The following is a 144179-nucleotide window of genomic DNA, read 5'->3' as shown; positions in this document are numbered from 1 at the left end:
GTTCCCTCTCTCTCGCTGTCTCTCTGTCAAATAAATAAAGACAATTTTTTTTTAAATGATATTGATAGTTAACTAAAATTTTACTCCAGTACTTTATTGTCTTTTAAAGAGAAATTTGAGATCTTCCACAGGTTCACAGGAATAAGAAGGCACGTTAGTTTGCTCATTGGTTTCCAGTGAAGGAGGTACAGGTTTTATTCTAAATCTAGGAGCCCATGAAGAGTGCCCCTCTAATTGTATTGAAGTGGGAGTATATAATATGACCCGATAGGGGCCCTTCCATTTTGGAGTTAAATTTCCTGCTGTATTGGACTTCCAATCCTTTAAATAAACCATCTCTCTGGGGTTTATATGGAGTTGGTTCCTAGTGACGATCAGGTCAGGTTTAGGGAGGATATAGTTTGTGTATTCATTTAGAGATTATGAATTAACCTGGCCTCAAGTGAATAACTTAACAGAGCATCATAGTTTCCATCTATTCATAGGTGTTCAGTGAGAAAAGGTTTTTCATATAGTAACTCAAAGGAACTTAACCCTATTGGTTGTTTTGGGGCTATCCTCACTCAGAGAAGCCCTAACCAAAAAGATTAATCCAGTTTTCTTAAACCACAATGCTTAAAATAGGATATCTACAAAGATGTGTTATTGAAATATTTTCTCTGTAGTCTATAATCACCCTCCTTTTTAAAATCAGAGATAGCCAAATCAAGACTAATTCCTTTGAAAAACAAGTCCAGTTGTAACAAACTTGGCCTTATTATTTACATACGCTCAGAAAGAATAATGGTTGGCGATATAGATCTCTTAGAATCTGCTTTGCTGGAACTTTTTGTAAGGAATCTCCAGGTTGAATTTTAGTAGTGTCTCTAGGCCAGAAACCAAGCCAAATGCTTGCCATCAGAGATGCAGTACCTGTAGATGTGGGCAAATTCCTCTTGCTGAAGTCCCCAAGGTATCCTGCAGTTCCTGCACCTGCCAGGAAATGACATTTTTTACTCACCTGGTAAGGCTGCTGGAAATTCTGCAAGCAAGGTATCGGGCCAACATTTCCATGGAGCCCTACTGGCTTCATGCTTCATAAAGTCAGCCTTAGTTCCTTAAAGCTGTCGGGTCACATCTGAGTCTATGCAGGTCTCTCAAATGTGACCTTCCAGTCAAAGCCCTGGTCAAATAACTAATGTTTCTAATGAAGTCCTATAACAAGGAGAACAGATTCTTTTTTTGTTTTTTTTTTAAGATTTTATTTATTTACTTGACAGACAGAGATCACAAGTAGGCAGAGAGAGAGGGAGGAAGCAGGCTCCCCTCTGAGCAGGGAGCCCCATATGGGGCTCTATTCCAGGACCCTGAGATCATGACCTGAGCTGAAGGCAGAGGCTTTAACCCACTGAGCCACCCAGGTGCCCCATGGGAGAACAGATTTTTATTGAACCCATGCAAATGACTAGGATTGCCATGGAAGAAAGAACACTTACTGAGACCTTTTGAATTTTAGAGGGTTCCACTAGAGAGAAAAGTTAAATGCTTCAATTTGTTCCTCTGTGAACAAATTTTATCCTATTTCTGTACGTCATAGATATCTTAAGAGAAAGTTTCCTTAATCTGGAAGAACAAAAAGTACAGAACAAGGAATGTTTCAAACAAGAGTTACAAAAACCATAATCATCTTCTTTAGTTCATTTAGTCTCATGTTACTAATTCTTGGTTCCATGTGAATGCAGCTTTTAGCTAGTTCTGGACATTTTTGCCAATTTTAGTTTTAGGATTTTAAAGATCAAAAACTTGTATTTGTCAAAAGTCTTTTTTATGAATCTCCTTGAAGATGAAACACATTTCACAAGAGAATAAGAACAATAACTATCAGTGATAAAAAACTGAAAAATGGACATGACTAACTATCTGACGAGAGGTTACAAAAGAGCTGACAAGGAAATCTGGTCATTTCTGGGACACATAGCACATCAATAATCAGAATATAAAGTGATGGCCTTATACCAGAACGTATTAATTTGGGAATTGCATATAATCTCTAGAATATATAGCATTTACCCAAGCAATACAACCTAAGTCTTTTTATTTGTTTAACACTGCTTCCAGAGAAAATTAACATACCAAATAAGCAAGCCTAGTTGGTAAAAATAAGACTTCATTTATCATTTAAGCCTTAGGAAGTATGTAAAAAAAAAAAAACTCAGAAAGTTATAAAGTGCATGATTGAATAGTGGATTACAGATCATTACAAAGCTTATAACTTATTTATTTATTTAACCTTTAACCAAGGGACAATAAGAGAGTCAAAACGCAGATATGTAGTGTTACATACATGTTAACAAAACTTACTTCCTTTAACACTGAGATTTCTGTAATCAAAGACCTGCTAACTGGTGCCTGGGTGGCTCAGTCGATTAAGCCTCTGCCTTCTGCTCAGGGCATGATCCCACAGTCCTGGGGGATCGAGTCCTGCATCGGGCTGCCTGCTCAGCAGGGAGTCTCCTTCTCCCTCTCCCTCTCTGCCTTTCCCCTGCTTATGCTCACTCTTTCTCTCAAATAAAAAATAAAATAAAAAAAAAAAAAGAACTTCTAAAGAGAAAACATAAGTTTAGTTTTTCTGGGCAAACAAAAAACAAATCACAAAAAACAAAAAACCCTTTGTTTATATTTTCTTATCAAGTGCAAACCAACATCCAAGAAAACTTTTTTGAACAGAGAAAAGCAGAATCTCAATCTTCTACCAGTGTACCTTTAAAATCCTTTCATTTTAACTTTAACCCTGACCACATATAAAATTCCTTTCCAGGGGCACCTGGGTGGCTCCATCAATTAAGCATTTGCCTTCGGCTCAGGTCATGATCCCAGGGTCCTGGGATCCAACCCCACATTGGGCTCTCTGTTCAGCAGGGAGTCTGCTTCTCCCTCTCCTCCTCCCCCCACTCATGCTTGTTCTTTCCCTCCCTCTCTGAAATAAATAAAAATCTTTTATAAAAAATTCCTTTCTGGGGCGCCTGGGTGGCTCAGTGGGTTAAGGCCTCTGCCTTCGGCTCAGGTCATGATCCCAGGGTCCTGGGATAGAGCCCTGCATCGGGCTCTGCTCAGCAGGGAGACTGCCTTCTCCTCTCTCTCTGCCTGACCTCTCTTGGTCAAATAAAGAAATAAAATCTAAAAAAAAAAAAAAAAAATTTCCTTTCTAAAGATTTGTGTATATAAACTTCTACAACTTTTTTCTTTCAGAGTTGGTTCCCCTATTTCCATCAGTCTTGACTACACCTAGCAGAGTTTTGCGTTTTCGGAAAACTTAGTCTCTAGTAAAAACTAAATAGTAACCCATTGTGAACTGTTATGCCAGAATTTTTTCAAAAGCAAATTTAAAAATACATTTTACAATTTTAAAAACATCATTTTTTTAAGTAGTATAATCTTTTAATAAAGCACAAAGCATATTTACCAACAGATCCAAGTATCCTCAGCAATATGAAGTCAAAAGCACAAACCTAAGTCTGGTAATTAATACTTCAGTATTTTATCCCATTTGGAAAAAGCCTAGATGTCCAATGAATTCAATCCCATTTATTATCCAAGCAAAACTTTAAATTTTCAGTTTATCAAAGACTTTGAAAGCTCTCTTATCACTTACCCATGAAAACTTTGAGACAGACAAAATTAACCATCATTTAAGTCCTCTTTTTGCTGACAAATTGCAACAGAGACAACGTGAGCTTATCTGACCTTCAGCAAACCTTCACTTCAGAGTCAATCAATTTGTTCCCCATTTTCAGTTTTTACCTGGGGTGTCAGGGGGAAAATCGGAAGTGGTTGGTGTATGCAGGCCGCACCTGAGATGGGGCAGAGGCAGGAGGAGGAGGAGGAGGGGAAGGCAGAAGAGGTGAAGGGCTGCCAGAAAGCAGAGAAAAACGGCTCGCCGTTCTAAAACTCATCAGCTCAGGCAGATGAGCAGACACCATGTTTTTCTTCCCACCTAAGTGCAAATAGGTAGTCCATGTCAGGCCAGAGTAATAGTAAAGATAGAAATCCACCATGGTTTAAGTGACACTCCAAAACATGTAGTCATTGCAGCCAAATTCTCTAGGAAACAGTCTCTGATTGGACTTTCATTCCATTGGGTACTGGTTTCGGCTGGTTCCGAGTGGAGTTCCCTCGGCCAGAAGCAGCTAGACCAGGGATGTTGGGGGGATCACTTAGACCAATGAGGAGGAAACTTCACATGGGAGTCTTAAGATTGGCAGCCATCCTGATGACTTAGGTGACTGTCCCGTGCCCAAGACAGACAATTGTGTATAAAGACAGAAATGAAGAGAGGGCATCAAGTTTCTGGGTCTTATTACCATTCTGGCCAGGGTACTAACATCCAGGCAAAAGGTAGGCTTTCTCGTCCCCATAGAGAAGCCACAGGCTAGAGGATTTCAGACTGAGAAATTGACATGAAAGTGTTCCAGTGAGACCACACTCCTTGAAAAGTCCCTGAAATGAAAGTAAAGGGAGAGGAGAGGAAGTACTCACTAAGTTTTCACCAAGGCTCAGAGTTCAGATGAGAAGACCCGAAGCCCCACATAGGGCCAGAGTGCTGTGGTTTGAAGTGGTGGGGTTCAGGGTTCACAGCCAAGAAAGAATTCTTGAGACATCTTTGGTGCAAAAGGTGGTTTTATTAAAGCATGGGAACAGGAGCCATAGGCAGAAAGAGCTGCTTCCCCAGGATTGTGAGGCGCAACCAATTATATTCTTGGGAGCTGGGGAAGTAAAGACCAAGGGAAGTTTCCAAAAGGACTTTTGGGGCACCTGAGTGGCTCAGAAAATGTTCAGTATACTGCAAACAACTTTATGTATTTGAAAACTCAGGGGCATCTGGGTGGCTCAGTCTGCCTTTGGCTCAGCTCATGTTCCCATGGTCCTGGGATCCAGCCCAGCTTTGGGCTCTATGCTCAGCTGGGAGCCTGCTTCTCCCTCTCCCTGCTGCTTCCCTTGCTTACTCTCTCCTTCCATCAAATAAATAAATAAAATCTAAAAAACAAACAAACAAACAAACAAAAAACATTCATATGCTAAAGAAGACTCACAGGATACTGGAGGCCTTGCTATCCTCAACCTAAGGTTGCTTTTCCCTCTAGAAAAGCATCATTAAGGCAGCTGAGAGTTTCCTGGAGGAATGTCACATTCTGCTTGCTTCAAGTGTTCGTCAGTGGGCTGTGGGTTACAAGGAAATTTAATTTTATCTACATTTCCTTGTGCCTTTGTTCTCCATATCAATACGTCAAACCAAACAGGTGGGTCATCAGGTCATAGGTGGCCAGGCCCACATACCCCAGTATTTACCATTTTGTGCTAATTAGCATCCTCAGTTTCAGAGCAGGAAGAGAAAGGAGCATGACTAAATCCTTGTAAAGTGCTTAGAATCATTCCTGACATATTCCAAGCACAACATAGGTGCTTGTTTAACAAATAAACTAAGACGTATTTATTGAGCACCTAGATGTTCTGGGCCCTATATAAAGTCCGCTTGCTGTACGAAATCATAAAAAATTTCTCTTTAGGGGCACCTGGGTGGTGCCTGGGTGGCTCAGTGGGTTAAGCGTCTGCCTTTGGCTCAGGTCTCAGGTCATGATCTCCGAGCCCTGGGATGGCACCCCTGCTAATGGTGGGGGTGGGGGGGTGTCTGCTTCCCACACCCCACCTCCACTCTTCCTGCTTGTACTCACTCATGTGCACGTGCTCTCTCTCTGTCAAGTAAATACATAAAATCTTTAAAAAATAAAAAATAAAAAATTTCTCTTTAATCCTATCACTTCTGCAAATCCCTATCCCTAAGAAACTTAGCAAGACAGCCACAGCCCTGCCAAAGACTTATTCTGCTCCATTATAATTTAAGAGTTCTCAATTACCCAGCTCAAAATAACTTGGTTTTCAATGGAACATCAATCTCCCTGATAAGGTAACATATATTTAGATCTTTAAATTTTGGTGATGGCCCAGGAAGAGGCCCCCAGATTTTATCATATCACACCATATTTATCATCTTAAGCCCTGTTTTCCCTCAAGATAAGACATGTCCACTGCCTACGTCTGGTCTCTATCCTGTTCTAGAGACATGAGCATACCGTTTACAAAAAATTATTTTCAGATAGAGCAAAAAAAATCACCCTTTTCCTTGCTGCTTAGTGTGCTTTTTAGCAATGACTATAGGCTAATCAAAAAACAACAAGCAGCTTGAGTGCCTGGCACAGTCCTGGGCACCACTAACCCAGGAGATACAAGCAATGTAACTCATCAGAGGTACCCAGAATCGTATTGAGGACGTAAGATACACGGAAAGCCATCAACTGATGAGTAACAAGGATGAGGCAATAAAAAATCTGTCCTAATTAATTCTGTGGAAACAGAACCATACTAGCGATAAGGATACATTTTCTAAAGGGTTTATTTTAAAAATAAAATCTTCTTCTGAGGATAAATCAAAGATAACTATCTTCTTACGCAATCTTTTTGTATTATCAGTTGAGAAAATTGTTCTCTCCCCTAATAGCAGCCAGGCAAAGCAGCACTGAGCAATTTTGAATGAGGAAAGAATTGTTTTCTGAACAATCTGGGAGCTGAGTCATACATAGTAAGAGAAGACAGATTAACGGATAGGAAGCCAATGAAACAGACCACTCAGAATAGGAAGGCTTTCCCCAGCAACACCCCCGGCCCCCCGCCGGCCCCTCATCGAGCCAGCTCTGGTTCAGTGATTTCAGTAACTCTCATTATCTTTCCAATTTTGTTATACTCCAGCCCTGCAGAGAGAAGACTCTGCAAGTCCAAACTTGCTCCTTGAACAAACAAAAATTCTTCTGCCAGAAAAGTTGGAAAACTCATTAGTTGAAAGACATGAAGAAACGGCTTTTCTTCTAGGGGAGCTGACGGGAGATGCAGAAGGGCTGGTGGAGAAGGAGGGTGGGCATGAACTTCAACAGCCAGCACCCTCGGGGGTCAGCACAGAGCTCGCTGCAAAAGAAGGAAAGAAAAAGCCGCTCACTTCCATCTCGGCGAATGAGATCTGAGCCAATAGCGAAACTTCAGAGAAGCCAGAAGCAGAGCCTGCCAGGTCACCGTGCCTCAAATCTTGCATGAAACACAGAAAGCTGAGGATTTAGGGCCCTTGAGTCACCCTTTCTGGAGGAAGAGAGCTGGGGGGAGGAAATCACCTTGCCTGCTCCCTTCATTTTTACACACATGTGTTTTTCTTCCAGTAAATCAAATGAAAGAGAAAGAAATAACGAAAGGACAGCTGCCCAACCCTTGGCAATGGTGGCAGGGAAAAACGGAATGCAGGCTGGGCTTGCGTGTTTATACCTATTAAACATACCTAGCAGGTGTGTTTCTTATCTCACTTTCCTTCTGAGCTTTTACTCCATGGAAGGTACATGATAGAGATGTAAAGCAATGTAAATTTACTGAATGAATGAATGAATGAATGAATGAATCGGCCAATGCAAAGACACTGTATTCTTCAGCACTTGATTATCCGAGGTGAGCGGAGTCGGAAAGACATGAATTCTAATCCTGACTCTGCATTTTCTTGGCGTTGAGAACTCAGGCAGTTTACAAAATCTCACTGAGCCTCAGTTTTCTCATCTGTGAAATGGGGGCTAATAAAACCTATTCCTCACAGTTCACAGGTATAAGTGAGATTATATACATGAGGCGCCTAGTAGAGAGCCTGGTGCTTGTTAAGCCCTCTCTGAATGTAGTTATTAATACTGTTACCTTTAAAATGCAATCATCCTGACTTTAGCTGAGATCCCTGTCTTTTGTGATTCACAATGAAAGGGTTTCAAACCTTTCACTGCCCCTTACAGTAAAAGGGCAGTCCTTTCACATTTCTCCAGGAATTTGGTGTAGGAGATGGTGGTGTATGATGGTGGGTGAGGTGGGTGGCATGTATCTTAGTTAACCTCTGATTCTGACCTCCCACTTTTATAAAATTCTTTTTTTTTTTTAAGATTTTATTTATTTATTTGTCAGAGAGAGAGAGAGAGAGAGAGCGAGCACAGGCAGACAGAGTGGCAGGCAGAGGCAGAGGGAGAAGCAGGCTCCCCACAGAACAAGGAGCCCGACGCGGGACTCGATCCCAGGACGCTGGGATCATGACCTGAGCTGAAGGCAGCTGCTTAACCAACTGAGCCACCCAGGCGTCCCAATCTTTTTTTTTTTTTTTAAGATTTTATTTTTAGGGATGCCTGGATGGCTCAGTCATCTGAGCGTCTGCCTTTAGCTCAGGCCATGATCCCGGGGTCCTGGGATCAAGTCCTACATTGGACTCCTTGCTCAGCAGGGAGCCTGCTTCTCCCTCTGCTTCTGCTGCTCCCCCTGTTTGTGGGCTCTCTCTCTCTAATAAATAAATAAAATCTTTTTAAAAAATTATTTTTAACTAATCTCTATGCCCAACGTGGGGTTCAAAATCATGACCCTGAGATCAAGAGTTGTATGCTCTACCAACTGAGCCATCCAGGCGCCCAGCAAAATTCTTAATCCCCCTTTTTAAATAGGTCCCCCTTTTAAATAGTATTTAAATAAATACTGGGTATTTTGTTCCTACATGTCTAGTGCAGTCCTTCAAGGCACCGCTAATTTTTTTTAGAGAGTTCATCTGTTTATGGAACATGTTACCAAAGAGATCTAATCATAAAGAACAAAGCCTCTGTTATCTATCATTGGAACCCTTGATTGCTTCTTTCCTTGCTTCCAGTTTCTTCTCTGGTACTGAGGAAGCAGCCGTAGAGGTGGCTGGATCTCCTGCTGGGGCAAAGCACCAGCCCTTCTCCTCACCTGCCTGATATTGACATTGGCCAGCGTGAGTCACCAATAAGAAGATCAAATGTTTGGTAATAAGAGGTTTACACTGCCATCCAGATAGGTCATTCAGATAAGTTTTCTCTGGTAATAGCTGTCTCTCTCTCTTACTGAGCTAGGTTTCCTATCTTAATTCTTTTAATAGTTAAGGGGGTGGTAAACGTTTTTCTTGAGTCAGCTGGGTCCTGATTGCCTTCAGCTCAAAATAATCCAAAAGTCAAAGTGGCATATTTCTGGGTCACATATTCCAATCCCCGCCAAGGGCTGAGCGGATGCAGGTGAACTCAGAGCGAGGCCATAGTTAGCAGGTGAGCGCTAGGCTAGCCAGTGCAGAGCATGGTGCTAGCTTCCAGAGGAAGTGAGGGCCTTACTCCAACTGGGCCTTCCTCGGGAGGTCTGAGCACCTTAGCACAGCTGCAGAAAGGGGCTTCCCACTAATTTTGACACAATATTAGTTCGTTGTTTATTACCTGCCTCCTCCAATACTGTTAGCTTCCTGCCTGCCTCTTCGGTGCCCCACATCACCGAGTACAGTCTTCCACGTAATAATTAATAATAGTAGTAATAATAATAATAATAATAATAATAATAATAATAATGCATTTATAATCCTTTCTGTATTGGAAAAGTTGAATCAGTTTCGGGCTCAGGTTGCCATCCTGGGTTCATGGATCCCGTTCTTTGCCCAGGCATGGAAGTCAGTCCTTTCCTTCCCATTCATCCAAATGATCATTCCTAGAAGGAGTTGGTATTTCACAGAGTTCACCAAAAAGTCGGGAGAGATGAAAGAAGGTCCATCACAGAGCCACAGCAATTTGAAATTAAACATCGGACAACTTCTCTTTAGAAGCTCCTATTTCTACCACCTGGATTTTAGCCCCCCACCAGACCTTCCCCCAGCTTCCAGACCTCCTGCTCTTGAACCAAGAACAGATCCTTCCTGGTTCCTGAGCAGTCAGCTCTCCTCATCAACAACCCCCAACCTCAGCTCAGTCCCAAAGAGGAGCCTGCAACCAGGGACTGTGAGATGCCCAACACAGCCTCTAACTTCCATTCTGATTCCCAATGCTTTGGGCTCTAGCCCAAAGCCTGTCCTGTGTCGCTGCTGATGCCACATCCACCAGCTCCTAGCTGCAGCTTCTTGGGCTGACATGATGTTCGCAGACCCTCTGTGACCCCTGGAAATCTTCCCCTTGGCATGAGCAAGTTCTGAGCTAAACAGGTCATGTATGTGGTATCTAATATCTCTCTCTGTCCCAGCCCAGCCTCCACTTTCGGTAAGAAAAATGGACTCGTGGGCGCCTGGGTGGCTCAGCTGTTAAGGGTCTGCCCTCCGCTCAGGTCATGATCCCAGGGTCCTGGGATCGAGCCCCACATCGGGCTCCTTGCCTGGAGGGAAGCCTGCTTCTCTCTCTCCCACTCCCCTGCTTGTGTTCCCTCTTTCACTGTGTCTCTCTCTGTCAAATAAATAAATAAACTCTTTAAAAAGAAAGAAAAGGAGACCTGTAGTGATTTGCTATGAATTATGCCTCCCCTTAGAAGCTAGAAACGCCAATCTGAATCAATTCACACTGGTCCCGTGGGCAAGTCTGTCAAGTGGGCAAAACAGCATGACCCAGAGGGATAATTCCTTGGAGTAAAAAGAACTGTAGACCCCTATTCATTTTATTATCAGGAGATGTCAGATAATTTAAATACACAGATAATAGCTTTATTTTATTTTGGTCCTTTTAAAAAATTAGATTTATAGAGGTATAACTTACATATAATAAAATTTACCAACTTTAAGTGTACCGTTTAACATGTTATTTTACAAGTGTATATCGGCTAGTCACTATCATGAGAAAATCACTCTATAGAACAGGTCTATCACCCCAGAAGATTCCCCCAGACTCGCTTGCCATCAACCCCTCCCCTAGCTCCTGACCCCAGCCCCTGGCAATCACTGATGCATTCACAGTAGTTTTACAGTCTGGTCCATTTTCACTTAACTTCTTAGCAATTTCTAGAGAACTGCTAAGGTGTGGTCAGAATGCTGGGTTGGGCTGGATTTCTCATGCCTAAGAGTCAGAGGCCAGAGATGACCAAAAAACTGACCCAACAGGGTAGGGCTCCAGAAGAACGCAGGGCTGAGCTCGCTGAGGCGGGAAGGACTGCTAATCACGGAGCCTGCAGAGCCTGTGCCAAGAATGAGAAACAGAGAGGAAAGGGAAAAGCCAGTGCACAGTCTGGCCGGGCAGGGGGTGGGGGTGGGGGGTGGGGAGCACGGAAGAAGGCCACACAGCCCTCTGAGATGGGAAATTTAATCACCGACCCAGGCTATGTTGCAATTCAACTGTCAGACCCAAATCCATCCGGAGCCCAGGCGGCCTTCAGCACTTCCTCTTGTCAGGCCTCGGTCCCACCGACCTGCCAGTCCCAGCTTCTCCTTTCCGCAGGAGGCTGCCAGCCACGCTCAGGGCCACCAGATGGCCAAATAGGCAAACTGGGTCTTGGTCCCTGGGTCGCTCCACTTCCTGGCTCAGGAGCCCTGGGGCTCTATCTGAGTGCTTCGCACCCAATCCCTTTCTCCTTTCTCCCTTGGGCCTCCATCTTCAAGTTCAGGCCCAAGTGGGGCCCTTTGTTGGAGCATTTGAATTTTAATTGGAAGGAGGAGAAGAAGGAAGTAAATTAACATGTATGGAACATCTTTTACCAGAAGGAAGGAAAAATTCGACAAGAAGGAAGATGAAAAATGAAAAGTGAAAACTTCTCTCCAGGTCTTGATTTTTCCTATCCTGTCCCCCAAGAGCCAACACTGTCAAACATCATTTGTATGTCCTTTGCACAATGTGGAGAGGGGATATTGTTTAAAAGCAACATAATATACACGTGGTTCTGTACTGTCCCTTTGTCACCCCAGAACTCATCTTGGAATGTTTTCCATACCAGCATATATATTAATTTTGATATAATTTCAAACTTATGGAAAACCTACAAGAATAAAAGAACTCATGACCCAGAGTCACTAATCATTTGCATTTTACCCTTTTATTTAATCATTTTCTCTGTATCTATCTCTCCATTTACATATTATTTTTCCTGAGCCATTTTAAAGCATGTTGGGGACACTGTACCCCTCCCGTTCATTTCCAGTGTGTATTTACTAAGAATAGGAACTTCTCTTACGTAACCACAGCTCAATTATTACAATCAGGAGACTTAACATTGATACCGATCCCTGATTCACAGTCTGAACTTAAATTCTGTCAGTTGTTCCACTGTTTTTAGCTGTTTCCCTTATCCGGGATCACACATTGCATTTAATTTTCCTATCCCGTCATCTCCTTTTTTCTGGAAAAATTCCCCAGGCTTTCTTTGTACTCCTTGATGTTAGCGTTTTTAGGAAGCACATGCGGGTTATTTTGTAGAATATGGGTTTGTCTGACATGATGTTGTGCCCGTATCAGAGTAGTATCTCAGGGGGTTCAGGATGTCATTGTATCTCACCCACTACTGGTGCCCTTGACTTTGCTCACTTGGTTAAGGGGAGGTCGGCCAGATTTCTATGCTTGTAAAATTATTATTTTCCCTTTGTAATTAAGGAGATTTGTGTAAATGTCCAATTCCTCATCAAACTTTCATCCATTCAACTCAGCATCCACTGATGACTTTCCTACTATCATCTTATAGATGGAATTCTATGTAAAGAAGGTGGTTTTTTTTAGCTGGCATTCTAAAAAAGAGCTTTCCCTTCTCTGACATTTATATATTTGTGTGTTTATATTAGTGTGAACTCTTAGATTCTTTTTTTTTTTTATGCTTTTATGAAGCATAAAGCAGGGTGAGCGGCAGGCAGAAGGAGAGGGATAAACAGACTCCCCACTGAGCAGGGAGCCCAAGGTGGGGTGGGGGGGTAGGAGGTGGGGGGAAGAGGGGGGGTGGGAGGCTCCACCCCAGAACCCTGGGATCATGACTCAAGCCAGCCAAAGGCAGACGCTTAACGACTGAGTCACCCAGGAGCCCCCAACTCTTAGATTCTTATATTATTCAATGAGTTATAATCCAATGCCATTATTTTTATTTGTTTTGATAATCAAATTGCTCTGGACGGCCAGTGAAAGCCATTTCAAATTTAAGTGTCCTTTTGATCTGTCCCCATCATTCTTTGAGCACTTTTTTACATTCTGGCGTGAAAAGATGTTTTAGGATCATCTTATGCTTTCTAGACAACAGCCCTGGAATCAGCCTTTTCTCCCAGGAGTCCTGGCTCCCTTTGGTGGAGAATGATGTTTGGAAACTGAAATCGAGCTGCCAGCAGCTTGTACATTTCCACCTAATTGACATCAGCTGAGCATTATTCTATGGTGTGTATGTAACATGATTTATATGAACCGTCCCCTCTCATGGACATATTTGGAACGTTATCAGTTTTTTGCTAATAGACAAAACTGTGCTGCTATGAGTGTTCTTGAGTATATATCTTGGCTTACATTTGGGAATATGTCCGTAGAGCAAATTTCTAGCAGTGAAAGGCTGGATCAAGTATATACATTCAAAATATGATATGCTTCCAATTATTCCTTGAAAAGAATAGAAAATTATACTGATTTCCATATACTCCCATCAGTGAGGTATGGGAGTGTCTTTTAGACCAAATCTTACTAACTCTAAATACTTACAACATTTTAAAATTTTGTCAATTTGGCTCCGATTTCCTGTGTTACAAGTGATGCTGACTAACTTTCATTGGTTGGCCTTGTGTGTTTCATACCTCCTGCTCATATTTTTTTCTCTAAGTATATATTTTCTTTATTCTTATTTATATATATATATATATATATATATATATATATATATATATATATACCTTCCCTGTAAACTGAGAAAATTAGCCTTTTGACAAAATTTTTCCCAACTTATTTTCTGACACTGCTTAGTTTTGTTGTGAAAAACTTTTAAACATTTATGATAGCCCATTCACTGATGCTTTGTGGCCTCTGGGCTTTATATTCTGTTTAGACAAGCCTCCCTACCACAAGATTATTTTTTTTAAAAATCTAATTTTCTCTTTGTACTTTTATAGTTTCTTTCTTCTTCTTCTTCTTTTTTTTTTTTTTTAGGGTTAGTAATCCATTTAGAATTTCTTTTTGTATGAGGAATAAGGTAGTGATTCAGTACTATTTTACCCCCAAGGAGCTAGCTTATTGTTCCAGCCATTTATTTAAAAATCCATCTTACCGAGGCTCCTGGGTGACTCAGTCGGTTAAGTGTCTGCTTTCGGCTCAGGTCATGATCCCAGGGTCCAGGCATCGAGCCCCACATCAAGCCCTACATCGGTCTCCCTGCTCAGCAGGGAGTCCCCTTCTCCCTCTGCCCCTCCTTTCTCAAATATATAAATAAAATCTCTAAAAATTAAATATCCATCTTATTTCTCACTTCATTGAGATGCCACCTTTATCAGAAACATCATTCTCATTTGTTCTGATTCTACTTCTGAACTCTATTCTGTTCAGTTCAGCTTTCTCTTATTCTCCAGGGTCAGGGGTACTATCTTATTATAGCTTCATAATATGTTTTAATATCTGGAAGATAATACACAAAGATAGTTCTCCATCATTGCTAGTGACGAAAAGGAGAAAGGATGAAGCGACTGACTCCAGGCTACAGAGAAGTTAGTAGAATGTGGAGACTCAGGTCAGCCTCTCATTCCCCTTCAGGACTTGTTTGAAAATCATTGCCTTATAACAGGGCTTAGCAGGTTCTGATGTGTCACGAGGATTCAGGAGAACATCAGCATGGCCACCTGCCCCATCCCTCCCTGCTCCCCCCAACAATAAAGGTCTTGCAGTTAATCTTAGGTAGTAATAGATGTTTCTGAAAGGTTGTGTTAACATATTTTTATAAAGTGAATCCTTTTCCTATGAATGAGAAAGAGTCCCTGTTGAAAAGAACCCTTTAAAGATCTTCTATAAAGGAGAGTCCTTTTGCGATTGTTAAATTTGCTCCTTCCTATGGGGGTCTGCCAATCAAATGGGGCCACCAAATGTGGGGTGACTGATCGAGCAGAGGCCGGCAGCAGTGTGCGAGCCTGAAAGAATTCATGGAGGCAGAACAAAGGAGAGAGACCTTTATTTTGTTTTGTTTTGTTTTTAAAGATTTTATTTATTTATCTGACAGACAGAGATCACAAGTAGGCAGAGAGGCAGAGAGAGAGGAAGGGAAGCAGTCTCCCCGCTGAGCAGAGAGCCCGATGCAGGGCTCGATCCCAGGACCCTGGGATCATGACCCGAGCCAAAGGCAGAGGCCCTAATCCACTGAGCCACCCAGGTGCCCCGAGAGACGTTTATTGAATACACTGCAGGCAGCGGTGGACAGGACAGCGAGGGAGAGAACATCCCCACGAGGCTTCGGTGTAGGGGTTGTCCTTAAAGGAAGAAGGGGAGGAGGTATGGGAACGTATGGAATTTTCCTCCTTTGGTACCTGGGTCCAGCTCTAAGTAACCCACTGGTCAGCTAGGGCTTATGGCTGTTTTGAAGTGGGTGACCTGATGGGTCTCTCTGTATTCAGCCAGGGGGGCGGGGATCTCTGTGGGTCCTTCTACTGTGCTCAGCTTTCCATGGTTGAAGCTGGTGGCCTAAAAGCAGTCTCTACACTTCACTTATCTGTTCTGGGATTTGTATTTGGAGAAGATATCAGGGCCTCTTAAAAAGAGGCACACCCGTCCTCTTACTATGGTCAGTGCGCAGTGAGACCAAAGATATCTGTGAAAGAAGCAATAAGATAGAGATCAGAGCCTCCTGGGGAACATCCTTCTTATTTCACCAGCATCTGATAGTCTCTGAACAGTCATCTGGCAGAAATAAGCAGTCAGACAAATGATGGTATCAACGGTCTAAACAGCTAGTTCATCTTCCTTAGTCAGGAAACATGAAATTGCTGTGGAGGGACAAAGGGCAGAAAAACCGCTGGAGAAACAGGCTCTTCTACTGGGATGCTGTGGTTTTCTGCAACAAGGTCAAGAAGTATCTCTTATTCCCAGATGTTTCCTGGTATTGCAGAGCTAGGATTTGGTAAGCATCCATCCATGGTTGATCCGAGCAAGGGGCTTCATATAAATCCCTAAATTCATAAATTGGATCACCATACATAAGTTTTAGGACATACACTTTTCCTGTTTAAATGCATTTTGTAGGGGCACCTGGGTGGCTTAGTGGGTTAAAGCCTCTACCTTCGGCTCAGGTCATGATCCCAGAGTCCTGGGATCGAGCCCTGCATTGGGCTCTCTGCTCAGCGGGGAGACTGCTTCCCTTCATCTCTCTCTGCCTCTCTGCCTACCTGTGATCTCTGTCAAATAAATAAATAAAAATCTTTAAAAAAATGCATTTTAAAAATGCAAAGCGGTGTATCCCGGGGGAATAATCAGAACAGTTCAACAATGTATAGTACAGAAAGTGAAAACGCCCAGAAGGCCACTCACAGAGATAGTTTTCTGCCATCTTTTTCTACTTAATACTTTCAATGTCTTGAAAATATATCTCTGTCCATTCATATTCTTCTTAATAGCAGTTTCATAGCCAGTTGGATGAATGTATCAATTCTTTTTTTTTTTAAGATTTTATTTATTTATCTGACAGAGAGAGAGAGAGAGATCACAAGTAGGCAGGCAGAGGGGGAGGGGGAAGCCAGCCAGGGAGCCTGATTCGGGGCTGGATCCCAGGACCCTCGGATCATGACCTGAGCTGAAGGCAGAAGCTTTAACCCATTGAACCACTCGGGTGCCCCAGATGTATCACTTCTTAACCCATTCATGGCTCTTCCAAATGTCAGCCGTTATGAAAGCAGCAATAAACATTCTTGAATATGTAATGGGACACCTGGGTGGCTCAGTCAGTTAAGCGTCTGCCTTTGGCTCAGGTCACGATGCCAGGGTCCTGGGATGGAGCCCCGCATAGGGCTCCCTGCTCAGCATCGAGTCTCTTTCTTCCTCTTCCTCTTCCTCTGCCCCTCTTCCTGCTTGTGCTCACTCTCTCAAACAAAAAATAAAAATCATTCTAAAAAAATCCTTGAATGTGTATCTCTGCACACACGTCAAGAACTTCATTGACATTCCTAGAAGTGGAATTGCGAGTTCAAAAAGTACACAGCTATAAATGTTGTTATAGTTATTGCTAAACTGCTTTCCAAAATGTTTATGTTTTCCGGCATTTTCTGGATGAGGCTCTTGCGTCAGAAAAACTAAGGGATGCCTTTCCCCTCTCGGCCTGAGTCTGCTATCCTCTTGTGACCACAATAAGATGAAACTATGGGATCCTGGAGACAGGGTCTCACTCCACTTTTATTTTCTGTCAGATGCTTACTAAGTGGTGTCCAGTTAAAGCCCACACTGCTCTCTGCCTACCTGTGGGATTGTCCACCACCCAACAGCTTCTCTGCCCCAGAGCTGGGTGGCCCCTGGACACTGCTGACAGGCGGCCAGCGACGGGATCTGCCACTGAGCCTTCGTGGACAAAGTCAGTGGAGGTCCTGAGGGGATGGGGTGTTTTGACCTGCTGCTTTCCTCAGATCAGAAGTTGAGGACCCCTGGTGTCATCCGATCACAATGTTTCACTTCTTTGGTGGGACCAACGGGAAAAGAGAGAGCTACTCCTCACATGCAGAGAATTGTAAAAAGTGTGATTTCGCAACAAAGGCTTAACAGCCCCTTTAGGACAATGGTTTTCCCAAGGTCCTTTGATCTCGCACCCTGGGTACAAATGTACCCTCTGTCTGGGAAAAGGCACACAGACCTTGGTGCAGCTGCATTAGGAAAACAGATGAACCACAGCCTTTGTATCCCACTGACTTCCATTCAGAGGGCAAGTTCATTTGTAGGAGATTTTCCTGAAGACTTCCTATATATTGCTGGAGTGGCCATGATGGCAGTCAGTATCTGAACCCAGGTCTTACTGATTTAAAACTTATGCTAGGGAAAGACAGTCTTTTCAACAAATGGTCTTGGAAAAATCAGATAGCTACACACGAAAGAATGAAACTGGACACTTACCTTATATCACACACAAAAATTAACTGAAAGTGGATTATATACAACTCCATGGCAAAAAACCCCAAATAATCTGATTTAAAAATGGGCAAGGGGACAAGTCAGGGAGCATGCAACTCTCGATCTTAGGGTTGTAAGTTCAAGCCCTGCACTGGGTGTAGAGATTACTTAAAAATAAAAATCTTTATTAAAAAATAGACAAAGAGGGTGCTGGGTCACTCAGTCGTTCAGTGTCTGCCTTTGGCTCAGGTCATGATCTCAGGGTCCTGAGATCAAGTTCCAAGTCAGACTCACCACTCTGTGGGAAGCCCACTTTTCCCTCTCCCACTCCCCCTGCTTGTGTTCCCTCTCTTGTTGTGTCTCTGTCAGATAAATAAATAAAATAAAATAATAAATAGCAAAGGACCTGAACAGACAATTTTCCAAAGAAAACATACAAATGACCAATAGGTACATGAAAAAGTGCTCAACATCACTATTAGGGAAATGCAAACCAAAACCACAATGAGATATCCCCTCACATTCACTAGGATGGCTATATTAAAAAAAAAAAAAAAGGAAATAACAAGTATTGGTGAGGACATGGAGAAATTGGAACCCTTGTACGCTGTTGGTAAGAATGTAAAACAGTAGAGCATCTGTGGGAAACAGTGTGGTAGTTCCTCAAAAAATTAAAAACAGGATTACCATGTGCGTTCGGTAAACCTACTTCTGGATACAAACCCTGAGTAGCCAAAAGCAGAGACTTGAAGAATATTTGGACAACTTTGTTCATTATTAGCAATACGCAAAAGGTGAAAGCAACCAAGTGTCCATTGACAGATGAATGGATGAACACAAGTGGTACATAAGCACTGTGGAAAATTATTCACCCTTTAAAAAGGAAGGGAATTCGACCCAGGCTACAACATGGATGAACCTTGAGGACATTATGCTAAGTGAAACAAGCCCGTCACAAAAAGACAAAGACTGTATGATTCCATTTGTATGAGGTTCCTAGCATGATCAAATTCATAAAAATAGTGTAGATTGGTGGTTGCCCAGGAGCGGGGGGAGTTGTTGTTTCATGAGTACAGAGTTTTTGTTTTGTAAGATGAAGAGTCCTGGAGATGTGTGTTGGTGATGATTGTCCAATGATGTCAATATATTTAATGCCACTGAGCTGTACACCTGAAAATGGCTGAGACAGCAAATTTTATATTATGTGTATTTTACTGCACTTAAAAAATTTTAACAGTCCATGTTAGCTCTCCTTCAATGTAGAGCCTACGTTGTTTCTCAAAAGTGTGCCCCACAGACCATTAGTCTCTTAGAAGTTCAGATTCCTGGGCCTCGCCCCTGACCTATGGGATAGCACTCTAGGAAGAAGAGCCCAGGAATCTGCCTTTTTTTTTTTTTTTTTTTTTTTTTGACAGACAGAGATCACAAGCAGGCAGAGAGAGAGAGAGAGGGTGGGGGGAAGCAGGCTCCCTGCTGAGCAGAGAGCCCGACGCGGGGCTCGATCCCAGGACCCTGGGATCATGACCTGAACCGAAGGCAGTGGCTTTAACCCACTGAGCCACCCAGGTGCCCCAGGAATCTGCCTTTTGACAGGTTCAGATGATTCCTAAGTCCACCAGTTTGAGAACCAGTGTCTTAACAGCCAAGTGGTCCTCTGCGTGGGAAAAGTGAAAGCCAGGACTTTGAAAATCAAATGGACCACAGCGCCCACCTGGCTCAGTGAGTGGAGCACGAGACTGGATCTTGGGGTTGTGAGTTCAAGCCCCACATTGGATATAGAGATTACTTAAAAATAAAAAAAAAAATTTAAAAAATGGGGGTGCCTGGGTGGCTCAGTCTGTCGAGCACCCGATTCCTGGTTTTGGCTCAGGTCATGGTCTCGGGGTCCTGGGATCGAGCCCCATATTCAGCACAGAGTTGGTCTGTCCCTTTCCCTTCCGCTCTGCTCCTCCCCCAGCTCACGTCGCTCTCTCTTTCTCTTTAAAATAAATACATAAAATCTTCAAAACAAAACGAAACAAAAAACAAACCGCAAAGACATCTTGTTTTTGCGGCAGGGGCCTGGTCCGTCAGCAGCCTGCTCGCTGTCTTCAACACCCTCACCTAGAGGTTCAGGACGCTGCCTCACAGGTGGGCCTCGTGCACAGCTGCCCTGGGTCAGGCCTGGTTCTGACGTGAGGCCAGCCTCTCTAACCTGATAAAGTTGGGGGATCATAACTGTCCCACTAGGTTGGCATGAGGATGAAATGAGAAATAAACACAAATTATGCATTCAAGTAGTAAGCAAATATATTATTATTATTGCTATCATAGTTATTATTATTATCGTAGAATACTGAAAATAAATCCTTTTGGCAACCACACACCGTCAGATCAGTCTCTTGAATGCAACAGGAGACCTTCCTCTGTAGGGAATAAAATAGAGTACAGGGATAGGGCTGGTGTGCAGCCCAGCCCGCTAGAGTTTAGGAAATAGTCCTCACAGTCTTCCGATCCCTGGCCTGATTATAGAGAGCAGCCCCGTGTGGCTGGATAATCCATTCCTAGCTGATAATTTAATATATACTATTAATTGTAAATTCCTTTTTTGAATAATTGTTATTCCAACACAGGCACACAGTAAAGGAGATTAAAGGGAGCAAAAGGGGGCACCTGACTAGCTCAGTCAGTGGAGCATGTGGCTCTTGGTATCCAGGTTGGGAGTTGGAGCCTCACACTGGGTATAGAGATTACTTAGAAATAAAATCTTAGGGATGCCTGGATGGCTCAGTCGGTTAAGTGTCTGCCTTCGGCTCAGTCATGATCCCAGGGTCGCACACTGGGCTCCTTGCTCAGTGGGGAGCCTGCTTCTCCCTCTGCTCCTCCCCCTGTTCGTGCTCTCTCTCTGGCAAATAAATAAAATAAAATCTTTAAAATAAATAAGTAAATAAATAAATAATAAAATCTTAAAAGCAAATAAATAAATAAAAGAAGCAAAAAGCACTCGGCACATTTACATTGGGTCTGTTTGTCTAAAGCATCATTTGTAACATCTTACAGTGCTGGGGAGCGTGTGTCCTCCCTTATTTTCCAGATGGGAAACCCAGAATGGACGGTTTTACCATCTTTTTCTCCCCATAGGGTGATTAACCACCTTGTGTCGAGTAGAGGTCAGACTAGAGAACTATGAGGCTCAGGACACCCGGGTAGTTCAGTCGGTTAAGAATCTGCCTTTGGCTAAGGTCATGATCCTGGGATCCTGGGATCGAGTCCCACATCGGGCTCTTGCTCTGTCAAATAAATAAACAAAATCTTAAAAAAGAAAAGAAAACTATGACACTTTAACTAATCATAAAATCACCTGCCCATGTGACAAATATATAGGCCTGGATTTCCATGTCTTGTTTGGATGGCCTCAACGTATGACAAACCTGTTGAATAAAATCATTAATATTACTTAGTGAAAAGTGTTTCTGTATCATCCATGAGAAAAACCTGATTACTGGAAGTAGTTACCCCCGAAAATAATAGGAAACCTGTTGTGGATTTTATATAAGACAGTATAGCCTTCAAGTCAGATTAGAATACCCCTACAGGGTAACTGCTAATAAAGCAAGATATGTTCAATAATTAAAGTCCTACATTGAGTTCGGTCCAATTTCTCTCTATATTCTAATTTTTCCAATATAGACAAAATTCTAGACCACAGGTTATTTTAAAAGCTCCAATATTATGTGTCCAATGTTCTTAAAATTATTTATCACAGAAGCAGCATAATATATTCTTATTTTACTGTTCTGAACACCAGTCCTTCACTGTACTCACTTGTCCTTACAATCTTCAGGTCCCCACCAGGCCTGTCCTGCTTACACTCAGTCCCGGGGATCTGCCTCAGCCTCGCGCAGCACTCGTGCAATAGCGCAAGGGAGCACATACGAAGTTCTGCCCGCGGACATCCTGACATTCTGCCGGCTGTCATGTTGATCAACAGTTAATATTGCTATTAATCCTAACCACGTTTTAGGGTTATGGTTGGGATTGGAGATGTGTTAGGCCTCCCAGGACAGAGAAGACACAGACCTATGTCCAAAGTGACCTGCCCGTTGTCAGCAAGCCTGTTACCACAGCAGACATTTGTGACCATGGCGACAGGGTGTCTCTGGTCCCCAGCGTTCTTTAACCCTCCTGGAGAGCATCGCAAGCACCAGAAGCAGCTGGGAGAGGCTCTGAGGACCAGAGGGGAAAGGGGGACACCATTAGCAGACGTGGCATTGGCTTTATAAACTCAAGGCCATGGAAGGACTGTGGACGGCAGCAGCATGTGCGACAGAGTGAGGACGATGACCAGTAACAAGGCAGAATAGGTTGACATCTTTGTGGAAGGTGGCAGAAAACAGCCTGGGCCAGAGTGCTCCCCCACCCCTACAAACTCGACCACTGTTTATTGACCAAGCACACAGAGGGAGTTTTTATGTTACCTTTGTTATTGCTGTTAGGGGCCCTACCTCCTTTACGTATCCTCCTGGCAACCTCTACCTTAATATCTCTAATTTTTCTATTACTTACAGGACACAGTGCTGCTGTGGGGGAGGGGCTGTCTAATCAGAGCACCGGATACCTGCAACATTGGGTCTGTTCAAAATCTTAACTATTTTTTTTTAAAGATTTTATTTATTTATTTGACAGACAGACAGAGAAGGAACACAAGCAGGAGGAGTGGGAGAGGGAAGCGAACTTCCCGCTGAGGGGAGCTCCAGGCGGGGTTCGATTCCAGGACCCTGGGACCATGACCCGACTGGAAGGTATTTGCCCGACACCTGAGCCACCCAGGTGCCTCTGAACTATTTTTCAGTGCTAGAAATTTTTCTCCCAACCATAGTTAGGATGCCCTTAACCATGTTTACTTCGAATTGATGCTCTGTGTTTTGCCACCTTCGGGAGCCCCTCTACTTGATGCAAGTGAACAGCTCTGCGCTAAGGCAGAGTCCCACCCCTCCCTCCTCTTCCGCCAGATTAACAACACAGCTTTACCTTCGGCTCATAAACAGATGAGCTTCCATTTCCATATTAACCCCACCGCTTTCTACTACAAATGGCTAAGACTCTCCTTGGTTTTCATTTGTTTCCGGTTGTATTTCTTTCTTTCTTTTTTTTTTAATATTTTATTTATTTATTTGAGAGAGAGAGAGAGAGAGACAGTGAGAGAGAGCATGAGCGAGAAGGTCAGAGGGAGAAGCAGACTCCCCGTGGAGTTGGGAGCCTGATGCGGGACTCGATCCTGGGACTCCAGGATCATGACCTGAGCCAAAGGCAGTCGCTTAACCAACTGAGCCACCCAGGCGCTCTCTGGTTGTGTTTCTACCTGCTCCCTGAAACTGCTTCAAAATCTTCGACAGATAATTCTGCCATCTCTGTCATCTTGGTCTTGGCATTTCTTTTCTTTCTTTCTTTTATTTTATTTTATTTTATTTATTTGACAGAGGGAGATCACAGCAGGCAGAGAGGCAGGCAGGGGGAGTGGGGAGCAGGCCCCCTGCTGAGCAGAGAGCCCAATGCGGGACTCGATCCCAGGACCCTGAGATCATGACCTGAGCTGAAGGCAGAGGCCTAACCCACTGAGCCACCCAGGCGCCCTAGTCTTGGCATTTTTTGATTGATTGTCTTTTTTCGTTCAGTTTGGGATCTTCCTGATACTTGATATGATGAGTGATTTTTTTTTTTTAATCAAAACCTGGGCATTTAGGGTGTTACATTATGAGGCTCTGGATGTTTTTAACCTTGTATTTTAGCTCCCTGCTTCTGACATAATTCTCACAGAGGATCTTAAGGTGAGTTGGTGGGGGTACTGCCTCATTACAGTCAGGAGAGGGTAGAAGTCCAGGTTTCCCACTCAGCTGATTTTCGTTTTGTTCTGTTTCGTTTGTCAAAAAAAAAAAAAGTATTTTATGGTAATTTTCAACCATACACAAAGGCAGAGAAAAATCAAACTATGAACACCTGGCCATTCTTCATTCATCTGCTCCCCACACATTTAAAAAAAAAAAAAAAAAAAAGCTTGGGACACCTGAGTGGCTCAGTTGGTAGAGCATTTAACTCCTGATTTAGGCTCAAGTCACGATCTCAGGGTCCTGAGATTGAGCCCTGCATGGGGCTCTACCTTCAGCATGGAGTCTGCTGGACCCTCTTCCCATCCCCCTCTCAACCCTGCTCACAAACTCTCCCTCTCTCTCTCAAATAAATAAATAAATCTTTTTTTTTTAAAGATTTTATTCATCCAGAATAAAGAATCCAGAATTGATAGACAGAGATTACAAGTAGGCAGAGAGGCAGGCAGGGAGAGAGAGGAGGAAGCAGGCTCTCCTCGGAGCAGAGAGCCCAATGTGGGGCTCGATCCCAGGACCCTGGGATCATAACCTGAGCCAAAAGCAGAGGCTTTAACCCACTGAGCCACCCAGGCACCCAATAAATAAATCTTTTAAGAATAAATTTAAAAAATTAAAAAGCTGTATTATTTTAAAGCAACTCCAAAATATCATTTGATTTTACCCATAAATATGTCAGAATGTATCTATCTAGATAAAGCCTTAAAAAATATAATCCTAATACCATTATAATACATATAACAAAATTAACAATAATTTATTAATATTCCTAAAGCCCAATCTCTGTTTAATATTACCCAATTGTCCTTGAAATTATTTTTTACAGTTGGTTTGTTTGAATTGAGATCCAAACAAGGTTCACATATTGTATGTGGTTGATAGGTCTCTTAAGTTTTTAAAAAATTGATTACATTTTCCTATTCCCATCTTTTCCCCAGGCCATGTGTTTATTGAATAAAACAGCATATTAAATATAGATTTTCCTATTGTATGGATTTGACTGATTGACTTGGGTCATTTAGCATGTTCCTCTGTCCTTTCTCTCTTTTTTTTAATTGAAAGGTAATTGACATGTAATATTATGCTAGTTTCAGATGTTCAACGTAATGATCACATATGTGTATATATTGTGAAATGATCGCCACAGTAAGGGTACAGTTGATCCTTGAACAATACAGGTTTGAACTGCGTGGATTCACTCACATATGGATTTTTAAAATAAATGTACAGTATTGTAAATGCATTTTCTCTTATGATTTTTTAAAATATTTTATTTATTTTAGAGACAGAGAGAGTGAGTGGGTGGAGGAACAGAAGAGAAGGACAAGCAGACTCCCCGATGAGCAGGGAGCCCAATGAGCCCGATGCGGGGCTGGATCCCAGGACCCTGAGGTCATTTCCTGAGCTAAAGGCAGACACTTAACTGACTGAGCCACCCAGGAACCCCCACCCCATCTTTTATATATAAACATACATAAATTCACATGTAATCTCTCTTCTGTGACTTAACCCTAAAATTATTCTTGGGTTCAAGTACTATAAATATAATTTAAATTAAACCTTGGATTATGATGCAAACTTAGTAGAAGTTTATTACTTCTTATTCTCTAAAAAAAGATTTTAACGGGCACCTGGGTGACTCAGTGGTATAAAGCCTCTGCCTTCGGCTCAGGTCATGATCCCAGAGTCCTGGGATCGAGTCCTGCATTGGGCTCTCTGCTCAGCAGGGGGCTTGCTCCCCCACCACTTGTGATCTCTGTTTGTCAAATAAATAAATAAAATCTTCAAAAACTAAATAAATAAAAATCAAAAAAATAAAAAAAGATTTTAAGAATTTCTAGTCACTGTTACTTTTATAACAGTTTTTTTTTTCAGCTTTAGATAATGATAGCTATGTTTTGGTTTTAGATAATACTCGAAATTAAAAAGTATTATTATCTTGAATATTTATTTATAAATGTTTTAAAAAGATTTTATTTATTTATCTGAGACAGAATGGGAGAACACAAGTAGGGTGTGGGAGGGGGGAGGAGCAGAGGGAGAAGGACAAGCAGACTCCCTGCTGAGCAGGGATCCTGACATGGGGCTTCATTCCAGGACCCTGGGATCATGACCTGAGCCAAAGGCAGATGCTTAACCAACTGAGCCACCCAGGTGCCCCGTATATTTAATATTTTAATTGTATTAACCTAATGACCACTTTTACTACATTATTCACACATTTGAACAAATTATATCAATATTCACTTCACCTTAAAATAGTTATTCTCAAGATGCTTGGGTCGCTCAGTTGGTTGGGCATCTGACTGTTGATTTTGGCTCGGGTCATGGTTTTGGGCAGTGTCAGGCCCTGCACTCAACAGGGAGTCTGCTTGACTCCCCATTAGTTATTCTCCATGCCGTTATCATGAGTCTTGTCCCTGGTCTTAAATTTAGTAGTGCAGGACAGATGATCACTCTTTCAAACCTGCATTGCTCAATAACCAAGTATTTAGGCTAATGAAAAGTGTTACATTTTATTACAGTTCAGTAACCTTTATTCCTACTGCCCTTTTAATGATGTTGTCAATTCTGAAATTTTGAAAAAATGACTATGTACTTACTTAAATATTAATCAATTACTTTAAATATTTACCCTCATTTATAATCACTATAATTAATCACTCTTAATATTATCAAACTGTTTGGGACACCTGTGTGGCTCAGGCAGTTAAGTTTCTGCCTTTGGCCCGGGTCATGATCCCGGGGTCCTGGGAACGAGCCCTGCATTGGGCTCCGTGCTCAGTAGGGAGCCTTCTTCTTCCTCTCCCTCTGTAGCTCCCCCTGCCTGTGTTCTCTCTCTCTCTCTGATAAACAAAATCTCTGAAACAAAACAAAACAAAAAACAATATTATCAATCCTTTTATGGAGTAAGAAAGCATAGAAGTCATGTCATGTTATTAATTGGATTGGTTAATACTATGTTCAAACAGATGCAAATATATCATCTCCTCCAAGTAGTTCCCTGTAACTGTGTTGAAAAGTCAGCTTTGGGGCGCCTGGGTGGCTCAGTAGGTTAAGCCTCTGCCTTCAGCTCAGGTCATGATCCCAGGGTCCTGAGATTGAGCCCCGAATCGGGCTCTCTGCTCAGTGGGGAGCCTGCTTCCCACTCTCTCTCTGCCTGCCTCTCTGCCCACTTGTGATCTCTCTCTGTCAAATAAATAAATAAAATCTTAAAAAAAAAAAGTCAGCTTTGAATCATGGTTTGAAAAATTTATAATTAACTCTACTTCACAAGGGTCTGTTTCGTTTTTGTTTTTGTTTAGAGGGGAAGGAGACAGAGGGATTTAGAGAATCTTAAGCAGGCTCCATGCCCCGTGCAGAGTCCAATGTGGGGCTCGATCTCACATCTCCGGTCATGACCTGAGCCAAAATCAAGAGTCGGACCCCTAAGAAACTGAGCCACCCAGGCACCCTACTTCATAAGCTTTTAGCTAATTTTTATGATCAACTGTATGTGGCTACCCATTTTAGGAACTTTAAGTATCTAAGAAATCACCCCGGTGCGGTCTCCGGTCATGATTGCCTTCTACTGTAGAATTCTTCCACCACTAACAGCCTTACCTCATTCCAGGAAAAGAGCAGGAACAGGGTTTGTTTACACTATCTGAATCTAATATCCCTTAGGGTATAAACAAAAGGAAACAAGTCAAAACAAAATGCTTAAAATCTCTGTTTAGGAGCCCAGACAACACTACTTACAGCAATCCATGAAAAAATTACATTTTAAAAATGGGTCCTCTTTCAAATTTTGATTTATTTAGAGTAATAATAATGCCAACTGGAATTAATCCAATCTGCTGAAAAAGATGTATACAGGTGCCTGGGTAGCTCAGTCGGTTAAGCATCTGACTCTTGATTTTGGCTCAGGTCATGATCTCAGAGTCATGAGATCGAGCCCTGCCTCAGGCTCTCTGTTCTTAGTATGGAGTCTGCTTGAGATTCTCTCCCTCTTCCTCTTCCCCTCCTCCTGCTCACTCTCTCTCTCTCTCCCACATAAATAAATAAAATCTTAAAAAAAAAAAAAGATGCAGGGATGGCAAATAAGCATATGAAAAGATGCTCCTCATCATATGTCATTAAGGAATTACAAATTAAAACAACAGGATACCACTAAACACTGATTAGAATGGCCCCAATCCAAAACCCTGGCAATACCAAATGCTGGCAAAGATGTAGGGCAACAGGAAATCTCTCCTTCTTTGCTGGTGGGAGTGCAAAGGTACAGCCATTTTAGAAGACATTCTGGCCATTTATTAGAAAACTAAACATACTCTAACCATATGACCCAACGATCCTGCTCCTTGGTATTCACCCAAATGAGCTGAAAACTTAACATCCACACAAAAATCCACATCCGGATTTTTATATCAGCTTTATTTATAAGAGCCCAAACTTGGAAGCAACCAAGATATCCTCCAATAGGTAAAGGGACAAATAACCCGTGGTACATCTAATCAATGAAAATTTATTCAACTGTTAGTTTGCAACCATCCTGGGAGTTCCCAGCTATAATCTGAAACTGGTCCCTGTAGTCAAAAGGCAGGGAGAGGATGAAGGAAGAAGCAGGCCACTCCAAGTTGGTAGGCGGCAGTTTTATAAGTACCGCGCGCTAACCGATTGCGCAACTGGAGCTCCAGGCAGCAGTTTTAATAGGAGAGGGAGCTTACATACAAGACCAACCTTGGACGGCAGCAAGACAGATGGATCCCCACAGTGCCCCCCACCACATCTTAAAATTTTACATCTTCATATAACTGGGTTCAGTCATGTACACTGTGGTGGTGGTGTTTTCAAGACCACATCACTATCTCAACACTTTGTTGTTGGAGCAGCTTCTGAGAGCAAGAAAGGAAGGAGGAACCCACATTTCAAAGACGAGGAAGTGGTTGAGGAACATCTGACCCCCGACCTCCAGCTCACAGATCGATTGGCAGTCATGTCTTTTTTATGACCTTCCCCAACGTCAGCACTAGAAAGATAGGAGCTATCAAGCTGTGATAAGACATGGAGAAACTTAAAATGTATATTAAGAAGTGAAAGAAGGCAATCTGAAAATGCTGTATACTGTACGATTCTAACTACATGGCATTCTAGAAAAGGCAGAACTATAGAGTGAAAAGATCAGTGGTTGCCAGCAGTTAGGGGGCAGGGAGGGACGAAGAGTTGGAGCACAGAGGAGAGCTTTGAGAGCAGGGAAACTTTTCTGTGTATTGTAATGGTGGCTACATCTGTACAACATCAAGAGTGAATCCTAATGAAAACAATGGAATTTGGGCCCCCCTCTCTCTCCCTCTCTCTCTCTGCCCCTCCGCATTGCTCGTTTTTTTCGTTCTCAAATAAGTAAATAAAATCTTTTCAAAAAGGTGGGGGGCGCCTGGGTGGCTCAGTTGGTTAAGCATCTGCCTGAGGCTCACGTCACGATCCCATGATCCTGGGATAGAGCCCTGCCTCGAGGTTCCCTGCTCAGCAGAGAGTCTGCTTCTCTCTCTCTCTCTTTCTCTCTCTGCCCACCCCCCACTGCTCATTCTTTCTTTCTCAAATAAAATCTTAAAAAAAAAAAAAAAAAAAGGACAACAATGGACTTCGGGCAATGGTAATGTGTCAATGGACTTTCATCAGTTGTAAGGAATAAACCACTCCTGTAGGGGGATGTTGGGGGAGGGAGGCTGCATTGGCGGTGGGGGGGGGGGTATCGGGAGTATATGGGACTTCTCTATACCTTCCTTTCAATTTTGTTATGAACCTAAAACTGCTCTAAAAATAAAGTCTGTTTTTTTAAAAGATTTTATTTATTTATTTGACAGAGAGAGAGATCACAAGTAGACAGAGGCAGGCAGAGGGAGAGGAGGAAGCAGGCCCCCTGCTGAGCAGAGAGCCCAATGCGGGACTCGATCCCAGGACCCTGAGATCATGACCTGAGCCAAAGGCAAAAGCTTAACCAACTGAACCACCCAGGCACCCCAATAAAGTCTATTTTTTTAAAGATTTATTTATTTATTTTAGAGACAGTGTGGCGGGGTTTGGGGGGCAGAGCAAGAGGGAGAGAGATATTCAAGTGGACTCCATGTGGAGTACAGAGCCCAATGTCAGGGTCCCACAACTTGGAGATCATGACTTGAGCCAAAACCAAGAGTCAGATGCTCAACTGACTTTACCACCCAGGTGCCCCTTAAAATCTATTTTTAAAACATTTTTTAAAAATTGTTACTTTTTTCACTTTTTGCTTACTGAAGTAATAATAATACCTACTGGAATTAAACCAATATACTTAAAAATCCTTTACATCTAAACACATATTTTGTTAAAGCAAATTTTTTAAAAGATTTTATTTATTTGACAGAGATTACAAGTAGGCATAGTGGCAGGTGTCGGTGGGGGGGAAGCAGACTCCCCTCTGAGCAGAGAGCCTGATGTGGGGCTCAATCCCAGGACCCTGAGATCATGACCTGACCCGAAGGCAGAGGCTTAACCTACTGAACCACCCAGGCGCCCCTTGTTAAAAGCAATTTTATTCACACACCTGAGCTCTATTAATCACAGCTTTAATGATTAGTGAGACATTTACAAGGCTGGAGGCCTAGTCATATCCTTCCTCTTCACTGTGTCATCTTTAGGACCACACTTTATTTCTTTTTTTAGATTTTATTTATTGATTTGTTGGAGAGAGAGTACAAGCTGGGGGAGTGGCAGTCAGAGGGAGATAGAGAAGCAGACTTCCCGCTGAGCAAGAACCTGGATGCAGGACTCCATCCCATGACCTTGAGTTCATGACCTGAGCCGAAGGCAGACGCCCAACCAACTGAGCCACCCAGGTGCCCCCCCTTCAAAGTAGTTTCTAAGTTGAGATACATAGCTGGTATCCTGTTCTTTTTTCAAGATCATGTAACTTAAAATTGCCCTTAATTCCTCTTAAATAAAACATTATGACAATGAGGGGCACTCAATATCATTCAGGTCACATGGTATCTTTTCCTTTTTTTTTTTTTTTTTTTTTTAAGATTTTATTTATTTATTTGACAGAGACCACAAGTAGGCAGAGAGGCAGGCAGAGAGACAGGGAGGAGGAAGCAGGCTCCCTGCTGAGCAGAGAGTCCGATGCAGGGCTTGATCCCAGGACCCTGGGATCATGACCTGAGCCGAAGGCAGAGGCTTTAACCCACTGAGCCACCCAGGTGCCCCTACATGGTATCTTTTCAAATGAGGGAGATGCTGTAATCCAGACATGGTTATAAAAACCTAAATAGAGTCTAAGAACTTACAGCATATAATCTGTAAATGCTATTTACTTAATGTTGTGAGACATAAAATAAATCTTCATTTCATGAAAATCAATGCACAATGAAGATAGGTACATGGGCACAAAAGCACATGAGTTAGTTAAATATAAACTAGAAATAGTTTGGGGTCATCCCAAGAATCTGACATCATGACCTTAGCCAAAGGAAGATCCCTTACCATCTGAGCCTTCCCAGCACCCCTCCAAAGACCGATTTTTAAGTACAAATAATGTTGTGGGGTGCCTAGGTGGTTGAGTTGCTTAAGTGTCTGCCTTCCGCTCAAGTCATGATCCCAGGGTCCTGGGATTGAGCCCCGAGTCCAGTGGTTCTCCCCGCTCAGCGGGGAGTCTGTTTCTCCCTCTCCCTCTGTTCTCCCTACCCCCATCTCACTCTCACTCTCTCTCAAGTAAATAAATAAAATATTTTATTTTTTAAAGATTATATATTTATTTATTGGGGAGGAAGAGTAGGGGAGGGAGAGATAGAAGCAGGTATCCCGCTGATCAAGGAGCCCATGGTGGGGCTTGATCCCAGAACCTCAGGATCTGGACTGAGCCGAAGACAGATGCTTAACCTGCTGAGCCACCCAGGCGCCCCAATAAATAAAATATTTTTTCTAAAAAGTACAAATATTGTTGAAATTACTAATGTATCTTACAGAATATTTACCTTGCTTTGACATTTATGTAAATCACCTGATTTTATGCTTCACTACAGACACAGCATGCAAAAACCTCCTGGGTTACTTTGGCTTCTACTAATGCTGGACAATGGAAATGCCCCGATGGGCTTCTCTAGGCTTGTAAACATAGAGGTCAGGTCTGACTTCGTTGTTAGTTGTGTATTGTTAGAATTGCATGAGCCAGGGGCGCCTGGGTGGCTCAGTGGGTTAAAGCCTCTGCCTTCGGCTCAGGTCATGATCCCAGGGTCCTGGGATCAAGCCCCACATCAGGCTCTCTGCTCAGCGGGGATCCTGCTTCCTTTTCTCTCCCTGCCTGCCTCTCTGTCTACTTGTAATCTCTGTCTGTCAAATAAATAAATAAAATCTTAAAAAAAAAAAAAAGAATTGCATGAGCAAACCCCAGCACACCAATGAGAAATGCATCTAGCTCACTGGAAACCGAAAGGCCCTAACACCAAAAACACCATTAGATGGCTCACCGCATCGCGTTTGACCATGTCCCCAAGGAATCAGAAGTGATTTTTTTTTTAAATCAAACAATAAATGAGGATTTGAGAGGCACCTAGTTGGCACAGTCAGTTAGGTGTCCGACTCTTGGTTTCCAGTTGGGTTGTGATCTTGGGGTCGTGGGATCAAGCCCCATGTGAGGCTCCTTGCTTAGTGCAGTCTGCTTGAGGTTTCTGTCTCCATCTCCCTGCGCCCCTCCCACTTGTGTGCTCTCTCTATCTCAAAAATAAATAAATAAATCTTAAAAAAAGAATAAATGAAGGTTTGACGCAGCTGTCCTTAGAGTGGTAAATTCCATCCTAGTCGTTGAGTTCATGTCCTTGAACTAAACCAATACTTCCTTGTGTAAAGCATGTCTAAGATTTTTTTCTTTTTAAGATTTTACTTATTTATTTGACAGAGAGAGATCACAAGTAGGCAGAGAGGCAGGCAGACTGAGAGGGGGCGAAGCAGGCTCCCCGCTGAGCAGAGAGCCAAGCATGTCCAAGATTTTAAAAGTGAAGTGAAAATTCAACTGACGTGGATAGTTCCCACTAAAATATAAACGAAGATACTTTGTTTTTTTCCCTTTTTTTTAGGAAAGGACGGGGTTGGGGTGTTGGATTTCAAACACACGGTAAAGTTGAAAGCATTGTGCAGTAAAAATCCTCAAACCTTCCACCCGAGTTAAACACCTGCTAATATTTCGCCCGCCATATTGTGCGCCCTCTCTCTTTCTCTCAATCTCTCTCTGTCTCTGTCTAGATGGGTAGATCAACGGATAGATCAACAGATAGGTCAGTAGATTGATAGATGTTATGTTTATATTTCATTATGTCATTTGAAAGTGAGTTAGTTATAGGCATTATGGTGGGATGAGACGTCATCCCTAAATATTCCAGCATGAGTCCTCTAAGAATAAAAACAATTTCCTACATAACTACCAGTACCAGTACTGTTATCACACCTGGACAATTAGTAATCATTCCATAACGACATCTCTATATAATCCTTATTCAAATTTCCTAAATTGTCCCAAGAATGTTTTTATAGATTTTGTTGCCTTGTACTTACTTGTCCTGTATACTTCGGTCTCTTTCAATCCAGCGGTTCTCCTACCCGACTTTTTTCCTCAGTGACCTTGACCTTTTGATGAGCCCAGGACAGTTGTCTTGTGGAATGTTCCATAGTCTGGATTTGCCTAGGGTTGTCTAATTGGCTTCTTAACAATTTTTCCCCTCCCTGGACTTCCTGTGAACTGGAAGTTAGGTTTACAACCTGGATTATACTCAGGTTGAGTATTCTAGGCAATATTTTGTGGGTGCTTTTGTGTGCTTTTGCATTAAATTAGGAGGCACATACCCAGACTGTCACACAATTTGGGAGGGTGATTTTGACCGCTTGATTAAAGTGGTGATCATGAGGGGCGCCTGGCCTGCTCAGTCTGTGGAGCATGTGACTCTTGATCTCAGGGCTGTAAGTTCAAGCCTCACGTTGGGTGCAGAGATTACTTAAAATAAAATCTTTTAAAAAAATAAGGTGGTGCCCACCAGATCTCTCCGTTGTAAAGGTACATTTCTATTTATGATTCATAATTATTCTGTGGCCAGGACTTTGCTGCCATGAAAATTGTTCACTAATAATCTTTCACCTAATGGTTTTAGCATCTATTGATGATCATGATCATTGACTGAATAAATGATTACATTTGGGGGTACAAATTGGTAACTTTAAGAAAATGACTTTAATATTAGAGAATACATAAGCCAAGACCCTCATTAGAATTAAATGTTTTGGAGCACCTGGGAGGCTCAGTTAAGCCTCTGCCTTCAGCTCAGGTCATGATCCCAGGGTCCTGGGATCTGAGCCCCACATCGGGTTCCTTGTTCAGTGGGGAGCCTGCTTCTCCTTCTCCTATTCTTTCCCTCCCTTCCTCCCCCTCCCCCGCTCTCTCTGTCAAAAAAAAAAAAAAAAGAATTAAATACTTTACCATGCTTTATCCTAAACTAACAAAAACAATGCATTTTTTGTTGAAGAACTGCTAGTAATGGCTTAAAACTCAAATCACGTGTGGTTCTTATATCTCTCTGAGAGTCTGTTCTGTAATTGATAATTTTTTACTCCTGAGTTTCCTTACCCCCATATCAGCAAAGCTTTCATTCAGTAGCAGAATAAGCACAAGTATAATCATAAAACATAGCTATAAAATCACCTGATGTTATGCTTTGCTACAGACACAGCATGCAAACGTTAGCATTATAATTAAACTTATACTCAAGTGGGACAATGGAAACGCCCAGATGGGCTTCCTGGGCTTTCTCAGGAAAAAGGTGCAGCATTTGGGTTAAGAATAAATCAGCTATGTTCTCTAGAGCACAGAACTTATGAAAGTCTCCAAGGAGGATCTAATAATTAAGGAAAACTCTATAGGAGCACCTGGGTTGCTCAGTTGGTTAAGCATCTGCCTTCAGCTGATCCCTGGGTCCTGGGATAGAGCCCTTTGTCGGGGGAGTGGGGTGGTGGTGTCCCTTTTTCATGGGGGATTGCTTCTCCCTCTCCTTCTGCCCCTCCCCCTGCTTGTGCTCACTCTCTCTGTCAAATAAATAAATAAAATTTTAAAAAACGAAAAAGAAAAACTCTATAAAGCACTCATACATCACTTCACTCTCTCAAGGAAAAATATATACAAATCAAATTTTCTTATTTCTTATTGTCCAGTTGTTTGTTAAAGAGTACTGGTTGATTATCAGAATTAAGCCACTTAATTGATGTCTGTTATGTTCACTAGGAATTTTTGGCAATACAAATGTAAATCATGTATCCCATTTGGACTGGTAGAGGAGATGAGTCAGAGCACGGTAAGGAGACTGAAAGGTACACTTGAATGAACCCAGCTGTAACTTATTTATTTGGGGGACTCCTAATTCCTCCAGACTGACCCTTGTCCTTTCCTAAGTTTCATTACAGTGTGCTTAACATTTCCTCAAACATTCAAGTTCACTCACAGAAATGAAAAAAAAAACAAAAAAAAAAACTAAAAAAAAAAAACGACGGTTTTAAGAAAGTGCTGTAAGAACATGGCAAAGGAATTGTGAAGGTTAACAAAAGCTAAAACTTGCAACTTTGGCATAAAAAATTAACCAGAATCACACACCCCAAATCTTACCGGTTTGAAATCCCGTAACTAAGTGAACAACTCATGAACGATTAATACCATGAAGTCATCTATGTCGCAATATAGTGAGAGGGGTTATTAGTAAGGGTGAAGGCCAGCTCCGCCTCGAGAGAGTCAACTGTCTAAAATGGGATTCAGGTTAAACTTTACATGCACTTTCAGCAATAATAACCTCAAGTCTAATTTAACAGAAAAAGAAGGTGCAGGGCTTTCAAAATAGGATATATCCTTTTTTAATAAATAAAACTGCCAAAAATTCCTAGTAGACATAACAGCATGCATCAATTAGTCGCTTAATTCTGATAATCAACCAGTACTCCTTAACAGATGATTGGATACATTTGTAGAAGAAATAATGCTTATGTAAGTTAGAAATAAGAAAATCGGAATTGTGGGGTCCCTGGGTATCTCAGTGGGTTAAGCCTCTGCCTTCGGCTCAGGTCATGATCTCAGTGTCCTGGATCAAGCCCCCCCCCCCCCCCCCGCATCTGGCTCTCTGCTCAGCGGGGAGCTTGCTTTCCCCCGCCCCCACTGCCTGTCTCTCTGCCTACTTGTGATCTCCCTCTGTCAAAAAAGTGGATAAAATCTTTTAAAAAGAAAAAGAAAAAAAAAGAAAATCGGATTTGTAAGCACGTCTTTATTAAAGAAAAGTAGGTTAGAAGGCTAAAGGTGAGCTGGGGATCAGGTGGTCTCCCATAGGTAGCGGGGAGCCAATGAATGTTCTGGGGGAAGGTGACAGTCTGAAGAAGGCTTTATTGGGAGATGAGTGAGAACAACTGTCTGGGCAATGACAACAACTCATTTGGGGCATCCTGGATGTGCTAGGCTCTGTGCAGGCCTGGTGGATATTCTTTCTCTGAACCTCACAGCCATTCTGCAAAGTGAATATTGTCCCCGTTTCACAAACGAGGAACAGCCACAGAGAGCGTACGCTTCACCCAAGGCAACATGTTGTGCTGGCAAATTGGGAAACTAAGATTCAAAACAAGTGTGTTGACCCTGAAGCTGGTGTTCTTCCCTTTACCCCAGGCGACGGCCATGAGGAAAGCCTGCCTTCTGTGCTTAGGAGCTGAGCTGAGGACCAAGGGCTGTAGGACTTCTGGGGTCTTTCCAGGGACAGGGGTGCACTAGAGAACTCTCTTGCCCCTGCCCAGCCTTTGCCACTTTACGAGCCGAGTGAACTTGGACAAGTCCCCTCACCTTCACTTTGAACCTCTAAAGGCTTGGCAAAGGAATCCAGAAACAAGACACAGGATATACGTAGCCTATGAAAGATGGGAATTTCAGTGGTGAGGTATTTGGCTCTGATTCTCAAATGTGTCACTTAAAATTTTTTCTACTCTCACTTCCTTCTTACCTAGCCACCCTTCATTGTCACTAGAAGCAGGAAAGGGACAGATACAGGCAAGGGCAAAAACCGTGAAGGGGGAGAACTTTGTGGGGGTTAAAAATGTCTCTGGACTCAGACTAGAGCTGGATTCAGAATATATGAAGAACATTGCTTTTGAGGTTAAAGTCTGGGGTTAGACACCATTTTTTTTTTTCTAGATTTTATTTATTTATTTATTTGTTTGACAGAGATCACAAGTCACAAGTAGGCAGAGGCAGGCAGAGAGAGAGGAGAGAGGAGGAAGCAGGCTCCCTGCTGAGCAGAGAGCCCGATGCGGGACTCGATCCCAGAACCCTGGGATCATGACCTGAGCTGAAGGCAGAGGCTTTAACCCACTGAGCCACCCAGGCGCCCCTAGACACCATTTTTAAGTGCAGTTGCCAAATCATGTACTGCTGTTTTTCAAACTCAAATGTGCATACGAATCACCTGCGGATCTCATTAGACTAAAGATTCTGATTTATTAGGTCTGGGGAAGGGCCTGAGGTTCTCACACTTGGTGTCCATGCCTCTTGGGGTTGGAAGAAGCCAGGCTTCTCTAAAGGACAGACCTCTGTGAATGGCTTCAGAAGGTCTTATGGGGAGCAAGTGTGGAAAACCCAAATAAAAGACATTTGTACGAATTATATACTTTAATATTAATTGCTGAATTCAACACATATTTACTGAACACCTACCAAATAAATGCGTGGCACATATGGTGGAGGAAAAAGAGACCTGCTCTGGTGAATGACCCTCACTTTCAGAGGGCGGACCCAAAGAACCAAAGTGTTCAGCAACCAAGCAACCAAGTAAAGTCAGCACGGGAAGGAGATGAGCCAGGGATGATGGCACAGCAGGAATCTCTGGAATTCCTCTCACTTCATGACCTCAGGCAATAGAGAACAGCAGCTGGGCTCTGCGCCCCTTCCAGGGCTGACACTGGAGTGAAGGCACGCCCTTCCCCCACCCTCCCCACCCCCAAACCAGGCTTTCAGCTGGCTCCCGGCCAGCCTTGTGGGAACACTTCGGTGCCAGGAGGGACCTGCTGCCCTCCCCACCTGACTCCCCATAGTGACTGGCCTGTGCCCGGGCTTCTCGAGAACCCATTTCTCCCACCCCTCAGGAGATCTCCCTCACCACCCAAGGGTTCCCCTGTTCCCCCATGAAGTCCTGTTCAACTCTGAGAAATCAGTGGCGTTCCCCAACCCTTCCTGCTAGCAGGGGGAGGCCCTTGGCCATGGAGTAAGGGAGGAAAGGCTCTGCTGTGCAGGGAGCCCACAAGGGACAGCTGTGGTGGGGAGAGCCAGGGGTCTAGTACCACAGACATCTGGGTTTGAAGCCTGACTCTGCTGCTTCAGGGAAGCAGAACACTTGAACTTTGGGCAAGTGTTCTTATCACAAACTAATTAGTCATACCAGATTATTAATGAGTTAATAACATTGTGTTGGTAATATAATACTGACCTCACTGTGTTTGGCGAGGACAAAAGGAGATTGTTTCTGTAAACTATCTAGAATAAAAGCTGGAACAGAGAAGTTTGCTCCTTTTCCACCTCTGCCCTGAGGACAAAGACCAAAGTCCTCAATGTGGTTCTGAGAGCCTCTCTGGGCTGGCCCCCCACTCCTTCTCTAGCATCATCGCTGGCTCCCCATTTCCCCCACCCCTAGTCACATGAACTGGTGTGGCCTACTAAACCCTTTGCTTTACCATGGGCCTCCCTTTCCAGTGACTCACCGCCTCCCCCCCGCCCCAGTCCAGGTGGCAAAGTGATACTCCCCATGTTCTACTCAGCAGTAATGCCTCGTTCATGAAGACTGTTCGAGTTAGTGTCTCCTCTGTGAGAGTGACATCTTCCTTCTCTGAGACGAGCTGCACCAGGTATTTCCTTCCATCCTGTCCCACGACATTTTCATCCAGCCACCAGGCAGGCTGCAGCCCATGGGCCAAACCAACCCCCCACCTGCTTTTGTAGGTAAAGTTTTATCAGCCAACAGGTGTTTTTAGCACACCTAATTCAGGTCCTTACTTATTGTCTGTAGCTGCTTTCATGCTAAAATGACAACACCGTGGGGCGCCTGGGTGGCTCAGTGGGTTAAGCCGCTGCCTTCGGCTCAGGTCGTGATCTCAGAGTCCTGGGATCGAGCCCCGCATCGGGCTCTCTGCTCTCTCGGGGAGCCTGCTTCCTCCTCTCTCTCTGCCTGCCTCTCTGCCTGCTTGTGATCTCTCTGTCAAATAAATAAATAAAATCTTAAAAAAAAAAAAAAAATGACAACACCATGTAGTTAGGACAGAGACTGCATGGTCTGTAAAGCCTAAAATTTTTATCATCCAGCCCTTTACAGAAAAGTTCTGCCGACTTCTCTAGTATCTAGTACAACTACACTGATTTAGTTAGTATCATTAAGGGATCTGCTGTCATTAGTGGTGTTGACTCCTGTGCAACTGGAAAATCTGAGTATAACTTTTGACTCTCCAAAAACTTAGCTACTAATGTAGCCTACTGTTGACCAGAAGCCTTACCCATAACATAACAGTTGATTAATACCTAGTTTGTACATTATTATATACTGTGTTCTTACACTAGAGTAAGCTAGGAAAAAAGAAAATGTTATTAAGAAAATCTTAAGAAGGAGGGGCGCCTGGGTGGCTCAGTTGGTTAAGTGTCTGCCTTCGGCTCAGGTCATGATCCCAGGGGCCTGAGATCGAACCCCACATCAGGCTCCCTGCTCAGCTTCTCCCTCTCCCTCTGCTCTCCTTGCTTGCTCTCTCTCTCTCTGTCAACTAAATAAATAAATTAAAAAAAAAAAAAAGGCAAATCATAGGAAAGGAAATATATGTATAGTACTGTACTACATTTATAAAACAAACCAACAAACCCTGAGTCTAGGTAGACCCACACAGTGCAAACATATGTTGTACAAGGATCAGCTGTCTAAACTCGTGTCCCCTCACCAGACTGTGACCTGATGGCAGAGTCACTTGGCTCTCGAACCCCAGCATGGAGCCCACTGCCTGACACATAGCGAAGGATCCAGGAAATGTTTGAAAAGTGAAAGACTGAGCCCGTCCATCGGTGAATGCCTGTGTCTTCTTCTGTCTCCCTGATCCCTAGGTGGAGTGAAGACCCACCATATGGTTTGAATTTAGAAGCCCAGGATTTGTTTGAGATGAAGTTTCCCAGATCTCAGTATGTGTATCAGAATGAAATGGTAAAATGAAGTAGCTTTAGGGATCGGGGTCAGGAAACGTTCAATCACATGAAAGAGATTAACTTTCTCTGCAAAAAGCTCTGAGCATGGCCCCTAGGATACCCCAGAAATATCAAACAGACTGTCTAGACAGAAGAACGTGGAAACCCGACGTGGTGTGCACCTGCTTCTGTCTCACCTGTCTGAGGAAGAGTTAGTCAGATTTTATAAAGAGGGAAAGCAAGTGATTCAATCGGGCAGCCGTCAAGTGATAGTGACTTTGTGCATTCAATTGGCTGGGGCTTTTTAGACCTATTTTTGTGGAGGGTTATACGGAGACTTTCCTCAGATAGACAGCATCTTTTACCCTGCGATCGTATTTAACTTTGCCTAATTTCATTTCTTTGGGGCAGTAAGATTTATTTCCTGGTGTTCTGGAGGGAGAGGGCTGGGCAGAGGCACCCTGGTATCTCAGATCACCACCAATAGGTAGAGTACTGGTGGGTTGAGAGCAGTGAAAGCGCCAAAGGTAGGCTAAACCTAGTGAAATCTAGGGCTTTTTCTAATTCTATAATTCTGCAAATCTGATTTGGTTACCCTTGGATTTGGGAGTACAAAACTCCCTTCACCTCCACGCGACTCAGATAAAGGATCTCAGTTCAGAGAGAGACTAGTATCTGTTCTCAAGGAGTAGCGTGTTGTATTGACTGCCTTTGTCTTTTTTTTTTTTTTTTTTAAGATTTTTATTTATTTGAGAGAGAGAGAGAAAGAGAGTGCATGAGCAGGCAGAGGGCCAGGGGGAGATGGAGAAGCCAGAGTAGGGAGCCCGATGTGGGGCTCGACCCCAGGCCCCTGGGGTTAATGACCTGAGCTTGAAAGCTTAACCGACTGAGCCACCCAGGCACCTCCTGCCTTTGTCTTCTTGCAACCCTTTCTGCTTCGTCTGGTAACAGACCTCACTCTCCAGGCCGCAGAGACAGACAGAGGACCCAGGCCAGGCCAGTGCCAGAATCTTCCTTAGATAATGGACTGTAAGAATTTGAGCCGGAGCTATTACGCCCACGTCCCCCGGAGACAGGGAGCACCTGTCAGAGAGGAGCTGTCATGCAGAGAGGGGAGAGGAGAGACGGCAAGCAAAGACCAGGGTGCATTGCCCATCAGGCCTGCTGACCCCCCAATAAATCTCCTGTGCTCAAGGTGGCTGGGGGTAGGTGGGTTTAGCTCACCAGCACGGGCAGCTGGCTTGCGCAGGCCCAAAGTGCTGCATTGTTAATGACCTTTCCGCCTCTCTGGGACAGTCTTGTCGGGGTGCTTCTGTCATCACAGCGGTTGCATAGGCAAACGCTGGAGTCCCGCTGGACTGCATGCTGTCACTCACCAGCTGTGAAACACTGGGCAGGTGACTGCCGCTCTGGGGGCTTCAGGATTCTTATCTGCAAATTGGGGACGATCACAGCACCAACCTCACGGGATTGAATATATATATGTGACGTGCTTGAGCCCGGAAAGGGCTACGTAAGAGATAGTAGCTATTAGCATGCAGCATGGTGACCTCATCCTCCTTTTACTAACATTTAGAAAACACGTTTTAAGATGATAGCCAGATCAAGGGAGCCGGGGGTGGAGAAATGTTTGACAACTGGCCAAGAAGGGTGGCAGGACCCCAGAGGAAGCCATGCCTCGCCCCACTGGCCTGCAGGGGCACAACAGGTCATACAGGATCACAGAATGGCACATTTGCGAGTGGCAGAGTCACTCCAGGATCTAAAACCTCGGGAAAAGAAAAATGCAGGTTCCTGGGTTCCCAGAATTGTCCTTTCCCGAGGGGTGTGCTGACATCAGCTGCGGGGTCCAGAGCCTTCCTGGCATCTGTTACAGCTGGGAGATGTCAGAGCGTGATACATGGTCCCCTTTCGGTCCCGATGGCGTGAGGACATTCCTAAACGATCGTGTCTGACTTTGTGTCCAACTCCCAGCCAGACAGAACCACTTCAGATATATATATATTTTTTTTTACCGCTTTATCTTGAATTATTTATAGGAATTCAGCATTCAGGCCCCATTTCCTGTTTAGGACCTGCAAAGTGCTTAAAGGAAATGATGCATGTTAGCCTTTTATGGCCCTCTGTTCCCTACACCGCTGACCCTCCAGACAGTCGACCCCACCTACGCGGCTGCCCAACCCTGGGGTGGCCTGAACAAAATGCCCCGAGCCGGTTGCAGGGGGAGTGTGCAGAAGTAGCTCTCCTTCCTTCCCCAACTTCCCTGCCGCCCACCCGCCTTTGTGCTCTGTCCTCGTCACGAAGCTACTTCATAGGGAATCATCTTTCGTCTTATGCGGCCTCCAGGCTGTCCGTACAGCATGTGACTCTTGATCCAGGGTCATGAGTTCGAGCTCCATCGCGGGCATAGAGCTTACTTCAGGGGGAAAAAATTTGACTTCTGTTTACATAACAGTGTTTCGCCAATTTTCATTCGACCCTCCAAAACTCCTCTGAAAGTAGGCAGTGTTGGATTTCATTTCCGTTTTACAGATGGGGAAACTGGCTCCAGGAACTCAGGGTGCTTGACCTCTGGAACGTACCGGGGCTATTACAGGCGGTTAGAGCCTCCGGGCGGCTACAATCCAGACTTGAACCTGTTCATCCCACTGTTTCCTGTTGCCTCTCTCAGCTAGAGGGCGGCTTCCCCAGCCTGGCCCCGTGGCAGCAGGAGGGCTGTTGCCTGAGCAGAGGCCAAGAGGCCTGGCCACCATGGTGAGGCTTATGTCCAATGGGAGGTCACATCTACAGGGACAACTTTAATTACTCTGGCAAGGGCATGCCTCTGGCATCTCTAGGGATGGAAAAAGAGTGATCCGTTCCAGGCTCGACAGGGTGGAGGCAGGTGGGAAGGGGGAAGCGCCCCTGCAGCTGCAGCTCCTGGGTGTTGAGCCCCTCCCCCCTGACCAGGAGGCTGTGGTGGGCTCAGATGAGGGGTTCCCGGGGGGTGCCCCCTAGATGCTGGGATCTGAGCTATGCAGGGCAGGTCACAGGACTGTTCCCATTAGTGAAGGAGACAAGCAGGGGAAAATGTAATAGGCAGTCTCAGGAACATTCTGTGGAGACAAGAGCCCGCCCCGCGGCCCCGCCTTGAGGACTTGAAGAGCTCAGGGGTGGCGTGTGCTACAGGAAGCCACGAGGCCTGAGAGCTACCACAACAGGATCCCTCTGACCAACGTGCCAGGAGAGTCTGTTTCTGATGTGGTGTGGGTTCTCCTGCTTGCAGGACAGACAAAAACATCAACAAACTCAATCATCGTTTTGAGATGCCTCCTATGGGAGGCTGATGCTGGGTTCTCTGCTTGGCCGTTGACAGGGGCCAGAAAGGAGGACAGCAACTCTGCCACGTGGCGTCAGGGCTGAAGCCCAGATTTTATCTGGTTGACCTTATTGGGCTCCCTCATGAGCGAGCAGTTCTGTGGCCACAGGCAAGTCCTCTCCGGGCCTCAGTTTCTTGCTCTGTGAATCGGGTATAATACCTTCTCTGTCTTTCTCCTAGGATGTCACATGTTTGAAGAACAGACGTGAGAGTGTATAACAACATGGTGGCTCAAGGCAAGCCCCCATGGGAGATTTTGGCTACTCCTTGTTTGAAGTCTCCTTCCTTTCACTATCTGTTCTCCAAATAGGTACCATCTCTGGGTATGAGAGCTGTGATGCGGTGACATGGAGGGCGGCATGATCGACGCCACCCTTCAGAAATAATTCGTACTTTCCTTTATGACTCAGATTACCTTCCACTTCCCCAGCAACTGCCTTCCTTCTCCTCTTCATGTTACCTGCCCCCACAGCCTTGCGGTTTGCCACCTCCTGCTCCTTGGATCTCCTTGCTCTTTGGTGCCAGTCCTTCCTGTCCCTGAGCACTTTGCCTTCAGCCAGCCAGGACACACAGCCCCACGGCCCAAAGCCCACCACCTGCTAGAAATTCTCATCTTAGAAAATCTTACTCTAATTCCAAGGTTCACACCTTGGCATTCTCAATGCTCTCTACGGAGAGACTCACCTATTCCCTTGGTTTCCAGTATTATTTCAAAGCAGTTGCTTTTCAGATCTTTAGCTATTACCTCTCCTATGCTGTTAACCCTTTGGGGAGTCTGGTTTTTTTTTAATTGGTATCATAGGGCACCTGGGTGGCTCAGTTGGTTCAGCGTCAGACTCCTGATTTCGGCCCAGGTCATGACTCAGGGGCGTGAGATGGAACCCTACATCAGGCTCCATGCTCAGCCCCTGGGGTCTGCTTAGGATTCTTTCCCTCACCCTCTGCCCCGCCCCCACCCGCTCATTTGTGTACTCTCTCATTCTGTAAAATAAATAAACCTTAAAAAAAAAATTTGGCATGATAGTGTTTTCTAGCCTGATGTACACATTCTTCACATTCCAAGGTAATTTCTATATTAGCCCAAACACATGAAATTCTAACTTGGTGGGTCTGTGGCCCTGACCCTGTTACAGTTGTGATGATCATGACAAGTAAGTAAAGATTTATTTATTTTGTTTTAGAGAGAGAGAGAGAGAGAGTAGAGAGGAGGGGCAGAGGGAGAGAGAGAGAGAAAATCCCAAGCCGACTCCCCACTGAGTGCAGAGCCCGACACAGGGCACGAGCCCACAACCCTGAGATCACAGCCCCGAGATCATGACCTGAGCCGAAACCGAGAGTCAGACGCCCAACTGACTGTGCCACCCAGGCACCCCCACAAAGTCTTTCTTTTTAATTGGAGGTCAGGTCAGAATATTCAGATCAACAGGAGCTTTGTTCAGTGCCCTGAGTTCTGGCAACTTCCCTCAGTTTCTAATAAAAGCTGCGGACTGAGCCACCTCATCCCTGAACCAACACAGTGAGATAGGACAAGTGACATTTGGAATGTGTGTGACTAAAGACATCAATCTAAAATCAAACAGGAAACCCTGTATCTCACAGATAAAGGCTGGGGGAAAATTTTGATCTTAGATTTGCACAGATTGGTACAAATATGTCACAGGGATAAAAAAAAATGTACATTTCAGTCAGTCATGATTTCAAAAAGCATCTTGTAAAACACGCATCATTTCCCCAAGGTGGAGTCTGGAGACGCAGAGAGCTGTGGAAAGCTACACCAGAACTTTATTCACTGGGCAAAAATGCTTGACTCAGGAAGAAGGCCACCAGGGCACAGTGCTGTGATAGTGCAGCAGGAAGGTGGGTCCAGCGTAAACAGTATGTTCCTGCCGCCCCAAACATGTGCTGTTCCCCAGCTGGTGACCAGAACTGATGCAGAGCCTACCCTGTGTAATCATCCCGCTCCCCTATCACCGATGATCTCATCGCAGAGGTGAGGAGGGCTGGGCGGCTCTCTCTGAGGAGCCTGTCCCCACCACACATGGCAAAGACCTCACATTTTGGGGCCAGCCTGGGGGCAGAAGGGATGGAGGGATCTGTGCCCATTTGGTTTTGGTTATTGCTTTTTGTTTCAAAACAAAAAGAAATGACAGGAAAGGCTGAGAGGAGACAGATCAAAGACTTCCAAGAGGCTACCGGATACAAAGGCAGATGGAGGAAACCAGCACTCCAACACTGGCCCCTGGGGCAGACACTTCTTGGTGTCCTCAAGTATAAAGTAAGGGATTAGAGTAGCTCAAGTCACCCAAAATTAATAGAACACAGACACCCCACACCCAGCACAGAGCCTAATGCAAGGCTCAATCTCACGACCCTGAGATCATGACCTGAGCCAAAATCAAGAGTCAGACACTTAACTGACTGAGCCACCCTGGTGCCCCTGCAAAATTGCTTTTAAAAGAAAAAAATATTATTAGCATTGGTTTTTTTTTCACAGGAGTGCCACTAATATTGCTTAGAAGAGAGTACAGAGTTGCAAAAAATGTTTACAAAAGGGCTTATTAAATCACCAATTTGGGGCACCTGGGTGGTTCAGTTGGTTAAACGTCCACCTTCAGCTCAGATCATGATCCCGGGATCCTGCCATTGAGCCCCGCCTCCGGCTCCCTGCTCAGAGGGAAGCCTGCTTCTCCCTCTCCCACTCCCCCTGCTTGTGTTCGCTCTCTCCCTGTGTCTGTCTCTGTCAAAAAACAAAAACAAAAACAAAAACAAAAACAAAAAACCCAACACCTGAAATCACCAATTTTATGTCACTTGCCTCAAAGTGTTTTCCTTCCTGTGTTACCCTACTTGAGCCAAATGATACTCCCATGACTTTATTGCTCTCAAAGAAGCTAAAGCAGAGGGCAAACTGGCCCAGAGTCATCCAACTGATTTTGGAGAAAAAAGACAAACTTCCTGATTTAGAGCCGCAGGCTCTGGCCAGCAGCCCTCACCAGGGAGCCAGTGCAGGTGGACAGCTACTTGTTTACCCATTCTAGAAGTCTGAAACTGGAGGTCATGTCTCAGAGGTGAAAGGGGTAGCTTAGAACCAAGGACAGGAAGTTGTTCTAGAGAATCAGGAGGGAGAAACTCGATCCACTCCAAAAGGGAATTGACTGAAAGTGAGATGTATTGAAGAAGAGTTAGAACAAATGCGTGGGTAACTTTGTAACAGGTTAAGGAAAATTTCTAATCTTCCAACACGTTGTCCAAGACAAGCCTGTCCTTCCGGTGCCTCTGTCAGAGAGAGACTACTAGATACAGTCACACTAGCTTGGGTGCACTGTGGAGTCAGCGAGTCTCTTTTTATTAAAACAATTTAAAAGTATCAGGAGATGAATTGACAAAAAAAATCACCAAAAAGTACAACACTCAAACACTTGATTTTCTCTTCCAGTCTTTATTAGTACATACATGGGGTGTTCACCTGGTTTATAGTACAGTGCATAATACAATTTGTTTTCTACTTCTTTGGGGTAATTTATAATCAGGTTTGATTTTCTATGTAATTATATTATTAATCATCATAATGGCTATGTAATATTGCATTATACTAACATACTAGTACTTTATTTTTGGCCATAGGTTATTCTTAGTTTTCAGATAGCCAAAATAATGTTTTATACCTACATTTTCTTCTTGAGGAATTTAAAAAATTTATTTCTTTGTGCTACATACAATCGACCCTTAAACAACGTGGGTTTGAACTGCATGGGTCCACTTATATGCAGACTTTTTAAAAAATGCAGTACAGTACTGTAAATGTTTTTTCTCTTCCTTATGATTTTTTTTGTTAAGATTTTATTTATTTGACCGAGAGAGAGACAGCGAGAGAGGGAACACAAGCAGGGGAAGCGGGAGAGGGAGAAGCAGGCCTCCCACTGATCAGGGAGCCTGATGCAGGACTTGAACCCAGGACCCTGGAATCATGAGCTGAGCTGAAGGCAGACTCTTAATGATTGAGCCACTTCGGTGCCCCTCCTTATGATTTTCTTAATAACATTTTTCTCTGGCTGACTTTATTGTAAAGAATACAGCATATAATACATATAACACAGAAAATACATGTTAATCAATTGTTATCGGTAAGGCTTCTAGTCAACAGTAGGCTATTAGTAGCTATTTTGAGGTTGGAGTCAAAAGGTATACAAGGATTTTTAACAGGGTGGGAGGTCGGCACCCCTATTCAGAAGTAGAATTACTTCCCCAAGAAAATAACCCAATTTTTATCTTTTTATTTTTATTTATTTTTAAGATTTTATTTATTTATTTGACAGAGAGGGAGAGATAGTGAGAGAGAATGCAAACAGGGAGAGTGGGAGAAGAAGAAGCAGGCTTCCTGCTGAGCCTGGAGCCCAATCGGGGCTCGATCCCAGGACACTGGGATCATGACCCAAGCTAAAGACAGACGCTCAACAACTGAGCCACACAGATGCCCCTACCTTTTTATTTTGAAATAATTTCAAACTTATAGAAGAGTTGCAAGAATAGTACAAAGAACTCCACTACCATCTCGTGAATGATTCTTTTTTTAAAAAACGATTTTATTTATTTATTTCACAGAGAGAGAGAGAGATCACAAATAGGCAGGCAGAGAGAGGGGGAAGCCGGCTCCCCATTGAGCAGAGAGCCCGATGCGGGGCTTGATCCCAGGACCTTGAGATCATGACCTGAGCTGAAGGCAGAGGCCCAACACACTGAACCACCCAGGCATCCCTCGTGAATGATTCTTAACAAAACAACCATATTTAAAGGTACTTCTCAGGACGCCTGGGTGGCTCAGTGGGTTAAAGCCTCTGCCTTCAGATCAGGTCATGCTCCTGGGTTCCTGGGATCGAGCCCTGCATTGGGCTCTCTGATGGGCAGGGAGTCTGCTTCCCCCCCTCTCTCTGCCTGCCTCTCTGCCTACTTGTGATCTTTGTCTGTCAAATAAATACATAAAATCTTTTTTAAAAAATTAAAAAAAAAAAAGGTACTTCTCAGGATGCCTGGGTGGCTCGCTCAGTTGGTTAAGTGTCTGCCTTCGGGTCAGGTCATGGTCCTGGGGTCCTGGGATGGAGTCCTGCGTTGGCGCCCTGCTCAGTGGAGAATCTGATTCTCCCTCTGTCTGCTGTTCCCCTGCTTGTGCTCTCTCTTGTTGTGCCCAAGTTTCGTACCCGAGAGACCACCAAGGAGCCAACACCGATGCGATCACACGAGGGTTTATTCAGCAAGCTCGAGGTTGGGCCCAAGTATACCCGACGCAGCGGAGTAGGGACTTGGACCCCGAGCTCGGTTAAAGCAGGGGTATTTATATGTTATTTTAGGGGATTGCCAGTAGGGGGTGTGGACCCTGTGTCTCAAGGTCCAGTTTCTGTTATCATGCAGAATACCTGGTTGGCTACTACTAGGGAGTTCTGCGGTTTTTCTCGTAACTGACGCTTGGGCCATTTTGTGGTTTCACCCGGAACTAAAGTCCAGCCCCTGGTCGCAGGGGCCTGAGATGGCTGCTGGAGCTAAGATGGCTGCACTTGTGCTAAGGCTAAAGTTAAGGCGGGTCGGCCTCATTTTTCTCGGCCTCCACACTCTCTCTCTCTGTCAAAAAAAATAAATAAAATCTTAAAAAAAAAAAAGAAAGAAAGACAGACACTTCTCAGGCTTTCAGCCTATTCGATGTTTCTCGGTGTCTATATGGAATTCAGGTCACTGGTACGGCTGAGCAATCTGAGAGTCTCTAGCTGGGGTGAAGGCACAGAAAACGAATGTCATGTAGCACCACCTCACATCTGTTATGATATCAACCCTACTCCCTAAAAACCCCGATGGCTGGGGCGCCTGCGAGGCTCAGTCAGTTAAGTGTCTGCCTTCAGCTCCGGTCCTGATCTCACGGTCCTGGGATTGAGCCCCATATCGGGCTCCCTGCTCGACGGGGAGTCTGCTTCTCCTTCTCCCTCTGCCTCTGCTTGTGTTCTCTCTCTCTCTCTCTCAAATAAATAAAAAATAAGATATTAAAAAAACCACCCTGATGGCTAACAAAATTAAATCTCCCTAGGTTATACATAAAATTTTTGTCTTCTGGTCCCAAACCATCTTGTTCTAAGGCTCTTGCCCATTTCTCTTTTCTTGGACTTTCCACAGACATCACATCATTTCTTAGACCGCTGGGGTCTCAGTGCCATCCTTGTTCTCATGCGCCATCCCTGCACCCACTCCCGTGATAAGGGGTCCCCACTTGTGACTCACACAATCTTCAAGGGATGGGGGCCGCCAAGAAATTAGGCCAGCCTGGGAAAGCGCTATAGCAATATTTCCTTCCGGTTTCCCTGAGCCCATTTTGTCTCCGTGTTACTTGGGCCTGCGTCTTAACTTCTCTTCCTTGAAAGCAAAGGGCTTGGATAAAATTTTCCCAGGATGTGATTTCACCAAGATTTCTTTTTTCTTTTTCCCTCCTCCGCAGCAATCCCTTGACTAGAATCAAGGCCCCCATTGTCATTGTACCTCCTCCTGCTCAGGTTTCCCTGAAGAAAAATAATCTCTTTTTTCATAGGAACACAAAGGCCCCAGTTCCTAGGTTCCTAGGGAGGTATAATCTGGTCTGAGTCATTTAGGTGTATTGTAGCAGAGCTGCAGGGTACCTCTTGGTGACCTGAAACCCCTCCTCTTAATCTCCTGGTCCCTCTTGGTGTACCCCTCTCTCCCTCAAGACCTCAGGCCTGCAGTTCCCTGGAGGCCAACAGACAGCTCTAACCCCCTGGAGACTACTTTGAAGGCCGTGATTAAATTAGCATTTTAACTGGGGGCTAAAAACCTACCGGAATGCATTTCTAAAGGTGGAATTGTAGGTATCCTGACAAGTGGTAGGAAAGGACTCTCCCTGTCTGCCCCTGGATCACACCCTGTAATATACACCATGTAACATACATCGCGGTATACAGACCCTACTCCACTGCTCAAGCTTTAGGAGCCAAAACCCAGACTCCAATCTCTGTGTGATCTAAGGATTTAAATGTAATTGTTCAGGAGCAAATCAGCCCCCACAGGAGTTCAGATGAAAGACCCCCTCCTTCCCTGCCGAAACATAAAGGGCAGAAAAGGCCTCTGGCCCTTATCACGGCAACCAATATTACAGGGAAGTAGGACAGAGCCACTCTCTTATCTGATGTCCTAGCTCTAATGCTTGCAGCTAACTTGACACCCCTGCTCCCCCCCGTGGTTCTCCTTCTCTGTAGAGAAGTCACACACACACAAGTTCTCCTTCTCATTGGAGAAGCCACAGCTAGATAAAAATATGGAAACACAGTTTGACTTTGGACACGCCTCCCTTACTTCCCCACCTCAAAGTCAGCTCTCATCTCACCTCTCTTCAGAATCTTTGGAAATCTGGCCTCTCCTACAAGACCGGTCCTCCCTCAATTTCTGCTGCCCACCTCAGCCTTCTGATCCCTCTCCTGGCATCTCTTCCTTCTTTCTCTCACACTGCCTTGTCTAGGCCAGACATCAACCAACACCACAGATGCCCCATCTCGAGGCCTGAGATACACCGGGGAGCTGGTGTCTGGGGCCCTGCTCTAGTCCACGCACGGCACCTCCGATGCGCTAGCTCAGCACGATCTAGAAAGCCCTGGCTCAGGTCACATCCCTCATTACTGGTACCGCTGATTCAAGCCTGCTCCTTTTCCTTATCAGTCATCTGCGGGGGTTCTAACAGGTCAAACAGGTTGTGCATTTCCAGGAGCATTTACATTTAAGAGCAAACTCCAGAACAGGGGAAAGTCTCCCTCAGTCTAAGGGATGGAGAGCCAACGTTGGAATTGCCTGCAAGGCTGTGCAGAGAAAGAGTTTAGACAGAGCATTGGCTCAGGGACCCCCTGCCTTTATTCCACAGCCCCACCCAGGGAATGCTGGAGCCGAGAAGTCCTCAGCCATCTTTGAGAGAGAAGTGAAATGATTTTCTCCATGATTGTAGGGCGGGGGAGTGGCAGGGCTGGTGGCAGGGTCCAGATTCCAGGCCGGGGTACTTTCCACAGCAGAGGAGCCCTGCCCACCTTTATCAACCCCCACCCCATGCCCCAAGTGGCCCAACGCCCCTCTCCCCAGCCCTTCTATGCCTGGAGGGAACTGGTCCACCTGTCCCGTCCTTTCTTCCAAACGCTTGTGTCCCGTCCTTCCTGTCCTTCCTTCTACCCTCTTGTGTCTCGAGGGGCAGATTTACTGCTGGAGATTCCAGAAGAAGCCCTTGGGCCTCCTCTGGGTGCATTTGTTTAGAACTGTAAATTCCTCTTTCCATGATAAGCTTACAGCCAGCTGATCCTGGGGGTCTCATTTAGGTCATAGACCAGGGCCTTCAAGGAAGATGATTGTTAATGTTCCGTCCAACTCCCAAATTCCTGCGATTCGATGACATCAGGATTGTGAATAATCAGGCTGGCCCTAAGCCAGGTCGGGCTGCGCTGCTTCCATCAGAAACTTCCTCCCCCTCTTTACAAAAACAGGCCCGCCCTGTTGGGCTCCCTCCTGGCCCTGTCCACTGGGCATCCTCCTGCTACAGAGAAACCCGCCCACCCAGGGCCACTGACCCCACCCCCTGCCTTGAAATTTAAAGCAGGCCAGAGCCGTGCAGGGAGATTGGAGCTGAGGTCCTGCAAGAGCCCAGGGCTGAAGAGAAAGCTGTCTTGGAGGGAGGGAAGGAAGGCAAGCAGGGACGGTAAGTTGAATTCTGCGCCTCTCTGTCCGTCCATGTCCTCCTGCCTCTCTTAAAAATCTTTCTGGCAAACGGCGCCAATAGAAGAATGCCTTAATGAGGGACTGACTTTGTAATTCAGGCAAAAAGCGGATTAGCAAGAATCCGAGTCCCAAGGGAGCCTGCTTTTCGTAGCTGCATTTCATTGGGATGGGCTGAAGCCTTTTGGAGGAGCGAGGGCGTTCGGGGAAGAGAGAATAGGAGGGATTATTTCTTGGAGAAAAATTTCAGCAGAGTAAAAGAGAAAGTACAAAGAATTAGAGACAAATGCTCTGAAGAGACAATGGGATCCCCTCATGAATAACGGGCAAAAAAAGTGCCATCAGCTGCCTTCGGGATTTGTGGCTAGCAGAGCCTGGAGGGTCCACAGTGTCTGGCTGCCGCCCCCACCCCTCGGTGAGCCTGTTAAGAAGCTGAGGCTGGGAATGGGGGAGTGAGGCACAGGACTCGCCTCAGAGCAGAATTAAGTAGGTGGAAAGTGTTGGGAAAGAGAAGGCCTCTGATCTCCCTCCACACATCCCCAGCCTCCATCTCCACTGGTCAGTTTTGGCCCAGTGTGCAAGTGTGCGGTCCTCTTTAAGGACTTTGCAATTACGGCGGGGGAGAATAAAATGAATGGTTTTGCTTCCTAAGGTGCTCTGCGCGATGCCTATCAGGGCTTTCCAGATTTTTGCCGTTATTATCTTTATTTTCTTAACCTCCCTGGGAGGGAAGACGGGAGGGAGGCAGAGAAGTAGGAAAACACGCTGAGCTCCCAGGTAACTAGCGACAAACTCAAATGCAAAGAAGTGTGGAAATGATTTACCTGGTGGTCAGGTCGGATTAATAACGGTGATCTCTTGCAGTGGATTGATGACAGAGGAAAATTGTGTGTGTGTGTGTCTGTGTGTGTCTGTGTGTGTCTGTGTGTGTGTGTGCGCATTTGCAATTCCATGAAGAAATTCTGCAAATACAACTAGTAAGCGGAGTCCCCTTGAAGGTGACTTCCTCAGCAGTTCCTGCCCATGGGCAAGAAGACACATCCTGGGATCTAGACGCTGACTTGTCCAGAATCAATATATGATGGTCAGCCGGAGGGCTTCCTGTGAGAGCAGAGCCAGGCTCGGGAACCAGCAGGGATTTGTGAATGTTGAAATCGAATGAGCCCCATGCCACCCATTACTTTATTCTACCTAAAGTGTTCTCAGAGATGCCGACTTCAAACCTGGATCTCATCAAGAGTAAAGGGTAGCTCCCCTCTGCCCAGTGGCTTAGTCTCTGTCCAGACTCCCTCGGACCAGCTCAGTTTATTTTGGGATGCCTTCTATTAGATACTCCTGGCATCTGTGCTACTCTTCAGTGGCTTCCTCCTGCAGAGGGACAGCAGCCAGGGGGTAGCTGAGGGACAGCAGTGACTTGGGTTACAGTAGAACCATGCTCAGTACAGTTCAGACTATAGTAACCAGCGGCCCGGCCATACTCAGTGACCATACCCATCTAGCGCTTTTGTAAATGACTGGCTGGGACCACAGAGCATCTGGTGAAACTTTCTGTCCAGGGGAGCCCTGGTACTAATCTGCAAACAGCACCTTTTCTGGTTAGGGGGTTTTATAGCAACTGAAGGGGCCCTTTGACTAAGATCATCGTTTAGAAGGAGCAGCATTTCCAAAGCTTCTAAAATGTGTGCCGTTTCTTTTTGATCGGACAGTTAAGGGGGAAACATGGTTCCCAAGAATGGTGGTGAACTTAGCTCCAGTCCAAACTCAAAGTCCATGCACTTCTTTGAGATACTGAGTGCCAGTGCTGAGGAAGAATTTAGGTGTTGACTTGGAATGTTCAATCTCACTTGATTATTTGGCACCGTGTGTCTGCGGTCTTAGAGTAAAATGTCTACTTTCTGTGAGGGAATTTCAGCTCTGCTCTGATAAGGTGGCTACGAGGGACAATGAGTGGCCAGAATATTCTCTTCATTTATTCTTTGGGTCATTAGCTTTGCATGGAGAAAAATTCTGTACAGAGTTTCAGGCTATAAGCCAACCAGCTCACAAAACTGGTAGTCTCAAATCAAACCAGATAAAAGAATGAGGACAATTTAGACTCACGGAAAGTCAGAGCCAGAAAAAATCTTAGCAATCCTTCACTTTGGTCCAACCCCAGGTCCAGCCACATGGTCTCCTAATACTGGCTTCATTGTCTACTTACACATAAGAATAGCCTATTTTTTTTTGACGATCTTTTGTCCATTCTCCTGCTTGAGAAATTGACTTCTGGGGAAGAGGGTAGAGTGACAGACAAGGCTCTCGATCGCCTGAAAAGTAACATGAGTGCCAGAAGGGAAAACGAACAAGGTGTTAGCCACACAACAGGCATTTCATAAACATTTTTAAAAGGGATGACTTGGGCAAGTTTGGGTGCCTATTACCATTACCCAGGAAATACCAACTAGCTGTTCTTCCTATAAAACTTAATGCAATTGCATGTTCTTCGCAGCTGCCCAGCACCATCTGTGTCAATAGTCACGATCCTCAGGGTGACTCACTCTTGGCTAGCGGGCCCATGGGCAGGTGAGCACGGTTTGCCTATGGGATGCTCTGACACAGGCATCAGCGGCTTGGAGAGGTTGTCCGGGGACTGATCTAGAAAACCTGATTCCACCTTGAGCCTCTGAAGTAACCCACTTCAATGTCAGGCTGAACCTAGATACTGGGATACCTTTGTATGCCAAGCCTTTTCTGTTTATTACATGGTCACAAATAGTCCATTAATCTGCAACCAGACATTAGGGAATAGACACCGAACTCAGGCCACAAAGGCTCCTGCATCCTTAGAACTCTCAGGCTTTCCAAACCGTACTTCCTCCTAGGGAAGCCCTTGAAGGGAGAGCCTGGGGTGTGTGAATCGAATTCCTTTGTCCAGTGGAAGGTGTTTGTGCTGAAGAGTAAGGGACTCTGGCTGCTCGCTGCTATTACCCAGACCACAAGGCTTTTGTAAACGACTGATCCTTTGCAAAATGACCAGTTTACAGCATTTACTGACCATTTACAGCAATGGTCACCTCTTGGCCCTATGCTCTGAGGAGCACTTCTTTATTTTGTTTAACCAGCGGCTTATATAATAATTATCAATTCCAGGAAACCTACCTTGACCAGCTCCTTACCTCACCAAGAGGAAGCTAGATCTCCCTCCTCCACGTTCTACTAAGACCCATTCTTCCTCTGCATTTCCTCCTTCTACCCCTACCTCCCTGCATATACCGCAGCGCTGATCTCACTGTACTATGATGACCTAATTACCTGTCTGTCCCATGCCTAAGCTATGAGTTTTTGAGGACAGAGCATGTATGTCCTTATACCATGGAGCCTGTGCATGGGCCATGGTGGGTGCTCTGTAAACATTTGATGGTGGATACATAGAGTTGTTAGGTCTTTGCCCATGAATCCAAGAAAGGAGGAAATTAGACTGAGCTGGGGCTTGAAGGAGAGGCGGCTGGGGTGGCGGATCTGACAGATGTCGCCCAAGGAGGACACACAAAGTGGCCCTAGAGCCCCGTCGAGAGAGAGAGAGAGAGAGAGAGAGAGAGAGTGTTGCATGAACAGCTTGATGTCAGCTGAGGCCTCTGCAGGTAGGGGAACAGGACAGTCAGCAGGGAGGCTGAGCCCAGTAACCTGCTATGAGTAATCTAAAAGGGAAAGGCCGCCCGCCGGTCAGCTGGATTCCTGCTGGCTTTTCACATTTTGTCCTGTTCATAGAAAAGAGAAACTTGCTTTAGTTTGCCTTATCAGAGCAAGAGCCCGTGTCTGCCCCCTGGGCTGCAGAGAAAAAGGGAAGTTTTTTTCTTCTTCTTCTTCTTCTTTTTCTGGGAAGCTCCGATTTCCTTATTTTTCTAGCCTCCTGTCTCTGGTTTTTAAACATCCATGTGGTCTGCTTGAGAGGGGCCTTAGCAGCAGCAGCAGCCTTTTCTCCCAGCGGTCTCTGGCGCTAATTCCAGCTTCCTCGGAGAGTCCGGCATAATCCTGATGTAAATAGGTCCCGGAAAGGCAAATTAAAAAAAAAACAAAAAAACAAAAAAACATTAAACATGAGGTGAAAGACACCACCTCATATATCCAGAAAATAATGATTCCTGTTCATGTAGATGAAAGGCGTGAACTTTTAGATCAGTTGTGAAGAATCTGGTTGCAGGTTATCACAAGATGTCCACGTGATCGAGGAAGGAGTATTTGGGTATCAATGCTTGACCCCAGTGGGGAACCCCGTAGATGTTAGCATCTTTCTGTCTTGGTAGCTTTCGGTTGTTTTTCCAGGGAGAAGCTGTTAATGTTGCTTAATGCCCCCGTTATTGAAGGATACTCATGACTGTCAGTACAGTTGACCTTACCGTGCACTGGCCGTTGTGTCATAGGGCCTTTGCCTGCTTCTTCTTTAGTTGCTGTAATAATTCAGCAAGGTGGGAGTGATTGGCCCATTAAAAAATCCAGGAAACCATACACAACCTGTGTGTCATGGTTGTGTCATGGAACTTGAACTTAAGACTATGCCCCTTGCACTGTAACATGCTGTCCTTCCCAAATAGCAACTCTGAGTGCATGAAAAACATAACGGTCCAGCATCGGGACGCAGGAAGGAGGGTTGGAAATAGTGTCGGTTCGAGTCTTGACACCACCTCTCACCACGTATCTCGCCTTAGGGCCAAGGTCCTGATGCTTTTTGGAAGTTTGATTCTCTCATTTGTAAAAACAAGAGAATAGGATTATTCTATTATATATTATAGAATACTATTCTATAGTATTATATATATGATATATATATAAAGGTTCTGTAGACTCTGCCTGGCGAGTGGTAGGTGCTCCAATGCCTGTGGAGCAAGGGGCATTAACCCACACACAGTTCTCGCAAACACACCGTAACATTGCTTTCCTGTGAGCCCAGGAAAATGTGTATGCATTCGGTAACGATACAAGGAAAGCTTCTGACCAGTTTTCTGACTCATGGGTGTCGAAATCTGGAGGTAAACTAAAGAATTACCAAAGGATTGTGTATATCATTGCTTTGCAATGATGTTGACTTTAGGGAGTGGGAGGAACATGAGGAACTACCTTCATGCTTAAGATGAGACACTGTTTTAGATCAACCTCAGATTGAGGAGTTTGTTTAAATTCAGACTTTGGGATTAACATTTTATTGCACTGACTAATTGCATTAGCGTTTGTCAGTTGAACCTTGTTTTTTCTTCTCCGCGTAAAAAGTTTATTAGGAAAGGGTTTCTTTTGTTTCTATCCTAAAAGGAGGCAGGATGGACTTCTGGTTTCCTAGAGCCACAAAGAGCTCTCCCTTATTTCCTCCAAACAACCAGGATTACCTGGCAAACTACGGACAGTGAGTAGACGACAGAGCTCAGTGCCAAGATTTGGAGTAGCCTGGTCAGTTTCATGTAACTCAGTCACAAGTCATCCCCCCGCCTATGGTTTGAAGATGTTTTGGAGAGAATTCTGCCCTGAGTAACTCATGAGATGGGTGGGAGCTAGCAGAGGATTCTGTTCTATTCACCTCATTGGAATGGATCATATTAGATAAGAAACAGGCTCTTCCTCTCTTGTCCCGTTATGAAAGCAGGCTCTTTAAGAAGAGAGAAAATAAACTTTGACACACAGAAAATTAAGTATTGAAAAGTTAAGAATTGTTCACATGATGGCAGTTTTTGAAAATGGTTTTTATTCTGAAAGCACAGCTCTATAAAAAGCGGGACCTTTGTAAGCGAGACGGGGGCTACGAGGCTAGTGGCTCCCGTCCTGTGTTCCATCTGGAACCTGCAAAGGTGAGCTTTTTTGGGGGGGGGTTCCTCGCATATGGGGGCAGGGCTCCTCTTGCCCTCTCACCCCCTCTGTTGTCCCAGTGAGATGCCTTTGCTATTCCAAGGGCTTCTTCCTTGGACCATTTCTTTTCTAATTTGTTGGCATCCATTCTGGGCCATGGTGGTTGGGGTGGGGGCTGGAAGGAGGGTGTTGTTTGTTTTAAAGCTATGAGTCACTTTAAAGTATTGGTATTCTTGGAGACCGACTCTTTCTTGCTCAGATTTCCAGAGAGAAGCTTTGCAAAGCCATAATAATCTGAGAATCTCCTTTACCAAAGATTAAGCTAGCAAACCTTGCACACGGTGTAAAATTTGATCATAGTATCAACTTACTTTTGTCTTTCCCTTGCAATTTCCCTGCTCCTCTAGCTTGCTCATATTTCTGTCTTCTTCCTGCTGGCAAGAGTAAAAACAGTCCCTGAGTTCTATACCAGCAGGGGCAATTGCATTGTTTGTACCTAGAACCACAGAACTTGGTCAAGTGACTGTGTTTGCACAGTTCTTCTATTGCAGATCAATTCCATGCATGTGGTCATGTTTAAATAAAAGTACTAATACACATTTTTAAGTGTTTCACAGTTTATACCCATTATATCATTTGTTCTCACAATAGCAGAAACCACAGTGTGTCAGCCCTGGAGGAAACCTCAAGAGTCCATCCCACTTGGTTTTGCATCCCTGGGAGCTGATTTTTTTTTTTTTAAAGATTTTATTTATTTATTTGAGAGACAGAGATCACAAGCAGGCAGAGAGGCAGGCAGAGAGAGAGGAGAGAGCAGGCTCCCCAATGAGCAGAGAGCCCGATGCGGGGCTTAATCCCAGGACCCCAGGATCATGATGTGAGCCGAAGGCAGAGGCTTTAATCCACTGAGCCACCCAGGCGCCCCTGGGAGCTGATTTTTGTGCCTCAAAATATAGATGCTTTTGGGAAGGGCAGCGTATCAACTTTTACTGTCAATGTAACCTTATGTGAATGAGCATATCAGTCCCTTTCTGGAAGGCAGATTTTTAAGGGGGAAGATGGAGAAGGTAGGAGAGTGGAGAGAAAAGGGCAATCAATGCAAAGGGACACGAGGGGCCCCTGGGTGGCTCAGTCAGTTAAGTGTCTGACTCCTGTCTGCAGTTTAGGTCATCGTCTTAGTTCATTATCTCGGGGTCATGAAATTGAGCCCCTGTCTGGGCTCCATGGGGCATTTGCTTGAGATCCTCTCCCTCTGCCCCTCCCTCATCACTACTCCCCCACCACTTGGACGCGTGCTCTCTCTCTCAAATGAATAGATCTATTTAAAAAAAGGGGGGGGCATGTAAAGGCACTGAGGACAACAGTTCATCTACTTTTCCCCAGGACTTCTAGCTATCCTGCCGCTGTTCCAGCGGCCTCACCCAATGCAGACCCAACACCTATGAATGGGTTCCCGTTAGGCAGCCTTGCCCCATGTTGCCGCTGCCGAAATAAACACCGAGTTCTGGCTAGCGTGACCACTGACTTCTCAGCCACAAGGGCACACTTCCTTGGATCTGGCAGAGTAACCCCCTCCCTGGTTACCAGTCCATTGTTCCCGTTTTTCCCCTAGAACAGTCATCACTCATGGCTGTTCAGAGGAACCTGGGAACGGAGTCACTGTATTGCTGTTGCCAGCAAGACCCAGTGCAGCTTCCAGACAGAAGGTCAGAGAAGCTCTGGAAGCAGATGAGGCTTTCGCATGCAGACATGCAGACGGTGTCCCTCACCAGGATTCCTGCCCGTGCATCCTTGAAATCCAGGCCATGCTTTGTTTGCCAGGCCCGTGTCCTGGGTTTTGTTTTTGTTTTGGTTGTTTGCTTTGTTTTGTTTTGTTTTAGTTTTAGTTTTTTTTGTTTGTTTTTTTTTTTGCACAGAGTCTTTGTCCATTTGCCAAGCTCTGTGCCTGCTGAATTCCATCCACCAGAGAGGGTGTCTTTTGCAAATCTGCAGAAATCAACTTCACATGCTAACATGAACCTGACAGGCTTGGGGCCCTGGGACCCTGGGGTCCCCAGGCCTTATGGCCATTGCAGAATCCATTACTCTCACACAACAATGTTTTCAGTGATTTCAGTCTAACAAAAGTGAGACCTCCTGGTGGTTTTCTTTCTCCCTACCTCCCACTCCATCCATTCATCCTTCCTTCTTTCTCTTACTTCCTTGCTTTTTTAGTACTCTGACTCTGGGAAACTATGAAATAGGCAAAAGGGAGAGAACACAGAAAAAAAAAATAACAAGTCGTCTTTGTATTTGTAAAATGAGCCCGGAAGGATTTCTCACACTTACTCCATACATCTCAGCCCCCACCCTCCTCACCATGAACTCAGGGCACTCTGGCCTCTGGTGGCAGCCCCTGTTCACAGCGTTGAAGCCTGTCCTGGTGCTGGCTGGCCCCGCGCTCCCAGAGTCTGAGTCCCTGTTTCTGGTATTCACTTTGTTTTTTGTCTAGGCACTGCCCCCAGACCTCTACACCCACCTCTTTAATGAAGGCAAAACAAGGACACATTTTTTTCCTCCCCTCTTCCTTCTCCCTTGTCTCTGGACAGCACTGCTTGTCTGCTGGTGGGATGACTCATTTCTTTGTCATCCTCTCACCCCATTCAGCCGGTCCAGATGCTCTCATTGCCTCTGTGCAACGAGATGGAGCTAGTGCCTCATTTGAGATTATCACTGGATCAGCTCAAGGCCCAGCAAGGTCCCCCAAATGTGGGGGAAGATAAGGACTGACAGAACAGAGACTATCTCAGACACTGCTGGGAGCAGAAGGCAAAAATAGACTCCTTGGCCCCTTATGCCCCTGAGTTGTCAAAGGTTTTCCCATGATGCAGCTGTGTGGGAGCCACAATGGAAGCCCTAAGTCATGCTCCGCCTCCCCATCTGGTCCCCCTCCCCCATTTGTCCAGGGAATGCAAATGTGTCAATACTGCACTTCTCACTTGGCAATTTTCCAACATCTAGAGTTATGTTCCAGTTAGAAGGACCCAGATGTCTTTTTTTTTTTTTAGGACCCCGAATTCTTGAAATAATAAAACTGTGTCTTGGTGGGCATCCAGAGAAAAAAATGAAAATAACCCCCTGGGAAAGGGCTGGTTGGTTTGACAGGTAGTGCTAACGAGGGTTAAGTTCCTTGTTGATGTGTGGCTCATTTACTCATTCATTGCTTCAGAATTTCTTCATAAAGCCAAGATAATAAAGGATGAGACAATCTATATGTGTCTGTGAAACAGGATTAACATCCGGAAGAAAGAGAGGGGATGCATTTAACAAGGTCTATTTTTAAAAGTTAATAAGAAATGGGATGAAGGGGTGCCTGGGGTGCTCAGTGGGTTAAGCCTCTACCTTCGCCTCAGGTCATGATCTCAGGGTTCTGGGATCGAGCCCCACATCGGGCTCTCTGCACAGCGGGGAGCCTGCTTCCCTATCTCTCTCTACCTGCCTCTCTGCCTACTTGTGATCTCTCTCTCTCTCTCTGTCAAATAAATAAATAAAATCTTAAAAAAAAGAAAAGAAATCGGATAAAATTAAGAAGGGAAATTTAAGAGGGGTTTTGAGAAATTTCAAGAAAGAGGAAAGCCAGAGCAGGTCCCATGGCCAGAATCAGAAGATTCCACCAAGGGCTCTTGTTGTCGATGGGCTCAACTCCCCACTGTTCTCTTCTGAAACTCTGAGAAGCCGGTAGTAGTAAGCTTCCTCCTCCCCAGGAGAAAAGGGCCCTCAAAGAGCACATCCTATGAGGAGGGTCCTTGGCCCTCCAAATTAGAACTAAGGCAGATTAGATCCTGCCTTCTTTCTGTTTCCTTCACCATGGAGGAGGAGGTGGGGGCGGACTTGGTTGGCGAGCCAGGCTTCTGAGCCTCGCCTGCATTTTCTCCTTGGAATCCTGTTGACCAGCCCCCCGCTGCTCCCTCCCCTCGTCCCAGTCCTGGCTCCATTTGTCCTCCTCTGCCTGTCCCCAGCAGCCCCAGAAGAAGCAGTGGGGCATAAAGAATCTTCCCCCCCACCCTCTCTTTTTACCCTTGCTCTGAAGGGGGCCTGTGGCCAGTGAGGGAACGGACACTTCCAACGGGGAATTTCTTTACAAAGAAACAAAGGAGCCAGAGACAGACCCGGATGAAAGTCTTGGAAGCCTCTGATCTAACAGGGCCCTGAGGATCCTGGCGATGGGGGAGGGGTGGGACCGAAAGTTGTTGTGACTGAAGGGAAATGAGTCAAGGAAGAAATGCCTGATTTAATTCTTGTGGACAAAGGAGTGAGTGGGCCTGCCAGACCACAAAATAACACCCCGACCAACTAACCTAGTTTAAGCTGCGGAGGGCAAGATCACTGGGGAAAGGCACATGGAAACTGGGAATTTGGGGTCTAGGAGGATCTGAGTCTTATGACCAAAGGCCAGATGGCTCGGTTCCTTTCTGCCTATCTGTACTTTGTTGAGCCTGCCTGTAAAATAAGAGACAGACCTTCCAAGGGAGCAGTGGGGAGGGCAAGAGCCAGAGCAGAAGAGCATTTCTTGTGCTGGGCAAGGAGTTCTAAGTGTGAGAACCGAGGTAATGGGGGTAGGTTGGCTCTGTGAGGTGCTGGCCGTAGAGTCCCTATGGTGTCCTCTGAAAAGGTTTCAGAACGGACATTTCTATGGTTCCACCTAGTTGACCCCAGGGCAGGAATTTACTTTGAGGGCACCAAACTGGGACACTACTGCCAGGAAGCGCCAGGTGTGGTCTCACTATTCAGCCAGCCCACAGAGATCTCTGGGCAAGACAATCTCCTAGCTACTTGTGCCCGTTGACGGATGAATGGATAAGCAAGATGTGGTCTATACAGACAACGGAATCTTCCTCAGCTTTAAAAAGGGAGGAGAGTTGGGGGCACCTGGGTGGCTCAGTCAGTTCAGTATCCGACTCTTGATCTCAGCTCAGGTCTTGATCTCAGGGTCATGAGTTCAAGCCCCAGGTTGGGCTCCATGCTGGGTCCAGAGCTTACTTTACAAACAAACACACACACACACACACACAAAAGGGAAGAGATTCTGACACATGGTTCCACATGGATGAACCCTGAGAACGGTATGCGAAGTGAAATGAGCCAGTCACAAAAGGACCCGTAGTCTATGATTCCACCCAGATGAGGAAGCTAGCGAGTTGCCATAGTCATAAAGACAGAAAGTATCATACTTTCTGGTGGTTGCCGGGGGAATGGGGGTTATTGTTTATTGGGCACAGAGTTTCAGTTTGGGAGGGTAATAACGTTCTGCAGAGGGACGGTGGTGATGGTTGCCCAACAGTGTGAAAGCACTTAATGCCACTGACCTGTGCACATAACAGTTAAGATGGTCCATTTTATGTATCTTACCACAGTAAAAAATATATATACAATTGAAAACATCTTCCAGACACCTGTGGCATTTCCTGCCGTGGGAGTTGATGCTGGAGGGACTGGCCATGATCAAGTCATAGGTTCTCGACCTTTGCCACACTCCTTGATCTCTCAATCCCACTATGAAGCTTTTCCCCCCCTTCTTCTTCCAGAATTTAAGGTTCACTCTGAAGGAACAATACATACAATGAAGAGAGAGCTGGTGTGCGTTCTGCTGCTTTTTGGAGCAGCCCTCTCCTTGTCCAGCCAGGTAAGAGGGCAGTTCAGGTCTGTGCCTCGAGCTCGCCATGTACCCTTGTTGGACTCAGGAGCCCCCCGGGGGTTATGTCCGAGTGCGGGGGTGTCCGTAGGCAGGACTGCCTTCTTTGAAGCTGTTTTTAAAGAATGTGTTTGCATTCATGCATAAGACCTCTTTAAAAAGGTGGTGCACCAGCCATGAAGCTGGAAAGCCACCCTACTATCCACTTGGGATGGAAACTATACTCTGGACACACTCTCTAAAAATGCCCAGCAAGCGGGGGCATCATGGAGGGCACAATGAGCAACACCTCCACAGTGAGATTTTAGAGGATACAGTTGGGGATGGCGACATGGTGGAGAGGGAGGTGAGCTACCGCTCCACTAACCACTTGCGGCTACAATTAAATGCAATTAAAGATTCAGTTCAGTCGCACTAGCCCCATTTCAAATGCTCAGTCGCCACATGCGACTAGTGGTTATGGCACTGGACAGCACAGGAATTAAAGATTTTCATCACTCAGAAAGCTCTTATGGCAGCACTGGTCTAGAAGGAGAGGAAGAATTAGAAAAGAGAGCAAGAAGTGGACATTGCACCTGGGGCCAGCTATACCTGAGGGGGAATCTTCGGGCCCGGTGGCATCTGATTGGCGGGGGTGTGAGTGGTCTCTGGGTCAACCACGTTTATTCCTAAAATGCCCAGCATGTGCTGATCCTTTTTCCATCCCTGGTCGCTTTGCAGGAAATCCACACCCGATTCAGAAGAGGAGCCAGATCTTACAGAGGTGAGGTGAAAGGGGAGGTGGGTGGGGGTTCTGTGGAAGCGGGAGCCAAAATCAGGGCTTAGGAGTTCAGGGTACTGTAGGCTCTGTCAGGGTTTATCTTCCACCACACCCAGCTTACTTGAGCTGTGTGAAGGTGAAATTTTGCAGGGTGATTCTGTGAATGTGTCTGTGTCACCCCCATCCCTTACTCATTCACTTAGTTAGCTAAGGCCCGGTTCTGAGAGGACAGGAACAGACGTGCCCTCAAGGAGTCAGGCTGTCAGGGAGTCACAGAGCTGGCAGGGTTGGGGGGAGGGGCTGCCAGCTCAGGGGCCCGAAGCCCTGTTACACAGGTGAGAAGACAGAGCCAGAGATTGAATGATGGGCCCAAGGCTACACCGTGGCCAGGATGCAGCTGCACAGGTTCTCTGGTGTCCTTTTCTGGGCTGGGAGCTCCATCCTGCCGGAGTCCTCCTGGCATCTTTGTTAACTGCCATCTCTGTGCATGCCTGTCTTCCGGTTGGTAAAACCAGAGTAACAAGCCTGGGTTACCTCACACAAGTTGCACAGGTGTGGAAAGACTTTTCACTCTAGAGTCGACTCTAGAAACCTGAGGAACATCCCCCATGAGCACTAGGTAAGATTCCAAAAATAGAACATGCTCGCAGCCAGATTGTCTAGACTCTGGTTGGAAGAAATCTGGGCCCAGCTTCAAGTCTAAGGCTACCAACGTGGGGCCCTCCTCTCTTGTCCTTCATGACCTAGTTCCTTTGGGTCTGGAAGGCTTTGCAACACCTCTTTTAAAGTGGAAGTTTCCCCAGAGTGAAGTATGCTGTAACTTTTTTTTTTTTTTTAAAGAAAAAGTGAGATAAAGAGAGAGCGCACGTGCGCACACGTGGGAGTGGTGGGGTGGGGCAGAGGGAGAGAACGAGAGAGAATCTTCAGCAGGCACCATACCCAGTGCAACATAGGGTTTGAATCAAGACCCTGACATCATGACCTGAGCCAAAACCAGGAGTAAGACGCTTAACCGACTGAGCCGCCCTGGTGCCCGAACGCTATACTCAATGCCTTCGTTGTTGGATAGCACAGCATTTCCAACAAGGGTATCCTGGTCCCAGCAGACCCCCAAAAGAAACAATAATATTATTTACAATGAGCATGTGTCACTGCTTTAGTTAATGAAAAGTTGAAGATTTCTTAAGTTGGCAGTCTGCTTTGCAAACAGAGAGAGACGAAGAGGCCAGGAATATCAATGTGAGGACTCAGACCATTTTCATTACATCACAAATACTAGTGAGAGCAGCACATTCCCCACACACACTATGATGTCAATTTTCTTTTGGGCTAGCAATGCATCATTTGTGTGGTAATACTCATATGGGTCAAAAACTCTGGTAGGCAATTATATACATGTACATATTTCTGATGAAAGAAAATGAAAAATTAGGGGCACCTGGATGGCTCAGTCAGTTGGGCATCTGCCTTTGGCTCAGGTCATGATCCTTGGGTCCTGGGATTGAGCCCCACATTGTGCTCCCTGCTGAGCAGGGAGCTTTTGCTGCTCCTCTCCACGCATGCTCTCCCAATCTCTCTCTCTCTCTAATAAATAAATAAATAAAATATTCTTTAAAAATAAAAATATAAAATAAAATGAAAAATTAAAATATCACTTAGTAAATGCATTTTGATAGGTAAATTCTTCCAAGGGTGAGGGTCCGTCCAAGGAAGAACGACAAACACAGTTGTTGGCGACTGATTGGTAGATGTGTGTTATCTTCCGGCTGGGGTGACAGATGGGTTGTATGACTAGTGATTGAGGAACTTTCTCAATAGGACCTGGGGTGGGGCGGTGGCAGGTGGCAGTGTTTGGGCAGTTGTGCCCTCAAGAGGCCGCCTGTCTCTCTTTCCAGTGAGCTGCAGAGATGAGAAGACGCAGACACTCTACCTGCAGAACGAGTCATGGCTGCGCCCGGGCCTGCGGGGCAACCGCGTGGAGTACTGTCGCTGCGTGGGTGGCCGCCCACAGTGCCACTCTGTGCCCGTCCGAAGTACGTAAGCGCCCGCAGCCCAAGCTTGGAGCTCCAGCTCTCCCACTGCCCCCCACCACCATTGCGCATGTGTGCAGAACTTCAGCCATTGGTTCCCCATGGGCTCTGCCTTAGGCCCATGCGAAGGCACTGAGCCAACAAGTGAGACTGTGACCCAGGGCCCATGCCTTCTCCAGCCTGGCCTCAGCTTCCTCATCTGTCCAATGGGGACAATGGGTGTAACTGCTTCACGGTTTGCAGAGGGGATGAAATGAGCTCCTTTTATAAACTGCTCAGAATAGTGCCTGACACGTGGAGCTCACTCCTATTATCCTTAGAACTGCTTTTTAAGGTGACCAGGGGCTTTCTTGTTTTGCCCGACAGGTTGCAGCGAACCCAGGTGCTTCAATGGCGGGGTATGCCGGCAGGCTCTCTACTTCTCAGATTTTGTCTGCCAGTGTCCTGAAGGGTTTATGGGGAAGCGCTGCGAAATAGGTGAGTGGTAGGTGGGTGGTGCGGGAAGAGGGACAGAATCCCAAGTCTTCCCAGAAAGGAGAGGCAGTGTGTGGTGATGTGGGGAGGCGGGCGGCGGTGGGGGGGGGGGCGGGGCAGGGAAGGATCCTGCAAGGGTCGGTTAGGAAACCAGAGTGTTGGGCCCAGTGGGCGGAGCCTTGGGAGCCAAGCTGGAGTCTGCCTGGTGGACCCCGGCCAGCCCCGTGTACCACCTGTGCCCCAATAGCTTCAGCAGCCAGCCTGCCTCGCTGGTTTGGGGTGACAACAGAGCAGACGTGAAACCCCTTTGGAAAACTAAATGACAGAAGGGGGAACTCACATGGGAGGCATCACATGTCCTGCTTTCAATCAGATGCCAGTGTCACCTGCTACAAGGACCAGGGTATCACCTATAGGGGCACATGGAGCACAGCGGAAAGCGGGGCCGAGTGTGTCAACTGGAACAGCAGCGCGCTGGCCTTGAAGCCGTACACTGGGAGGAGGCCCAACGCCGTCCAGCTGGGCCTTGGCAATCACAATTACTGCAGGTGAGAGGGCCGCCTATGCTCCTGAGCTCGCTCCCCTCCCTGGGGAGGAACTGCTACATCCCGAAGTGACCTGGAGCCGATCTGCCATGGCTCTCCAGAGAAACAGAACCAATACACTCCCTACCGATATGGTGATTCATTGCAAGGAGTTGGCTGGCTGCGGGGGCTGGCATGTCTGAAATCCGTGGGCAGGCCAGCAGGCTGCAAACTCAGACAGGCTTCTCTGTTGCAGTCTGGAGGCCGAATTTCCACCCCAGCTTTCACTTCTAACGCCTTCCACAGATTGGAGGAGGCGACCCATACGATGGGGGTTAATCTCCTTCACTTCAACAGATTGCTGATATTAACCACAGCTACAAAATCTCTTCACGACAGCACCTAGATTAATGTTCTATTAGATAAATGGGCACTTAGAGCCAAGTTAATCCATAAAACCGATCATCCCAGGCCAGCCCTTGTCAACGCGGCTTCTGTGCACAAGTCCTTAACCCACCCTTAGTCTCCAGATGGAGACAGTAGCCAAATCCTACTTCCACCCAACCTGATCCAGCTCTCCCGGGTACAACCGGAAGTGTACGGACCTTTTCCCCGGAAGAGGATGTAGAGTCCTTGGGTCTGGGAGGGAGGCTTCACTTTTCCCCTCCCACGGCCTTCCCTGGCTGCTTTTTCAGAAACCCCGACCGTGACTCGAGGCCCTGGTGCTACGTCTTCAAGGCAGGGAAGTACAGCAGTGAGTTCTGCAGCACGCCAGCCTGCCCCAAGGGTAAGTGCGACCTCCCCTTCCCCCCCCAAACCCCAGCATCCTGGAAGTAGAGTCTCAGAGGATAAAGCAACTGTGTTTCTACAGCTGAGGAGACAAAGGAGTAGGCTGCTGGTTCATCATTTTCATTGCAGAGGGAAGACAAGTCAGGAGATGTAGGTCTTCATCCAGGCCTGGCCTCTAATTAGCTGGTTGACTTTGAGCTGGTTTCTTTGCCCCCGACCCTCCATTTCCTCAGGTACAGAAGAGAAGGGGGCCCGCATTGGTGGTTTCCAGGCCTTTTGAGGAAGGCCATGATTGAGGGGCGTATTTTCCATCTCTCTCTGTCCTTTTAAGATGTGTAATATAAGAAGATTTTCCAAATTTAAAAATACTAAATTATAAAAAAGCACTACGCATTCTGTGCTGCTTTTACAAATAATGATATCGCAATAGTATAAAACATGTGTTTTAAAGTTCTAAATATTCATACACAGTAATAATGTGTCTTCTGCCTACAGATAAGTCTGACATGTCTATGAATTTGAGGACCCTTTACAGTAATTCTAAAGCATCTTCTCCCCTTCAAGGATCAGTAAATTGCGACTCAGTGGTCTAGGTGGCCTTAAAGATCATTTTCATTATGTCGTTTAGAGTGGTACACTCTGCCAGTTTCAAGTGGGGAGAAAGGAGGGTAAAATGGGGCAAATAGGCAGCATCTTAGGTCCATATGCTCTCTTCCTGCTCAAGGCCAACAAACCCTTCAGAATACTGGCAGACAAAATCTGAGAAACTGGGGTCTGCTGACATGTCGCTCCATTGAAGAGCCCCAGTTCACCACAACCTGTCAAGTATAAACAAGGAAACTCCCAATTACCTTCAAAGCAGCTCCAGCAATAATCACTACCAGCTGGGCATAGACCCTTCCTACCCAACATGAATGAACCCTCAAGGATCTCTCAACACAGCAATCTAGAAAGCCACATCCAACTGATGAAAGCTGGCCCACCACCCGAAAGCCATTTACCACCCCTCTGTAAAAGGGCTTGGAGGAGGAGGAAAGAGGAGAGGTGGGTTGTTTATCTCCTCCCTCCTATGGGCAGGCTGGCTGCCTTCATCCTGTCAGGCCTGCCGCCCCTCTCAGGTCCAGCTGCAAACCCTGACTCACATGCTGTAGCATTTAATTGCTTTTGTTTCAGTTTGAGATTTCTTTTGTTCCAGAAAAAAATGAGGACTGCTACTTTGGAAAGGGGTTAGCATACCGTGGCACATACAGCCTCACTGCGTCTGGTACCTCCTGCCTCTACTGGAATTCTGCAGCCCTAGCAGGCAAGGTCTACACAGCATGGAAGAGCAATTCTCAGGCGCTGGGCCTGGGCAACCACAATTACTGCCGGTATGTAGCAAAGGGTCCATGGGGTTCATGTCTGGGCAGAAGGCAGGACTGGGGCATGGGATGGGAGAAGATTTCATAGCTCAAATTATAGGAAAGACCCAGTGGGTGGGAAGGAACCAGGGATATGATCTAGTCATACCCATTCACTCGCCAGAATAAAATCTTTTATAAAGAGTGAAGTTCACCAGTTTGTCAGCCCACATTGCAAGTTCGAGGTGCTGTCCCATAGCCACTTAGGCCTCATCTGCTCGGTTCTTATATGGCGCCTTTCTCCCAGTGAATCATAAGAGTGTCCTCACAGCATAGTTTCCAGTTCCTTCCAACATCCCTGTCAGAGGAGAATGTTGTGATAGAAAATGTGATAGAAAATGTGATAGAAAAATGTGATAGAAAAACAAAACTAAAGTTGTTTTCCTCTGGTGAGATCTCTGACAGAGCCAAGTTCAGAACTCAGGCCCCTCCTTTCCAACTCACTGTTTGGCTATTGGTTTACCGAGCCTCCTTCCTCTCTCACATGGCTTGTGATGTGATTGAAAACCTTAAACTCTCTTATCATCTAGGAACCCAGATGGGGATGCCAAGCCTTGGTGTCACGTGCTGAAGGACCGCAAGTTGACGTGGGAATACTGCGACGTCCCCCAGTGCTGTAAGGGCTGGCCCTTGGCCACCTGCCGCTGCCCAGCCCCCCTCTTGACCATTTCCTCTGTCACTTCCCATGTCCTCACAGCTGTCTGCTTCAGACTGTGTCGCTCCCAGATTTTCAGGAAGGCTTTGGTGGGGAGGGGCTTTCCATGACTGAAGCAATGCTCTGGGCAGGTGTTCACTCCCCATTCACAAGAGTGACACAAAGGGGCAAAGCGAAAGAGAAGAACTTGCCAGTTTCTCTTAGAATTCATTAGGCTCTGAACTTCTCTCTCCGGACGCCTTTATTAATGGGTGGTGATGAGGTCGTGGTGAGCATGGAGGAGGAGAGCTCACATTGATGGCTGCCTCCATAACAAAGTGATCTGGTAGCATTCTCCCGACAATGTGGTCAGAGGTGGTCTTCCTCTCTTTAGTTTCCAGATGAGGAAACCAGCTCCCAATCATGTGGCCGCCAAAGCTCACTGGGCTCCAGGTGGCAGAGCCTGTGTCTGTCTGTTCCCACGTCTTCTGACCCCACAGCTTGTACTTCTGCTGTGAACTCTTCCAGCTTTTCTCACAGAGCCCGTTTGACACAGGGGAACTGGGTGGGTGGAGGGAGAGGAAGACTCAGAGGAAATTCAAGCTGGCACATTTTGCTAAAAAACCTTAGTTTAGAAGTTGTCTGAGAATAGATTATTATGACTCCATTCCTGTGAGCACACATTTAGCCCGAATGTTGCTCAAGGTACGTAATTACATAACTGGGTGGGTAAGTCGCAAACTACCAGCGGACTCACAATGAAGGCCATGCCTGGAGAGTCCCCAGTGAGCAGCATCAGTAAGCTCGCTTGGAGCCTGGTGGGCTGGGAGTGTTAAGAAAGCTCCATGAGGAGGTAGGATTTCATCTAGGCCCTGACGGAGGGGCAAGGTGGGGTAGATGGAAGAGAAATGGGGCAGGCATTCTCCAGGAGGGAGCCGCAGGACCACATTATTAATGAAGCCAGGAGGTGGGTACGGGGGAAAACGGGCTAATGAAGCATAGCAGAAAGATCCCATTTGGAGTCAGACAAATCTGGGTTCTAATCCGGAGGCCGCTGTGAGCAAAAACTTGAGCAAAAATTTCCCAGCCTCTCAGGGTTCCAAGAGAAGAAACCGGGATAGGTGCTCAAGGAACTCACCTGAGGACTGCAGGTCTGATCTCTTTTCTCTGTCCTTTCCTCTCACAGCCACCTGTGGTCTGAGACAGTACAAGCAGCCGCAGTTCCGCATCAAAGGAGGGCTCTACACAGACATCACCTCTCATCCATGGCAGGCCGCCATCTTTGTCAAGAACAGGAGGTCACCAGGAGAGAGGTTTTTTTGTGGCGGAATACTGATCAGTTCCTGCTGGGTCCTATCTGCTGCCCACTGCTTCCAGGAGAGGTAGGGACTTCCGAAAACCCAGTAGGTCTCCCTAGATTTTGAGGCCTTGAAACCGGGGCCGTTAGAAGCAGCCCCCCAGCAAGCAGCACACCCTAAGGCTGTTTCTCCGTTAGGTACAATCCCCACCACCTCAGGGTGGTTTTGGGCAGGACATACCGCGAGGTCCCCGGAGAAGAGGAGCAGAAATTTGAGGTTGAGAAATACGTCATCCATGAGGAATTTGAGGATGACACTTACAACAATGACATTGGTGAGACGTCCTATTGTCCCTGCTCCAGACGACACGACAGCCACCCTGCCCCACCACGGGCGTCCCCACCTTTGCCTCCCACACCCTTGCCCTCTCTGTCTTCCTCCCCTCCTATCAGACGGAGCGTTTCACGAGGCTTATTCTCTTCCCGATCTCCTTCCAGTCCTGCTAAAACTGCAGTCGGACTCGCTACACTGCGCCCAGGAGAGCGACGCTGTCCGTGCCGTGTGTCTGCCCGAGGCCACCCTGCAGCTGCCCGACTGGACAGAGTGCGAGCTGTCTGGCTACGGCAAGCACGAGGCGTGTAAGTGGAAGGAAGTCTCGGCTCCATCCTGTCGGATGCCCCCAGGGCAGCGGGCCATGCAAATATTGAGAGGAAGAAGTCACGAGAATGTTCTAGCCCTGGCCCAGGCACTGGTGCTGTGTAAATATAGGCTGTTCCCCGCAGACCAAGAAGCCACCGTCTGCCTTCCCCACCTCATGGGGTCACTATGCAGGTCAAGAAAGGAGTGAATAGTACAAGTGCTTGGAAGGGCTTAAGATGGCAGGAAAGTTCCAATGAGAAGGGGAGGCTGGTGATTAGGGTGTGGGGCTCTTGGGACTCTCTGGTCCTGTAGGTCTGAGTCCGCACCCTAGATTTGCGCCTGGTAGGGGTGGGAGCCAGGACGTGGGTTTTCCTGTTACACGGCCCTGAGCCTTGGCCCCCTCACTGGGAACATGGGGGTAGAATCACCTCCTGCCTTAGAGTATGAGAATTCAATGACAGTAGGTTAAGCCAGTGGTTTTCAGCCAGGGTGTTTGCCCCCCAGAACACAATGGCCCTGTCTGGAGGCATTTTTGATTGTTAACGACTGAGGAAGGAGGTTTATACTAACATTTAGAGAGTTGAAGCAAAGGGCGCTGCCAAACACTTGCAATGCACCGCCCCCCTCAAAAAAATGATCTGGCCCCAAATGTCAATAGCGCTGCTCCTGAGAAATCATGAGCGAAATAAACCCTATAAAATATCTAGTTTGGGGGATGCCTGGGTGGCTCAGTCAGTCAAGCGGCTGCCTGGGGCTCAGGTCATGATCCCAGGGTCCTGGGATCAAGCCCCGCATCAGGCTTCCTTCTTGGTGGGGAGCCTGCTTTTCCCTCTGCTGCTTCCCCTGCTTCCACGTACACTCTGTCTCTGACAAATAAATAAATAAAATATATTTTTCAAAGATTTTATTCATTTATTGGACAGAGATCACAAGCAGGCAGAGAGGCAGGCAGAGAGAGAGAAGCAGGCTCCCCGCTGAGCAGAGAGACCGATGTGGGGCTCGATCCCAGGACCCCAAGATCATGACCTGAGCTAAAGGCAGAGTCTTAACCCACTGAGCCACCCAGGCGCCCAATAAATAAAAATCTCTTTGAAAAGTAAAATATTTGGTTTTGTCGGTCAAAGCAGTGTTGACATTTCCTAGGCTTCAGCCCCAGCCATCCGAAAGCTGGATCCGAGCTAGCCATTATTAGAATAGTTGGCTTCCTCCTTCTAAAAGGTTTATAAGTAACTTTCCCTAGGACCGTAAGATATTTTCCCTTCTCTGTTTCAGCTTCTCCTTTCTATTCTGAGCGGCTGAAGGAGGCTCATGTCAGGCTGTACCCATCTAGCCGCTGCACTTCACAGCATCTGTTTAACAAAACCATCACCAAAAACATGCTGTGCGCTGGAGACACGCGGAGCGGTGGGAACCAGGCAAACCTGCACGATGCCTGCCAGGTAGACGCAGGGGTCTTGCCGCACTCGGGCACTTCCAAGGGGAAGAGTGGCTCTTGGCCCTCAGGTTCCAAGCAAGGAAAAAGTTAAGAGCCAGAACGGTTGAGTTCTTCTTGTTGAGGCACTGGAGGTTCTAAATGAGGGCTTCAAAGAAATAACACCATCAGAGTGAGATCAAAGTTACCCAAACCTAAGAAATCTAAACTGCAGGAAATTTCCCCAGTGTCTACCCCGGAAACTCCACCTGATTCAGGGTTTCCTGTAAGCCCAGGCAATTGATTGACTATTGAAGTGATGGGTAAAGCCACACAAATGAGGCGATGCTTGACTTCTGGAGGCTGGAGAGTTGGAATCTGCCATGTAGGGGTGGGGGAGGAGGAGCTGCTGCTCACCCAGAAGTACGACCCAGATGAGTTGTGAGACAGAAGTTTCAAAAACTCACACCAGCCCTAAGATGAGGCTTGTCGCCTGGGAAAGCGAACTATTTCAGGCTATGTTGGCATCCTTATCAGAGTTGGTACTTCTGTTTTGTGATAACCAGACACCCGTAAGGGACACACCAGCCTGTGGGATTAGGACTTAGATATAACCAAGGCATCGTTATCGATGAGCCATTTCAAGCCTACAGTGTGCCAGGCTCTCCATCGAGGGGTTGGGTTTAGAGGGGAAAAAAAAGAAGGAAGCAGGGCTCTTGCACTGCAGATTTTGTGGGCTTTGTTCTTATAAGGTAAATCGTATCAGCATTTCCCTCCAGTTCCTTGACAACCTTTGTCTCTTTTCGGATGGCTTCTTTAGAAACCTCAGCTGTACCCCTAGCTCAACAGTCATAAGAAGGTTGTATGCAAAGTGAAACCTTCATCTGCAAGCTTCAAGTCAAAAACAAAAAACAAGAAGTGATTTTGATTCAATAAGACAATAACGGCCAACCGTGACCAAGAGTTTTGCAAAATGTCATGCTTTCTCCCAATTAATTCCCAGAACGACCTCTTACAGTAGAGAGTAGGATCCCGATCTTCAAGATAAGGATACGGAAGCACAGTTAGCCTGAGGCCACACAGCTACTGGGTGGTAGAGTTAAAAGAAGGAGCTTTATGGCCTGAAATGGCTGAGCAATTATCTCAATTCTAGTTTGCAATGTAGATACAGCCTAATCGTGGACCGGATCTAGACCGTAGGAGATGGAAAGGATAAGTGAATTGGGGGAAATCCAAGGGGGAGACGAAGCATGAGAGACTGTGGATTCTGAGAAACAAACTGAGGGTTTTGGAGGGGAGGAGGGTAGGGGGTTAGGTGAGCCCGGTGGTGGGTATTAAGGAGGGCACGTATTGCATGGAGCACTGGGTGCGGTGCATAAATAGTGAATCTTGGAACACTGAAAATTTTTAAAAAATAAAATCTTAAATTTTTTTGGAAAAAAAAAGATGATTGATAAAAATTTCCCTCTCTGAACTAAATACTTTGAAGAAGATGACATTAGCACTACAAATATTAACCCTAACTTCCCCTCAAAGAGTCTGCATTTTTGGCAAACAACTAACCCGTTCTCTCTACTGCAGGGGGACTCAGGCGGCCCCTTGGTGTGTATGAAGGATAACCGCATGACTTTGGTTGGCATCATCAGTTGGGGCATCGGCTGCGGGCAGAAAGACGTTCCTGGCATATATACCAAGGTTACTAATTACCTAGACTGGATTCAAAACAATATGCGACCGTGACCAAGGACATCCAATTCCCTGAAATCACGGGGAGACCCTGCTTCCTCTACTTCAGAAGACACACCGAGGCGAAGTGCTTTACAGAGCTGAGCCATCACACAGTACAAGCGGGTGGTGGGGCAGGGGGAACCCAGAGGAGAGGGAGAGGATAAGTTTTCATAGGTACTTCCCATTTTAGAAGTTTTCAGGGCTTAAGATCTGATTTCAGAAGATAGTTTGGCAGCTGAGAAGACAGATAAACACCAACCCCTCCAGGAATACCATCATCTAAGGCAGAAGAGAGGGAGAAGAGAAGCCCAGCCTCCTGATCTGTCACCACGAGAAGCTTTGGAAATGGGACCACAAAGATAAAAGCATGTCTCAATAGTAAAAAAGTAACGAGATCCTTCAGGAAGGAAGGATTGCATTAGAAATGGAATGTCTATTTATAGTGACAAGGAAGCCCAACGGGGCCTCCTAATAAGGGATGGGCTGGCTGGCCAGATCGCATTCAACACCACCTTTTAAATCAAGTATTTGGCTTTTCCCTTTCTCCACTTTACAGCTCTTGGAAGGAAATCTTTTTGTGTATAGTGTAAATCTTTTTTTCTATATAAACTTTATAATAAAACAGACTTGTATCATTTTAGTAACTGATAAACTAGGCTTTAGTATATTTATATCAACCCATTTTAATTTTTATTTTGTTGCCACACCCCTGTATTACACTGTGTGGAAATAATAAATTCAGATTATTTTCACATATTTTCCCCAATCTGAGTGGGATAATTTTGTTATACTTCTGCAGAATCTTACAGGTCTTTTATTCTTGGTACTCACTGTCACATTTTTAAAAATCATCTCAAATATTTCCTTTCGTTCATTGGACATATACAGAATACTTGCTGTATACAAGGCAACGTGCTAGGTGCTGGGGACAGTAAAAAGGGGGAGGAAAGCAGTTCTCAGTTTGACAGGAAAATAAGGTACTTAAAGAAATACCCAGGTATAACACTGATGGGTCATGAAAACTGGGTTTCAGTTGCAGGAAGTATGAGGGAATCTTAAGGAAAAACAGAGTTAGATAGTGCTTTCAAAAACTGGACGAGCTTTGGACTGGTGGGGAGGTATGGGCAAGGCATCATTGAGATCAGGAATGTCACTGCATAGAAATAGAAAGATCTGGAGAGCATCGTGGGCTGTGGGAGTATGGGGAAGGACTTTGTACAGGTTGTCAGAAGTGAAGGTCATGAAGAATGTAGGTAGGAGCTTTGATTATGGTGCTTCGAAGGCCAAACTGAGTTTTGGACTTGATTCTGTAGGCAACACGGAGCCACTGGTGCTTGTGTACAACCGAAGTAAAGAATTGAGCATGTGCTGGGGAAAATGAACCCCGAAGGGGTTGGAATGAAGGCAGGCTGGGTAGGCAGACTCCATGGACAGCACCCAGGGTAGTAGAAAGGGGAATGGGAGCATGACTTTGCCAACACAGCAGCATGCCACCGTGCGTCAGCTGAGAAGCTAGTATTGGCCATTTTCTTCCCAGTCCGTTTTCCTTTCCTGTTCATCTGAAAGAATTAACTCTCGGACCATGGGACGCCTGGCAGCCTCAGTCAGAGGAGCACACAACCCTTGATCTCAAGGTTGTGAGGAGTTTGAGCCCCATATGGGGCCCCATATGAGATCATTTAAATAAATAAAACTTAAAAAAAAAAAAAAAAAAGACCATGCACTCCCAGACCAGTCCACGCTAGTATGTTCCTTAAGGATGCTTTCTGCTTCTCTTAGACTTAGCTCAAGCTGCAGCTCCTGTTCCTGGCTGAAGCTGACAGGTTGTATCATCACTGCCAGACCGGGTCCGAGAAAAAAATCTAAGGGTGCTTGCTGTTGGATATATGCCAGCAGTTTCCCAAAGAGGAGACAAAGTTGCAGTTGCCTCTATCTCTTGGAACGCTGTGAGAAAAGCTCACTTTAGAGGTTCTTAGAAGAAAAGTATGTAGTTTTAGCTCACAGAGGAGAATCTCTAAAGCCCAAGAGTTTGATTTAGAGGGGAGCAAAACCCAAACTTCCCTGAAATACGCAAGACCCCTCCTCCCCCACCCAGAGCAGTTAAGCCCGAGGTCACAGATTCCTCCACCTTAAACCTCTCCCATGCGTTTTCCCCACGCAAGCAGTACATTTTATGGTAGAGAGAAGTGTGCCCGGGCCATTTAGACAAACCCTGCTCAAGGACAATAGGCAGGACTCCCAGAGAGTGCATCTCTGGCAGGAATTCAGTGGGTTTCGCCCCCTCCCCTTTGCATGACAAGACTTTCTTCAGAGACCCGGATGAATGAAATGAACTGAAGCAGCAAGGCCTCCTGGGATGGAAACGCCAAGTTCCAGGCCGCAACATTCCTCCGGGTGAGGTCCTGGCAACCAGAGGCTGGGTGAAGACATTGCTCACAGGAGGCCGCGGACCAAGCTGCAGGGCAGAGTCCCAGTCCCGCAAACAGATTCCTGTGAGTTACACTAAAACACATTCAAAGAACAACAACACATCATTACCCGGTGTGGGTTAGGAAATTTAGGATAAAATGTCCCAGAATTTGGCAGGCAAGGGAAAGGTGAAATTAAATAGTTCCTTATCCCCACCTGGTTAATAAAGCAAACAGACGCTAATAGATCTGAAGGACAAGAAAGATTCTTAGGCAGCTGTGCAATACATTTTAGTGGATAAAGACTTAGAGGTACTCAGATGATGGAAACTGCTATCATCCTAGAGCCCCGATCTTAGGTCTGGTTATCAAAGAGTGTCATAAATTTGAGGGTCCACGTTTAACTTCAAAAGTCCAAAACTCACACCATCCCCAGTACTTGGGATCCCCCAGCACTGGGGGAAAGTTTAAGAGTTTCAAATTTGATTCTCTCTTTTAAAATTCTAACGATCAATAAATTAATTTCATTGCTAGCACTGAGTCTCCACCTACTGGTCACAGAGGAAAGTACATGTATTTTTTTTTTTTTTTTTAAGATTTTATTTATTTATTTGACAGAGAGATCACAAGCAGGCAGAGAGGCAGGCAGAGGAGGAGGAAGCAGGCTCCCTGCTGAGCAGAGAGCCCGATGCGGGGCTCGATCCCAGGACTCTGAGATCATGACCTGAGCCGAAGGCAGCGGCTTAACCCACTGAGCCACCCAGGCGCCCCTTGTACATGTATTTTTATATAAAATTTACTAGGTCACACCACAGTGCAACCAGAGCAGCCAGAGCACTGGCTGGCACTGGGGGAAGAGATGTTACCAGCCAAGACAGATGCGATAGAGTATTAATAAACACCAAACACTGTAGTTCATAAACAGAAAAAAAGCCCTAATGTCTTTTCATGACCACGAGGGATTTACCAAAGGATATCATTACAGTTACGGGCTAACAGCCAGTTTCCATACTTTACAGATCGCCCATGACTTAACTTCATTTCACGCCTGAACTGGCCAACCTAAGATCAAGAGCGTGGTGAAAGCACTAGAATAGCCATCGGCAGCTTTAATGGGGAAAAACGACTGATCTTCACCTTTGTTCTCACCACTTTATAAATGACATTAACATCAACATCCCCTATTTCCAGAGGTAACGAGAATCCTACCATAGCTATGGCATTAGGTCTACTGGTTTGAAGACAAAAGCAGTAAGATCTTCCTGAACTGACTTACTTCTCACTGCTTCTTCTGAGGCCTGCCTGGCATAACACTGCCGTCAGTCCCAGTAACAAGACAGTCAGGACACAGAGGACTGGTAAAACTCAACTTTATTACCATTCAAACACAGGAGATACTTCCACGCATGTTAAACACATATGGAGTTGAACAGCTCAACCAAGATTCCCCGCTGGGCGGTTGCAGCAATGCCCCGCTAGGCTCGAGGTCTGCTACACGCGGGATACATTACTCCATATGCTAAGGCCTGTGGGTCCCATACCCTAGATATTTTACTTCTCCTCAAGTTCTTCCCTTGAAATTAGGATGAACTGTCCTGGAGGAAATATCACAGCTGGATGTATAACCCTAAAAACATCCAGGGACCAAGACTGATTGTTTTCCTATTACCTAGGAAATCTTCAAATCCTCCAGAGCTCTTAGAAGAAGTAATTTTGAGTATTCTGGGATCATAGGCAGAGCTGTTCCCCCTACCCTGCCAGGTGTGTATAAAGGACATAGTCATTCGGGACAAATTCTGGAGTGATGGGAATATGAAACACACCTGTTTGTATACAACACAATTCATCCCAGAGGAAAACCACAAAGTAACATTACTGTGCAGGAGAAACAAGTCCAGGAAGTAGGGAGATAAAACTCGTGAAACAAAATTGCTGAAGGACTTGGAAACGGCTTCAGAGAAAAATGTAAGGTTTGGAGAGCACAGGTTTTTATTTTTCTCCATGCATGAAGCAGAGCACAATATCACTCTTTTAAGCTAGAACAATAATAATTTTTAAAACCTGTCTTTTATATAAATATTTAAACGAGCAATAGGCATATTGAACTCGAATAAAAATTACCCATTGGGAAAGTCTGAGGTACTCCCTCAGCCGCCATGTTTCTTAAACTGGGGTACACATGATCAACATGGCCCATCTTCCTTCAGTAACAGCTTTATTCAAAGGTTTAGAGGATATATATATATATATATATATATATATATATGTCTTAAAACAAAGATGGGCCAGTAGATTTAGATTACTAATAGCTCTATTATAGAATGGAGCACAGAAGACTCCAAGGAGATAACTTTACTGAGCAGCTTCCAGGATTAACCATGCCTCTCAATGGTAAGCATTCTTTTTACTTCGGGTTACTGATGGAAAAGCGTCAGACAGCAAGGCTTAGACTCCAGCACTAGCCCAGCACCGACAAGCGTAACTAAGGAGTCACTGGGTTACAGCTGCGATGCACTTCGTGAGGAAGGTGGTCATCTACACTCCAACGCTGTTGACACAAAAAATCTGGCTGCCCTGGGATTATGGGATTGGCTTTTCTGCAACCGTCCTTGGGTACCAGGAAAAAGGCTGGTGAATTCTGCAGTGTAAGGTGAGTAAACCGTTTTGGGTTAGGGAAAGGGGCATTTCAGGCAGCCTCTGCCAGGAAGAGGGCAGGTCACCTTCTCACAGACGATGACAGACCAAGTGCTAAAGGCAAACAGTAGTTAGTACCTGAAAACTGGTCAGATATCATCATAGTCTTCAAGGGAAAATCTAAAGCTACTGGGGTTTCCCATGTCATTAGTGGACTCAAATTTAGGAAGCTTCCAGTTCACTTCTAGAAGTACTGATGACTTTATATAAATATATCAAAGTAGAGGGATCAGAAAGAAACCAACTCCACTCTTCCTTCCAACCCTCCTTCATGTGGGGCTTGACTGCTTTTTCTGCCCCTTTCACTTGAGCCTGTGTCCTCATACTTCTTTGGTACTGTTTCCTTTCTTCTCCCTAATAGATCAGATTCATTATCAACTGGCCTTTCTGTGACTAGATTCATTTCCTTCTAAGCTTTCTTTCCTTCATTCTCATCTTTCTACCTGAAAAAACAAAAAGAAGTCATTCACTGGCTTTAGATCATTAAAGCCAAGCAAGTAACAAATCCTACTCTTTTTCTATGGTAACCACGTTTAAAATAGTTAGATATGGCATCAAGTGTCTCTACCCTCCGTCACACATCTCTTCTTGCAGAACTGAATTGGCACCGATTGTGTTTCAGTTCTGTCCAGTTCTCCCTGGCGACCCTTCTCTCCCTTGATTAGCTCCATGGCACTGAAGGCTAAGGAAAAAAGGGAGTGGGTGGGTCCAGAAGGGGATACTGACCTAGGAGACAGGCTGATATTTTTTACTTTTAGACAAGTAAGAAATGAAAAAGCGTTCATGACTGTTCTTTTTGCAAAACTCTCCCTTCAGGTTCGAACTTGGAACTTTCCAGCTTTGGTCATGTATTTTATGCCCTTAAAGGGTTTGTACTTCTCTCCATACATATCCAGACGATTCACCTTGAGTCCTGGAAGGAAGGAATATAGGCATTATTGAAAAAGGAGCATGCAGCATGTCTGTTTGAATTCATTTTAATGGGGCGCCTGGGAGGCTCAGTTGTTAAGTGTCTGCCTTCGGCTGAGGTCATGATCCCATGGTCCTGGGATTAAGCCCTGTATCGGGCTCCCTGCTCAGCGGGAAGCCTGCTTCTCCCTCTCCCACTCCCCCTTGCTTGTGTTCCCTCTCTCACTGTCTCTCTCTCTCTGTCAAATAAATAAAATCTTAAAAATAAAACTCATTTTAATTCAGAGGAATCAGTGCAATAGAGATAGTTCTAACAATGAACCAGAAAAACAATAATAATTGCCCCTTATTTATTTCATTTTCCTGAAGCTCACAGATTTTTCACTCTTGGTTCGAACACCGATAATAAAAACTTCTCCAACAAAAAGCTATCCTATTTGGAAGACCTGTTTGCAAAGTGGCAAGGGCAGGAAGTTAAATGCAGACTGAAACGAGGATAAGGAAAAAATAAGACCCTTCTGTATTTTTCTCAAGTTACTGGATGGAATACATGAATTAATAATAATAAAATTCATGTATAAAGAAATAAAATATAACTTAATGAATGAATGAATGCTTCCTAGTGTTCTCACTGTACAGTATAAAAGCAAAATACCTTTAATACTGCACAGGGCTTTAAAATTTGTGAAGTGTTTTAAGATGAAAGAGTTTATAATTGAAGTGAACGCTATCCACTTAAATTAGACAAATTCTGCTGGTAAAGAAAAACTTTATATAAAGCTGAAGTCATCTCCTATCTGCCTTACACACTTATTCTAAGGCAAATAATAGCAGAGATGGAAAGTGCCTGGCGCATAGGAAATGTCCGGCGGGCAGTAACTATCATCACCACCAGCTTGAGACAGGCGCAGATCGCAGTGGGCTGATGTGGGTTCCATATGGTAATAAAAGCAAATGTGAAAGTCCTTCTGAATCTGGGGGAAAGGAGGGGAAATTGTTCTTCTCGGTTACCAGCTGAGAATGCAGAAGCTTCCCATCCTGCAAACCTTGGGAACCCCACACTGACAAGGCCAGGATGACTCAACACCTGCTCGTCAACACTCCATCTACCCACACTGCTTCCTTCTCCACTGTGTCTTATACACTGGCAGTCAGATCACTTCAGCCAGCTTCAAAGTAAGGATGATGAACTTTCCCCAGAAATGCTAAAGAAGATTTTACTCAAGATTACCTGCCAGGAAATGAAAACAAACTCCATAAATAGGGACCCAGCAGAAGGCTTTCTGAGAGGTATGGATACAGATCTGGAGGTGTCTCTGGAGAGAGCCACTTCTGTTCTCATGAAGCAATATTAAGTCGTGAGTCACTCACCAGAAATGGCCAGCTGCTGGATCTTAAATTGCAGGTTAATTGTGGGGTTCTCATCTGGTTTGGAAGCTCCAGCCTGAAGACTCATGGTCCCCTTCAAACTTGGTAGCTTTTGGGGATTTATTTTTCCTACATCCCATGACAGCATCTTCAAAGAAAAAGAAAGAAGTTACCGTGGAACTCTTCATTTGAGGTGGTTGAGCTCTAAACTCAGGGCATCTGTTCACTGTATTACAAGCTGCCTCTAAAGTGGTTTTCAATAGAGAAAACTATTTGTTGCCACAAATTATCTCAAGGAGAAAAAGGATGTCCCCTTGATTATGCTTCCCTTTCAACAAGGTGTAACATCTATGCGGAGGGCTCCTGCAAAAATACTTCCATCTAGTATCAGCAATTCAAAACCTCCTGCTTATTCTCCTCCTACCTTGGTAACTGGGTCAAATGTATGTGTCCCCTGAGATGGAGCGAGGCTCATATTCAGGACCCCTTTGGGCATCTGGCTGGTGACCATCACTCCCTCTATGGTCTTCCCCATAGTCTGCTTCGGTCCCACTGTTATTTCAAAGCGTCCAAGTGAACTACTGTCCCGGAAACTGATGCTATGTTTGACATACACTGGAATTGCCACCAGACTGGAAAAGAGACAAAAAGCCCATTTCGTTACTCTACTTGGAAAAATGGCGACATTTTCTTCTTTTATACTAAGCTTCCCCCAGCCTCCTATTGACAGCTTTTCCTTCCTTACCTAATTCTTTACTCATTAAAAAAAAAAAAAAAAAAAAAAGCTCAGAAAAAAAACCCAATAATCTTTTTTTTTTTGTAAAGCTAAGACACTAATAAGTGAACCAACTCTTCTAATGATTGAATAATATTAACAAAAACCAAAGAGTATACTAAGTCTACTATGAGAAAGGCATTAGAGATAAAAATTAGGAGTCACCATATCTCTGTGTTTTATTTTATGACATGTGACCAATAATTATTTGTATTTGGGAGAGCACTATTCATACCTCATGGACCTTTTATAGTATCTTCAGAGTGCTTTTACCAGACTTCCTCTGATCCTCACAAAAATCTTATGAGGTATGTATGGTAGGTTGTCATGATAGGACAGAACAGGAAATAGAGAAATCACAGAGTAATAACAAAGCAGTAATAGTCCTTAATAACTATTAAACACTCCCGTACGCCAGCACTATGCTAAATGTTTTATCTCCATTATCTTGTTTAATCCTCCCAGTAAGTATGAACTAGGTACTCTTCCTATCCTGATTTTATACATAAATGATGCTGTCCTTGTACTTCACTAAGATTAGGTTAACTTGCCCCAGGTCAACATATTGTAAGTACTGAAGATGGGGTTTAAATGTAGGCAGTCTGAGCCCAGAGCCTTTGCTCTCAAGCATGTACATTTTTTTCCTAAATTATTTATTCCAAATTCCAAATTGGTGGCTCTGAGGTGTCATGGCTCCCTTCAGTCTGTATACCTTCTACTACACACCTTCTACTAAGGGCTTCTAAAGTCCTTTGACAAGATATTAAAGAGAACGTTCAAGACCAAAAATGACTGCCTTTGATGGTTTTTCATAGCCTTTTGGGTCGGGGGACTGAACACAGCGTACTCAGATTCCAATTTGAGAGAAATGGTCTTCCTGTTTAGACATATAACCACCACAAAAACAGCAACAGAAAACTTAATGAGCACCGACTTTGTATAAAGCACTATTTAGAGACTGTTTTATTTAATCTTCAAACAAGGTCCATTTTTTGTTTTCCACTTACAGATAAGAAAACAGACACAGAAAGGTTAAACAACTCACCTGAGGTTACCCAATTAGTAAGTACAGAAACTGGAATTTGAACCCAGGTAACTCTAGAGCCTGAGTCCTTAATCACTACAGGTACTGTTTCCACATATACACTTATACACAGATTCTATTCGTAATTATAAGGGCTGCTTACTTCTGTGCACTGACATGGTAAGAGAGCAGGCGGAAGTTTCCATCAGGAGGAATGAAGGAGAGGATACGCTCAGATTCCCAGCGCTTGAAACGAACACAAGGATGGAAACTGACATCATCCAGCAACCTGGGATTCTGTAGTCACCGGTCAAGGAAAAGCAAGAAGTAGGAATTAAACACCCATACTTCTTTTGGCAAAGTTATTCAGAGGCTGTCTTTATTTAAATGCGCATGTGTGCATGCACATACACACACACACATGCACACAAATTCTATATCTACTTATAGAAAATTCAAGCCTGATATAAGCTTTGTGGCTGTGCTTAATTATTTTCTTTTTTTCTTAAGGCTCTGTGCCCAGTGTGGAGTCCAAAGCGGGGCTTAAACTCAACGACCCTGAGATCAAGACTTCAGCTGAGATCGAGAGTTGGCTGCTTAACTGACTGAACCAACCAGGCACCCCATCCTTAAGTACTTCTTTTTTTTTTTTTTTTAATATTGTATTTATTTATTTGACAGAGAGAGACACGCCAAGAGAGGGAACGCAAGCAGGGAGAGTGGGAGAGGGAGAAGCGGGCTTCCCACAGAGCGGGGAGCCTGATGTGGGACTTGATTCCAGAACCCTGGATTATGACCTAAGCTGAAGGCAGACGCTCAACGACTGAGCCCCCCAGACGCCCCATAAGTATTTCTAACTGTTCCATTCCATTCTCACCACTGTCTTTCCAGAAGCAGTTAATTTGTCATCTCAGATCGGAACCTATGGTTTAGGATTTTACCATGAAGGAAAGCGTAAGGTCTGGCATTCCAGTCAGCTTGACACAGGCATCAATGACCCCCTGGATCTCAGCAGTGATAGTGGAACCTGAGATAGGAACAAGACAAAAAGACCGTAAGAGGTTATTCAACGTTTCTCTGTCTTTCACAACCAACTTATTTCCTCCCTACTACCTTCTTTAACGGTCTTCCTCCCCAACTTTTGTCTTCTCCCTTCCTTCTTTCCTTCTATCCAATTCATCTACCCAATGCATTGGTCCATCCTTCTAAATATTTATTAACTGCATATCAAATATGAGACACTATGATGAAGCAAGGGGGATAAAAGATTAATGAGACCTTTATTAGCTTAAAGAAGTCTTCCATCTAGTGCAAGAATCAAACAGGAAATCATTGTAACCAACGGTTCAGAAAACTTCAGAGCAGAAACTGCTCTCCCTACTGTGTCATCAATCAAATGGATACTTTGAGTCTTTATCCTACAGGAGCTCTCTAGCATGTCATTGTTGAAATCTCATTCTCCCTTTGTAAAATCCTCCTTTCTCCTAACCTCTCCTAGTTTTCTGCTTTTCTAGCTCCTGTTCCTCAGTGCTTTCTGCAAGTTTCCCTCTTTGTACAGCTTTGAAATGCCCATGTTTTCCCACAACTCTGGACTCCTCTTTTCTTTCACTCAACATGGTTTCCTTGAGCTTCTCCCACAGGTAGTCTTTTTACTGTGTTGACTGTTTTTGTTGTGCAGAAACTTTTTAGTTTGATGCAATCCTAATTGTCTATTTCTGCTTTTGGTGTCATATTCAAAAAAGCCACTGCTCAGACCAGTGTCAAGAAGCTCTTTCCCTTTTAAAAATACAGTAATTGCTCATAAGAAAATTAAGAAGCCAAGATAATCATTGTTTAATAAAAATTAAATTAAAAATGAAAAAAAAAAAAAAAAAGAAGCTCTTTCCCTATGTCTTCTTCTAGTAGTTTTATGATTTCACATTTTACGTTTAAGGCTTTAATCCATTTTGAGTTTTGTTTTTTGTATTTTTTTGGTGGGAGATAAAGGTCCAATTTTATTCTTCCACATGTGGATATTCCACTTTCCCAGCATCATTTAATGAAGAGACTATCCTTTCCCCATGGTGTAATCTCGGTTCTCTGCCAAAGATCAGTTAACTGTAAATGTGTGGTTTCATTTCTGAACTCTACTCTATTTCATTGGCCTATGTGTCTGTTTTTATGCCAGTATAATAGTTTTAATTATTGTAGCTTTGTGATATATTTTGATCTCAGGAAGTATGAAGTCTCCAGCTTTGTTGTTCTTGCTCAAGATTGCTTTAGCTAGGGCACCTGGGTGGCTCAGTGGGTTGGGCCTCTGCCTTTGGCTCAGGTTGTGATCTCGGGGTCCTGGAATCCAGCCCCGTGTCAGGCTCTCTGCTTGGCGGGAAGCCTGCTTCCCCCACCCCTCTGCCTGCCTCTCTGCCTACTTGTGATCTCTGTCAGGTAAATAAATAAAATCTTAAAAAAAAAAAAAAAAGAAGATTGCTTTGGCTATTTGGGGTCTTCCGTGGTTCTATACAAATTTTAGAAGTATTTTTTCTATTTTTATAAAGAATGCCATTGGGATTTTGATGGGGATTACACTAAATCTATAGATTGTTTTGGATAATATGAACTTTAAAAAAAATTTTTTTAAACGTTTATTTTTGTTTAAAAGGGAGGAAGGGGGAGGGGCAGAGGGAGTAAGAGAGAATCTTAATTTTAAAAGATTTATTTTAGAGAGAGTGAGCACAAGCGGGGGTTAGGGGCAGAAGGAGAGGGAGAAGCAGACTCCCTGCCAAGCAGGGAGCCCACCGTGGGGCTCGACCCCAGGACCCTGTGATCATAACCTGAGCTGAAGGCAGATGCTTAACCGACTAAACCATCCAGGCACCCTTGAACATTTTAGTAATATTAATTCTTCCACTCCAGTAACATATTTATTTTCATTTACTTCCATTTATTTGTGTCTTCCTTAATTTCCTTCATCAATGTTTTATAATTTTCTGAGTATGAGTTTGGTTAAGTTTATTCCTGTTTTATTCTTTTTGGTACTATTGTAAATGGGACTGTTTTCTTCATTTTCTTTTAGCATAGTTCACTGTTTATATTTAGAAATGCTACTGTTCTTTATGTTGATTGTGCATCTTGTGACTTTACAGTATTTATTAGTTCTAACAGTTTTTTGTTGAGTCTCTAGGGGTTCCCATATATATGATCATGTCATCTGCATCATAATATTTAAGTCTCTTCCCAGTACCTAGCACAGTGCCTGACACAAAGCAGGCACTAAATTAAAATGAGTGATCTTGAATGAGGGATAATTCTGATACTAGCAAGCGTTATATGAAGGATACCCTTTCCATTCTCTAGTTCTGAAAAGGGATTAAAAGTACCTACCTGAGGGGCGCCTGGGTGGCTCAGTGGGTTAAAGCCTCTGCCTTCAGCTCAGGTCATGATCCTAGGGTCCTGGGATCGAGCCCCGCGTCGGGCTCTCTGCTCCACAGGGAGCCTGCTTCCTCCTCTCTCTCTGCCTGCCTCTCTGCCTACTTGTGATCTCTGTCTGTCAAAAAAAAAAAAAAAAGTACCTACCTGATTTATCAATGATGGCATCAATCTCTTCGATCACGTCAAAATAGGCCTCATTGTTGGTGTACTTCACCCCAGTCCTTCGCCAGGGTACCACTGACAGCTGTCCAGTGGGAAGCTGATCACCCACATTGGTGCTTCCTAAGATAATGAATATGACTGTAATTTAATTCCAACTGGATAATTAGATGTAACTAATTATCTAATAATCATAGAACACTTTCCTAGAAGTTTCTATGCTCCCATTATTCATGCACTCAATTGGGAGAATTTTTCAAAAAAAAAAAAAAAAAAAAAAAAAGAGTTTTTCTCAACTTCTATCTGGGTAACCTAGTCTATTCTAAAAACCTATTACCATCTGGTCTGCTTCTTTGAGCAGAATGAAGGTTAAAAGTTACCTGAGAAACAGATATATTTTGGTTTTAAAAGAAACATGAACTTGGGCTCTCAAATTTCACAATAGTTTGTAGCTTAAATAATGTACTGGCTTTCGGCAGGGATGGCGATCTACATATTAATATAAAATTTTCATGGGTAAAAACAGTATTCTAGTTCAAGGTAGGTTTTTAAGCACATTTATGCTAGTTATGAAAACGTACACATTTTACTACTACTCATACTGAATCTTAGGAAAAGAATACAAATTAGGTCTTTCCCTGTCTATAAGAGTTGTAAATCAATCCTTGTTTCCCCCCCAACAAGGATCAAAAATATTTTTTTAATCCAAAAGTTCTATGCTGAAATTCTGAAATATTATAACTAATTTAAAAACTATTTCCTTCTTTTGTAACCTGGATATTTTCAATCTAAAGAAAGAAACATTAAACACACACACATATTCAGCACATTTGCAGAATATTTCAGCTTTTCAAAAATGACTCCCAGGTACCTTTTTCCAGATTTAAGAGATTCAGGAAAATGACTCCATAATATTCAAAAATGATTCAGGCACTAACAAAGAGTTTAAGAGTTAAATGAACCCAAAATATTGAAACACCCAACAAATGTGTTTTCTTAAAAAGAGGCACCATATATTAAAACATGTCATATCAAGCCATAGTAATTAAAGCATTATGTAAGGCAGGAAGCCTAAAAGCAAAGAATCCACAGTGCCTTAGTACAAGATAAAAATATTTTAAAACAGGGAAAAAGGTTAGGTTATTTAATAAATGGTGCTAGGAAAGCTGGTAGACAATGTTGGGGAAATAAACATGGAGCCTTTCTTTACACTGCATACCAACATAATTTCTAAATAGATTAAAGAATTATGTCCAAACGTAAATCCATAAAAGAACTAGAAGAAAATACACTTTTTAAAAAAGGAGAACTTACCTTCTCTGAGCTTAAAAAAACATTCCCCTATGTTTTCTTCTAACAATTATAAGGTTTGTATTTAATTCTTTGACCCTGCTGGAATTCATTTTGTGTACAGAATGGGTAGGGGGACTTCATTTTGTTCTATATCAAAGCTGATTGTCCTAACATATTTACTGATTGGCCCCTGGCCCACTGATTTGATATATGACATCTATATATACCAAATTCCTATAAAAGCAAGGGTTTGTTTCTGAACTTTTTCTTCTTTTTAAAGATCTTATTTATTTTTTGACAGAGAGAGAGAGAGAAAGAAAGCACAGCAGAGGGAGAGGGAAAAGCAGACTCCTGGAGCTGAGCAGGGAGCCTGATGTGGGCTCGATCCCAGAACTCTGGAATCATGACCTAAGCCGAAGGCAGATGCTTAACCAACTGAGCCACCCAGGCACCCTGTTTCTGAACTTTCTACCTCATCCCAATCATCTATTTTGTCTATTACTGGGCCAATACTACGTTTTTAAAATTACCAAAACTTTGTAATATATCTTGTATCCATCTGATTTTCTCTACTGCTCTTGATCTTTTTAAAAAATATTTATTTTCAGGGCACCTGGGTGGCTCAGTGGGGTCAGGCTCTCCCCTTGGCAGGGAGTCTGCTTCCCCCCACTCCCCCCACCTGCCTCTCTGCCTACTTGTGATCTCTCTCTGTCAAATAAATAAATAAAATCTTTTTTTTTTTTTTAATTTATTTTCAGATCTCCTGGGTGGCTCAGTCGGTTAAGCATCTGTCTTTGGTTTGGGTCATGATCTCAGGGGCCTGGGAGCAAGCCCCGTATCAGGCTTCCTGCTCAGTGGGGAGCCTGCTGCTCCCCTTGCTTGTGCTGTCTGTCAAATGAATAAATAAAATCTTTTAAAAAAATGAAATAAATGTATTTATTTCATAATATTCATATTTATTTCATATTTCATAAAATTTCATAATATTTCAAATAAATAAATAAATAAATTTATTTTCCAAAACTGTCTTGGCTTTTATATCTTATCTATCTATGAGTTTTCGTCTCCTGTACCATATGAACTTAATATAGCTTGATACTTGGTAAGGCAAATCTGTCCAGGCTTTGTAATTCTTTTTCAAACTATTTCCAGGTATTCTTGCATATTTATACTTCTTAAAAATTATCTTTCGTTTGTCAAATGCCATGCAAGCCCTTGTTTATATATTAAGCAAGACTCAAAATATAAAAGCTGAACGAAGCAGAATGACTAGTTTGGCTAAATCAGAATTAAATGTGGCTAAACAAACACACCATAAACAATGTTAAATGACAAGTGACAGACTGTGAAAAAATATCTACAAAAGAGAGGATCAAAAATACACAGAACTACAAACTACCATGTAGATTTCCAAATATTCTACATACATGGTAGTTTAATGTCCTTAAATAAAAGCAATTCTTTTTCTTTCTTTCTTTTTTTTTTTTTTAAGTAGGCTCTACACCCAGCATGGAACCCGAATCGGGGTTGAACTCACAACCCTAAGATCAAGACCTGATCTGAGATCAAGAGTCAGATGCTTAATGAACGAAGCCACCCAGGTGCCCTGAAAGGAATTCTTTTAATTTAGTAGGAAAAAAGAACCACATTCCAACAACAAAAGAAAAATTGGGCAAAGGACACACAACTAGGTAATTCAGAAGAGAAGAACAGTCAATAAATACTCAAAGGGTTTTAACTTCCTTAGTAATAAAAAATGAGGGTGTACATAAGATATGACTAAACTGGGGCGCCGGGGTGGCTCAGTTAGTTAAGCATCTGCCTTTGGCTCAGGTCATGATCCCAGAATCCTGGGATCAAGCCCCACAATGGATTCCTGCTCAGTGGGGAGCCTGCTTCTCCTTCTCCTGCTTCCCCTGCTTGTGTGCTCACTCTCTCTGTTAAATAAATAAATAAAATATATTTTTAAAAAAATATGACTAAAAAAAAAAAAAGAGATGACTAAACCAATTGCCAAAGTTTTGAAAAAATTAATAACAACAGTAGGGTTGTCTAGGATGCACAGAAACTGCTACTGAAAGCATGAATTTTCGGAGCAATTTGGCACAATGCATTAAAGTTCTTAAAATGTGAACAACCTTTGATCTAGTACTTCCCTTGCTAGTACTGAAAACACATCATCCTACATGTAAACAAAGATTTAAGTATAAGAATGTTAATTCCTGGGATGCCTGGGTGGCTCAGTCGGTTAAGCGGCTGCCTTCGGCTCAGGTCATGATCTCAGGGTCCTGGGATAGAATCCCACATCAGGCTCCTTGCTCCGCAGGGAGCCTGCTTCTCCCTCTGCCCGTACCTGCCACTCTGCCTGCCTGTACTCTCTCTCTCGGACAAATAAATAAATAAAACTAAAAAAAAAAAAAAAAATGTTAATTCCTTGTTATTTAAAAGAACAAAAAATCAGAAACATCAAAAACATAGACTGAGTAAATACCTTAAGGTCTATTCTATATGAAAGAAAATTACATATTTTTTAAGATTTTATTTATTTATTTGACAGAGAGAGATCACAAGTAGGCCAAGAGGCAGGCAGAGGGAGACAGGGAAGCAGTCTCTGCTCTGAGCAAGGAGCCCAACCTGGGACTGGATCCCAGGACCCTGAGACCATGACCTGAGCCAAAGGCAGAGGTTTAACCCACTGAGCCACCCAGGAGCCCCTGAAAGAAAATTATAAAGTCACTAAAAATCATGTAGAATGTATCATAATGGGATAATGTTCACAAAATGTTGATAAAAGTCATAAAAAATATACAAGAGTTGTTTTTAAAACATTCTATGCATCTATTCATTATTCATCTGTCTAGAAAAGATAAAAAATATGTCAAAACTGTGGCGGGATTAAGAGTTATTTTTGGAATGTGTGGGTGTCCCAGTCAGTTAAGCCTCTGCCTTCAGCTCAGGTCATGATACCAGGTTCCTGGGATTGAGCCCCAACTAGGGCTCCTTGCTCAGTGGGGAGCCTGCTTCTCCCTCTGCCTGCTGCTCCCCCTGCTCATGCTCTCTGACAAATAAATAAATAAAATCTTTTTTAAAAAAGTTATTTTCAAGTTCTTTGTGCTTTCCTGTATCTCTGACATTTCTGTAATCAGAAAAAAACCCTCTTTTTAAAGAGCACACTTTATTCTGTCATTGAAATCAGGGTACTTTTTACATAACAAAGACATTATTTCACATCATAATCAAAGACTATAATGAGCAAAATTAAAGCATCTGGACATCTAAGAGCCCCAAAGACAAGCACTCAAAAACAGTGCACAATACTGGAGGAAGCCACACCCAGGACGGTAGCTCTGTGGGTTTCCCCTTTCTCCATACCAGTTATGGTGTTGACGACCGTCCGAAGGATCGTGGGAGGCTTTATCAGCTCTTTGAGGATGTTTGACTCGGTGGCCAATGGAAACCCATTATCAAGCATCTCCTCTAGTACCTCATAAACCACGACCACATTGTCTTTGATCACGGGCTCTGAACAGACTCCAAAATAATCCTGATGAAAAGATCATACATATAGCATATAAATCATTCAGAGACTGTGATAAGGAGAAAGAATCTTCCTAGAGAATAAGGATCTAGTTCTATGCATGTGTTTACACAGTGCTTCTGGCATATTCTTCTACGTTAGGTGAATGAAGCATAACCATATTTCTCTTAAGCAGCCCAATTTGGTAGAAAGAACACTGGACAGGCTTATAGTAGCAGTGTCATTACTAACTTCTTTTATAAATTAAGAGTAAGTCATTTAACCTTTTTGGGTTAGTTTCTTCAACTAGACAAAACATATAGAATACAAAACTGAATCTAGACTATCATACATGCTTAGGAAGAAGAATCTGAAAGAACTAGGCAAAACTGTAATACTTGATATGACACAGATTGGACCCCAAAATCTTTTTAACCCTTTCCATTGTGCTATTCCTTAACATTCATGCAGCAAATACAAACTGAGAGGGGAAATAAAATGAAATGAGGGAAATGAACTAGCACACTAGAAAATCTCTTTGGATCATCTCTACACTAAGATGCTAGGATTCTAAAAATGCTTTGTCCTTTTACTAACAAAGACTTCGATACTCAATGATTCAGGTTGTGGAAAAAACACTGGATTCTAAATCAGAAGACCTGTGTGGTAACCTTATTGTCACTTACTAGAAAAGTTATGCTAATTCGGGTCTTGATTTCTCTTAATAGTATAATCAGTATAATACCACTGGACGCACAGGGATGTTTTAAGAACTATGCATGATTGATTAAATGATAGTATTTGCGAAAGTGCTTTGTAAACTATAAAGTATTTTGAAAAATGTGATGCATGATGATTAAAAGAAAGAAATGCTTGTAGTCATTTGATATGCCCTTTCTAGCAACATCAGTCACATCTTTTCAGGACCTCTGAGATGGTCATACAACCCTCCTTGAATTCATCCACTGAATGGAAATTCACCCTTTGGAAAAGCCCACTCTATTCATGGAAAGCTCTGATTATTAGAGAGTTCTTTCTTTTGCTAAGCTGAAATTTGCTTCCTAGATCTGCCTTACAGAACAATTTTCATAACAGCCCCACAGTCACTTGAAGACAGCTACAAACTTTCACTTCAATTTTTTTTCTCCCAGCCAGACAGTTTGATCCTTCCACTATTCATGCTGTGATATGGTTTCTACATCATTCCACCACTTGCCATTTCTTTGAATATGCTCTAGTTTTCCAATATGCTCCTAAAATCATGACATCCATAATTGAACAGACTATAGATGTGATCTAAATTACGTCAGATAACAGCAAATATCAGAGACATTCCAATATTCAAGAACACTTAAGAGTCAGGAATGTGTTTCTAAAACAAGATTTCTTCTTTAAAAACGAGAATTTAAGAGGGTGGGGGAAGTAACACATTCCCTTCCCAAGAGTGCATTTCTTTTTAAAAATAAATAAAACACCTCACGAGGTTTTATAAATCAGACATAATTGAACTGAGTCATTGGAAAGAAGACCTGTAAGTATGACAAACTGCTATAGCAACAGTGTCTGCAATTCTACAGCTGGAACTCTTCCATCATATTCTAGTACTAAAGAAAAATAATGCAGTCAGAGAGAAAAGACATTAAAATCAGGAGATGTCCACTTACTTTTAACAAATCTCTCAAAAATGAAAAGCTCTGAAGTCCCAGACTTCCAAACTAGTGACTTTACAGTTATCCCAAATTCCTCTGTGGTTTCCACTAGATTAAGCAACTTTTCTCACTTCCTGTCTCATAATAAATTACCTAATATTGCTATGGCGGTATGAAGCAAATGCTAGGTTTCACCAATGGGACTATTCATCTTAGAATAGGGTAAAGTATCATATGTGGAAATCATAATAAGCCCCAAGGAGAGTAGTTTATAAGGTCATAATACTGGGTTCTTCTAGTTCCTCTACATATTGGGATTTATAATTCTCAAGTTTTTACTGTGGGAAGGAACTAGTATGCCACATGAGAACTAGAAACCCAGAATTGGGCTACCACCAGGTATTGGTGGGGAAAAAAAATTATGAGATGTATTTTAACTTTCTTGGGACAAAAGCTGTTCTAGACATGTGATACAGATATGACTGCAAATGAAAGGGCTCTTTGACTTGTTTTTTAATTTCATCATCATATCAGAGTCATCATTCTCTTCTTCTTCTCTAATTCCACAATTTCTGCATTCATATGACCAATTCCAGACTTCACATGACACAGAAATTCAACCAAGGGGCCCTTGCTTCTCACATATTGTCTGAGTTATGCAAATAACTGTAACAGTTAGAATTTGAGCAATTCTTTTAGGGGGAAGGATCCCACTGTTTGCATTCACAGTCTGGACAGCCTAAAATCCTGCGCTGTAAATGGTGCTGACATCCTGGTATAATTCACTTATACTTCCCCTACACCCTGCTCCCCCAAGATCTTCAAATTTATTCCTGAAAGAAAAACTCAAAGCGAAAACGGTGTCTCGTAAAATGTCACTTAAATTCTTAAAGGAACAGAAGATTTTCTGATCTTTGTTTTTAACGAGAGTTACTCACTAGTACTGACACGCTGTGGATAAGCACCCCAAACCCAAGGTGAAGTTTGGGTTCACATATTACTCCCACCAAGGAGAGTGAAACAAGCATTACTTAGGTTTTTCCTAACTTTTGAAAATAAACATATTTTTACACACTCATCACTTTTTTGATGCAATTCAAAGCAATGTAGTTGACGAAGGCTAGTGTCAAATCCACTAAAAAACAACCAAACAAACAACAAAAAACAAACCCCAAAACTAAATTCCTCTCATTTATGGACAAAAAGTAGGGCAATTCCAACCTCCATAATTAAAATGACTGTATAAAATCATACCAAGCAGAGTGGCTTTCTTATACAACAGGTTCAAAAGTATTCGATTTGTCATTTCAGATGCAGCCAATTCAATAAACAGAAATAAGAATCTTACCAGATGGGAGAGGAAGTGAGCAATGCCAGTTTTGATTTTTTTAAGAAGTTCCTTAATTGAAGCTGAATACAATGGAAAAAGAACCATAAAGACACTTTATAATTTACATGTACGAGCCTCCTCACATTCACGCACCTGAAACGTGTCCACTACTCGGTGAAGGAACTCAATAACAAATAGAGGCGGAACCTCTGTCTGGATCACGGCCACAAAAAAGATCTTGTGACGGTAAACACTTAAGAGATAGTGGTGAGGGGTAGGGATAACTGGAGGTACGTTTTCTGCCTCAGTTGCTCTCTCCTGAGCCTCAAAAAAGTAATCACAAACAGAACGGCTGACCACACTTTTCCAGTGTTTTTCCAGGAAAATATCTCCAGAGGAGTTGATCAAGAAGAGGCTATGAATCATGGTGGAGATTGTCAGTGAGACAGAAAAGTCTTCTTCGGTCTGCAAGTCTCAGAACTGCCAATTTTCAACCCTAAAAATAAAAGAAGGTATGGTCAATTCCACTCAATCAAAACACTGTACAGAGGTGCCTGGGTGACTCCGTGGGTTAAGCCTCTGCCTTCAGCTCAGATCATGATCTCAGGTCCTGGGATCAAGCCCCAAATCTGGCTCTCTGCTCAGTGGGAAGTCTGCTTCCCCCTCTCCCTCTGCCTGACTCTCTGCCTACTTGTGATCTCACTCTCTCTCGCTCTCTGTCAAATAAATAAATAAATAATCTTAAAAAACAAAACAAAACAAAATACTGTGCCAACCTTCAAGAGCAGACTCCAGTCTTCTACTGTAAGAGCCTGAAGTATCCCTCCCTAGAATTCTTTTTTTTTTTTTTTTAAGATTTTATTTATTTGACAGAGAGAGAGAGAGAGACAGTTAGAGAGGGAGAAGCAGGCTTCCTGCTGAGCAGAGAGCCCAAAGTGGGGCTTGATCCCAGGACCCTGGGATCATGACCTGAGGAAGGCAGATGCTTAACCAACTGAGCCACCCAGGTTCCCCTCTCCCTAGAATTCCTATGGATAATTATCAGCCATCCTGTTTGCCAATCATCTACTGCCTCATTATCTTTACTACTGCCTTAATTATAACCAACTAAAATTCAACTTAATTTTTGGATGTTTGTTTTCTCAACTAGACTGTAAGCTCCTTGAGAAAAAAGACCAGGCCTTAACGTTTTTTTGTTGCCTCACTGCAGTGCTCCCAACACAGAAGAGAATTTCAAATACTGGTAAGTTTCATATCTTTAGCCACAACTCACACATACATAAAAAATGCTTATAGCTGTCCAGTCTCATATGGTAGCCATTTAGCTAAATGCTGCCACTGAGCACTTGAATTATGTCTGGTCTGAACTAAGATGTGCTATAAGTACACACCAGACTTTGAAGGTCTTGTATGAAAATGGAATTTTAGATACCAATAATTTAATATTAACTATTAATATTAATTAAATATTGATTAGTATTCGTTAAATATTAATATTGATATTTTGATATATTGGGTTAAATAAAATAAAAATAAAATTACTTTAACCTTTTTTGGGTATTTTGGGGGTCTTTTTGTATTTTTAAAGATTTTATTTATTTGACAGAAAGAGAGAGAGAGAGATCACAAGTAGGCAGAGAGGTCCTGGATCCCAGGACCCTTAGATCATGACCTGAGCCCAAGGCAGAGGCTTTAACCCACTGAGCCACCCAGGTGCCCCATAACCTTTTTTGTTTTTGTTTAAAGATTTTATTTACTTGACAGAGAGCGAGCGGGCGAGTTAACACAAGCCGGGGAACCGCAGGCAGAGGAAGAAGCAGGCTCTCTGCTGAGCAAGGAGCCCTATGTGGGACTCAATCCCAGGACCCTGGGATCATGACCTGAACTGAAGGCAGAGGCTTAACTCACTGAGCCACACAGATGCCCCTAATTTAACCTTTTTTAAAAAGTGTGGTTACTAGAAAAATGTCAAATTACACAACTGGTTTGCTTTTCATGTCTATTGGACAGCGCTGGCCCACGGACGGAAAGCCATCACCACGATCTTCATGCAGTCAGTCAGACCCGGTTCTCTGAGTACTTGCTATGAACAAGGTTCTGCACTGAATGCCCTAAAAAAATCCACCTGGGGGATACCCAAGGTCTCTCAGGCGGCAGCATCTCTACGACGCCCGTCCCCAGCATGTGGCGGCCACAGCTGGCTGCGGACTGGCCCAGGTGGTCAAACGGCAAAGGCCTGTTGTACCCAGTGCCCCAGGGCAAGCTTAATCCTCTGCCCGCTAATGAGGCAGCAGGAGGGAGGGGAGAGAGGGGTAAATAGTCCGGGAAGAAGGAGAGGCGGCTACTAAAGTGGGTTATTTTTGCGCTGGCCTCAGCCCAGCTGCCTTCGAGCAAAAGATGATGGAGACCGTTTAGGGCGGGGGTAGCCAGGGGGGCTGATTTAAGGTGTGCGCACGTTCAAGCGATAAGAGGGGTCGCCGGACTGCACAAGTGCGTTGCCATGGCAACAGTGTCCCCTACTCCCCCAGCCACCGGGACGGAGCGGGTCCCCTCCCCAGGCCGGTACTCGGTCCCTCAGCTCGCCGCATCCCGTATCTCGGAGGGTCAATCCCACAGCAACCCCTAACTCCGAGCCTGCCCCGCGCGCCCAGCCCGAACCCTCGCGCGTCCCTGTCCCCAGCCCCCAGACCCCGGCCGGGTACGTGCACGCGCTGCCCCCAATCCGAACCCGGGTCGCCAGCTCTCCTCACCAAGCCTCATTCTTCGCAGCGCCCACCGCTTCGACGCGCAGACAGGCCCCGCCCCTCGGCCGCCTCCCGCACGCGCGCCGGAGGCCGCTCACCTGCTGATTGGCTGGCCCGTGGGCCTCACGCCAGCACCACCCACGACCGAGATCTTAAAGCCTCTGATTGGAGGTCGGTGATCCGCTCCTCCCCTCTGATTGATTGCTGTTCCCCAGTCACATTCTTCTCGACTTTGAGCCACCAATTGGCTCTTGTTGAGGCTTCGGTAATCTCCAATTGGTGCAGCTCTGTGGCTCCGAGCCCTGATTGGCTGCGTGAACAGTCTGAGGGCGCCCTGGCCCTTCGTCACCCAGTCACAAAGGGGTGGCTGCTGCTGCCACCTGCGTAACCCTGGAATGCACCTGGAGGGGGATGCTAAAAAGTGTGATTTCCAGGACACAATTTGTCAAATAGCGTATCATGGATACTAAATCATGAGCAGTGGGGCGCCTGGGTGGCTCAGTCGTTAAATATCTGCCTTCGGCTCCGGTCATGATCCCAGGATCCTGGGATGGAGCCCTGCATGGGGCTCCCTGTTGCGGGGCGAGGGGTGAGGCGGAGTCTGCTTCTCCCTCTCCCACTCCCTCTGCTTGTGTTCCCCTCTCTTGCTGTGTTTCTTTCTGTCAAATAAATAAAATCTCTTTAAAAAAAATAAATCATGAGCAATAATAACTACTTTCCATTAGGTAAATGCGTTTAAAAAGAGACACGATGCCTTTTCATTGATGTGCATTGAGGGGAGTAAAGGTGACTGGCTGTATAGCCTCTTAGCGAGAGCTCTGGACTTGGATTCAGGAGGCCTCTTCCAGCCCGGACTAGACCACCACCTGCTTGACCTTGGACAAGGCACTTAACCTTTCAGAATCTCAGTTCCCAGATCTGAAAATAAGGTAGTTGGGCAGATCTCTGCAAAAAAAAAAAAAAAAAAAAAAGGCGTTCTAACGACTTGGATAGTAAATTTTAAGTGATTCAAATCGTGATCCAGAGAGTCACGAAGTAGAAGTCAGACAAGGTTCCCCTTTAGTTAAACTAAAAATTAATTATTAAATAAGATGAGGTGTGGGAAGGTGCCTGGCACATTGCTTGTGTTCGATAAAATGGCAAACTGGTGTTAATGGTAATAATGCTGATCTTGACCCTGCTCAGGCTTTGGTTTTTGCTTTGCTGAAAGGGAAGTATGAGTGGCGGCTCCTCCATAAGGAAGGACCTGATAAACGTACATTAAAGGTGGTATGGATTGTTCTTTGACATACTTGCTAAGGACAGACAGTTGACTAATTTTTGAATAAGCAAAAGGACAAGTCCAAAATTAAAATGGCTGAATGATGTGGGATCGTATAAGCTTAGGAGTTCTGGTGCCAGACTGCCTGGGTTTTAATCCTGATCCAACACTTGCCAGCTCTGTGACTTTGAGAAAGTACCTTGAGTTCTCTAAATTTCAAGTTTCTCCCTTCTCAAATAAGGGCACTCAGAGTACAGGCTACACAGAGTTGTGAGGATTGAGTTAGGAAAGTGTTAGCAATTGTTATTACCTAAGAAGCAGCACAAGATGCAATTGCACATGGTTACTAAGCAATGCGTGTGGAAGGTGCAGCAATGCAGGCACTGCTGTGGGCCTTTCTCATTCATCGCATTAATGTTTACTGAAAGACTCCTATGTATCAAGCCCGGAGCTGGGTGCTGGGGATGCTGCAATGACTACCATCACAGGCATAGTGTCTGTTGTCACAGATGCTAGCTGAAAAGACAAATGAGAAGCAAGTAATTACAAAGCAGGACGATGAGCAAGGAGCACATGGTGGTGGGGGGGCCGGTTTGCTGGTGAAGGGGGCTGACCTAGGGTCAGGGAAGTCCTAAATTGAAACCTGAGATGAACATAGATTCTGCAACATAAGGGTGGAAGGACAGAGAGAAGATTACATTTGGAAAGCTCTAGAGATGAGAGAATTATGTATAGCTGAGCTAGAACTAGAGAAAGAGTGCAGGGAGATGAGAATAAGAAGATACATGGAAGCCAGGTAGTTGTGAGCTTAATAACTGTATATATTGCTTATAAAATGATATATAATAATGTATAGTAAAATTATAATTATGTAATTATAATGTATAATAATAATTATATACAAAGCATAAATATATGCATATACACATAAAAACACTGTGTTGCATGGACTGCCCATCTATTCCATAAATATTTCGTGAGCTCTACTATGTACCATCACTGTTCTGGTGTCTGGATGCAAAACACCAGTGAACATAAAACAAGAATTCTTGCTCTAAGGGAGCTTGCATTCTAGTGGGAGAAGACAAATAATAATCAATAAATGTAATAAGTAAAGTATATAGTATGTTAGAGGGTGTATGTGCCGTGGAAAAAAACTAGAAGGGAGATCAGGAGTGTCATAGGACTGAGGAAAGTTATAGTTTTTAAAAGGGTAGTGAGAGTATGTCTCACTGAGAAAAGACATTTGAGCAAGGACTTAAATAAGGAGTTAGCTATAGGGATATCTGGGGGAAGAGTATTCCAGTAAAGGGAATAGGCAGTGCAAAGGCCTTAACACCAGAGCATGGTTGAGGAGTCCCAGAGGAGCAAGGATGATACTGGAGTAGAATGAGCAAGGGGTAAAGTAGGAGATGAGATTACAAAATGGACTACATAGGATCTTAAAATCCATCATAAAGATTTTGGCTTATAGTGGTCATGAAATGGGAAGCCAATGGAGGTCCTGAGAAAGGAGTGACAGCATCTGATTTATCAATCTGTTGGCCTGAGAAGAGACTGTGAACAGGCCAAGGTGGAAGGAAATCAGTCAGGAGGTTACTGTAATAATCTAGGTGAGAGATGATGGGGCTTGGTCCAGGATGCACCCACAGATGTTGGTTGGAGGAATCTGATTCTGTCTACAGCTCAAAAGAGGAGCCAGCTGGATTTCCAGGTGGATGGGATGTGAGGAGTGAGAACAAGAGAAAAGTGAACGGTGACTGTGTCTGAGCATCTGGAAGGACAGTTTCAGGAACTGAGATTAAAAGGGCAGAGAAGGTTTGAATGAAAAAACTTAGGAGTTCAGCCTTGGACATATTAAAGTTAAGATATCTATTAGCTGTCAAGTGGCCATGTTGAGAAGGCAGCTGGATATATATGAGTCTGGGCTTCAGGAGAGAAGTCTGAGTTGGAGATACACATTTGGGAGTTAGCAGATATGGATATTAAAGCCATGACTCCAGCTGAGATGACTAAGGGAGTGAGCATGGGGAAGAGGACTAGAATTCAGGGGCACTCCAAATTTAAAGATTTACAGAGGAGAGGAAGATCCAGATTCATACAGTCTTCCCAACTACCCTAAAATAAATCACTGTTATGATCCCCTTTTTATAGATGAAAAAATTGCAGTGAGTGCTTAAGTAACCTGCCAAAGGTCAAGTAAGTAGGTAAGTAACACAGTTGGAGTTCAGGCACACAGGAAGATCTAAGCGGTCTGGTCTGGCACAGACTGCATAACTCTTGCCTCTCTTAGAAGCTGGGGCCAGGAGACCCAGTGAAGAAATGTTAAGCAGGAGAGTGAACGGGTTTCAAATTTGCATTTCGGAGAGACCAGGGATGGGGGATGGGTTGAAGAAGGCCAAGCTTGTGGATAGGGAGATAATTTCGACTACTGCAGTAATCCACATGAGAGCTGCTTCAACCAGCATGGGGGATTGGAGAAATCAGTGGACAAATTCCAGAGGTGTTTTGGTGGTAAAATGAAGGGAATTAATTAGAAAGTGAGTAGTAAGGAAGAATGGGAGATCCAGGATTATTCATAGGCTTCTGATCTGGGAAGCTGTGTGGATGGAAATATCATTTGTTGAGATGGGGATCACTGGAAGAGAACCACATTGACAGGAGGGAGAAGCAACATGAATTCATTCCTAGCAATGCCAAGGGTCATATCCAAAGTCAATACTCAAATATTTTTTTAATTTAATCAAACATCATAGAATTTGGGAGCTCTCAGGATAGCTTGTCATGATGTTAAGAGGGGCCACAGGAAACCACTAACAAATGTCAAGTCCATTTTATGCATAAAAATCTCTGGGAAAAGATTTTCTAAACCTTCCACTGACAAACCATTCTAGTGTTTAACAGCTCTCACTGCTGAGAAGTTTGTCTTTTTCTTTTTCTTTTTAAGATTTTATTCATTTAGGGACCCCTGGGTGGCTCAGTTGGTTAAGTGGCTGCCTTCGGCTCAGGTCATGATCCCAGCGTCCTGGGATCGAGTCCCACATCGGGCTCCTTGCTCGGCGGGGAGCCTGCTTCTCCCTCTGCCTCGGCCTGCCACTCTGCCTGCTTGTGCTTGCTCTCTCCCTCTCTCTCTCTGACAAATAAATAAAATAAAATCTTAAAAAAAAAGATTTTATTCATTTATTTGAGAGAGAGAGCACGAGTGGGGAGTGAGGGCAGAGGGAATGGGAGAAGCAGACCCCTTGCTGAACAACCTCCCCAGTGAGGGGCTTGATGTGGGACTCTATGCTGGGCTTGATCCCAGGGCCCAGCAATCATGACCTGAATTGAAAGCAAATGCTTAGCCAACTGAGCCACCGAGGTGCCCCTGAGTAGTTTCTCTACTGTGAGAAGCCAATCTCAGCTATTAGGGTTCCCTGAAAATTATTTAATTATTAGTAATATTTTGGTCTAGGAAAAGAGAGGCTTTGCTCCCTGAGAAAGACATTTTTAAGGGCTCTATGCAGTGAGGTCCCAAAACACCTCTCTAGCTTTGCCACTCCTTCCTCCTATCCATGAATGCTCCCCTTGCCTCAAACTTCACTACTGGTCATTCATGGAAGAAACAAAATGCCTTCTCTCTGTGTCTTTGTTCTCACTGATCCTTCTTCTTGGCATGTATTTGTCTCTTACTCATCCTATTTGCAGAAATTCTCTCCAGCCCTAAAGGCCCAGCCATATGTTTTCTCCTCTATGAAGTCTGTCCTAAGCTGGATGCCCCCATACTAGAAGTAATTTCTCCCTCTTCTGTGACTAAATAGCATTTCGCAGCTCCTTTAGGTAACCTACAGTGCTCTTAACACTGTACCACACATTCATGTATGCAATCTGATCACCGCAACTGGATTGTAAACTGTTTGAAAAGCAGTGTGTATATCCAATGCCTAATATGTATTCATTCTTCTATTAAACTAACATTTATGGAGTGCCGACCATCTCCTGGACACTAAGGGTACAAAGAATTAAAACATGTCTTCAAGGAGCTTATAATCTAATGTGGGAAAAAACTCTAAAGAAAAATCCAGGTGCTTTAAAAAAATTAAAAATAGCTCCTTTAAGCCTAGTCATGAAGGAGCCTGTCCTGCTGGAGAGGAGAGCCTAAAGTTAAGACCCCTAACCCTCAAACAAGAGACTCACCTTCCCCTTAGAGACTACTGCTACTGGCTGTCCCCACCATGCTGGACTTGGGAGATTAGTATTCCTTTAACTCTTTAACACCAGTGTAGACACACTAGGTTTTGTTGAATTTCCCATAGCAGAGCAAAGACCAGGGTGGACACTTATACAAAGTTTATTTAAAGACTTGGGGATAATAAAGGGAAAATGAATAGACAGCATCATACACAAATAAAAACATAGCTTACAAGATGTGACGTGTTGAGGGTATCCTGGGATGTACACCTGCTTCTAGATGGCAGAACTTCTCTGTAACTCCTCTCAAATAGGAACCAAGCAAAGTCATCATAAGTTCCTGAAATCCAAACCCTGCCTGATAAGAAGACAGCAGCATCCCTCTTCCAGCATCCTCAGTTCTAGTCTCCTGAGGGAAGTAATCATTGAACCAAATGGCTCCTTCCCTAGATGCTATACCCAGGAATATCCGAACATGAATATCCCTAGATGCTCTACCCAGGGCATAGCATTATTCTGTGGCTAGATGCTAGCCATAAGAGCTAGCCATAGGAACTAGCAGGAGCTAGATTCTCCTTCATTCTCTCTCTATAGTCCTTGCCTAGATCACCTCATGACTGTAAGTACTCTTTCAATTATTTAATTTTGATTTTGTATCTCCAACTTCAACCTCTTCATAAACCTCCAGACCCACATATCCAATCACCCACTTGACATCTCCTCTCAATGCCTCACAGACATCTTAACAGAGAAGCACTTGGGTTTTCTTCCCAAATCTGTTCCTTCTTCCAGCCCTACTCCACCTCCAGCTTTCCCCACCTCAGTAAACGACATCACTATCCATTCAACTACTCACACCAACACCCACAAGTCACCCTGAGGTCCTCCATTACCCTCATCCCTGCATCTGATCCAGAAACAAACCCTGTTGATTCCCTCACCAAGTATATCAGGAACCCATCCTCTCTCCAACTCTACTGTCACAGCCCCAATTCCAGGCCACCAATGCCTCCTGCCTGAAAGACTATAAATCACCTACACACTGGTCTCCCAGTTCCACTCTCATCCCTTTCAGTTCATTTTATATACAGCAGCAAAAGTGAATTAAAAAAAATTATTAATGGTTATGTGCAGCTCAGATCCTTCAATGCTTTTTTATGGCATTAAATTCAAATGCCTTTATCACCTTGCTATAGACTGTTTGTGTCCCCTCAAAATTCATATGTTAAGTCCTAATGCCCGATGGGATGGTATTTGGAAGTGGGGCCTGTGGGATGTGACTAGGTCATGAGAGTAAAGTCCTCATGAATGGGTCTCTTATAATAGACCTCATGGAGGAACACCAGACTCCTCACCAAGTAGGGATACAGAAAAGATGGCAGTCTATGAACCATGAGGAAGGTCCTCACCAGGCACCGAATCTGCTGGTGCCTTGATCTTGCATATACATCCTGGGATGGTGTATGTATAGACTACTATAGACGGAACTAGTAAGGGTTCAAAAAAAAAGTTCATTCAGTAAAACTGAATTCCTAGTCTACATCGTTCTTATTCTTTATTGGAGCCAGTGGGGATTGTTGGGCCGGCAGTTCCAGGAATGCAGGAGGAACAATAGAAATGACCGCCAGGGCCACCATCTTCCAGTCCCCTCCCCACCCCCTTCCTTAACCCTAGACTCTCCCACCAAAAGGGTGTACGCCCAGGTCATGTCTCCATAGGTAACCCGATACCTATGCAGGAAGGAGTATCAGGAGCCCTCACCCCATGCCTTCTGATCACCAAATATGGATGTGAGCCCATGCCCTGCCTTGGCCTGATAAAAGACCCCTGCCAACTCCCTCCCAGTGCGACTTTCTGGAGTCAAGGAACCTTGCCCAAGGGTGCCCACCTACCCCCGGCGCGACTTTCCTGGCTCCCCTTCTCCTGAGCCCTGAAACTTCGCTGGAGAATGCCTTTAATAAATCTTGCCTTGCGCCTACCTCGCCTGGTGTCGTGTTTATCTCACCTATAAAACTTTACAGGGATCACATTCAAGAGCTGGAATGTCAGCTTCATGTCAAGGATTCAGGCTTCTCTTAGTTTGTGATTCCTCCATTCCTAGGGTGGGGCTTTCACCTTCATGCTCACAACATTGTCGCCGTGGCTCCAGGCATCAGGCTATGTTCCAGGCGAAAAGGAAGAGAAAGACAAAAAGCAAATGTCCGTGAGCCAATGAGGAGTCAGTTGCCTTTGATGAGCTTTTTCAGGAGATCCTGCTTTTGCTCTATTGTTCAGTATTGAGCTAAAGGAGGTCCCGGGAATACTAACTGGGCATGTTACTACCCCCAACTCCATTAAGACGGGGACTCTGTTAATAAGGAAGACAGGAAAATGGAAATTGAGTAGACAACTAACAGGCTGTCCACAGCCAGTGGGAGTGAATAGAGCAGCTACAGTCCTTGAATAGGTTGGATATTTTAGATAAAGTCTAGAACTGAAAGACTTAGGGAAGGTTGACTGGAAAACAGGAAAGCTCCGCAAGGTAACTTTTATGTAATCTCCACAAGATAGATTAAAATAAATGACAAAACATGTCCATAGTAACAAGAAGGTCTGGTAAATGATGGCCAGGAAAGGGGCAATGTGGTCAGCTCTGATCTGAAAGGACTATAGGATGGCAACAGGTCACAGGGTAAATAGTCACAAACTGACCATATGACCTTGTGCAGGTTATCTAGATAAATTCCTCGGGTCTAAATGTTACCTGTAGGGGTGCCTGGGTGGCTCAGTGGGTTAGGCCTCTGCCCTCGGCTCAGGTCATGGTCTCAGGGTCCTGGGATCCAGCCCCACATCAGGCTCTCTGCTCAGCAGGGAGCCTGCTTCCCCCTCTCTCTCTGTCTGCCTCTCTGTCTGCTTGTGATCTCTGTCTGTCAAATAAATAAATAAAATCTTTTTAAAAAAAATGTTACCTGTAAAATGAGATGATTGAACTAAATTGTCTTCAATATCTTTTCCAAGTCAGGGTCCCTGGTGGTTCAGTGGGTTATGCGTCTTCCTTCAGCTCAGGTCATGATCTCAGGGTCCTGGGATCAAGCCCTGCATCAGCCGCCCTGCCCAGTCCCGCTTCTACTTCTGCTTCTTCCCCTACTTGTGCTCTCTCTCTCAAATGAATAAAATCTTAAAAAAAAAAAATTCTCAAAATTTCTACTAGTAATGGTCTTTTTTTCTTTCTTTCTTTAGCAGTGAAATATTTTAGACAAATGAAAGCTTACATAGAAAAGATAGAATGACACAGGGATCAGAATCTTGGAGTTCGACTTGGCCTTGTCTTAATCCCCATGATGACCACTAAACTCCAGAGAGTATATTTCTACATAGTTCCCTGTGTGACTCTAAGAAAATAAAATGATGTATTTATTGGTATAAGTCAGCCTACAGATACGGCCATGAGTATTCTTTTCGGAAAAGGAAAATTGCCTTTATTTCTTAATAACAATTTTCAACACTTTAAAAAAACCCATTAAGTTACATAATGAGGTTTCAAATCATGACACCATTGTGCCTCTCATTTAAATTCACTGGGGAAATAATCAAATCTCACAGGAAAATTGGCAGAATTTCCTCCAAATTTTATTGTCATGTTGGGAAAAAAAGAAGCCTGGATTGTAAAGAGAAGTTTACAGAGTAACATACTTATTATTTTCTAGGTAGTTATTTAGATAAAAATTATTCTCAGAGGGGAAAAAAAAAACAACAAACCTTCACTTTGCAAATACTTGTTTCCTGTGTGCCAGACTTGGCTGCTTCCTGTTTACCAAAAGTAATTGTTGGTAATTCAAAGCAAAGACCAGAAAACTGTACTTCTTGTCAGTCACCTGCTGAACTTCCTTCCCTTTCACTTGTTACACTTTTAACATTCCCAAAGTTTTAAAAAATGTCCTTTTAGAACTTTAATTTTTCGAAAAGTAACAGAAAGACACCGGGAACTCTGAAGCAGGTATCCTCAAATTTCCTCCTCTACTGTCTACCCTTCGCAGGATAAGATTTTATGAAAAGTGATTATTTTTCTAATCCACATTGACTCCTAAGCTTATCTTTGTCTCCAAAATAGCCCAACCAACCCGGTTTTTTCCTTTCCGTAGAGAGTCCCCACACTGGTGTCTATAAGCTTCTGCATTTTTCCCTCCACTGCTTCCCTCCTCCTTCTTGATCCTGTTTTTCTCTCACCAGTGTAACCTTTCCCATTTCCAGCTAAGGCTGGAAAACACCATCTGTTCCAAGAACCACCAGTGCAGAGGACACGTTCGGGGGCACTATTTCTTGAACCCCAAATCCCAAGCGCATGGTCAGCCAGACTTTTTTTTTCTCATTTTAAAATTTTTATAAAGCTCCTCCACAGGAAAAAAAATAAAGTCAATTGTATTTAGGGCTTCATGAAAAGTGATGCAGATCTTTAAAGCGTATTTTAATTATACGTTTCATTAAGAAGCTTGAGAAAAAAAATACAGGCTATTGTCTCCATCACCGTGTCGCCCTGCCTTCGGCCGGAAGGGTGTCCCGCTGTCTGTGTCCGACGTCCCCAACCCGAAGCCTTCGTCGAACGTAGCGACTAGTCTCTGTACTGGGGAACAGGCCGAATTGGTCAACTTTTCGGCGCTAACGACGGGGACGGACCCGGCAATGAGCTCCTCGCTACAGAAGGTGGTGCTATTGGGTCTGAGGGGAGAAGCGGCCCGCCGGGAAACTCCGCGAGCGGCGTCGCCGAGCAGAAACCCGGGATTTCTGAAGTGAATTCCCCGACTTTGAACCCTCCGCTGGACAGCGAGACTTCTGGGGACTCAGAGAGTCAGAGGTAACGGCAGCGACGCTCCGGCAGGAGGGAGCCCGGGAGGAAAGAGACACCAGAGCTAAGGGGGGCGGGGGGCGACTCGGGGCCGGACTCTCGCATCCAGGGGCGCCTTCTGGGGACGGGGCGCGGAGAAAAGTTGTCGGGCGGAGAGAAAGGGTGGCGAGGAAAACCAAATGTCTTTCATCCCCCGGAAACAAAGAGGTGCCTTCTTTTGACAACAGCTGCCAGTGCCCCACACACCATACGGCGGGGCCGGAGGGGGAGGGGAGCCGGCGACGAGAGCGTCTGAGGCGGGGACCGGCTCCGACTTTCAATAACGGGGTGGTTGTCATGGTGACGAGCCCTCCGCTGAAGGGGGCGGCTGAAAGGACCCATTGTTCTGGAGCGGGGCTGCCCGGCCGGTGCCTGTTTCTCAGGGACACCTTTGAACACCTCCCCGCGTTCCCGGGAGGCTGACGGCCCGGTAGGCGGCAGGGTCTCCCCGCGGAGCTTGCGCGCGCGGCCCGCCGCATACCACAGAGGGCGACGCCGCCGCGGCTGCACGGGCGCCGCGACAGGAGCAAGCCGCCGCTTGCAAGCGCCTCGCTGCCGCCCACGCAGGCGCGCCCCAGAAGTCGGCGTGGGACCGGCGCGCTCGCCGCCGCCCGGCCGCACACGCCCCGACACTCACGGGGTGACGCGGCCGGTTCCCGCCGAGGGCGCGAGGAGCCCGACGGACGCGAGGCTTCCCAGCCGTGCGGGAGGACGCACCCGCGGCTCCGCAGACACTTGTCGCGGCCTGGGGCCGGGGGCGGGGCCGGGGGACGCGGGAAGGGCCCCCCTCCCCCACGATCACTTTTAGTTGTGCTCGAGGAAAACAAAATCACTGCAACGACGAAGTTACCGGCAGCCGCGCAATCTTCCTTATTCGGGCAAACAGAAAGAAACCTGAAGTCCGTGCCGGGGGCGGGTTAAGTTCTGGGGGCGGGGGAGGGCAATCCCTCTGATGAGATGTTAAGCTGCCGTTAAAAAATACAAGGCAACTGTGTGTGCAGAGATACGGGAATTTTCGGGAATCCTCTAACCAAGCAAGGGGCCGAGCAGCGTGAGCAGCGTGTGTCCGCACACAGACGCACGTGCTGGTGTGTACGTGTGTGCTTGCGTCCGTCCGAGCGGTTGCTGCTCAGGAGGGCGGCTGTGGGACCAGCGGATGTAGTGCGGAGATGAAGAAAACTTGCTTTTCAGAAAGCCATATTGTCTTTGGTACGTTTTGCAATTTGTCCCATATACCATGTATTACCTCTTTAAAAAAACAACAACAAGCTTTTAAGGAGAACTGTAAACTTGTATCTGCTCGAATACTGTCTAATGCGGTTTGGAACTCTCCGTAAGTCATCTGAATACCTTTATTCCAATGCTTTAATAAATGCTAATTTTCAAAGTATATATATATATACAAACAATACAGATAAATACCATTAACTCACAGAGATGTAAAGGTAAGTCCCAGTGGCAAGTCCAATATAAAACATACACCGAGGGCCAACTGATACTGGAGGATCCTGCTGTGTAATTCATCTATTATACCGAATTAATCACAGGGCTTCCAAATTAATGACATTACATTAGGGTGATTTTCCTAACTACAGTGTGATTCATAATCAGTGAAATGGACTACTGATAGTCTTTCCACACAGATAAAAATAAAAATTACTTAGCAGTGACTTCACCCAACAGTGAAAACCAGGTAACATCTATGTTACCTGAGCCTGTACCGTGTGCCTTTCTTAACACAGTGTTAGGGGTTTGATAGGTATTAGATCTTTTAATCGTCCAAACAAACCATTTGCTTCTTTTACAAAGGAAGAAACATGTAAAATGTTCTGTTTCTCCATTTTCTCTATCATACACCTAAGAAGACTGCAGAACCTGAATTTGAATTTACATCTTACTCTAAAGCCTATGTTCTTAGCGTTTACTTCACATGTTTCTTCTTAAATTATCGTGACAATAAATATAGGCTCAATATGACTTTCTAATTCTGTGGTTTCACAAATTGAATAAACTATCTAAATATTAAGAGTTAGACTGAGGGAAATTTGTCGTAAACGGAGTTGTGGGCCCGTAAATTTTTAACTCATGCTATGGTTTGGTTGTACCGTGTAAATAGGAAGACTTTGTTTTGTGAATAATGTCTTTATATGGGTGCCCATAAATAAAGTTTAATTGGAATAAAGCCACCTTCGTTTGTTCATGTATTGTTTGTGGCTGCTTTTGCACTGCCATGCAGAGTTGAATACTTGTAAGATAGACTGTATGGCCCACAAAGACTAATCAATCTATAGTTTGGCTCCTTACAGAAACTGTATACTGACTCTTTTTTTTTTTTAAAGATTTTATTTATTTATTTGACAGAGATCACAAGTAGGCAGAGAGGCGAGGAAGCAGGCTCCCTGCCAAGCAGAGAGCCTGATGGGGGGCTCGATCCCAGGACCCTGGGATCATGACCTGAGCCGAAGGCAGAGGCTTTAACCCACTGAGCCACCCAGGCGCCCTTGTATACTGATTCTTGATCTGGAGTTAAGATCATGCACTTAGAAAGGCAAAAAGGAGTTTTATAATTTAAAAATTCCATCCCCATTCTAAAAGTGTTCCTTTTATATTTGCCCAAGTATTCCTCTCCTGTTCCAAACTGTACATTCAGGGCTGTCTGAAAGGGCTTCAGAATTGAGAAATTTCTTTCCGTTCTTACAAGATAAAGATGATATATGTATTGCCTTGGGTTTTAGTCAGCCAGGATGCCTTTTTTCCCCTGTGATAGGTAGCTCACAGATGAGCACACCTCGCTTTGCTTTGGAGCCTGTTCTTAACTGAAGACCTTCCAGGAAGAGAAAAAAAAGCCAAGGCTATAGGATACTTCGCCAAAATGAAGCAATTATTATGAGTTGAAATACATAGCTTGGGATATCGTGTACAGAGTCGGAGCCAGCCTAGAGGGATGATTGCCACCGTCTTCCTTAGATTTCAAAGACCTGTGTTCCCTTTCCTCTTTTAAAGCTTTAGTCATTTCCAAAAGTCAGGGAGAAGGTTGTATAAATTTGGAGGAGAGAGCACGTGGGAGAAGAGCACTGTACCATCCACGGGGACAATTGCCACTAATCGTAAAATATAACTTTTAGGAAAATTGGTTTGGAAGGTTATGAATCCCAGTTACCCCTTCCTCTCCATTACCGTTCCCATCACCTTCTAGCTCAGCGCACTGGCAGTTTCTCCCTTGTTGCACAACCAGCAAGTCCTAGATTTATGCCTCTGGACGACACCTGCTTATAAGAGCCAAAAGCTGTAGGTGTATTTAGGCAGCAACCTGGAGAACTTTTTTGAGTTTGAAATTTTGTTTCTTTAAGTTGGGAAGAACTCTAAGCTCCTCCACCCAGTTAACAACTGACCTGTGTTGGCATGTTTAAAGCACTCATGGAGTTGGCCATAGTACAGAAATCTTACGAAGCACCAGACTTACCAGTAGGAACAGAACCTTTCCTATGTAATTATGGTAGAACTATCACCCTACTCAACATCACTGAGAGGCAGGCAAACACTAATTCCAGCTAATAAAAATTAAATCCTGACTATAGAATCTACGCTAAGGGTGCATGGGTTTTCACTGTACATTTATTTCAAATTTTCTATATATTTGGAAGTTTTCCTAATCAGATGTTGGGGAAAATCAGGTTCTAACTTGAAGGCTCCAATTTCTCTAAGCTTCTGAGGAACAAAACAAAACCAATATTTGAGGAAAATATTAGAATTTTTCATTTAAAAACATACCCCCAGCTCCGTAAAACTAAAACAAAAACACCTTAAGATCATAAGAATACTATGAATAATAAGAACACAGAATGGAATTCAGAGTCTAAATAATTTCAATGGTCTTTTCTTAAGCTTGAAAACACTTTGGGGAAAATATTTGGACATTTTCTATGAAATGATTCTCAGTATTATTCTTAAATTATTAGAGAATGGTAATAACACTAGCTGTGTGTGAGAGTGGAATGTTCTTTTTTTCCCTTTATATTAAATTTTACATTGGCATTACTTGTTTCTGACTCCCAGATTGCCCTCTTTGTAGGCTTCCCTCTACCAAAAGTTCCTAAAAGGCCTCAACCCAATGTATATGTCAAAGTCTCAAAGTCTTCTTTTCCCTTTTCTCTCATCTCAGTAAGCATCTGTGGGCATCTCTTACCACAGCTGCCAAACTACCCACCAACTTCTACTTAGTCCGTCCTTAGCCCTCTCAGCACCTCCTCCATCCTAAAAGAAGTCTTTTGATTAAGTGCATAAGGAGTTAAGCTTATTTTACCAAATTAGAAAAAAAAAGGGGGGGGGGGAACTGTGAAGAGAAACTGAAAAGAACAGTAAAAATTGAAATTAATAAAGTTGAAAACTGACCAAGAAAAAAGAGAAAGCAAAAATGGAAAAGAATAAGAAAGAGATAATTATGGATATAGAAGAGTTTTTTAAATGTTTTCTTCATAGAATTATGAATCATGTGGCAGCATATTCGAAGATTTATGTGACATGTATAATTTCTAGGTAGAATACAAATGACAGAGTGACCCAAGAAAAGGTGGAAATCCGAATGAAATTGGAAAGATAATTAAACACCTTTCTGTTAGAAGAAGACGAAAACAAAAACTATTATTAATATCTTCAGAGACATGAGATGGATCTATGGGAATGAGAACAGAACAATATGAGAAAAGAGAAGAAAAAAAGAAAAGGAGAAAAGCCAAGAAAGAACTCAGGAACTCAAATTATGGCTATCTTAACTTGAAAATTCAATAAAACATTTAGGAGAGTAAGTCTAGAAATCTCCCAGAAAATATAGAAAAAAGACAGAAGTTGAGAAAACAGACAAAAAATATAAGAAAAGCAATAGGCCAATGCAGAAAGTCTACTTTACTAACAAGAATACTATCGAGAATTGTGGAAATGGAGAGAAGGAAAAGGTTTTTTTTAAATCTAGTGAAATTCCCAGTTCTGAAGGGCCTGAGTACCTAAATTTAAAGGACTGACTGAGTACCCAGGTCAAAGAATGAAACCACCCACAGAAGGAAAAAGAAATATCGAAAATGGATTTAAGTAAAACGGAGGAAGAGGAGGAGGAGGAAGAAAAGGAGGAGGAAGGGGAGAGGAGAAGAAGGAGAAGAGGAAAAACAGGAGGAATAGGGAGAAGAAGAAGAAATGAAAAAAGGAAGAGGTAAATGAAGAGAAGTGATAGATAACCTGGTACATTTGACCAGGGGGGAAATAATGGAGAGGGCCTATATAGTTCTATTGGAGAGTGAAAAGAAGATGATTTGGGTACATAGGAACCTGAGCAAAAAAACAAAAAGTAACCAGAAAAAAACAGAATGTTGTGTAAGAAATCTCATCACATTACTGTTTATTAGTGATAAAGGGTTAATATCCAGATATATAAAGAACTTCTACAACTCAACAACAAAAAAACAACCTAATTAAAAAATGGAGGGGTTGGGGTGCCTGGTGGCTCAGTTGTTAAGCGTCTGACTTCGGCTCAGGTCATGATCCCAGGATCCTGTGATTGAGCTCTGCATCGGGCTCCCTGCTTGGTTGGAGGCCTGCTTCTCCCTCCTGCTTGTGTTCCCCTCTTGCTGTGTCTTTCTCTGTCAAGTAAATAAATAAAATCTTTATAAAAATAAATAAATTAAGTAATTAAATAAAATCTCTTTTTTAAAAAAGGGAGGGGTGCCTGGATAGTTCAGTTGGTTTAGCATACAACTTTTTTCTCCTTTTTTAAGATTTTATTTATTTATTTGACAGAGAGAGAACAAGCAGGGAGAGCTTCAGGCAGAGTGAAGGGAGAAACAGGCTCCGCAATGAGCAGGGAGCCCGACGTAGGGCTCAATCCCAAGACCCCGAGATCATGACCCAAGCCAAAGACAGATGCCCAACCAACTGAGCCACCCAGGCGCCCCAGGCATCCAACTCTTGATCTCAGCTCGGGTCTTGACCTCAGGATGGTGACTACAAGCCCTGTGTTTAAAACCAATTTTTTTTTTTTTTTTAAGGCACAAGAGACTTAAATAGACATTTCTCCAAAGATGACATAAAACTGGCCAACAAGCATACGAAAGATGCTCAATGTTCCTAATCATTTGGCAAATGCAAATTGAAACCACAGTGATGTACCCCCTCATACCCTTTAAGATGGCTATTATAAAAAACAACAATATAGAATAAGTGTTGGTGAGGATATAGGGCAATTAGAACACTTTTGCACAATTGGTGGGAATGCAAAATGGTGTGGCCACTATGGAAAACAGTATAGTAGTTCCTCAAAAAAATTAAAAATATAGAAATATCTTATGATCCAACAATTTCACTTCTCGGTTATATTGAAAAGAATTGGAATCAGGGACTTCAAGAGATATTTGTACACCCATGCTTATAGCAATTTTACTCATGCAATAGCAGAAAGGTGGAAGCAACCTAAGTGTCCATAAACAAATAAATAGATGAATAAAATGTGGTACAGACAGATGATGGAATATTACTCAGCCTTAAAAAGGAAGGTTCTTTTTTTTTTTTTTTTAAGATTTTATTTATTTATTTGACTGAGAGAGACACAGCAAGAGAGGGAACACGAGCAGGGGGCATAGGAGAGGGAGAAGCATGCTCCCAGCCGAGCAGGGAGCCCAGCATGGGATTTGATCCCAGGACCCCAGGATCATGACCTGAGCCAAAGGCAGACGCTTAAAAACTAAGCCACCCAGACACCCCAAAAAGGAAGGTTCTCTTGACATAAGTGACAACATGGGTGAAAATCAGTTACAAAAGTATAAATACTATATGATTCCAATTAAGCAGGTGTCTAGAGTAGTCAAATTTATAGAGACAGAAAATAGAATGGCAATTCAGGGGCTAGAGGAAGAGGAAAATGAAGAACTATTGTTTAATGGGTATAGAGTTTCAGTTTTGCAAGAAGAAAAAGTTCTGAAGATTGATTACACAACAATGTGAGTATACTTAACATTATTAAACTGTACACTTAAGGAGTAAGATGGTAAATTTCACATTATGTGTATTTTACCACAATTTAAAAATGTTTAATTCAAAATAGATCAAAGACCTTAATGTAAGAACTAAAACTATCAAACTCGTAGAAGGAAACAGGTGTAAATCTGTGTGACCTTGGATTATACAATAGTTTCTTAGGTATGACACCAAAAATACAAAAATCAAAGAAAAAATAGATAAATTAAACTTCATCCAAATTAAAAAGACACTATCAAGAAAGTGAAAAGACAGCTGACAAAATGGAAGAAAATATTTGCAAATCTTATATCAGATAAGGATTCAATATCTAGAATATATAAAGAACACTACAATTCCTCAAGAAAAAAGACAAGGGGCGCCTGGGTGGCTCAGTGGGTTAAGCCTCTGCCTTCGGCTCGGGTCATGATCTCAGGGTCCTGGGATCGAGCCCCACATGGGGCTTTCTGCTCTGCGGGGAGCCTGCTTCCCCACCTCTCTGCCTGCCTCCCTGCCTACTTGTGATCTCTCTCTCTCTCGTTGTCAAATAAATAAATAAAATCTTAAAAAAAAAAGAAAAAAAGACAAGTAACCAACTTTAAAATATGCAAAGGATTTGAATAGACATTTCTCCAAAGAAAATATACAAATGGCCAATAAATAGATGAGAACATACTTAAGATCTTTGGTTAAAAGGAAAATACCAATCAAAACCACAAAGAGATACAACTTCATACTCACCAGGAAGGCTATAATAAACAAACAAACAAAAAATAACAAATGTTGGGGTGAATGTGGAGAACTCAGAAACTTCATATATTGCTGGTGAGAATGTAAAATGGTGAAACTGCTGTGGAAAACAACTGGGTGATTCCTTAATAAGCTAAGCATGGAATTATCCTGTAATCCAGATGTTTCACTCCTAAATATACATACCTTATATAGCCAAGAGAATTGAAAACAGGTTCACACAAAACTTGTAAATGAATGTTCATAGCAGCATTATTCATAATTGCCAAAAAGTAAGAACAAATCAAATGTCCCATCAACTGATAGATAAACAAAATGCAGTTTATCTACACAATGGCATAAAAAGACAAGTAATGATACATTCTACAACAGGATGAAACTTGAAAGCATATGCTAAGTCAAAGAAGCCAGCAACAAAAATCACATATATGATTCAATTTATGTGAAGTGTCCGGAATAGGTAAGGTAAGGTAAATTATAGAGACAGAAAGTATATTAACCTGGGATTGTGGTAAGGGAGAGTGGGAATGAGGAGTGATAGCTAAGGCGTATGGAGTTTCTTTTTGGGTTCATGCAAAAGATTTAATATTAGATTGTGGTGATGCATAATATATTACGCATCTTTGCACACTTTTGTGAATATATTAAAACCCATTGAATTGTATACTTTATCTGAGTGAATGATATGTATGAAATGTAAGTTGTAAAGTACATCTCAATAAAGCTATAAAAAATGAATCTCACAAAGAGGAACTATTATCTCTCCCCCATCCTCCTTCTTTTCATTGCTATCATGATATTTGGATTCCTTTCCATTTTCCATAATCTTGGACTGCTTTCTGTACACATTCTATTTTCTGTAATACAGAGTGAGTGTCTTTTTGCCTTTCCACTTTCTCCCTCCAACATCCATGTGTGAGAACTGGTCGCTTGCTGTTTCCTCCTTTCTTAATCACCTGCGAACAGCAGGAGGGCAAGAAGGTTGAAAAGAGGCAAGGGCTAAAGCGGAATACCAGGAAAAAAACCTACTATGAGAAGTAAGGTGAGAAATGACAAGGGTAGCCTCAGTAGAGATAGTGGAAGTAGTTAGATTCTCCATAAAACTGAAGATGGGGACAACAAGATTTGCCAACAGATTGGTTATGATATGTGAGAGAAACAGGAGTCAAGAATGACTTTAAAGTTATTGACCTGAGTATTTGGAAAGAATGAGATTATAACTGCTTACTAAAATGAAGAGTCTAGAGGAGCAGGTTTGGGTTGAGATATCAGGAAGTCCGTTTGAGATGTTTAAGCTTGAGATGTCTCCAAGTAGAGCTGTTGGGTAGTGTGATATAATAAAGATATATCTAGTTTTTGTCCTGGCACAGAGCTTCAAAACTTCTGAGGAAGTCCTGGAGTGGTAGGAATGTCTTGTTATGCTAATGAGGTGACTCCTGGTGGGCCCCTAGGTAACTTCAGGATGGGGGCTGGTCACCAGAAAATCCAACCTCGTGACTAGAGGGTTGGGACTCTGGGCCAGCCTGACCTCAGGAAAGGGGAGGTGGGTTGGAGATTGATTTTAGTCTACCAGCCAGTGTGATTTAATCAACCATGCTTACGTAATAAATCCCTAATGAAAACTCTGGACACTGAGACTTGGAGGAGTTTCCTGGCTGGTGAACAAATTGATGGGCCTGGAGGGCGATGCGCCCTGACTGCATAAGGAGAGGACATAGAAACTCCGCACTGTCCCCAAGGCTGTACCCTATATGTATCCTTTAGAATAAAACTAATTGTAAGCGTAGCACTTTCAGTGGGTTCTGCGAGCCATTCTAGTGAATTATTGAACCTAGGGGGAATCATAGGAATCCCCAAATTTGTAGCCAGTCAGTCAGTAGTGTGGTGGTCTGGAGACACCGGTGGTTAGCATCAGAATTGAATTGTATTACAGTACACCCAATTAATGTCAGACCAGGAAGCGTGGAAACAGTAAGCTGGTAGTTTGATATTCAACTCCGAGGATTCAGGGGAAGTCAGGGCCAGAGGGAAAACACTGTGAGCTTTGAGCATATAGATCTCATTTTTAAAGATTCAAGACTGGATGAAGTTATCTAAAGAATGAGAGTGGATAGAAAAGAAAAGAGAAGACTTCTGAAGCCATGCCAAAAAGGGAGGAAGATGTGGAGGAACCAGAATAGAAGACTGAGAAGTGCCCAGACAGGAAAACCAGACAAGTATGATCCTGAAGAAAAGAAATTGTGTTTAACATTGCTGATAAGTTGTAAGACTGAGAATTTTTCGTTAGACTTAACCATGTGGAGGTTATGAGAGAACAACATCAGAGAAACTTCAGTGGAGTGATGGGGTTCAAGAAGGAATGGGAGGTGAGAAATTAGGGTAACTCACTTAAATAATTTTCTTGTAAAAAGAGGAAGAGAAATGAGGCCATATTTGGAGGAGGTAGTAGAATCAAGGAGGCACTGGTTTGTTTTTAAATGGGTGAAGTAGCAGTAGGTTTACATGCTGATGGAAAAGATCCTGTAGAAAGGGAAAAAATTTATAGAGAAGAACAATCACTGGAGGGCAAGCTAGGTAAGTAACAGGTGAGTTGGGACAGAACTTAGTACACACATGAAGAAGATTATCCATAGTAATCACATGTTCAGGTGACCCATCGTAACAGGAGAAAAAGTACAGTGCACAGATGGCAGTAAGTATGTAGGTCTGCTGTTAGGAGCTTATGGAAACTTCTCTAACTGCTGTTGTCTCAGACTGGTTTGTTTAGAACAAATACTGAGACAAAGATGTTTATTGGGAATCAACACCTATGAATAGAAGTGGAGGGAGTGGAATCGGACAGAGGAAAAACATGAACTGGGAGAAGAACCCAACAAGACCTTGGCCAACTCAGTGGGATGCTATGGAGGAAGTATTTCCCTCCAAAGTTGTTCTGCATTGGGCTGTCCTCTAGATAACAACCTCCCCCAACTCACTCTAGGGCCTAGTATAGTAGATTCTCCTAGTAAAAGACTGTCATACAGGTAGGGGCATGATTGATGGGGCTCTGAGCCCCCAGGAGTGCTCTCAAACTGCCCCTTCTAGTCTACTAGGTATTGTAACTGGCTTTAGGGAACTGCAAGCGCAGCTTGTAATGTATATACTGATTCAGTAGCGCTTATCTGTGGAAAGGGAGAAGGATATGTGGGTGCAGAGTGGGGTTGTGGCAGCCAAAGGAAGATTGAGAAGATAAATGGTAGGTAGACCAAGCTGAGTCGATCAATTCAGATGTCAAGAATGGGCTCAAGAATCCATGGTTTGCTACTGGGTATTTACCCTAAAGATACAAATGTACTGATCTGAAGGGGCACGTGCACCTGAATGTTTATAGCAGCAATGTACACAATAGCCAAACTATGGGAAGAACCTAGATGTCCATCAACAGATGAATGGATGAAGAAGATGCGGTATTTATATACAATGGAATACTATGCAGCCATCAACAGAAATGAAATCTTGCCTTTTGCAACGACATGGATAGAACTAGAGGGTATTATGCTGAGTGAAATAAGTCAATCAGAGAAAGACAATTATCATATGATCTCCCTGATATGAAGAATTTGAGAGGCAACATGGGGGTTTGGGGATAGGGAAGAAAAAAATGAAAAAAGATGGGATCGGGAGGGAGACAAACCACAAGAGACTTTTAATCTCACAAAACAAACTGAGGGATGCTGGGGGAAAGGGATAGGGAGAGGGGGTTGGGTTATGGACATTGGGGAGGGTATGTGCTATGGTGAGTGCTGTGAAGTGTGTAAACCTGGCAATTCCCAGACCTGTACCCCTGGGACTAATAATACATTATATGTTAATAAAAAAATAATAAAAAAAAAAGAACCCATGCTTTGGCCATGGTTAGGTCATTCCCGTTTCTCCATTGATATGTCCTCCTCTTGTGTAAATTTGGCTTACCATTCATAGCCATGAATTGCTCATTAGGTCACTTGGGGGCCCTTTGATGTGGAGAATAATTCCTGTGTGCTGTGTATCCTCTGTTTGGCCCCAGAAATCTACTCTCCACATCCCTCTGCCCTGCTGTCTACTCCGGGAGGCTGACCTGCATAATTTAGCCTCTTTCTTCCCTCTTCTGGGTTGAGTAGAGTCAATAGGTAATACCATCAAAAAAAACAGAAACAGGAAGGAGAAGAAGGTCAGAGTATTTTTCCCCTCATTCTCTGTGATGTAGCCTTGGGCTGGCTGTGTCCTTTGACAAAAGGTCACTGGTTCTCTCAAGGCACCTTCATCTACATGACTCTCTTTCAGGTTACAGTCAGACTTTTCCTCCTCTCATCCCTTTAGGCTGCATGCTTTGGGTTCCTGTCTAGTTTCTCATGTGGGTCTCCTATTCTACCCACATTTAGGAAATTAGTTCCTTTGTAAATAAACCCTTTAAATATTTAAGTATTAAGTGTTTCTTATCCCTAGCTGACCCACCCTCCAAATCCTGACCTGCTGCAGGAGCAGCTAGGAGTGAAGGATGAAGAGAACTGGATGCAGAATTTATCATCAGAGGAAGAGTATACAGTAGTGTGGACTTTTCAGGGGCAGTGGTCAAACCAGTGAAACTAACTATGGTGGAAAATGATACCATCAGCTTGTATAACCAAAGAGCACAGAGGCAATCTCTCTTGAGGCATGATTCATTTAAGGACTTAAGCATGTCCTCAAGACTTGATCTCTTACTTTATCTATTGCTTTTGCCTTCCTTAGTGTTGGTTTCCATCACGGCCATACTCTTTTCTTTGTGGAGGCAAAGACCAGCTAGAGGCAATACTGTGCTGCTTTAGTCCATTAGCTGGGAATAGAAAAGAAAGCATCTCTTTCCTGACCAGTACAGGTCCCAAGTCTTCTGCTTGTTGGGCTGGCTTGGGTCACATGCTCATTCCTGAACCAATCATAATGACCAGGGGATGGTGTGATAGAATTATCCAGACGTGGTTCATCTGCCCGGTTCTATGGTGGGAGTTGGTGAAGGGCTAGCCCCCCTTGAAACACGCAGTATGAATTCACATGGGGGAAGGGAAATGGTCTGGGAAGCAGACTTAAAGCTACCACAGTTCAGTACAAATGAATCCAGAGTGGAGGTGTGAATGACAGTGTTTGAGAGTCTGCTGTGAGAAAGTGTTGAGCCCATTTACTCTGAGAGTAGTGCCACAGCATCACAACACTCTTTCTACACTTGGTGGTCAGCCTGACAGGTGGTCAGATTAGTGGAAGGTGTGAGTGTGTGTTTTGTGTGTGTGTGTGTGTGTGTGTGTGAATAGAAGGTTGTGGATTGCTTTGAAGCTTGCTCATATCTCCTGAGATGGAGAATAACTTGGAGCCTCCATGTCTGATTGGATAGCTCATAAGCAATGATATAGAAAGTATGGGATTCAGAGAGCCATGGCTAGAGAGAACCAAGTGCATCTTCAGCCAAGCAAAGCAAAGCCTCAGCCTAGGAACTGGTAGGCAGATACATGTGGGAGCTCATCCACTACCAGCCTCCACCAAGGTGCCCTCTTTGGGACCTAAGCAATTTCATCGTACATGCAGTTTCCTAATGCGCCATGCATTCGACCTTTTTTGAGCTCTGTGTCTTGCTTTTGGCTCTCCTTCAAGGACTCCTTCTCCTATGTCATTGGTTTATTTTTGTTGTGTCAGTTTCATTAAAAAAAAAAACAAAAAACCAAGCTCATCTCTCCTAACCTCCACCATGTTAGCCCCATTATGGAAGGGGTGTCCACCTCTCGGCTGTCTCTATTAGAGCAGGACCAGCATTTTTGGTTATTACAGCCACCTTATGAAGAAGAGAGGACTCTTTATGGCCCTAAGGTAGTTCATTCTGCCAGTATGTTCTTAAATTGTCCTGCTAAATATGCATTCTTGCAGAGCTATGAAAGATATTGTTCTCCCAGCTATCTTCCACTTGTTCCTTCAAATTCTCAGTATCCCCTCACAGGGTAGCTTTGAAGTGAAGATGTGCCAGGGTCTATAGGTCAAGAGTTAATGGGCCATCTGACCCTCCAGGAAAAAGAGTATCCCGTGTTCAGAGGCCAGGAAAAGATAGGACCTGGGCTCACTTGGCCTGTACATGGGGGCTGTTAGCAGGGAAATGGCCATGGGCCAAGGAGAAGGTTATCTCTTCAGTCAGTAAGACCTGTTGAGCCAGAAGGTGATAAGCAGAAAGCCAAGCACTAGCCATGAGACTAGAGAAAGGAGACATAGATATAGAGAAATGAATGAGCCAAGATGGGTCAGTCACAGAGAAGGCAAAGATGTGATGAAGTGTAGCTATGGACTAAGGTCAAGCAATTGGAAATACTGTGGACACCAGGCTTTTAGAAAAGTTTATGTTTAACTGTCATACCCATCAAGTAGGGGTAGGTTTTAAAGGAGCAGGCCCCACCAGACACAACACTGTAGACACCTAAAGTGATAACCAGCTTAGCCTAGAACCAAAAGTTCTAGGGCTATGTCAACTACCTTTGGGACCAAATTGTAGAGCCTAAGGGGGTCAGATGAGTATAGTCTGTTGGCCTCCATCAGAAGAGTCAACAAATGACCACGAAGTGAATGTTTGAGAGGGGTAGGTAGGTAACAAGTAAATCTGGACACCAGAGAATTGGCTAAGGTGAACCCCTGAAGGTTGAGAGGTCCCTGGAAGCACATGAAGCTAGGAGGACAGAGGTAGAGATGATCTCAATAGGTGGCAGAATTTGTAGTTCCCAGATAAGACACTAGCTTAGGATAGCATATGACAGGCTTAAATGCTTGGTCCTAGCCTCAGCACTTTTTCTGCTGAGGCCTTCAGGTGCTCCCAGGGCTAAAGGCATGGTGTTGGAGCAGCAGACATTTTCCAGATGCTCAAAGACTATAAAAATATGTGAGGGTGGGGGATAGAAAGGGTAGGGGGTGAGTGGGGTCCTCTAGGGAGAGAACTAAGTTTCAAAGAGGACTTTAGTCATTAGGACCCCTGCAAATAGATCAGTTGAATTCTGCAGGACTTAGTTCTCCCCTCCTTAAAAAAGGGGGGGGGGGCGCCTGGGTGGCTCAGTGGGTTAAGCCTCTGCCTTCGGCTCAGGTCATGATCTCAGGGTCCTGGGATCGAGCCCCGCATTGGGTTCTCTGCTCAGCGGGGAGCCTGCTTCCCCCTCTCTCTCTGCCTGCCTCTTTGCTTGCTTGTGATCTCTCTCTCTCTGTCAAATAAATAAATAAAATCTTTTTTTAAAAAAGAATAGAGATTAAAGAGAGTGAAGAGGAATAGTAGAAAGAGCAAATAGAGCTAACCAAGTTAATTTCTAAGACCAGGCATGAGAATCCATGCTGTGGCTAAGACAAGGACCATTCCCAGTCTTCCACTGAAATGCCCTCCTCTGATATGCATTTGGTTTGTTGGGCATGAACTACTCCTGGGCCTACTATGGTCATCTGGAGGCACTCTGGAATGACCCAAAAGGCCAGATTTTGGAAAGCCAAGTTGATTGTAGTTTGTCAGTCCTTCTCCAAACTTCCATGCCATGTAGATGTGGTCAAACACCTTTCACCAGCTCAGCTTTGCTCAGGCCCTGTGTTGACTTTATTTTCTAAACAGAGCTGCCATAATAGCTCCCATTTTATTGAGATGCAATTCAGTACCATATAATCCACCTATTTAAGGTATACGGCAATACTGGGGTGCCTGGGTGACTTAGTGGGTTAAGCATCTAACTCTTGATTTTGGCTCAGATCATGATCTCAGAATTGTGAGATTGAGCTCTACATTGGGCTCCACACTGGGTATGGAGCCTGCTTAAGATTCTCTCTCTCTCTCTCTCTCTCTCTCTCTCTCTCTCCCTCTTTGCCCTTGCCCCTACTCTCTCTCTTTCTCTTAAAAAAAAAAAAAGAATTAAAGCATAGAGTAGTTTTAATACATTCAGAATTGTACAACAACACTACATTAAATTTTGGAACATTTATCATTCCCTCCCCCCAAATCCCCACTTATCCAGAAATAATTTCTTCCTACCACCCAGCCCTAAACAACCACTAATCTAATTTTTGTCTCTATAGGTTTGCCTACACTGGACATTTCATATAAGTGGAATCACAGTATGTGTTTTTTAATGACTGGCTTCTTTCACTCTGCATGATATTCTTAAGGTTCATCCATGTTGTGGCAAGTATCAGACCTTCATCTCTTTTTATGGCCAAATAATATCGCACATGAAAATACTACATTTTATTCATTCATTCCTCAGCTACTGGACATTTTAGTTGTTTTCATATTTTTGCTATTATGAATAATGCTTCTGTGTACATTCTCGTACAAGTTTTTGTGTAAACAACTTTTTCATTTTCTTGGGTATATACAGAAGAGTGGAATTGTTGAGCCATATGGTTATTCTATATTTTAACCTTTTGAGGAAATGCCAGACTGTCTTCCAAAGCAGATGTACTTTTTGCATGTCCATCAGCACTGTATTAAGTGTTCAAGTTTTTTCACATCCTCATCAACACATTTTATTATCTGTTTTTTTCTATTATAGCCATCCTACTGGGTGCAAAGTAGTATCTTATTGTGGTTTCCATTGTATTTCTCTGATGACTAATGATACTGAACATTCATATTGGTTATTTGTAAATCTTCTTTGAAGAAATTTCTATTCAGTTTCTTTGCCCATTTTTTAAAAAAGATTTTATTTTTTTATTTAAGAAACACACAGAGAGAGGGCATGCACACAAGTGGAGGGAGGGAAAGAGGGAGAGAGAATCTCAAGCAGACTCTGCACTGAGCATGGAGCCCCATGGAGAGCTGGATGTGGGGCTCCATCTCACAACCCTGATATCATGACCTGAGCCAAAATCAAGAGTTGGACACTTAGGTGACTGAGACACCCAACAGCCCCCCTGCCCATTTTTAATTGGCTATCTATTATTATTGACTTGTAAGTGTTCTTTATATATTCTAGATACTGATCCTTTATCAAATATATATTTGCAAATATTTTCTCCCATTCAGTCACAGCCTTTTTTCACTTTCTTAATGGTGTCCTTTGCAACATAACAATCTTTAATTTTGATGAAGACTAATTTATTTTTTCTTTTACTGTTTATTCTTTTGAGGTTGTATTTAAGAAACTATTGCCTAATCCAAGGCCATGAAGATTTATGCCTATGTTTGCTTGTAAGAGTATTATAGTTTTCGCTCTGACACTTAGGTTTTGATCCATTTTTATATAAGTTGTGAGGTAAGGATCCAACTTTATTCTTTTACAATTAGATATCCAGTTTTCCTAGTATCATTTGTTGAAAAAATTATTATATTTTTCCATCATTGCACTGTCTGGACACCCCTGTCAAAAGCCAACTCATCAAAAATATATGGGTTTATTTCTAGACTCTCCAGTGAAAGTTTATCCTCATGCCATTCCACACTGTCTTGATTTGGGTAGCTTTATAGTAAGTTTTTCAAGTGGGAAACACAAGTCTTCCAACTTTGTTCTTCCTTTTCGAGATTGTTTTGGCTATTTTAGGTCCTTCCAATTCCATATATGTTTTAGCATCAGCTTGTCAATTTCTACAAAGAAGTCAGCTGAAATTTTAAAGAGATTACACAGGATCTGTACATCAATTTGGGACATACTGCCATTTTAAAAATATTCAGTCTTCCGACCCATGAACATAAGATTTGTTTCCATTTACTTAGGTCTTTAATTTCTTTCAATGATGTTTTGTAATTTTCAGAGTATAAGTTTCACCTTTCTTTTGTTAAATCTATCTCTAAGTATTTTATTTTCTCAATTTTGTTTTCAGATTGTTCATTACAAGTATATAGAAATACAATTGATTTTTGTATGTATTGATTTTGTAACCTGCAAACTTGTTGAACTCTCATTAGTTCTAAGAGTTTTTTTTTAATTAATTAATTTATTTTAGAGAGAGTGTGGGAGTGGAGGATGACAGTGGGAGAGGGAGAGAGAGTCTTTTTTTTTTAAATTTTTTTAAGTTTTTTTTTTATTTATTTAACAGAGAGAGAGAGAGAGATCACAAGTAGGCGGAGAGGCAGGCAGAGAGAGAGAGAGAGAGAGGAGGAAGCAGGCTCCCCCCTGAGCAGAGAGCCTGATACGGGGCTTGATCCCAGCACCCTGGGATCATGACCTGAGCTGAAGGCAGAGTCTTTAACCCACTGAGCCACCCAGGTGCCCCAAGAGGGAGAGAGAGTCTTAAGCAGATTCTGAGCTAAGTGTGGAGCCCAGCATGGGGCTTAGTCTCAGGACCCTAAGATCACAATTTAAGGCAAAATCCTTAGGTTGGATGCTTAACTGACTGTACCACCCAGGTGCCCCCTATAGTTTTTAATGGATTCCTTAGGACTTTTTTAAAACTTTTTTTGTTCTTCAAACACCCTGTTAGTGTCAAGTAGTTCATTTTGTTTTCTAATTTTTTTAGTTTAAATTCAATTAGCCAACATAAAGTATGTCATTAGTTTCAGATGTAGCGTTCAATAAATCATCAGTTGTGTTTAACACCTGGTGCTCATCATCTTTAGGATTTTTTATATTCAAGATCATTTCATCTACAAATAGAGTTAGTTTTACTTCTTTCTTTCCAAACTGGACTTGTTTTATTTCATTTCATTGATTAATTGTCAACTTCCAGTACTATATTGAATAGAAGTGGCCAGAGGGGAGATTCTTGTCTTATTCCTGTTCTTGCAGGGGAAATATTCTTTCACCGTTAAGTATAAAGTTAGTTGTGGGTTTTTTTGTAGATGTCCTGTATTAGCTTGAGGGCCTGTGTGCTTTTCTCCAATGTAATGTGTCACTACCCCATTAAGAGAAGTAGAGTCTAATTCTCCTCCCCTTGAATCTGGGCTGACTTCCTTGACTCACTTGTGGCCAACAGAATGAGGTAGAAGTGAAACCACTTGACCTTGGTAGTGAGGTCAGCAAAGGCAAGCAGCTTCTGGCTTATTAGAATCCTTGCTCTACAGAATACTCACTTTTGGAACTCAGCCCTCATGCTGTGATAAGCCCAAGGGACATGGAGAGGTTCCAGTTGACAATTCCAGCTAAGCCCAGCCTTTGAGTCTTCCCAGGGTTGACACAAGACATGTAAGTGAATGATTCTAGCCCTCAGCCATATGAGTCACTGTCAATCATTTAAATCCTCCCACTAAGGTCCCATGCATGCTAGAGCATTGTGTCTTGTCTGAATACCTGGCCCACATAATCTACAAACATGATAAAATGGTTATTTTAAACCACAAATGTGGGGCGGTTTGTTACTCAACAACAGATTTCTAGAATAGGTCTCAAGCTTTCAAAAGCGAGCCTGTTGGGGCGCCTGGGTGGCTCAGTGGTTAAAGCCTCTGCCTTCGGCTCAGGTCATGATCCCAGGGTCCTGGGATCGAGCCTCACATCGGCTCTCTGCTTGGCAGGGAGCCTGCCTCCTCCTCCTCTCTCTCTCTGCCTGCCTCTCTGCCTACTTGTGATCTGTCTGTCAAATAAATAAAAATCTTAAAAAAAAAAAAAAGCGAGCCTGTTCAGAGTGTTCTTTGCATCAGTAGATAGGAGTTGGGGATCTAAATCTGCAGTACAGAGGTCTGGGAGTTGTGGATGAGGGAATGGATGAAATTGCAAGTTTCTCAGAACATTTCTGTAAGCAATCCAGCTGCAACATCAGCCTCCCATCCAGGTAGCCTCCTGAAGGTGAAGCCCAGCCTTGAACCTCAGCCTAATTGACTCTTCTTGCCAGTCTCTAGTTCCCAAAGCTCAACACTATTCTCCCTCAAGTTCCAGTTGATTCTTGCATTATACTGGACTGTTCTCAGTTGGAACTACTGCCCAGGGCTTTGTCCTGACCCTGGATTACTGTAGACATTTAATACATCTTTTATAAATGAATGAACTGTGACTCTGAGGCTGAGGATAGCTGTATCCTTTCTGTCCCAGAACCCTTATGCATCAGGGCTTGAGTCTTCTGGATCAGATCTGAGTTTGCAACCCCTTGAACTTCGTGATTTGAATAACTGTTTTTATAGAATTTCTTTCCTGGCAAACTTCAGTTTTTACTTTTAAGGCCTTCGATCGATTGGATGGAGCTCATCAACATTATGGAGGCTAATCTCCCTTACATAAAGTCAGTCGATTGATCTACAAAATACCCTTACAGCAAAACCTAGATCAGTATTTGATTAAATAAGTGGGTTCTATAGGCTAGCTAACTTGACACATGAAACTAACCATCTCAGACACGGACATCTTTTCGGGGGGTATTATTCTGCCCACACCAGTGAGAATAATGAAAATGATAGGAATGGCCATTCTCTTTCTGAGAATCTGAGGCAGGCCCTTAGGAAGGGAAGGCATTACACAAAGTCCTGATAATAACTGATATGACAAAACACTCATAACATAATTCCAGAGATGAAAATTGCTGATGTGGGGCAAAGCAATATGTTTAGCTTACATTTTTGGGTTGGAAAAGGGTTTCCAAGAGACACTATGGTAAGTTTCCAAAAGGGGCTGCCACATAGAAGAGGGTTGTAGGGTAACAAGGGCTTGTGCCCTTGATTCTCATAAAGAGATCTGTGCCCAGGAGTTAGGGGGTGACAGGGCTCAGAACGAGCGAATTAAAGTTATCATGAGCAGGCTGGGGAGAATCCCTAAAGGTAGAAGCTGAAAAGCTTCTTTAGCTAGAAGGCCTGTGGGAAGGAAGAAGACTTCGGTAGAATAAAAAGAATTTCCAGTGGCTTCCAAAAGTAATTCAAAGACTAAAATCCTGGAAAAACCTAGAAGTTTGAACATAAAAGTGAAAGCAATTCAAGGTTTCACATACTCATTTAGAAAAAGAATCAATGTTTTGTTTTGTTTTGTTTTTCCAAACAGGCTGTCTAATGTTCAAGTCCAGCCACTCAACACTCAAGTTCAGGTTTTTGTCCTAAAGTATTTTCCATTAATTAAAGCTATCTGTGGCCACTTGGTCCCATAATCACATATGGGATTTTATGAAAGATTGTGTGGATCTTGATCCACGCAATCTTTGCTACATGAAGGGCTGAAATAAATGCACCTGAGGGGAAGTTCAGGGTCTTCAAAAGGGCCCTGCAGGTGGTAGCTCGACAAGGGGGAAGGCGCAATTAATGGATTGTAAGGCAATTAATGGATTGTAAGGCGCGTGGCCACAGTCCCTATGCATGGCTCAACGGAGTTTCAAAGTGCATCCATATGAGTGAATGTTGGCTTTCTGTGCACGAGGAGCCACACCTCTTGGAACGTGGTTGCACAGGTTGAGTTGCTTTTGTGGAGTCCCTTGAAGCTTTCTGTGTTTCACTAGGAAACATCTACTAAGCCCACAGAGTATCTGGCCTGCGTGTACAGGCAGATCCACCCATCTTCCTGCCTTGTGCTATACCATCAGCTACTAAGGAACAGGACTTGATTCACATCTGAAGGAATCCATCTTTTATGAAGATTGGGAGCTAGATGAGAAATCTTCAATTTCATGAGATTCTCCAACCATCACAATGGAAATCCAAGTAGGCAGAGTTGGGGGGACATGACTAAGATCATTTGTTGGGTTCTTACATTGGCTTAATTTTCCATTCACGCACAGGAATTATCTGCCAGCAGAAGGGTAAGGGCCGTAGCAAACCCACCTGTGGCCTTGCTCAGAGGTGGGTGTAGCTCAGCAGGACATTTGCAGCCCTATCAGTGAGAGCCAAAAACTTTTACTCAAGAATTTTTTTTCCCTGGGCCACCTGGGTGGCTCTGGTCATGATCTAGGGCTCCTGGGAGGGAGTCCGCATCAGGCGCCCTGCTCAGCAGGGAGCCTGCATCTTCCCTCTCCCGCCGGCCCTCCCCCCTACTCGTGTTCTCTCTCTCTGTCTGTCTCAAATACATAAATAGAATCTTTTTTTTTAAAGTACTTTTTTCCTGTTTATGTCCTTATTATAAAAACTGGGGGAATATAGATAAGCACAAAGAAAAAGTGGAAATTCACCCACAATTACATCATCCAAAGACAGCAACTGCTAATATTTTCTTATTATGATATGAAAGTTCTCTGGAAACAATTTAGATCACTTTAACATGAATGCAGAAATTACAATGGCTCTTAGACTCATCTTACAACCGTAGAGTGTCGATCTCAACCAGTGCCTCAAGGCTCCCTCCATTATTTCTGAGGGGCCTGGGATGTGTCTCTCAAGGGCTCAGGAACAGGACAGCATGTGTTCTTCCTCCTCATGGACATTCTGCTGCATTCCAGCTCTTAAGGAAGTTGCTTCAGCTACCGGTGTCCGCCATGAGAGCACGGTCTTCTGGTCCTTCCACTCACAACAGGCCCCGCTGCCCCTGTGCGCTAACATGGAGCAGAGAGAATATTCTTCCCCCATCCCTTGGGGTGACTGGTCCCTGGATCCTGAAGAGGCATGGCTTGTATTCAGAGTCTCAAAGTTTATCCAGAAGGAACAGACACCACACCATTCCCTCATTTCTTTCATCTCTAAGCTCCTCCTGTGCAAACAAACAGGAGGAGAAGCCCCAATAACTACAAGAATGTCCTCCTCTCTCAGGGAAGGGAAACAACACGACATGTCCCCAGTATGTAATAGCGAGCATCTATTTCATGCTTTCTGCGTGTCCGGCATGGCTTTAAGCCCTTTCTCCATACTAGTTCCTTCGCTCCACACAATCCTGTTAAGACTGGTATGACGTATGATACCTTCATTTTACAGATGAGAAAACTGAGGCACAGAAAGGTTAAGTAACTTGTCTGAGGTCTCGAAGCTTGTAAGTCTCAGAGCAGGACCTGAGCCCGGGCAGTCTGTCTGGTGTGTCTGCGATCTTAGGGGTCATGCCTACTAGTCCCCAGTACAGCAGTCCAGTTTGACATTTACTAGGGCACCATATTAGAGGTGTGTATCCTTCTAGGTTTTTCTCAGTGCCTATATACACTTCCATAAAGACAAACTTCTCAACATTGCACCCAAGGCTGACATGACTCCAACTCCCTGCACAGCCTCTTTTGTCCCGTTCCCCATCACTCACCCCACAAATCAGCCACTCTGAACCATGGAGGGAGCCTCCCCAAAGCTCTCACAGCCCTTCTGCCTCTGTAGATAGCTACTTTCCTTGCCTTCTGTATTGCTGGTGGATCCTGCCTCACTTTTGCCATCTTCTTCCAGGTGCTCTGTGATATTAGGCCTTCCCTGACTTCTCCAGGCAGCTGGATGCTCCTTCCTCCCTAGACCCATGTCCCTAACCTCCCTGTCTTAGAGGCCCAACACATAGTATTAGAGTTTGTCGTGTGCTTGTCTGATTTCCTGTGGAGCTGGGAGCTCCTGGAAGGCACGTATGTTTTTTAATTACCATATCCCTAGCACCTAGGATAGCCTTAATTAACTCATTTTAATAAACTCATTAACTTTTACAAATGAATGTTTATTGTATTTTTCAACAGTTGCTAGGAAGGCTAATTTTATTGCTTTTCTCAGTCGTCAGTTCCAGTCTCTAACCTTCTACATAGGCCTTTCTTTTAAATCTGTACAATCTCCTTTCTCTCTCCACAATTGTTACAACCTCTGCTCCTTCTTCCTGGGTGGAATTTTGCAAAACGGTGATAGGACATTGTAAATAGCCTTAAAAATACAGGTGGCAAGACACATTGGTTGAGAAACAGTATCCAATTCCACTGCACCGTTTCGGAAGAAGGAATAATTTCCACTGGAACATTAATTTTTTTTTTTTAATTTAAGCGAGAGAGAGCACGAGCAGGGAGGGATAGAAGGAGAGGGAGAAGCAGACTCCCTGTCGAGCAGTGAGCCTGATGTGGGACTCAATCCCAGGACCCCAGGATCATGACCTGAGCCAAAGTCTGATGCTTAACCAACTGAGCCACCCAGGCGCCCCTAAAGCTAATTTTAAATCCTCATTGTTTTGAGGTTGGGGCCTTTGCACTTGCAGGATCTTTTAAGTCCTACCGCACAAACAACATCACAGAAACACTTTTGGCCAGAGCCAAAGAATTGTTACATCACAATCGCAAATCTCTGAGATTTTGGCTAAGAGATACCCATTCTTTCTACAACATTCCTTTATTTGCCTCGTTGTCTGAGAGGCAGGTTATTGCCTTACACTTTTTTTGTTGTTGTTATAGATTTTATTTATTTATTTGACATACAGTGAGAGACACAACGAGAGAGGGAACACAAGCAGGGGGAGCAGCAGAGGGAGAGGGAGCAGGCTCCCTGCTGAGCAGGGAACCTGATGCAGGATTCAATCCCAGAGCCCTGGGATTACGACCTGAGCTTAACTACTGAGCCACCCAGATGCCCCCACATTTTTTTTTTTTTTTTAAAGATTTTATTTATTTATTTGACAGAGAGATCACAAGCAGGCAGAGAGGCAGGCAGAGAGAGAGGAGGAAGCAGGCTCCCCTAGAGAGCAGAGAGCCCGATGTGGGGCTCGATCCCAGGACTCTGAGATCATGACCTGAGCCGAAGGCAGCGGCTTAACCCACTGAGCCACCCAGGCGCCCCTGCCCCCACATTTTTATCATTAAATATCATTTCACCTTTTAGAACCATGTGTTGTTTCCCAGGTCCGCATTCCTCTCGGGTGCTTTAGGTGTGGATATCCCAACTCATCTGGGAGCTGCCCATCAGGATCTTTCCTGCTGGAGAATACCGGGGAGATGCCCCCAGGGAGTTCACATGCACAAAATGTTAGCAATAGCTCCCCTCACTCTTCAAAACTCCCCAGCAAGCAACAATACAAAGCAGAGTTCAACTTGCAAAACCAAGAGCTGCTGGAGGCCTCCTGGCTCGGTGCCAGCAAGGTCTAATGAGTAACTCCTCTAAATCAGAGGGTACTCTTGATTAAGAATTATCTAGACCTAGAATGGTCTAGTGAGTTATAAATCTTAAATACAAGATTCTGTGCAACACGATAATGACCAAAGTTCTTTGGCTTCGTTCAGGTTTGTATTCAAACTTTACGCAACCTGACATAAATCGCCTTGACATCCTTCACTCCCACACAGCTTCTTACCGCACCTTTGCTTCAGTTAGACCCAGGTGGTGATGTCGCCTATGCCTCTGCTGTCACCCATCTTGGAGCTCTGTCTGCTCCCATCCTCCCCGCTCTCTGGAATGTCTTTCTCCCCTGGGCATCCAGTTCCTCCTTAAAAGTCTTTGTCTGAATTAATTGATATTTTCTGCTCTGATATCTTTGGCACCCCTTGTCTTTTCCTGTTAAGCCAAAATAATAAAAGCCTGCCCACTTTATACCACGCACAAACATGCTAATGGCTGCCATTTCTTAGTGTTTGTCTATGCCACATACTGTAGGAATATACACCTTCTAATTAATGACACAAAACCCTAACAAGTAAGTATATTTACTTTACATCTGAGAACACCGAGGCTCAGAAACATCAAATGCTTCCCCAGGGTCACAAAATGAGTAAATATTAGAGCTGAGACTGGGTCCCACGACTCACTCAAAGCCCACACTTGATTTTTCTATCATTTTTATGTGTGATACATAAATTAATGTCTGTAAAATAGATTTTTGAATGTGGAAATGTCATGTTTGATTTGTCTTTATGACTTGTAGAGATTAAAGACATTCTTTGAAGAAAAGTTGCTCAAATGACCGCCTGTAACTGGGTCTGAGGCTTCTTCTCCATGGACGTATTTCTTCTTGGACCTCACGTTAGAAGGATATCCATTATATTGGGGTGAGGCTGCTCCCAGACTCTCTTGGTAGACAGAGCTAAGGAATGTATACGTGTATGTATGTAGGTAGGCATGTATTATATACATGCACATATATTCCATATTCACATTCATTTTATTATCCATCTCTCTATTGAGTTCTCATCAACACCTCCAATTTAACTGATTTTTTTTCCCTTTCCACTTTGTAATTCCCTTTCCTGATCATGAGAAAACTGATTCCCATTTTCTTCAATATCTTCACTTTGGGAATCCACCTGTCTGTGTTTACTTGTCTACTGTTACTAATGCCCCGCCATGTGCACATCTTTCTCACCCTGCCAGCACTCTGGCACCACGCAGCCCCTGCCCCAGCCCCAGCTCCAACCCCTTCACAGGTCCCACCTTGTATGGTCCCAACTAATTGTTTTTGGACTCAGTGATTCAGAAGACAAGGAAATAAGGCCAGTCAATGTCTCTACTTAACTTTTTGAACATCTGGGACACGGTCGTAATACCCGTTATGTCCTCCTCTGCTGATTCTAGCACCTCCGTCAGTCCTCCGTCAGTTTTGATTGATTTAGCTCCATATTATGGGTCATCTTTTCCTTCTCCTCTGCTTGATTGGTAATTTTTTTAATTGAATGTCAGACATCATAAATTTTACCTTATTAGGTGGCAGATATTTTTGTATTATTATAAACATTCTTGACCTTTGTTCTGGAATGTAGCTAGGTTGTTGGACACAGTTTGATCCTTTTCAGGTCTTTTATTTTTTTAAGATTGTTATTTATTTGACCAAGAGAGCATGAGTGGGGTGGGGGGCAGAGGGAGAGGCAGGCTCCTCACCGAGCAGGGAGCCCGATATAGGGCTCGATTCTGCGACCCTGAGATCATGACCTGTGCTGAAGGCAGACGCTTAACCGACTGAGATAGCCAGGAGCCCTCAGCTCTTGCATTCATGATTTGTTAGGAGGGTCTGGAGCACTCAGTCTAGAGCTAATTAATTTCCATTACTGAGGCCAAGCCCTTCTGATTACTCTACCCCATGCCTGTAACTCAGCAGGCCTCTGCTCTGGCTGGTGGAAACAGAGTTCTGGTGTGAGCACCAGGCACTGTTACCATTCATTCTTGTGGATGGTTCTTTCCCAGACCTCAGATAGTTTCCTGGTCCACATGAGCTGCTCAGCAGTACTCAGCTGAAGACTCAGGGAGGACCCTGTGCACATCCCTGGCCGTCCCTCTGTGTAGCTCTCTCTTCTTTGGTAACTCTTGGCATCTCCACCCAACCTGGGGAATCTTCTGGGCTCTCGCAGTTGCTCCTCCCCGTCCCATGTCTGGGAACTCTCTCAAGGCAGTGACCCGAGGCAGTTGCTGCACTCACCTCACTCTTTCCCACTCTCACAGGATGTCTGTTGTCTAACGTCCATTGTCCTAAAAACCACTGTCGCAGGGATTTTGTCTGTTTCGGTTGCTGCTCTCATTTCAGGCAGAAAGGTAAATCTGGTTCCTGTTATCCCATAGTGGGTGGAAATAGTAACAGCAGTGCGTATTTCAGACGAGAAACCTGGGTTTAATTCCTAAACTCCCAACCTTCAATATGTTTCTCAATTCAGATTCAATGCCAACAACCAGTGGGTGAAAGGGCCGCTAATGTTTCAAAGTTCATAAGATTAAGAAATGATCCTAAGAGATAAGAAAATAATCTTGGGTCTTGGCTAAAAAGTAGTGGTTAGGATTACTCCTGATTCTGTTTCCAAAAATCAGTTCAACTTGCTCTTTAAAAATGCTTAGTGCTTCTTGCTGAATGTCCACAATAGACCTACAATTATGTCCAAGCATTTGGGGAGTGCACAGTCCTACCCATGAAGAACTTGTAGCATCTCAGGGCGAAAAAACACAATACACGTGTAAAATGAAATCGCAGGGCAGTATTGTTCATGTTGGAATGACTAAGACAATGAGCAATAAAATACCATAGCCAACATTGATCTTCTTCCTAACAGTGGACATTTTTTGAGTGTTCTCATGCTCTTTTATTCGATTTTTTTTTTTAATCCAGGACAACTACAAAACACTTCCACGCAAATAGAGGAACATTCTCATTTTGTCTGGTTCATTTGCCAAGAAAAAAAAACTTACAGGCTGTGTCAGATACAGTAGACTAAGTCTCTCATACTTATTTCAGCCTCCTTCCAGGGAGCCTCCTTGTGTTGCAGAAAGAGAAAGGCTAACATGGCACTCCCCAGACTCCCGTGTGGCTTTGGGGTCTGTTGTGATTTGGGTTCTGTCAATCTTGCCTTCATGCAAGAACTGAATCTGAACCAGAGATAAGCAGCAGAGGCCTTGGTTTTGCTGGTGTGGCTCGAACACTCTGGAGCAGACCATTCTGGTGGTGGTGCTGACCCACAAATCACAGCTGAGGCAGACGGGCCTGGAAATAACAATCCGACAGCAGCTTCCTGAACTGACCTGAGTTGAGATTATGGTATTTTAAAGGAGTGGTTCTCAACGAGGGGCTGGTCTGCGCCCAAGGGCCATTTAATAAAATCTGGAGACATTTCTGATTGTCGCAACAGAGGGCGTCCATCAGCATTGAAGCAGGCAGAAGCCAGGGATGCTGTTTGATATTATTCAATGCACAGGACAGCCCGGTCAACAAAGATTTATCCTCGCCCCAAATGTCAACAGTCTGTGCTAAAGCCTGAGTTGTGGATGCTGGCATCCTGATTCCCAAAGCTTTCGATCAAGGCAAAGTCGCTGTTCCCTCAAAGGGTAACTTCATGTGCGTTTACTTTTCTGCTGAATTTGTTCCCAAGCCCCAAGTTTTTGTTTCTTCACTTTCTTCTGGGATCTTTTTCTTGCATGCAACCTTCTCTTCTGGCTTAGAAACAATCTGCTCTGTCCCATTCAGGAGCATCTCGATGTGACAGGAGGAGCTCAGGTAGGGGAAATCCCAGCAGGAGCTCTGTAAGCCCAGCAGTGCAGCCTGGGGCCTTATTTACCTGGATGAACTTGATGATCAGAGAATCGACATCTGAATCCTTACATTCAGTGTTACTCTCTGCGTATTTATGTATGTGCAACAAAAATGCAGCATTCCTTTTGGGCCGCCAACTCCATGCCCAGCGCCACTGTTTGGGCTGGGCACACCTACCAGCCCCATCATCGGAACTGTGGAATGGCTCACATGAAGTTGGTTAACTTCACCTCTAAGCTGTCCATGGGTAATCGTCCTGTCACAGGGATCTTGTGCAGATTGAAGTAAGAAATCTACGTACAGCAGTTAAATAATGTTTATGCATAATAATGTGATTTGTTTGTTAAATAAAATTAAAGCAAAGGCAGAACTTCAGATGGATGGCATGTGTACTGTGAAATGACTGAAGACGTGTCTGAGGTGGGTGCAGGAATGGCAAGGCTAGACCACAAGAAGGAAATCGGCGCTATGGCTGTCCTGAGTGCTGAGGACAAGTGGCATGAAATGTAGGCAGGAAGGTGAGAACATGAGTGGAGAGTCTTGAAGATCTTCCTAAACAGGGTGGTCTTTCACCTTTGAAACTTGGGGACCCTACTGGAGGCTGTTTGACAGACAGGTAACGTGGAGAAAGTGATGTTTTGGGAGGAACATTCTGAGGGAGACTTTTTTTGTTGTCATTCCACACCTTTATGCCAACCTGACACACCCATGAATCCCTTCCCAACTGGCCCATAAAAGGATGCTTTAAACACCTACAAGTATTCATGGAGGCCATCTTGCCTTTTTCTACTCTGAAATTCCTGTCCAGCCCTAGACAGCTTCAGGGGTCCCTACAGTTGGGGAAGGAAGTTTGGAAAATGATTAATAAATGTTGGTCTTAAAAAAAATCATAGTTATTCTACAAGGTTCTATTTTAGTTTAAAAAAGCATTGGCATCCCTTGACAGATTTCTTTTTTAAATGTCTCTGCTATATCTTTTTTTTTTCCCCTCAGCTATATCTTTATAGGTCCTGGGTGCTCCCTGGTCACTGGTAGTCTTTTAAACATTCATTAGTATCCTTAGACAATATCTTCCACTGTCACCCGTCTGGTATCACGTCCATAACAATAGGCGCCCCAGATGTTACAGTAACCATGAGCTGGGGTTTCTTTCTTACTGATGGGAAAAAGAATATCTTGGGCTTAATTAGAAATAGGATCGCTTTAAATTTCTTTTACCTATGTGAATAAGCTAGTGGCATTTGGAAATGAAGATGCTAGAAATATCTAGAAAATAAACAGCAGAGTTCTTTGTAAGGGGATAGGAGGGGAGGAAAAGTTAAGGACAATTCCAGGATCTCTGGCCTGGGTTGCTGGATTGATGGCATCATTGACTGAAACAAGGAAAAAAGAGAAGCAGTTGGGGTCAGTGACATAATTTACAGGGCTCATGGGAAAATGACATTGCAGGGCCCTTAAATGTCAGAATGTCAAATTTCTAATTTATATTTGAAAACCCAGTGAGTAAAATTATGAACTTAAAGTACAAGGTTATAATACTCTGTATAAAAATTGAATAATATGTGTGTGTGTGTGTGTGTGTGTGTGTGTGTGTGTGTGTGTGTAAACTTTAATACCAAGAACCAATAATGTCATAGGCAGGACTGAGACTCAAGGTGGCTGTCAACTTCTGAGCCAACTACCAAGCTATGTGTCAAGGGACTTGCTACCCTGTCCTGTGTTGGACCAAATAGATTTCACCATGGTAAGACTAGTAATGACCTTCAGTTTATTTTTTTCTTTCTTCTTTTCATTTAATCATTTTAAGGACTTGGCTTCTTAGATATGTGATTGTTGCCATCTTGACCTGATTCCCTACTCAGATGTTATCATTTCAAGAACATAAATAGACGGGGAGCCTGGGTGGCTCAGTCGTTAGGCGTCAGCCTTCGGCTCAGGTCATGATCCCAGGGTCCTGGAATTGAGCCCTGCATTGGACTCCTTGCTCAGCAGGAAGCCTGCTTCTCCCTCTTCCACTCCCCCTGCTTGTTTTCCCTCTCTCGCTATCTCTGTCTGTCAAATAAATGAATAAAATCTTTAAAAAAAAAAAAAAAAAGAACGTAAATAGACATAACTCTCAACTTAGGGTCTTAGTGTCGAAATGCGGGAAAGCCCTTCTTCCTTTCTTTCGCTCTCTCAACTTGTCATGGTGAGCTTGATTTCCCACCTAACATCATACTCTCTTAGGTACAGGGACACACACGGGGTGAATGCAAGCCCTCACAGACTCTTGGGGCCCTCACCTCAAGAAAAAGCGCAGAGCTTCCAGGTCAGGCCTCCTGCCAACAAGGGACAAATGTCCCTGGAACTCAAGTCAGACATCTCCACCCCCCCCCCGCTTTTTTTTTTAGATTTTATTTATTTATTTGACAGATAGACACAGTGAGAGAGGGAACACAAGCAGGGGGAGTGGGAGAAGGAGAAGCAGGCTTCCCACCAAGCAGATAGCCCGATGCAGGGCTCAATTCCAGGACCCCGGGATCACGACTTGAGCTGAAGGCAGCCGCTGAATGATCGAGCCACCCAGGTGCCCCAGGCATCTCCATTTATCATGAGGCCACAGTCCCAACCCCCAGCAGATGGGTGACCCCCAGGAATGCTGTTACTTCTGTGCCAAGGTGCACTACCTACAGGGACAGGGATAGGCAAGCAACTTGCCACCAAGTTGCCCCCTAAATGTGCCACAACACTGCCAACCTGGGGCAGCAACAGCCAATGCCATGGCGTGTCCCGAAATACCACAGTGTGCATATGCCCAATCCTCCTGGCATCCGGACCAAGGATCCCACCAGTGGGGACAGAAGGTGGCAGCAGTCACAGGAGATGGGGAGGAGAGGCCCTTGGTGCAAAGGGCAGGAGCAAGAGTCTTAGAACCTACCCCAGGGATGCAGGGAGGTAGCGTGACGCAGGATGTGGGAGTGAACCCACATGCTCCACCGTCTCACAGGACTCCACTTACAAAGCATACATTCAGGGGCTCCTGGGGGGTGCCATTGGTTAAGCGTCAGACTCTTGGTTTCGGCTCAGGTTGTGATCTCAGTGTTGTGATCTCAGGGTCACGAGATCGAGCCCTGTGTCTAGCTCGTGCTCAGCATGGAGTCTGCTTCAGAGTCTCTCTCCCTCTCCCTCTGCCCCCGACCCCAGCTCATGCTCTCTCTCTAAAGCAAATAAATAAATATTTTAAAAACCCGTAAGTTCAAAGATAAAGTTCTTAAAAATTTCAAAACAACTAATGGAGAGCATTAAACTCCAAGCACAGGGCCCTTCTGAGTTTGAGGCCCTGTGGGACTGTACTAGTTACAGACCTGTTGTTATGGACTCAGTGTTTTTGTTCACCCTCCCCCCCCATCATTTACTGAAGCGTCAACTGCCCTCCCACATCATGTGACTGTATTTGGAGATCGGGCATTTAGGAGATAATTAAGGTTAAGTGAGGTCATAAGGGTGGGGCCGGGTTTCCCACCCTTATATAAGAAAACCCTCAGAGGCTGAAGAAAGGTCACGTGAACAAGCAGTGAGAAAGCCGCTATCGGTCAGCCAGGTAGAAAACTCACCGGAACCCAGCCCTTTGCACCCTGATCTCAGACTTCCAGCCTCCAGAACTGTGAGAAAATAAATTTCTGTTGTTTCAGCAATCCAGTCTGTGGCGTTTCTTTCGGGCAGTCTGGGCTGACTAACAAGCCTGTGAAGCCAGACCTGGGAGCGGGTTGTTTGAGAAAGTGAATTCCGTTATGGACCTGTTGAGTTCTAAGGGACCAAAGTGATAGTCGTCTGGCAGTTTCTCATTTATGGACTCACAGATCCAGCAGCCCAGCGCGAGGCTAGAAATACCAGTTTGGGAGTCACTGATACATAAACAGCAATTAGAGCCATGGGAGGGGATGAGATCACCCAAACACAGCATTTAGAATGAGAGGAGGGTGAAGTTAAAACCGAGGTGGGTGTGCCAACATTTAGAAGGTGGCCAGAGGTGGGCAGATCACAGAGAAGACAGGGACCGAGAAGGCAAGATCAGAAAAAAGGAAGGAAATCCAAGAGTCGAGTATGGCATTCTGGAAGTGAAAACAAGGTTAGAAATTGGTCATCTTGTCAAATGCTATTAAGAATTCAAGTAAGAAGATGGGAAAGTGTCCCATGGATTTAGCCACAGGGAGGTCTCTGGGAGCAACTGAATTTGAGGATTGCGGTGTGAAGCCAGACAGGGAGGAGCTGAGGATGAAAGGCCGTGCACACAAGACTGGGGTCAAACTGGCTGTATTGGACCTACCAAAGAGCTTGAAACAGATGCCTGGGCTCTTCATCTAGATATTGATTTGGTAGATCAGGGCTAGGACCTAAGAACCTATGTATTTTTAAAAATATTTTATTTACTTATTTATTTGAGAGAGAGATTGAGAGAGAGCATGCATGAGAGGGGGAAGGTCAAAGGGAGAAGCAGACCCCCTGCTGAGCAGGGAGCCTGATGTGGGACTTGATCCATCCTGGGACTGCAGGATCTTTTTTTTTTTTTTTTTTTTTTTTTAAAGTTTTTTTTATTTATTTATTTGACAGAGATCACAAGTAGGCAGAGAGGCAGTCAGAGAGAGAGTGAGAGAGAGAGAGGGAAGCAGGCTCTCTGCTGAGCAGAGAGCCCGATGCAGGGCTCGATCCCAGGACCCTGAGATCATGACCCGAGCCGAAGGCAGAGGCTTTAACCCACTGAGCCACCCAGGCGCCCCGGGACTGCAGGATCTTGACCTGAGCTGGAAACAGTCACTCAACCAACTGAGCCACCCAGGCACCCAGAACCTTTATTTTTTAAGGTCTCTAGATGACTCTGATGCCCTGCCAGATTTGGGAACTACTAATGGGATGCAAATAACATGACTTGAATTCACACAGACCTGGGTTCCACTCCTGATTATGTCACATTTTTAGTTGGGGGAGCCAGAAAAAATACTACATCTCTTTAAGTCTCAGGTATGTCATTCATAACAAATGGGAGTGATAGTTGTACTTTGTGGCAGCCAGTGCTAGTTAGCAGTAAATATAATGAATGGTAAGTATTCTCCTAAGGAGTAGCTTGGCTCTGAGGGGCCGGAGAAAGAGTCTACAGCTACAGGTGTACTAAGGGTCAAAGAGGGATGGTGTTGTGTTTTGTCTTGACTTTTTGTAAGATGACTGAGTTTGAGCATTTCTGTAAGCTGAGAGGCAAGAGAGCAAGGTGGAGGTGAGATGAACCCAGACCTCTGAATTGATGAGATGAATTGTCTCCGAATCACAGACTGAAGGATCAATTTCTGAAGGGAGAATAAACTCCATGGAAAGAAGTTATTTGGTACGGGGATAGGAAATTCAGGGGTTTTACTCTTAATAACCCCCATTTCCTCTATAGAGTGGGAGGCGATATCCTATGCTGGGAGGGGTAGGGTTCTTGTGAAGAGGCACAGGTTTAGAAAGAATAGGTCGGTAGTTTGAAGAATGGGAGAGCCAGATGATAGATAAATAGAAGTTTTCCACAATATATAAAGAACTTTCACAACTCAACACCAAAAAAATCAAATAGTCCAATTATAAATGGGCAGAGGACCAGAATGGATATTTCTCCAAAGAAGTCATACAGATGGCCAACACACATGGAAACATGGAAAGATGTTCAACATCATTACTCATCAGGGAAATGCAAATTAAAACCACAAAGAAATATCACTTTACACCTGTCAGAGGGACTAAAATAAAAAAGACAAGAACTAACAAGTGCTGGCAAGGATGTGGAGGAAAAGGAACTCTTATGTATGAATGAAAATTGGAGCAAACACTGGGGAAAACAGTGTGGAGGTTCCCCCTCAAAATTAAAAATAGAATTACCATATAATCCAGTAATTACAATACTGAGTATTTAGTCAAAGAAAACAAAAACGCTAATTCAAAAACATACGTATACCCCTATGTTTATTGAAGCATTATTTGCAACAGCCAAGATATGGAAACCAGCCAGTATCCATAGATTGATGAATGGGTAAAGAAAATGTAGTATATGTATACAATGGAATATTGCTCAGCTACAAAGCAGAATGAAATCTTGCCATTTGCAACAACATGGATGGATCTAGAGAGTATAATGCTATAATGCTAAGTGAAATAAGTCAGAGAAAGACAAATACCATGTAGTTTCACTCGTGTGAAATTTAAGAACTAAACGAAGAATGAAGGGGAAAAGGAGACAAAAAATACTCTTTTAAAAAAGATTTTATTTATTTGAGAGAGAGACAGTGCAAAAGAGAGAGCACAAGCGGAGGACAAGGGCCTAGGGAGAAGCAGATTCCCTACCACTTTCTGCTGAGTAGGGAGCCTGATGCGGGGCTCGACCCCAGAACTCTGGGATCATGTCCCGATCCAAAGGCAGACACTTTAGCCAACTGAGTCACTCAGGCACTCCAAAAAAACCCATACTCCTAAATACAGAGAACAAACTGGTGGTTGCCAGAAAGGAGGTCAGTGCAGGGATGGGTGAAATAAGTGAAGGGGATTAAGAGTACATTTATCTTGATGAGCACCGAGAAGTGTACAGAATTGTTGAATCATTATATTACACACCTGAAACTAATATAACACTGTAAGTTAATTACAACACAGTAATTTAAAAAAATCTTCAAAAAAAAAAAAAAGATACATAGAAGGATCAACAAGAAGTACCAGTCTTAGCTTAGGTTGGAGACCACTGATTTCTTCTTTGTCTTCTCTCTGTAATATATATGGCTTGCTTTAGTCGGCCTCTATAATTGTTTAGAAATAATAGATTATACTAGTGGCATGTGCTGAAGATAACTCTTCCGTTATCTTCAGCTTCTTCTTCTGTGCCAGCATCGTACTCAGAATTTTTCATTATCTCATTTAATATTCACAACAACTCTGTGATGTGGG

General features: G+C 44.0%; 2 protein-coding genes across 2 annotated transcripts; one reads left to right on the top strand and one right to left on the bottom strand.

The window, feature by feature from the left end:
- Positions 1–51785: 51785 nt before the first annotated feature.
- Positions 51786–75968, top strand: LOC111144489 (plasminogen activator, tissue type). Its single transcript, XM_022498791.1, has 14 exons — positions 51786–52030; positions 63423–63520; positions 64250–64292; positions 66185–66322; positions 66686–66796; positions 67167–67341; positions 68013–68104; positions 69302–69476; positions 70037–70122; positions 71327–71522; positions 71636–71772; positions 71936–72076; positions 73350–73516; positions 75070–75968. The coding sequence occupies exons 2-14, from the start codon at positions 63458–63460 to the stop codon at positions 75226–75228; spliced, it is 1683 nt and encodes a 560-aa protein (XP_022354499.1). The 5' UTR covers positions 51786–52030; positions 63423–63457; the 3' UTR covers positions 75229–75968.
- A 3034-nt stretch (positions 75969–79002) lies between these two features.
- LOC111144485 (adaptor related protein complex 3 mu 2 subunit) lies at positions 79003–98548 on the bottom strand. Its single transcript, XM_022498785.1, has 9 exons — positions 98501–98548; positions 95904–96246; positions 92627–92798; positions 87947–88084; positions 85336–85421; positions 84558–84691; positions 83020–83227; positions 82599–82743; positions 79003–81231 (listed from the first exon to the last, which is right to left on the bottom strand). The coding sequence occupies exons 2-9, from the start codon at positions 96174–96176 to the stop codon at positions 81131–81133; spliced, it is 1257 nt and encodes a 418-aa protein (XP_022354493.1). The 5' UTR covers positions 96177–96246; positions 98501–98548; the 3' UTR covers positions 79003–81130.
- Positions 98549–144179: the final 45631 nt, after the last annotated feature.

Source organism: Enhydra lutris, unplaced genomic scaffold, assembly GCF_002288905.1.
Source record: "Enhydra lutris kenyoni isolate GAN:26980312 unplaced genomic scaffold, ASM228890v2 scaffoldscaffold11, whole genome shotgun sequence".
Taxonomy (NCBI): Eukaryota; Metazoa; Chordata; class Mammalia; order Carnivora; family Mustelidae; genus Enhydra; species Enhydra lutris.
The sequence above is the reverse complement of the archived record's forward strand: the minus strand, read 5'-3'. Positions and strand labels throughout refer to the sequence as shown.

Coding starts and splice junctions, on each gene's coding strand:
- LOC111144485 (XM_022498785.1), bottom strand. CDS start 96,176: ATGATTCATAGCCTCTTCTTGATCAACTCCTCTGGAGATATTTTCCTG. Junction 92,799..95,903: donor GAGTAGTGGACACGTTTCAG/GTGCGTGAATGT, acceptor TCTTTTCATCAG/GATTATTTTGGAGTCTGTTC. Junction 83,228..84,557: donor TACCATGTCAGTGCACAGAA/GTAAGCAGCCCT, acceptor TCTCTTTTCCAG/TCTGGTGGCAATTCCAGTGT.
- LOC111144489 (XM_022498791.1), top strand. CDS start 63,458: ATGAAGAGAGAGCTGGTGTGCGTTCTGCTGCTTTTTGGAGCAGCCCTC. Junction 67,342..68,012: donor GGCAATCACAATTACTGCAG/GTGAGAGGGCCG, acceptor CTGCTTTTTCAG/AAACCCCGACCGTGACTCGA. Junction 72,077..73,349: donor CTACGGCAAGCACGAGGCGT/GTAAGTGGAAGG, acceptor TCTCTGTTTCAG/CTTCTCCTTTCTATTCTGAG.